Source organism: Bos taurus, chromosome 23 (assembly GCF_002263795.3).
Source record: "Bos taurus isolate L1 Dominette 01449 registration number 42190680 breed Hereford chromosome 23, ARS-UCD2.0, whole genome shotgun sequence".
NCBI lineage: Eukaryota > Metazoa > Chordata > Mammalia > Artiodactyla > Bovidae > Bos > Bos taurus.
This window is the reverse complement of record NC_037350.1, coordinates 6,965,869-7,096,054: the sequence shown is the minus strand read 5'-3', so window position 1 is coordinate 7,096,054 and position 130,186 is coordinate 6,965,869. Positions and strand designations below refer to the sequence as shown.

At 44.7% G+C, this 130,186-nt stretch overlaps 3 protein-coding genes across 7 annotated transcripts; all 3 read right to left on the bottom strand.

The window, feature by feature from the left end:
- Window positions 1-18,079: 18,079 nt before the first annotated feature.
- Window positions 18,080-23,967, bottom strand: BOLA-DYA (major histocompatibility complex, class II, DY alpha). The gene is given in 5 exon segments (NM_001012678.1): window positions 18,080-18,403; window positions 19,102-19,279; window positions 19,927-20,208; window positions 21,678-21,926; window positions 23,784-23,967. Coding segments are annotated over 4 exon segments (762 nt in total). The 5' UTR covers window positions 23,860-23,967; the 3' UTR covers window positions 18,080-18,403; window positions 19,102-19,124.
- Window positions 23,968-43,498: 19,531 nt separating this feature from the next.
- On the bottom strand, window positions 43,499-60,447 carry DSB (MHC class II antigen DS beta). Its single transcript, NM_001083785.1, is given in 5 exon segments — window positions 43,499-43,526; window positions 44,869-44,971; window positions 45,697-45,978; window positions 54,549-54,818; window positions 60,348-60,447. Coding segments are annotated over 5 exon segments (783 nt in total).
- An 8,759-nt stretch (window positions 60,448-69,206) lies between these two features.
- On the bottom strand, window positions 69,207-113,834 carry GCLC (glutamate-cysteine ligase catalytic subunit). Of its 5 annotated transcripts, none has more exons than XM_005223236.5 (16): window positions 113,234-113,834; window positions 89,151-89,263; window positions 88,145-88,327; window positions 85,757-85,870; window positions 84,021-84,079; window positions 83,786-83,919; window positions 80,065-80,139; window positions 79,476-79,592; window positions 78,096-78,234; window positions 77,562-77,674; window positions 77,231-77,323; window positions 76,813-76,917; window positions 72,254-72,335; window positions 72,074-72,180; window positions 71,867-71,987; window positions 69,207-70,814 (listed from the first exon to the last, which is right to left on the bottom strand). In XM_005223236.5, the coding sequence occupies exons 1-16, from the start codon at window positions 113,381-113,383 to the stop codon at window positions 70,603-70,605; spliced, it is 1,917 nt and encodes a 638-aa protein (XP_005223293.1). In that variant the 5' UTR covers window positions 113,384-113,834; the 3' UTR covers window positions 69,207-70,602. The 5 variants fall into 5 exon arrangements, with proteins under 5 accessions (XP_005223293.1, XP_005223294.1, XP_059736280.1 ...); XM_005223237.5 differs by having other exon boundaries at window positions 72,074-72,177; NM_001083674.1 differs by lacking the exon at window positions 83,786-83,919 and adding an exon at window positions 81,030-81,067 and having other exon boundaries at window positions 70,603-70,814; window positions 72,074-72,177; window positions 113,234-113,383.
- Window positions 113,835-130,186: the final 16,352 nt, after the last annotated feature.

Sequence of the window (130,186 nt, the reverse complement as noted above, 5' to 3'; positions counted from 1 at the left end):
TCTCTGTTGCTACCTCTTCTTTCTCTCTGCCTCACGCGTGTGTTTCTTCACTTGCTGTGCCCGCCTCTCAGAATCTCTCCCGTCCACCTCTGCACGCCTCACTCTGCTGGCTCACGTGCCTGACTGTCAGTCTTTCTCTTTCTGTCATTCTCTCTGCCCGTTATCTTTCTGTGTACATTCTCTCTTGATATTGTTTGTCTCTCTGCTTCTCTCTGCCTCAACTTCTGTTTTGGGATACGGGTTCCTTGCTTTCTCTGGCTCACGCTCTGTGTACGTCTCTTGAGTTCTGCTCTTCCCTGTTTGTGTCTCTTATTTTCTCCTATGGGAATCAAACATTTTCCACATGGCTAGTAATACAGCCATCTCAAATTTTCAGCCCATCACCCAAACGACAAAAGACCATTATGTTGAGTTCAATTTAATGATCTAGATGAAGTCTAGGTATGAGGGACTCTGACTGACCAGGCTTTGGGCTTGAACTCAATTCTCTGTCATAGATGGAGACTTTTTTTCCTTTCCCAAACCAAGGGTGGAAAAGAGTAAGACTGGATGGATAAGCAACACTTTCACCACCACCATCCATTATGCAAAACTTTGATACCTGAAGTTTCTCTGTCTCTGCTTTTCTGTTTGAAAAAAAAAATTCAGAAGCTGTTTCCTCTATGTAGAATTTATGTAGTCCGTATACAACCAATGCTTTACTTTCCTATTCTAAAGGGAGAAATACCAGATCACATTGACCTCCAAATCTAGGATCTCTGATGATGTAAACTTCTTTTTCTACCATGGATAGGGCTCTTAGTGGTCCAAAAGCTGTGGTGAAATGATAAGTTCACCCCCTATTAATACAGGAAGAAATGATAGCGTAACCACAACAAGACTATAATCATCAAATGAGTGAAAGGTTCAGAGTGCGTCCAACTCACTGAGCTGGCGGAGGAGCATCACAGGTCACAGAATCTGGCTGAACCCTGGCTCTGCTCCTGAGGAGGGTCTACACTGCCCCAGTCCTACCTGGCCCCTCTGTGAGATGGCCCAGGATGGGGCTCTTCTGTGTCACACACTTCAGAAATCCTCTTCATTTTGGTGGGTTTAAAGGGGCATGTGGCCTTGTGTGGGCACTCTGGATGCTGAGGACTATCTTAGGCATGTAAAATTCTTTTTTTTTTTTAATTTACCCAAGGCTTTTTTTTTTTAATGATTTGGAAATAAATTAAGGATACTATCTCGGTCTACCATTCTGAAGAATTATTCATCTACTCTACATAGTAAGCTTTCATTGACATTCTTCTGCTATAAAACGAACAATCTTTAGATAGATTTAACATAACATTTAGAAATTTTTAACTTTTAAGCTTATGTGTGTGTTTTTAATAGTGCATTAGAAAAGATGCAGAATTTCATAGAAGACAACTTCATATTTGAACTTATGCAGTTATTCCACTCAATGCAAAATCCCTAATTCTTTTTTTTTTTCCACTGGGAATTTTTTTTTCTCTCACTTCTTTCTTGTTTTTTCATAACCTTTCTTTATTTTTTAAGTATAAATTTATTTATTTTAATTGGAGGCTAGTTACTTTACAATATTGTATTGGTTTTGCCATACATTGACATGAATCTGCCATGGGTGTACACGTGTTCCCCATCCTGAACCCTCTTCCCACCTCCTTCCCCATCCCATCCCTCTGGGTCATCCCAGTGCACCAGCCCTGAGCACCCTGTCTCATGCATGAAACCTGGACTGGCGATTCGTTTCACATATGATATTATACATGTTTCAATGCCATTCTCCAGAATCATCCCACCCTCACCCTCTCCCACAGAGTCCAAAAGACTGTTCTATACATCTGTGTCTCTTTTGCTGTCTTGCATACGGGGTTATTGTTACCATCTTTCTAAATTCCATGTATGTGCGTTGGTATACTGTATTGGTGTTTTTCTTTCTGGCTTACTTCACTCTGTATAATGGGCTCCAGTTTCATCCACCTCATTAGAACTGATTCAAATGTATTCTTTTTAATGGCTGAATAATACTCCATCATGTATATGTACCACAGCTTTCTTATCCATTCATCTGCTGATGGACATCTAGGTTGCTTCCATGTCCTGGCTGTTATAAACAGTGCTGCGATGAACATTGGGGTACACGTGTCTCTTTCAATTCTGGTTTCCTTGGTGTGTATGCCCAGCAGTGGGATTGCTGGGTCATAATGCAGTTCTATTTCCAGTTTTTTAAGGAATCTCCACACTGTTCTCCATAGTGGCTGTACTAGTTTGCATTCCCACCAACAGTGTAAGAAGGTTCCCTTTTCTCCACGCCCTCTCCAGCATTTATTGCTTGTAGACTTTTGGATAGCAGCCATTCTGACCAGCGTGAGATGGTACCTCATTGTGGTTTTGATTTGCATTTTTTTGATAATGAGTGATGTTGAGCATCTTTTCATGTGTTTGTTAGCCATCTGTATGTCTTCTTTGGAGAAATGTCTGTTTAGTTCTTTGGGCCATTCTTTGATTGGGTCGTTTATTTTTCTGGAATTGAGCTGTAGGAGTTGCTTGTATATTTTTTAGATTAATTCTTTGTCCATTGCTTCATTTGCTATTATTTTCTCCCATTCTGAAGGCTATCTTTTCACCTTGCTTATAGTTTCCTTTGTTGTGCAGAAGCTTTTAATTTTAATTAGGTCCCATTTATTTATTTTTGCTTTTTTTCCAATATTCTGGGAGGTGGGTCATAGAGGGTCCTGCTATGATTTATGTCAGAGAGTGTTTTGCCTATGTTCTCCTCTAGGAGTTTTATATTTTCTGGTCGTATGTTTAGATCTTTAAAACATTTTGAGTTTATTTTTGTGTATGGTGTTAGAAAGTGTTCTAGTTTCATTCTTTCACAAGTGGTTGACCAGTTTTCCCAGCACCACTTGTTAAAGAGATTGTCTTTTCTCCACTGTATATTCTTGCCTCCTTTGTCAAAGATAAGGTGTCCATAGGTGTGTGGATTTATCTCTGGGCTTTCTATTTTGTTCCATTGATCTATATTTCTGTCTTTGTACCAGTACCATACTGTCTTGATGACTGTGACTTTGTAGTTTTTCTGGGAATTTTTGCAATAATTTATCATTTTGTGTGGTGTATTATGAAACCCTAATGGGGGAATCTGTTAGGCAGTAACTACTGATAAAACTGAATTCTTGATGAATCGAGATCCTGAAATGCAGGCTCAATTACTGTAGCTTATCTCTCTTTTTGCTACGACTTCAAGTATTTCAACTGCAGCCCCAGGTCCTCAGTTTATCTATCCTTTCCTCCTGTGAATGAGCAGGAAAGGATGACAAAGAGACAGATTCCTCTGATCCATCTTCCCAGGTTACATTCTAGTGAAAAACTTTCAAATGAGAGGCATTTAGACCTTTATTAGGAAAGAATTACATCACATTTGTAAGGTTCCTAAGTGGTCATTCTATCCCCTCACACAGATTTTCCCTGGCTCCTCCTAGGCAGTAGTCACATCTCACCCTGAGTGTTCCCTTTTTGTCTAATTTTACTTCTAACAATGTCTTTATGGAGCAGGTACTTTAATTTTTAAACTATTCAACTTAGTTATGTTGGATTTTTGGCCATGAGCAGAAAGTAGGCCTCTTAAAGATAATCTATATTTATGCTTTTGATGGATTGGATTGAAGAGATTTGATTCTTTCCTGTTTAAGACACTGTCATTTCTTTTCAGAATTATTGAAACAGCCTCCCACTCATTTCTCTACTCCTTTCTCTATTCCTACAATTTACTTTCCACAGAGCAATAAGAAATATTCTGAAAAGCTAAATCACATCACATCTACATAAGGCCTAAATATCTCAAGTGTTTTCCTACAGTACTTAAAATTAAATCTAGATTCCTCAGTTGGCTAACAAAATCCTCTGTGACTTGGTCTTTGTTCATATTTCTGAGTTCATCATATGCCTTTCTACTGTTCCACTTCATCTGTTTGGGTTATACTGGATGCTCTAAGAAATCAATCTTAAAAAATTCAGATCAGCAAGGCTGCTGAAGAACATATAATTCCCACCTTTTAGGGTGTGCACACTTTCCTGTCAATACCAGTATAGTCCCTGATACAGAATAGGCACGTGGTACATATTTATGGTTGGCTTCATGGAGATCTCTGGTTCAGGGCTTCATCTGTCTCTGGAATCTTTTCTATTTGGGTGTATATTTGGTGTATATTTGTACTCTTGTGCCAATACCACACTTCTAATGACTATAATTTTATCATGTGCTTTGGTATCTGGAATGTCTTCCCTCTTCCACTCTAGATTTTCTTTCCAGAATTGTCTTGGCTACTTTTGCACACCGACACACACAGAGGCCTTCATACAGCAGGATTACATCATTATCATCCCATGTCACTTTGGTGTTTCCCATATTTCTCTTTGATGAACAGGAAATGGTACTGTTTGAGGGGATTTAAAAGTTGTCTCCATACTGTGTTCTCTACAGGAACAGAATTGCTTCATCATACAAGATCTTAAAGTCAGCAATCATGCTTAATTCTTATAAACCTCAAAAGTGACTTTTTTTGATTCCCTAGCAGCATGCAGAACTTGCCCAACCAGAGGCTGAACCCACACCCTTTACCGTGAAAGCCCCTAGACCACTGGCCCACTGGACTGCTGTGGGGGGCCCCTCTTGTAAGTGATCTTGAAAAATTTTTTGATTGCCCCTAAACACAGTTTTTGTACACAGGTAAAATGTATTAAAAATAATAGGTTTGTCTCTTCCTTTCTGACCTTTATAGCTTCTTTCTTTCTCTACTTCTTTGAAAGAGATATCCAGTAAACTAGTGAATAGATGTCATTACAAGCTGCTATACTTGTTTTGTTCCTGAACCCATATCATCCATCTGTTTTGAAGTTCTCATTCAAAGTATCTCTTTTGGGGCTATTAGTGCCAGACACAAGAGGAAATGGTGTTTATCTAATTTCTGTTAAGCTCAGATAACATGTTAAAAAGTGATGGCTTCTCCAAGAGAACCTCTTCAGTACTCAAAAGTTGACATTTTTATATGATTCAGAGTACATCTAACTCCAGTGTTCTGGCTCTCTAGAAATGAATAAGAAGTCAATATGTCATCCATTGGGACTTGGTACCCTGAAAGAAAATGCCCATGAAGATGATGAATTGGTGGAAAGACTTAGAAGCAGGGTCTTGGCCCTTAGGTGGAGATGCCAAGGTCTACTTCTGATGAAGGTAATAAATTAGCACTGACATAGACAGTAATTGTGAATGCTGCTGCTGCTAAGTCGTGTCCGACTGTGTGCGACCCCATAGACGGCAGCCCACGAGGCTCCCCCGTCCCTGGGATTCTCCAGGCAAGAACCCTGGAGTGGGTTGTGATTGTGAACATGCATTCCTAAATGTAAGGCTCCACTATAGTAGGCGCTCAGCACTATCATTTATTTATGGCAGAAGCGGGCATTGATTTGGCCTAAGGAGTTTCCCTCCCCACACCTCCAGCTGTTCAAGTAATAAACATAGCCTGTTTGTACAAGAAGAGCCCAGAGGAACAAAATTTACTTTAAATGCTTTTAAGCAGAATGGAGTTTATTAGAAGGCTTAGTATGGCTCAGAGAATCAGCAAGACACGAGGTGGAACCAAATCAGGCAACCTGGGAAGCTAGCTTGAGTCAGAAGCATCACATTACAGAAGGTCCTGACTACAGGAAGCCACTGTGACACCTGTCTCTTTACGCCATGAAGTGACAATATCTCCTAATTCTGTGGCCAAAAAACAAAGCGCACCCACACTGGTGTCTTTTCAGGAAAGAAAGCCGTTAGCATGTCCAAGCTTCTCTAGAATGCCTCTGATCAGCCAAAGCCAGATGACACTTAAGATCATCCAGGAATGTGGACCTGGGTATGATTATACTAAGTGAGGTAAGTCACCCAGAGAAAGATAAATATCATATGATATCACTTGTGTTATATGATGCAAACAAGAGACATCACTTTGCTGACAAAGGTCCATATAGTCAAAGCTATGGTTTTTCCAGTAGTCATTTATGGATGTGAGCTGCTGCTGCTGCTGCTAAGTTGCTTTAGTCGTGTCAGACTCTGTGTGACCCCATAGACGGCAGCCTACCAGGCTCCCCCGTCCCTGGGATTCTCCAGGCAAGAACACTGGAGTGGGTTGCCATTTCCTTCTCCAATGCATGAAAGTGAAAAGCTAAAGTGAAGTCGCTCAGTCGTGTCCAACTCTTAGCAACCCCACTCTTAGGGGGGTCGCTAACTCTTAGGAGCCTACCAGGCTCCTCCGTCCATGGGATTCTCCAGGCAAGAGTACTGGAATTGGGTGCCATTGCCTTCTCCTATGGATGTGAGAGTTGGACTATAAAGAAAGCTGAGTGCTGAAGAACTGATGCTTTCAAACTGTGGTGTTGGAGAAGACTCATGAGAGTCCCTTGGACTGTAAGGAGATCCAACCAGTCAATTCTAAAGGAAATCGAGCCTGAATATTCATTGGAAGGGCTGATGCTGAAGCTGAAGCTCCAATACTCTGGCCACCTGATGCAAAGAGCTGACTCACTGGAAAACACACTGATGCTGGGAAAGCCTGAGGGCAGGAGGAGAAGGGGGTGACAGAGGATAAGATGGTTGGACGACATCACCTACTCAATGGACATGAGTTTGAAAAAACTCCAGGAGTTGGTGAAGGACAGGGAAGCCTAGTGTGCTGCAGTCCATGGGGTTGCAAAGAGTCGGACACGACTTAGTGACCGAACAACAAATCACTTGTATGTGGAATCTAAAAAAGTGGTACAAATGAACTCATTCATAAAACAGAAACAGACTCACAGATGTAGAAAACAGATTTATGGTTACCAGGGGGAGAAGTGAGGGATAAATTGAGAGATGGAGACTGACACACACACACTGCTGTATATAAAATAGGTAACTAAGAAGGACCTGCTGTATAGCACAGGAACTCTGCTCTGGACTCTGGAATGGCCTATGTGGGAAAAGAATCTAAAAAAGGATGGATGGATGTATATGTATAACTGGATCACTTTGCTGTATAGCAGAAACTAACATGATATTGTAAATCAACTATACTCCCAATATTTTTTAAAAATCATATGATATGATTATAGATGGAATCTCAGAAAAAAAATGATACAAATGAACTTATTTACAAAACAGAAGCAGACTCACATAGAAAACAAACTTATGGTTATCAAAGGGGAAAGGTGGGTGGGAGTGATGAATTAGGAGCTTGAAATGAACATGTACACACTATTATACATAAAATAGATAACTAACAAGGACCTATCATGTAGCACAGGGAATTCTACACAATATTTTGTAATAACATGAATGTGAAAAGAATTTGAAAAAGAATATATATGTGTATATTTATAATGGAATCAATTTGCTATACACCTGAAACTCACAGAACATTGTAAATCAACTATAGTCTAATACAAAATAAAAGTTTTTTAAAAAGAATGAAGAAAAAAAAGATTATCCGTGAATGTGCTTTCTGTCTATAGCACAGCACAGAAGCATTAGAAGTCAAGAGGTACATTGTTTGAAAACCCACTACACATGGGACAGCAAATCCTTAAAAATACTTTATTTCTCTTAGTAATATCAGTTATTTCCAGATAGAACCCTCTACAATAAAAAATAAGGGGGGATGATATTGTTACTTTGCCAACGAAGGTCCGTCTAGTCAAGACTATGGTTTTTCCAGTGGTCATGCATGGATGTGAAAGTTGGACTGTGAAGAAAGCTGAGCACCGAAGAATTGATGCTTTTGAACTGTGGTGTTGGAGAAGACTCTTGAGAGTCCCTTGGACTGCAAGGAGATCCAACCAGTCCATTCTAAAGGAGATGAGCCCTGGGATTTCTTTGGAAGGAATGATGCTAAAACTGAAACTCCAGTACTTTGGCCAACTCATGCGAAGAGTTGACTCATTGGAAAAGACCCTGATGCTGGGAGGGATTGGGGGCAGGAGGAGAAGGGGACGACAGAGGATGAGATGGCTGGATGGCATCACTAACTCGATGGACGTGAGTCTGAGTGAACTCCGGGAGTTGGTGATGGACAGGGAGGCCTAGCGTGCTGCAATTCATGGGGTCGCAAAGAGTCGGACACGACTGAGCGACTGAACTGAAGTGAACTGAACTGATATTGTTACACAATAGGTGATGTGCAGATCAACCACTTTTGGGTTCAGTAGATGTTTTCTACTTAGAACAACAACAACGTCTAGTCAATCTTGGGTCTCAAACTCACAACCAGTTCATTTAGGTGTGATTCTCAATGAGAAATCACTGATTTGCCTGTCTCTTTATGCACTATTTTAAGCTATTTTTATGGCTTCCTTCTTTTAGTGACTGACAACTGGCCTGAGAATGGTCGTATCTTGCAGACACGGCTTTGGTTTCACTGAGGAGAAGCCAGCATTACCACACTTTCCCTTTCAGTCTGCTGTGGGCCGGGAGTTTCCAGAAAAGCACAGAGTAATCTGGGTAACTCTTCCACAGGGCGTCTGTCCCTCTCCCTGCTTTCACTCAATTTCTGTCCTCTCATTCCAGAAAATCACATTCTTCATCTCTTTATGGCTGTAAAACATTTTACTTGAAGTGGTAAAATAGAACTCTATATAGAAGAGCAAGTTAAATCCATTGATATCACTACACATACACAAATGGCTAAATTAAAAAAAAAAATGGAGACTATCTAATGTCAAGATGTCTTGTAACCCAAATGCTCACCTTTTGCGTACAACCAGTGCTTTAAAAGTCTGGCTATTTTTTGGAAAGATAGACTTATTCTATGACACAACAATGTTGCTTGTAAATCCTTACCTAAAGAAATATAAACATATGTCCATAAAATGACTTATTAAAAATGTTCAGAGCCACTATTTGTTATTTATATTAGCCCCAAACAGAAAATAACTAAGAAGTCACTCAGCAAAATCAGAAATCAACAAATTTCCTTTCTTCAGAGAATAACAAGGAGCGAATTATTCATACAGGCAACATGGATGAAACTCACAGGCAACAACAAGCCTCACGGTGGATGAAAGAAGCCAGGCAAAAGAGAGCACAGACTGTACAATTTCTTGTTTGTGAAGTTTTGGAGGTCTACCTCAACCCCAGGGAGCTGTGACGGTAGTAACTCTAGCACAGTGCTCCTTCAGATGAGACATGTGGGGGTGACTAGGGATTTACCAGACGTGTATCTCCAGAAAAGGGCTTCCCAGGAGGCTCAGCAACAAAGAATCTGCTTGCCAATGCAGGAGACACCGGAGACGCAGGTTCAATGGCTGGGTCGGGAAGATCCCCTGGATGAGGAAATGGCAACCCACTCCAGTATTCTTGTCTGAGTAATCCCATGGACAGAAATTAAGATGACCCTGGACAGTGTATTAAAAAGCAGAGACATCACTTTGCTGACAAACACCCATGTAGTCAGAGTTACGGTTTTTCCAGTAGTCATGTATGGATGTGATAGTTGGACCATAAAGATGGCTGAGCACCTAAGAATTGATGCTTTCAAACTGTGGTGCTGGAAAAGACTCTTGAGAATCCCTTGGACAGCAAACCAGTCAATCCTAAAGGAAGTCAACCCTAATAAGGGACTGATGCTGAAGCTCCAGTACTTTAGCCACCTAATGCGAACAGCCAACTCCTTGGAAAAGACCCTGATACTTAGAAAGATTGAGGGCAGGAGGTGAAGGGAGTGACAGAGGATAAGATGTTTGGATATATCACTGACTCAATGGACATGAGTTTGAGCAAACACCAGGGGATAGTTGAAGGACAGGGGAGCCTGCTGTGCTTCTGTCCATGGGGTTGCAAAGAGTTGGACACCACTGAGCAATGGGATATGCATGCGTGCATCAGCAAAAATGACGAGGTTGTGAACAAATGGCTATGATGAGTCACCACACTGAAAAATTACAAAAGCCCTTGTCTTAGACTGCTTTTAGGAGAACCTGATTTAAGACCAATGCTTTGTGCAATTATTGTCAAGAGCCAGGTTAAATGTAAATTTGTTGTTATTTTTTAGTCACTAAGTTGTGTCTGACTTTTTGTGACCCTCATGGACTCTAAACTGCCAGGCTCCTCCATCCATGGGATTTTCCAGGCAAGAATACTGGAGTTGGTATTTGGAGTTGCCATTTCTTTCTTCAGAGGGTCTTTCTGACCCATTGGATCGAACCTGTGTCTCCTGCTTGGCAGGAGGATTCTTTACCACTGAGCCATCAGGGAAACCCATATATATATGCTTAGTTGCTCAGTTGTTTCTGACTCTTTGTGACCCCATGGACTGTAACCCACCAGGCTCCTCTGTCCATGGGATTCTCCAGGCAAGAATACTGGAGTGGGTTGCCATGCCTTCCTCCAGGGACTCTTCCCAAACCAGGGTTCGAACGTTGGTCTCCTGCATTTCACACAGATTCTTTACCATCTGAGCCACCAGGGAAGCCCAAGAATACTGGAGTGGGTAGCCTATCCATTCTCCAGGGGATCTTCCTGACCCATGAATCGACTGAGAGTCTCCTGCATTGCAGGTGGATTCTTTACCAGCTGAGCTACCAGAGAAACCCAATCTGTGCTGTGTTTTTCATGTTTCATCAAGAATATGGACCTAGAGAATTCCCTGGTGGGCTCATGCTTAGGATCCAGTGCTTTCACAGCTCATAGCCCAGGTTCCACCTCAGTCAGGGAAAATGGGAACTAAGATTCCACAAGCCTTTGTGGCATGGTCAAAAATAATAATACTAAATAAATAAAATGCAGACCTATCATTGTTTACCTCGAAGCACACTTCATTGCATTCCAATTACAATTTCTCATCTCAAAACCAGTAACAGATGTCCAGTAAGATTTAGTTCCCTGTAAATTTAAAGCGACAGTATATTAATCTACTAAGTTTTGCTTATGAGGTTCTTAAAATCACTGCTATACCTTGCTAATCCAATAGCCATCAGCTCCATTTTTGTTGTTAACAGAGCTCCCAAACTGAGTTTAAGAGTATAGGAGTAATTATCAGCTCTTTCTGTGTGCCTTTATCAGTAAACATTTTCCTTCACAATCTTACAACACATTAAAAAAGTAATTTGTTGAGATCCAGACCATTCTTTTTTTTTTTTTTTTTTGACAATGTAAAATTCAAGAGAAAATGGTTCTGATGAAGTACCCCTAATTACATGTCAGTATTCACTTTTTTCCAGTGTATATCTACATGAGTGAAATCCAAATCAAAGGTCTTCTGCCGGGCACACAAGCCTCACTCATTATATTACAACAATTTATATAATTTTTTGATAGGTTCAGGTCTTAGTTCCTCCATGTGGGATCTCTAGTTCCCTGACAAAGGATGGAACCTGGGCCCCCTACATTGGGAACACCAAGACTTAGCCACTGGACCACAAGGGAAGTCCCTCATTCATTATTTTTAATTCTCTGTTTTGCCACTTCTGTTTAGGAAACCATTGACCAAAACCACCTGCCTTGGCCAGACACAGTGATAACCACTTACATGAGTTGTCTCACAAAAGGGTCTCCCGATAAGGAACAAGGTGTGGCCACCGAAAACCAACTGGGAGAATCTGGGAAAGGCCCAAAGTGGGAAGGAGACACCTGCCCACTGTATGTGCTACCAACTTCCCAGAATCCTTCGCTTTGGAATTCATCTCGGCTGAGTGACATGTGAGCCACCAGGAAGGACCCTGAGTCAAAACGATTGGCCAGAGACAACCGGGAAACTAACCTGTCACCGTAAAACCCAGGACCGCAAACCAGGGGGTGGAGCAGTCCTCCGGGGCTCCCCAACCCTCCTGCTCTCAGCCAGGCACCCCTTTATAAAGTCTCTTGCTCTGTCAGCTCTGTGTCTCCTGGGACAGCTCATTTCCGAGTGTTAGACAACTGTCCAGTCTCGGGCCCTGGAGGGGGTTGGGTCTCCCTTCCTGCAACTCTTCCAGTATCTGGCTGTACCAGTGATTCACTCCCCTACCCTCTGTTTTATTTTTATTCTTTGGGTTTTTATTTTTCCCTGAAGTGCTTTCTTCTTCCTTCTTATCTTGCTTTCTGAGGTACATGTGAAGTGACCACTTCCAGTTTCTCAGTTCTCAGTTCAGTTGCTCAGTCGTGTCCGACTCTTTGTGACCCCATGAACTGCAGCACATCAGGCCTCCCTGTCCATCACCAACTCCCGAAGTCCACCCAAACTCATGTCCATTGAGTCGGTGATGCCATCCAACCATCTCATCCTCTGTCATCCCCTTCTCCTCCTGTCTTCAATCTTTCCCAGCATCGGGGTCTTTTCAAATGAGTCAGCTCTGCATCAGGTGGCCAAAGTATTGGAATTTCAGCTTCAACATCAGTCCTACCGATGAACACCCAGGACTGATCTCCTTTAGGATGGACTGGTTGGATCTCCTTGCAGTCCAAGGGACTGTGAAGAGTCTTCTCCAACACCATAGTTCAAAAGCATCAATTCTTTGGAGCTCAGCTTTCTTTATAGTCCAACTCTCACATCCATACATGACCACTGGAAATACCATAGCCTTGACTAGACGGTCCTTTGTTGACAGGTCTTTCCTAAGCCTGCGTCTGTCGCTTGACATAAAACATCACTGGTGATATTCCTTTTGAGACTTTGCCACCAGAAGAACTTTCCCAAGAAGGAGTCCCATCATCCAACAGAAGATGTTGACTATTTTCCTCTATTGTGTCCAACAATATACACTTCATGTAACCTTTTTACCTTGAACTGAGCCTGGGGGTGCTTTAATGACGATAGGATGGGTAAAAGTCATCACGATCCTTCCAATTATTTTCCTTATTGATCCACATCCTTGGGAATTGGATCTTAAATTTCTGTTAGTTTAAAAGGTCTTCATGTCTCTTAAGTGTGCTGCTAAGTCACTTCAGTCATGTCCGACTCTGTGCCACCCCACAGACGGCAGCCCACGAGGCCCCCCTGTCCCTGGGATCCTCCAGGCAAGAACACTGGAGTGGGTTGCCATTTCCTTCTCCAATGCATGAAAGTGAAAAGTTAAAGTGAAGTCGCTCAGTTGTATCCGACTCTTAGCGACCCCATGGACTGCAGCCCACCAGGCTCCTCCGTCCATGGGATTTTCCAGGCAAGAGTACTGAAGTGGGGTGCCATTGCCTTCTCTGCTCTTAAGTGTAAACACATCATTTTCCTTAAAGAGCACATTTCCTGAAGTAAATTGGATTTATATTTCCTGAACTGGATTTACATCTAGGAAAGCTATGCACACAATTCTTTAGCTCATGACTTGAGAATCATATTTTTATAATAGGAGATATAATAATGCTAACATTTCTTTTAGAGTGACATGTAACTTCTGTAGAGAGTTTCATAAACCTGTGTGCAGAACTTCATCAATAACAAACCATGCAGTTCATGCAGTTTAAAAACCAAAACACAACCAGCTTCCTAGGAGCATCTTGTGTGCACCTTTTTTTTACTATCTTTTCCTTTAAGAGGAAAATATTACTCTGAATTTTTTGAAAATTATCTTATTTTTCTTATGCATGCATGACTTTGAATTTAATATAAATACAAAATAACTTTATTTATTGGTTCTGTTTGTTTCTTTTGAGAAATATTTTGTTTATGAGAATCACCATTTTCTTGTGCGTAGTTATATGCACATCCATTAGGATGGTTATTATCAAAAACTCAGAAAATAACAAGTGTTGTCATGAATGTGGAGAAATAGGAACCCATGTACATTGTTGACAGGAATGTAGAATGGTGCAGCCATTGTGGAAATCAGTATGGTGTGTCCTCAGAAAATTAAACATACGATTACCATATGGTCTAGCAATTGGAACTCTCTATTATATCTCCAAAGAATGGAAAGCAGGGACTAAAACAGCAATGTCCACAGAAGTATTATTCACAGTATCCAAAGGTGGAAACAACTCAAACGTTTGTTGATGGATGACTGGATAAACAAAATGGAGTGTACGGACACAATGGAATACTGTGTGAGCTCAGTTGCTCAGTCATGTCCAACTCTTTGCAACCCCATGGACTGTAACCCTCCAGGCCCCTCTGTCCATGGAGTTTTCCAGGCAAGAATACTGGAGCGGGTTATCATTTCTTTTTCCAGGGGATCTTCCCAACCCAGGGATCAAACCTGTGTCTCTTGTGTCTCCTCCTTTTACAAGTGGATTCTTTACCACTGAGCCACCTTGGAAGCCCAGTGGAATATTATTTAGCCTTAAAAAGGGAGGAAAAATGGACAAAGGCTACAACATGGCTGAGCCTTGAAAATATTATGCTAAATTAAAACGAGCCAGTCACAAAAGGACAAATACTGTATAATCACATTTATGTGAAGGATCTTGAATAGTCAAATTTATAGAGATAAAAAGTAGAATCCCTGGTGGTCCAGGGACTAAGAATCTGCCTGCCAATGCAAGAGATGGGTTTGATCTCTGGTCAGGGAAGATCCCACACGTTTCGGGGGAACTAAGCTGATGAGCCACAACCACTGAGCCTGGTCACCTAGAGCCGGACTTAGCAACAGGAGAAGCCACCGCAATGAGAAGCCCGTACACCCAACTAGAGAGCAGACCCCACTCTCTGCAACTAGGGAAGGCCCTTGCACAGCAGTGGAGACCCAGCACAGCCACACACACACACACACAATTAATAAAAAAAAAGTAGAATGGTGGTTATCAGGAGCGGAAGGGAGGTGGAAATAGAGGCATCATTTAGTAGTTACAGAGTTTCAGTTTAGGAAGATGAAAAAGTAATGGTTGATGGTAACGGTTGCACAACACAATGCAAATGTATTTAACACTCCTGAACCACAGCCTCAAAATGGTTAAAATGGTAAATGTTAGTTATACCTCTTTTACCGCAATCGGACACGACTGAGCGACTGAATTGAACTGAACTGAACCATAATGAAATAGAAAGCAAAAGAAAGGGCAAGAAACAAGAAAGTTAAGAATGCCTCATGCCTGGAATTGGTGTACAGATGTATATAAAATTAAGTAGTTTAAGCAAAAAGAATGCTCAGTAAGGACTCAATGTGACCCCTGGAGTTTGGACATTGAGATTGGAGTTTGGTTCCAGATAATACGAATTACAGTCAGAGGTAACATAATGGATGCTTTCCATGTGACACCCATTAGGCTAAGTGTTTTATATGTATTACCTCGTGGATCCTCTCTGCCGGGAGCCAGCGTGAGGACCTCCGCCCATGGCAAAGGTCATGAGGAAGGAGGCTCGGCATACGCAAAGGCGGGATCGAGCCTCAGGAGTCCCCCTGGAAATTCTCGAGCATCTACCCCCAAAACCAGAGTCTGTCTACTTCACTGCTTTGTGCTCTCACCTACATCTCTGACTTTACGGGGGGCTGTCCCCCACTACCATCTCTCTCTCTGAAAAAGAGTTAACTTACAGCTCCAGTTAATAAAGTTCCTGGGCGTGACAAGAGTGTTTTAGTTCACAAACTCCTTTGGAAGTTCTCTAGCCTTTCTGAACAGGTTCTTCCGGCCACATGTGATCGTTCACAGCCTCCCAACCATGAGAGGCGCGAGATGTTCTAAACTTTCTAAATACAGATTCCTTTGAGCAGTTAGAAGATTATTAGTATAGTATAGTGGGTTGATTAGAAATTATATTGGTGAAGGGTTTTCATTTATCGGGCCAATGTTTGCTGCTAAGTTTCCATATCCCTTACCTACTGTGTCCCTGGGAGTGTATTGATTAATATAGTTGGTGTATAGGAATGTGAGTAGTAGCTTTAATGTTTGTAACCTTGGACCCTTGAGTTAATTCTTTTCTTTTGCCCTATAGGAATGCAACTTTATCTAATGCTTTTGGAGGGTGGCACCTGACTTTAGAATAATCACCTTTAGAGAAAAATAAGTTTTCTGAAGAAAGGGTCATAAAATGTTAACAGGCCTCCTGGCCAGAAGATGATGTAAATCACCTAAACTTTTGCATATGATAAGTTTGCAGGAAGAAAGCCTGGCTTCGATAAGGATCAAGGACTGCTGACCTTGCATGACTCTACCCTTTCCCCCATTATCCTCTATGCACAACTTAAGATATAAAAACTACTTTGGAAAATAAAGTGTGGGCCTTGCTCACTGAAGCTTGGTCTCCCCATGTCGTTCTTTCTCTCACCTTCTGGCTGAATTCCCATCTGGAGTGTGGAGGCTCGCCAAGCCTATTAATTTTGCCTGGGCTTCTAAGATCTGACCGGGGAGGCCTTAGTATCTTCTCTCCTTCGGGACAATGGGAGGATGCCTGTGGCCTACATAGGTGGTGCAAACTCCTTGTCTTGGAGTTTTATTGGTTTTCCACATAAACCAAGTTATTCAGCCTCTTTTCTCCACTGAATTTTTTCACTGAGCTATCCCTATTTAACCACTCTTTATATCTCTAATTAACACTTAATTAAGCTATGGTTTCCTGATCGCCGAAACCGTCTCCCCTTCGAATTCCTTGGATCCACAGGGGCTGGACCCCGGCACTCTCAACAGCCCATTTTGTGGTTACTAAAGGATTATATTGCATAAAAATTTGAAATAGGGTGGTCTTAATACATTACCGAAATCTCAGTCTATTTACAAAGTCTCATAAAATAGAACAACACCAATTAAAGATAGTATGTTAATAAACCTAATTTTGGGACTTCCCGGGGTGTCCAATGGTTAAGACTCTCACTTCCACTGTAAGGGTCATGGGTTCAATCCTTGGTCAGAGAACTTAGATCTCCCATGCCGTGCAGCACAACTGAAAATAAAATACATTAAAAATAAAAAAAACTACATAATTTATGAACTTGAGGGTGGAGTGCATTTACATTGTACTTACAGTATTGCTAAATGGGGTTACCTACAGGGCAGAGAGGTTGCCCCTGCTCTGGGCCTGTTAGCCAGTCTCTCCTTTCTCCTTGATATTAACCCAGATAAGAGAAAGTGCGGGGCGTTTTCTGAGATACAGAAAGCATTATCTTATTCTATCATTCTCACTTCTACGCTCTGTCTCATTCCTACCTGGAGACTTTCTGTCTCATCAGGATGAAAATGGGGAGGAGAGATTTACATCATTCTGCCTCCTTCACGGATCCATGTTTCTGACTTTGCACTCTCAAAATCCAGTTTTGATGTTTAAAAGATTTTATTTCAATGTCTGGTCTCCTGCACAGACTTAGACTTCTCTTTTAAAATTAAACTCTTGAACACTGGCACCATTCCCCCCCCCCCCACACACACTTTTTTGCATGTTAGATATAAACACTTTGCACTGAGGGGAGAAATTTTGCTTTATGTTCATTGATACTTAATGTAAGAAGAGAGAGAGAGCAAAGAGGAAGTTTAGGGAGGAAAAAAGGTCCCCATTTAAGAACATCATTTTCACACTTGGCTGCGTGGTATTAACGTGATTTGAGAAACAGGTTCCATGGAGCTGAGATTTCCATGAGCCTTCCAACACAGGGGCTTCCATGCTTATACAGGAGTTAGCCCTAGGAACAGAGAAAATGGACACACTGAACAAAAATACCCTAGAAAGAGATTTGTCTTCTTTAAAATTTTCTTTTTATTGAAGTATAGTTGAATTACAATGTTGTCTTAATTACTGCTATACAGCAAAATGACTCAGTTATACATACATACATCTGTATATGTTCTTGTGGTCATTTTCCATTATGGTTTATCACAGGATACTGAATATAGGTCCCTGTGCTACACAGGAGGACCCTGTTGTTTATCCATTCTACATGGACCAGTTTGCATCTGCTAATCCCAAACTCCAAGTCCAGCTTTCTCCCATCCCCCTCCTCCCTTGGCAACCACCAGTCCATTCGCTATGTTCCTGATCCTGCTTCTGTTTCATAGGTAGGTTCACTTCTGTCATATTTTAGATTCCACACGTAAGTGATATCATATGGCATTTGTCTTTCTCTTTCTGACTTACTTCACTTAGCAAGACAATCTCTTGGTGCAAGATTTACTTATTTGTTTGGAACAGATGTTGGATTAGGGTGACCAAGAACTAGGCGGCTGGGTGGAACAATCCAGGTCTCTCTGTGACAGGTAGTCAATGAATCAAAGACTAAGTTGGGAGAATTCATAAGGGTCAGTGATCTTCGAAGGAAAATTCCTCCATAAAGTCCACCCCGGCAGGGAGGGCAGGAGGGCGTGGAAGGAGCTCTGTGATGAAGTGGAACAAGGAGCACGTCTCAGTCAAGGTCAAGACAGGGAACTGGAGTCTGAACCAGGCCTTTTTTTTCTTGTAAAGACTGATCACCTGAAACACCAAACAGCATGAGGCTGATGGTCCTGGGCTCCTGATGCTGCAGCGAAAACAGAAATGAAGACTTTCCTCTCCTGAGAACAAGTAAAGGGAACAGTGAACAGATGAGAGAAGAAGCATAAACAGACCTGAAAGAGTTAATCACTCCTGGCTTTCCTTTCACTGTTACTAAACTGTAGCCTGTATCTCACAGAAGGAACCTGACACTATGTAAATTATATCCGGTACCCACTGCCCCTTAACCCTATGCAAATTCCATCCTGCACCTGGCGCTTACCTTCCCAGTGCTCCCTTTGCAGACCACCCCTTGTAGCATTTTGCATTGCAGAAAGAGGGCTGCAATATTATAAATCAGAGACAAACGGACCCAATTATCCAGTTTCTTGAAGCCAGTTCTGACTATTTTGAAACAATAAAGAAGAATGCAAGACTCTCACTACTTTGTTCCTGATCACAGACCTCAGACTGTGAGCCCCAGCTATATGGTCCCCTCCAATTCCCCATCGCGCAGGGCACTAGCCTGCTGTGTTCTGCTGTGTTCTTCCTGCAGCCGACTAAAGCCATCTTTCTATCTCTCCAAACTCTGTCTCTGTATTTTTTATTCAGCATCGGTGGGCAGAGAAAACCAAGATTTTGGCAGTAACTCTGTCCCAACGTCAACCCATCTCCAATTTGCCCACAGTTGTTCAAACACATGTATGTATCCTGGATGCCAATTTTCCACCCTTGCCTTCCCTGCCTGAAGTGCCATCTTTCTAGATCTGATCCTTACCTTCCCATCTTTCAGGCCATGACTCACATGGCCCTTCGACGTCTGGAGGCAGCACCCAAGCACCGGACTCGGAGGATGAGGACAGTGCCCACCACGATGCCCATGAGGCCCATGGCCAGCCCCAGGGCACAGACCACAGTCTCTGTCAGCTCTGATGTAGGGGTTGGAATCTCAGGCTCTGAGAACAAAAAGACTTACAGGGTCAAAGTGATACTGAGCAGGGTCTTGTGATGCTCCTGTGCACAAAAGCCTTTTTGTGTCTCCCCGTTTCTTGTTTGCAGGAAACGGGCTTCATTCAGCCTCCGTGACCTCTCTGAGTTCAAGAGGCAGGCTCAAACAGATGTTATTCAGGGAAGGGAGGGGATGTGGAGACACAGGAGGAGCAGTTAAGAAACTGTAGTGGTCTTGGGGCAGGGTCCTGGTTCCCCGTCAAGGGATACACACAGCACTGTCTTTGAGCTGTTTGGCAGTTGTTGAAATCTCCAACCGGTGGAGAAATTAACTATATGCTGCCCACGACACACTGACCCCAGACTGGCTGTCAACATGAGAAGAATGTTCAGGAGCTGGTCATACCCTCTTTATCATGCCATTACTATAAAACTCCTTGCTACCCCCTCCGGGTGGGGACACACAGTTTTGAGAGCTGTAGTCCACTGGGGCCCCCTTTGCCTGGCAAAGAAATAAAGCTGTTCTTTCTACTTCACCCAAAACCCTGTCTCCAGGATTTGATTCAGTCTCAGAGTCCGGAGGCCGGATTCGGAAGGACACTGTCTGCAGGTGGATTGGATGTGGAGAAGGGTGTGGGTTTGGGAATGCACGTACCCCAGTGCTTGACGAGGGGCTCTTCCAGGCCCCAGTGCTCCACTCTGCAGTCATAGAAGTCTTCACTGGAGGGAAGAAAGGTGAGGTAACTGAACTTGAGGAAAGAGTGGTCACTCTTGGGGTAGAAGGTGGTCTCAGCGATCCCTTCTGCAACAAAGTGTCCGTTGTAAAACCAAGTGATGTTGATCACAGGAGGAAAGATGTTGTCCACTTGACAGATGAGGGTATTGGGAATCCCCAGGACCACGGAGGATTTGGGAAACACAGCCACTTCAGGGATTTCTACAATGAAGACCAAAGATGGATTGGAATTTCTGACAACTGTGCCTTCTGCTCCTTAATCAGTTTAGGGGAGGCTTCCCCACCCCGTGCACAATCTCCCCAGCTGTTAGCGTATTATTTCCTATGTCCTTCAGACTCACTTTACAGTCAGCCATAACCTCCCTTTATTTTCACCTGTTTCTTATATTATATATTGATCATCATTATTATTATTTTACTGGTAGGACCGTCCAAAACTTAGACCTTGGCTCTTCCACCTTCTGAATGAGGAAGATTAGTGCTTTCTACAGTGACTTCAGAACTGGTGCTGACATCTTTATCTACAGATGTCGAACTGTCCTCTGAACTGTGCTGCGAATTCTCTTCTGAACTGTCTTCTTCTTTAGGGTCACTATGAAGCTTAGAACACGTTCTTCTTGCTGGGAATCCACAGGGCAGAGTGGGTCGGTGTGTGAGAGCTAGGAGACAGATGGGCCACGGGCTGAGCAGCTGCAACTGGTCTCCTGCTGATGCTTCAAGACACGATACCAGCAGGAGCATGGGGCCCTGATTAGGTGAAAGACAAAGTGACCACAGCTTCCTCGTTCTCGTGGTCAAGGGGATTTCCCAGCCTGATGCATGTGCAGAAGAGGCCTTCAGTCTAGGGAGGACAAAGGAGGAAGGAGATGCCAGCCCAGAAGATGTCCTGCCAACCCCCCAGAAACCTTGGCGCCGGAATCCACCTTGGCTGACAGATGCATGCCCATCAGGAAGAACCCTGAGTCAGGTGAAAAATGGGCACAAGCGAGATGACTGGCCCGAGACAGCCCAGAAAACTGCCCCCATATAAGCAAGCTAAATCCTCGCTACTGTGTGCAACTCAGTCTATTTGGAGTGATTCGCCATTTACGTTTAATAGTAAAAGACTGGTTAATAATAACAATACATTGTAAAAACTTCAGAAGGAAAGGAGAATCTTTTACGGACCATTTGCTTTGTGTGTGGCAGTTTTCAGTTATTAGTTTTTAAAATCAGTACTTTCTAATGGAAACAGCTCGATAAAAAATCCGTCACAGGATTTTGAGGCCCATTAAAAAATGTTAAAAAAAACAAATTCCAAACTCTGAGTTCTTTTATGAGTTCTTCCACAAGTACCTTGTTTTTAATAAACACTGTCTCGATTTCACAAGCTTGGTCTCTTTGCTGAATTATTTCTTCAAAGGAGACAAGGGCTGAGGTACTACTTGGCTACTTAGGCCAAGAGCTTGAGAATATCCTCTTTTAGAACTACTGCAAGGAGTGGGTTCTTGGAACTCAGGGGAGGGATATTTCAAGATTAAATCTGTAGCCGAGGACTGGGTATTTGCCAGGAAATGAAATAGAAAGGGGGAGCAATTTAGAGTGTCGGGGAGGGGGAAGACTAGCTACCCGGGGGAGGAAAAAGAGACCAGGAACACGAGGTAGATGCCGTGAAGAGAGGCCACACTTACCACTGGTGGCAGGTGTAAAGCTGGAATTTTTTATCAAGATGTCCAAATTTCTTTTTGACATAACAATGTTTCTCAGGGCGCTCTGAACTTCAAATTTGGTGATATTGCTAAACTCGGGCAGCCGCCAGACAGTCTCCTTTTTCCCCAGGTCCACGTAGAAGAGCTCGTCTCCATCAAATTCAAACGTGAACTGGCCAGAGGCGCCGTACGTCTGGTAGACATTTGTGCCGTAAGTGCCCACGTGGTCAGCTGGTGTGTGGCCACGCCAAAGCAGAAAGATAAGAACAGGGACGCAGGATACAGGGGCGGGGAAAGAATTGGATTAAACAAAAACACATGAGAAATGGTCCGTGTAGGAGTGTAGGTTCATATTTGGCCTGGGCCGATACCACTTCCTATTTCTGTCTTTTCTATCCTAGGGTTAGGGATGGTGATGTACACGCCATGAGGTGCTGAGACGCTGTCTTATTCACTCTGTATCCCTAGTAACTTGAAGGGTTCATGGCACATAGTAAGATTGCAGTAAATAAGTTAATGATGAATGCTTGTGTGCGTGCTCACTCTCTTCAGTCATGTCTTGCTGTTTGCGACCCTCTGAACTGTAGCCCACCAGGCTCCTCTGTCCACGGGATTCTCCTGGCAAGACTACTGGAATGGGTTGCCATGCTTTCCTCCAGGGGACCTTCCTGAGCCAGGGATCAAATCTGTGTCTCCTGCATTGCAGCTGGATTCTTTACCCCTGAGCCACTGGGGAAGCCCTAGATAATGATTACATAATTTTATTTCTAATCACCTAATCTCTTACTTCTCATAGCACCTATCTCATTCTTACCACACTATGGAATTTATTTACTTATGAAATGTGTTTTTTTTTAAAGTTATCTGTCTGATTATAAGAACATGAGTTTCCCGTGGATAGGAATCTTTACTTGTTGTTGTTCTTTGTCTGTGCCACATAGCATGAGAGATCTTAGTTCCCTGACCACGGATTGAACCCGTGCCCCCGTCAGTAGAAGCGTGGAGTCCTGATCCCTGGACCACCAGGGCATTCCCAGAAATCTTGCTTTATGCCCAGAGGAGTGCTTGATACCTCGCTAAATATTTGTTGACTTCATGAATCACGATTAGGAAATGTTCTGAAGATTCCATTCCATTCCTCTTCTCTTTTCCTTGACCCCCCACACCCTTTGGGTTTCAATAACCATTGTCAATGCCCATGACACAGTAGGACAAAGTTTTGGACAGGAGACTGAAATTTAGTGGAATAAGCCACCTTCAAGAAGGTGTTGTGAATACAGAATGGAGGAGCTGAGGGGGCTGATTAACTAAAATTAATCTGTTTTTATCCTCTTTTTAGAGCTTTGTTGGCTGGAGGTGACAGGACTGGTAGTTTGGGTTGACAAGCTGAGACTAACCTATTTTAAGTTCCTAGGTTTTCCACCAACATTACCCAAATTTCTGAAGCAAACAATCAAATTTGAAGTTATACTTATAATAAATCATGCTATACTTTGGCATTATATTGCTTTTTAGTCCATGGGGTCTCAAAGAGTTGGACACAACTGAGCGACTTTCACACACATACACATACACACAACTCTTTGTTATTTAGAATGCATATCTGAAAATAGAGTTGCCATATGGTCCAGCAATCCCACTCCTGGGCATATATCCAGAAAGAACTATAATGCAAAAAGATAAATGCACCTTTATTTCATAGCAACGCTATTTATAAGAGCCAAGACATGGAAACAACCTAAATGTCCACTGACAGATGAATGGATAAAGAAGATGCGTGTGTGTGTGTGTATATATATATATATATATATATATAGTTGTTTAGTTGCTAAGTCATGTCGGACTTTTTTGTGACCTCAGGGACTGCAGCCCACCAGGCTCCTCTGCCCATGGAATTCTTCAGGCAAGAATACTGAAGTGGGTAGCCATTCCCTTCTCCAGGGGATCTTCCCAATCCAGGGATCAAACCTGGGTCTCCTGCATTGCAGGCAGATTCTTTACCATCTGAGCCACCATACTCCAATATAAAATAAAAATTTAAAAAATTCTTCACAATTGTAAACCCACACCCCTCAACTGTACACTCACCCACGATGTCTTCACCTCCATAGGGGCTCATCATGGTGGCCAGAGTGAGAGCCCTCAGAATCAGAGCTTTCTTCATCCTCCTCCTCCTCCAAGGGTATCCTCAGGAGTGGCTGTTCCAAGTGGTGCCTCTCCCGGAAGGTGGTCTAAAGAGAACTGCTGGAAGAAATCATGTTGGAGCAGTCCACGCCTCACCCTGCTCTATCGTGTCTCAGCCCATCAGAGAAATTCCCTGAGCTGACACCTCAGTTGCCAGCTGAAGCATTTTTAGGAAGAGACCTGTAAGAAGCCTGGAAAACTCCCTTGTTTTGAATTATCTAAGGGCATAGATTCGAAAGGGAGCAGAAGGATATCATACATAGGAGGAATCATCAAAGAGTAAAGCTTGTAGCAAGAAAATTTGAACGGTTTTGAGAGATCCTAAAGAAAGAAGCTTGTGGCTTCCCTGGTAAAGAATCCGCCTGCAATGCGGGAGACCTGGGTTCGATCCCTGGGTTGGGAAGATCCCCTGGAGAAGGGAAAGGCTACCAACTCCAGTCTTCTGGCCTGGAGAATTCCATGGGCATACAGCCCACGGGGTCGCAAAAAGTTGAACACGACCGAGCAACTTGCACACAAGGGCACAGATTCAAAAGGGAGCAGAAGGAACTTCCATTGTATAAATGAAAGGAGAAACACTCTGACAGAAAATTCCAGTTTCATGGAGCTTACCTCCTACACTTTGGATTAAACTTCTCCTCAAAAAGATCTTTACTAGTAGGAGTCAATAAACGCCCCACCTTTTTTTTCCTACCCTAATATTTTTCTGCTTGGTGTGCATTTTATGATCTGTTTTAAACTGAAATTTGTGAACAAGGTACATGTCAAAGAGAATTGTCCCCGTTAGTTGTAGGCTCTGAGGTCTAACGCGGGGCTCCACACCTGTGCAGAGTCAACTCTAGAATTGCTGGTGTGTGTATTCGAAACTACCTGTGGTCTCACGCTCCACTGTCTCCTTTAACATGTGCCTTTATGGACTAGGAGATATTTCTGGGTCTACTCAGAATCTACCCGTTTACCAGGAAGCCTCCCACTTTCTGTGTTAGAAAACCGGATTTTCATCATATCATTCTAACCTACTTTCTATTTTGCAGAAATCTCTTGAGATGCTAGCAGCAGACAAAATACTGTTTTTTTCAGTAATACTAGATTTCACCTATGTTTATTTTCATTTTTTATTTTTTTTCATTCACTTAAGAGGCTGAATTTTTTATACATAAGATCAGAACACCACCAAACAGTAAGAGACCACAGAAACAGCACAGGAAACCCAGGCAAAGTCCTGCTACAAGGTAATAGACAATAGGGGTGTGTGCGTGTGCGTGTGTGTGTGTGTGTGTGTGTGTGCATGCGCGGTTGTCAGGGAAGGTTGTAGGAAGATCTGTTACTATGACTTTCTGCTTGCCCGTCTGTCTCATCCATCCATCACACATTTAACCACTTCCTAGATGTTTTTGTGCCTCGGATGGTAGTTTTTCATTTGGACACTGACTAAAATGAAATTTTTTTTCTCAAAGGATACTCTCTAGTTTTTAAAATTTATTAATTTCAAGTGTACAAAGTAAGGATTCAATATCTGTATATATTGTAAAACGATCACCAAAACGAGCAGTTAAATTCCCTCACCATACATGATCAAAACACTGTTTTCCTTGTGATCAGAACTGTTAAGACCTACTCTCTCCACAACTTTCTGATATACAATACAGTATTATTAACTATAGTCACCATGCTATACATTACATCTCCATGGCTTTTTAACTTTATAGCTGAAGGTTTCTGTCTTTTGATCCTCTGCTCCTATTTTGCCCACCACACCTTGTTGTCTTTGGCAACAAGAAATGTGTTCTTTGTATCTATGAACTCATTTTTGTTTGTTTTTCTGCTGCTGCTGCTGCTAAGTTGCTTCAGTCGTGTCCGACTCTGTGCGACCCCAGAGACGGCAGCCCACCAGGCTCCCCCATCCCTGGGATTCTCCAGGCAAGAACACTGGAGTGGGTTGCCATTTCCTTCTCCAATGCAGGAAAGTGAAAAGTGAAAGTGAAGTCACTCAGTTGTGTCCGACTCCTAGCGACCCCATGGACTGCAGCCCACCAGGCTCCTCCGTCCATGGGATTTGCCAGGCAAGAGTACTGGAGTGGGGTGCCATTGCCTTCTCTGGTTTGTTTTTCCAGATTCCACACATAAACGAAATCACACAACATTTGTTTTTCTTTATTTGACCTGTTTTACTTAGCATAATATTTTCAAGGACCATTCTTGTCTCAAATGGCAAGATTTCTTTTGTTTTTCTTTTTGGTGACTGAGTAATATTTTCTTGTATGTGTATCTATCTCTGCTGTCTTATCTTTCTTTATTCAGTTCATATCAGTCACTCAGTCATGTCCAGCTCATTGTGACCCCAAGGACTGCAGCACCCCAGGCTTCCCTGTCCATCACCAACTTCCGGAACTTACTCAAACTCATGTCCATCAAGTCAGTGATGCCATCCAACCATTTCATCCTCTGTTGTCCCCTACTCCTCCCACCTTCAATCTTTCCCAGCATCAGGGTCTTTTCCAAGAAGTCAGCTCTTCACATCAGGTGGCCAAAGTATTGGAGTTTCAACTTCAGCATCAGTCCTTCCAATGAATAGTCAGGACTGATTTTCTTTAGGATGAACTGGTTGTATCTCCTTGCACTCCAAGGGACGCTCAAGAGTCTTCTCCAACACCATAGTTCAAGAGCATCAACTCTTCAGCACTCAGCTTTCTTTATGGTCCAACTCACATCCATACATGACTACCAGAAAAATCTTAGCTTTGATGATATGGACCTTTTTTTGGCAAAGTAACGTCTCTGCTTTTTATTATGCTGTTTAGGTTGCTCATAGCTCTTCTTCCAAGGAGCAAGTGTCTTTTAATTTCATGGCTGCAGTAACCACCTGCAATGATTTTGGAGTGCCCCCAAAATAAAGTCTGCCACTGTTTCCATTGTTTCCCCATCTATTTGCCATGAAGTGATGGGATTGGATGCCATGATTTTCGTTTTCTGAACATTGAGCTTTAAGCCAACTTTTCATTCTCTTCTTTCACTTTCATCAAGAGACTCTTTAGTTCTTCTTCGCTTTCTGCCATAAGGGTGGTGTCATCTGCATATATGAGGTTATTGATATTTCTCCCGGCAATCTTGATTCCAGCTCATGATTCATCCAGCCCAGCATTTTGCATGATGTACTCTGCATATAAGTTAAATAAGCAGGATGACAATATACAGCCTTGATGTACTCCTTTTCCTATTTGGAACCAGTCTGTTGTTCTATGTCCATTTCTAACTGTTGCTTGTTGACCTGCATACAGATTTATCAGGAGGCAGGTAAGGTGGTCTGGTAATCCCATCTCTTTGAGAATTTTCCACCGTTTGTTGTGATCCACACAGTCAAAGGCTTTGGTGTAGTCAATAAAGCAGAAGTGGATGTTTCTATATTACATTTTCTTTATCCATGCATCCATTGACAGGCACTTAGGTTGCTTCCATATCTTGGCTGTTATAAATAGTACTGCAATGAACATGGGGGTGCATATATCTTTTTAATTTAGTTTTTTCATTTTCTTTAGACAAATACCAAGAAGTGGAATTGGGGGGGTCATAGGTAGTTCTCTTTTTAATTTTTTCAGCAAATTCCATAGGGTTTTTCATAGTGGTTGCACAAATTTACACTCCCACCAACAGTGCACAAGTGTTCACTTTTCTCCACATTCTTGCCAACCATTGTTATTCGTTGTCTTTTTGATAAAAGCCATTCTAATAGGTGTGCTGCTGCTGCTGCTGCTAAGTCACTTCAGTCATGTCCGACTCTGTGCAACCCCAGAGACGGCAGCCCACCAGGCTCCCCCGTCCCTGGGATTCTCCAGGCAAGAACACTGGAGTGGGTTGCCATTTCCTTCTCCAATGCATGAAAATGAAAAGTGAAAGTGAAGTCGCTCAGTCATGTCCGACGCTTCACGACCCCATGGACTGCAGCCTACCAGGCTCCTCCGTCCATGGGATTTTCCAGGCAAGAGTACTGGAGTGGGGTGCCATTGCCTGAGGTGATATGATATCATATTGTGGCTTGATTTAAATTCCTTTGATAATTAGTGATGTTGAGTACCTTTTCATGTACCTGTTGGGTATCTGTACGTCTTCTCTGTAAAAATATTTATTCAGATCCTCTGACCCATTTTTAATGAAATTTTAAAAATTAAGCTATAAAGGCTCTTTATATATTTTGGATATTAACCTCTCATCAGACATATCATTTGCAAATACTTTCCTCTATTTAGGAGATTGTGTTTCCTTTTATTGATGATTTCCTTAGCTGTGCAGAGAATTTTTAGTTTGAAATAGTTCCACTTGTTTATTTTTAGATTTTTTGCCTTTGTTTTTGGTTCAAATCTTAAAAATCATCGCCAAGACAGGTATAAATTATGTTCCCTTTAGTTATTGTCCAGGAATTTTATACTGAAATCAGATTGATTATGTTTTTTGCAGCTGAAGATGGAGAAGCTCTATACAGTCAGCAAAAACAAGACCAGGAGCTGACTGTGGCTCAGATCATGAGCTCCTTATTGCAAAATTCAGGCTTAAATTGAAGAAAGTAGTGAAAACTACCGGAGTCCAGCCCCGGTTGGATCCAGGGATTCCCTCAGGATGACGGCTTCGGTGATTTAAAGGGATAGCGTCAGTGGAGAGAATCAGAGGCCTAATTATAATTGGTTTACATGGGAAATCAATATACCCCCACGCTCCAATTACTTTGGCCTGAAGAAAGAGTAGAGACAAAAGGAAAGAAAAGGAGACGAGAAAGAACGACACGGGGAGACGGAGCTTAGTGAGCAGGGTCCGTAGCTTTATTTTTAGCAGGGACTTTTATACCTCAAGTTGTCCATAGAAGATAATGGGGGATGCAAAGTCATGTAAGGTCAGCAGACCTGAATCATTATCGCAAATACAAAGGCTTTGGGTGATTTACATCATCTGGTCAGGAGACCTGCTAACATTTTTCTTCTGATAAGAATTAGTCAACCAGAAAAACTTATTTTCTCCAAAGGTGACTTTTCTTAGAGTTTAGTACCACTCCCCTAAAGCACTAAACAGAGTTGCATTCCTATAGGGCAAGAGTGTCGTGGGGGTAATTAAGGGAAGAATTTATTAGCTCAAGGGTCTAGGGTTATTATTAACATTAAAGCTTCTGCTTATATGTCTTATATACCAACAATATCAATCAATATACTCCCAGGGACACAGTGGGCAAGGAATATGGAAACTTGGCAGCAGGCATTAACTCAACAAAGAAATCTTCTATTAGTTCTATTTTTAACAATTTCTAACTCCCCGAGAGGCTCTGCACTGTTAGAATAACTAAGTCTCCTTGTGCCTCACATGGTTGGGAGTCTGCAAACAATCACAGGCGTAGCTATAGGAGTCTGGAAACCTATTAGGCAGGTTAGAAGGCTTTCTGAGGGGATCACAATTGGAACACACCTTATTATACCCTGGAGACTTGTTAACTAGAGCTTTAAGTTGCTTTCCTTACAGATAAGAGTGGTTGGGGATAGCCCCTCGTGACTGTCAGAGGAGTTGGTGAAAGTCATGAAGCAGTAAAACAGAGGCTCAGGTTTTGGGGTAGACACTCAGGCAGGCCCAGAGAGGCACCCCTCGAGTTCTGGCTCGCCTTGCCCACCAGACCTCTCTCACATGACCTTGTCATGGGTGGGGACTCACATGCTGGCTCCCGGCAGAAATCCACTAGGCCATTTGTGTATGACCTAAATCAAATTCCTTGTGATTTTACAGTAGAGGTGATAATTAGATTCAAGGGATTAGATCTAGCAGACAGAGTGCCTGAAGAACTATGGATGGAAGTTCATAGCATGGTACAGGAGGCAGTGACCAAAACCATCCCAAAGAAAAAGAAATGCAAGAAGGCAAAGAGGTGATCGAGGAGGCTTTACAAATAGCTGAGGAAAGAAGAGAAGTGAAAGGCAAGGGAGAAAGGGAAAGATAATCCAACTGAGTTCAGAGTTCCAGAGAATAGCAAGGAGAGACAAGGCCTTTAAACTTTTTTTAAATTTATATTTAATTGAAGGATAATTGCTTTACACCATTGTGTTAGTTTCTGCCATACATCAAATTGTTAAGAAGGTCTTCTTAAGTGAACAAAGCAAAGAAATAGAGGAAAACAATAGAATGGGAAAGATGAGGGATCTCTTCAAGAAAATTGGAATTATCAAGGGAATAGTTCATGCAAGGATGAGTATGAGGACAGAAATGGTAAGGACCTAAAAGAAGCAGAAAAGATGAAGAAGAACCAGCAAGTACACATGGAAGAGCTATACGAAAAAAGATTTAATGACCTGGATAACCATGATGGAGTGGTCACTCACCTCGAACCAGACATTTTGCAGTATGAAGTCAAGTGGGCCTTCGGAAGCACTACTATGAACAAAGCTAGTGGAGGTGATGGAGTTCCAGCCGAGCTCTTTAAAATCCTAAATGGTGATGCTGTTGAAGTGCTGCATTCAATATGTCAGCAAATTTGGAAGACTCAGCAGTGGCCACAGGACTGGAAAAGGTCAGTTTTCACTCCAAACCCAAATAAGAGCAATGATAGAATGTTCGAACTATCATACAATTGCACTCATTTCACAAGGTTATGCTCAAAATCCTTCAAGCTAGCCTTCAGCAGTACATGAATCAAGAACTTCCAGATGTACAAGCAGGATTTAGGAAAGGCAGAGGAACCAGAGATCAAATTGCCAGTGTTCATTGGATCATGGAAAAAGCAAGGGGATTCCAGAAGAACATCTACTTCTGGTTCACTGACTATGCTAATGCCTTTGACTGTGTGGATCACAATGAACTGTGGAAAATTCTTAAAGAGGTGGGAATACCAGACCACCTTACATGTCTCCTGAGAAACCTGAATGCGGGTCAAGAAATAACAGTTAGAACCAGACATGGAACAACGCCACTGGTTCAAAACTGGGAAAGGAAAACAAGGTTGTATATTGTCAATCCACTCATTTAACTTCTGTGCAGAGTGCATCATGTGAAATGCTGTACTGGATGAATCACAAGCTGGAATCAAGATTGCTGGGAGAAATATCAACAGCCTCAGATATGCAGATTATACCACTTTAATGGCAGAAAGTGAAGAAGACCTAAAGAGCCTCTTGATGAGGGTGAAAGAGGAGAGGGGAAAGCTGACTTGAAACTCAACTTTCAAAACAACTAAGATCATGGCATCTGGTCCCATCACTTCGTGGCCAATAGAAGGAGAAAAAGAGACAGATTTTTTTTTCTTGGACTCCAAAATCACTGTGGCTTCAAAGTCTCTCCAAAATGACTGCAGTCATGAAATGAAAACATACTTGCTACTCAAAAGGAAAGTTATGACAAACATAGACAGTGTTTTAAAAAGCAGAGACATCATTTTGCCAACAAAGGTCCATATAGTCAAAGCTATGTTTTTCCAGTCGTCATGTATGGATGTGAGAGTTGGACCACAAAGAAGGCTGAGAGCCTAAGAATTGATGTTTTCAAACTGTGGTACTGGAGAAGACTCTTGAGATTCCCTTGGATTGCAAGGAGATCAATCCAGTCATTCATAAAGATAATCAACCCTGAATATTCATTGGAAGGGCTGACCTTGAAGCTGAAGCTCCAATACTTTGGCCACTTGATGAGAAGAGCTGACTCATTGGAGAAAAAAAAAATACCCTGATTCTGGGAAAGACTGAAGGCAAAAGAAGAGGGCAGCAGAGAATGAGATGGTTAGATAGCATCACCAAGTCAATAGACATGAATTTGAGCAAATTCCAGGAGATAGTGAAGGACAGAGGATCCTGGTGTGCTGCAGTCCATGGTGTCACAAAGAGCTGGATAAGACTTAGGGACTGAACAACAACAACTAGGAGTTTTATGACTTCAGATCTTTAGTCAAGTATTTAACCCATTTTGAGTTAATTTTTTGTATGGTCTAAGTTAGTGATCAACTTTTATTGCTTTGCATGCAACTTTCCAATTTCCCCAATATCCCAATAATTTATTAGAGTCTGTCCTTTCCCCATTGTATAGTCTTGACTTAAAAAAAAATAAATTCATTGACTATATGTGTAGGTTTAATTTCTGTTTCATTGTTCCATATGTCTATTTTTATGCCAATAGCATACTGTTTGGATTACTATCAGTTCAGTTCAGTTCAGTTCAGTTGTTCAGTTGTGTCCGACTCTTTGTAACCCCATGGATCGCAGCACGCCAGGCCTCCCTGTCTCCCAGCATCACCATCTCCTGGAGTTCACTCAAACTCACGTCCATTGAGTCAGTGATGCCATCCAGCCATCTCATCCTCTGTCGTCCCCTTCTCCTCCTGCCCCCAATCCCTCCCAGCATCAGAGTCTTTTCCAATGAGTCAGCTCTTCACATCAGGTGGCCAAAATACTGGAGTTTCAGCTTTAGCATCATTCCTTCCAAAGAACACCCAGGGCTGATCTCCTTCAGAATGGACTGGTTGGATCTCCTTGCAGTCCAAGGGACTCTCAAGAGTCTTCTCCAACACCACAGTTCAAAAGCATCAATTCTTTTGGCGCTCAGCTTTCTTCACAGTCCAACTCTCGCATCCATACATGACCACAGGAAAAACCATAGCCTTGACTAGACGGACCTTTGTTGGCAAAGTAATGTCTCTGCTTTTCAATATGCTATCTAGGTTGGTCATAACTTTCCTTCCAAGGAGTAAGCGTCTTTTAATTTCCTGGCTGCAGTCACCATTTGCAGTGATTTTGGAGCCCAAAAAATAAAGTCTGACACTGTTTCCAATACCAGACCACCTGACCTGCCTCTTGAGAAACCTGTATGCAGGTCATGAAGCAACAGTTAGAACTGGACATGGAACAACAGACTGGTTCCAAACAGGAGAAGGAGTACGTCAAGGCTGTATATTGTCACCCTGCTTATTTAACTTATATGCGGAGTACATCATGAGAAACGCTGGGCTGGAAGAAGCACAAGCTGGAATCAAGATTGCTGGGAGAAATATCAATAACCTCAGATATGCAGATGACACCACCCTTATGACAGAAAGTGAAGAGGAACTCAAAAGCCTCTTGATGAAAGTGAAAGAGGAGAGTGTAAAAGTTGGCTTAAAGCACAACATTCAGAAAACGAAGATCATGGCATCTGGTCCCATCACTTCATGGGAAATAGATGGATTACTATAGCTTTGCAATATAGTTTGAAATTAGGGTGCTTGATGCCTCTAGCTTTGTTGTTGTTTCTGAAGTCTGCTTTAGCTAATCAGCATCTTCTGTACTTCCTTACAAATTTTAGGAATATTTGTTATAATTCTGTGAAAAATGCCATTGGAATTTTGATAGGGATTGCATTGATTCTGTTGATTACTTTAGTAGGATGGACATTTAAACACTATTAATTCTTCTAATTTCATCAGTTTGGTATATCTTTTCATTTATTTACTGAACCTCTTATAGTTTTCAGAGATTTTTCACCTCCTTTGTCAGAAGTGAGCTGCTGTAGATCTATTCTTGGATTTTATATTGTTTCATTGATCTAAGTACCCATCCTTCCAAAATAGCCATTAGTTTGGATCACTCTAGCTATAAAATAGTTTTAAATTTGGTTAAACATCATTTATACTTGGAAATAAATGTCTCACATGTTTATTTTTCTTCATTCGATTTGTTTTATCTATCCTAATTCATATGTTTTTTCATAAATATTTCAGAATAAGTTTTCTACAACTATTAAAGATTTTGCTGGGGCTTGGACTAAAATTACATTAAACCAGGATATCAACTTGGGAAAGAATTGACATCTTTCCTGTGTTCAGGTTTCCAGCTGATAGATATGGTTACACTTTCCATTTATTTATATCTTTGACTTCTTTCATCAGCCTTTCAGTGTACAAGTTCTTCACATGTTCTGTTAGTTATACTTAAGTCTCTCTTTCTGGTCTTATTGTAAATATTTTATTTTTAACTTTTGTTTTATGTCTTCATTGCCATATATAGACATACATGTTGATTTTTTAAATTGATTTTGAAATTGCACTTTTGATAAAATCCATTATTAGTTATATAGAACTTTTTATGAAGGGTTGGGCATTCTTTGGAAATTTTTGTGTGGGCCATTATATCAAATGAGGATAGGTATAATTTTATTTAGGGGTTTCCCTGGTGGCTCAGACAGTAAAGAATCTGCCTGGAGTGCAGGAGACATGGGTTTGATCTCTGGGTCGGGAAGATCCCCTGGAGAAGGGCGTAGCAATTCACTCCAGTATTCCTGCCTGTAGATTTCTCATGGACAGAGGAGCCTGGAAGACTATAGTCCGCGGGGTTGCAAAGACTTGGACACAATTGAGTGACTAACATACACAGACACATGCACAGACACACATGCACACACAATTTATTTCTGATATGCGTGTGTTATGATCACTTCCTCTTCGTTCTGTACATGAAGGAGGGTCCCCCACCTTTAATAGTATGAGATGGCTGAACACACAACATCCAAATGGACAGATGAATTGATAGCAGTTTATTATGTAGACTCAGCCTGAGGATACGACTCCCTCCATAGGGGCACATGGAGGCTGCACTCAGGAACACAGTGAATAAGTAGGAGCTATGGAAGACAACCTTTGCAGTAACCAGATAATGGGGTCCCCCTGGATTTTATGGAAGGATGTTTTTGGTTTGTCAGAATAGTTTCATTAGCTCATCGGGATGTGAAACCTTAGACTGAGAAGCAAGGGCAGTTCAGCTGTTCAGGTTGACGGGAAGTAGCTGGGTAGAGAGACAAGCCTAGTGAAAGTAGAGAAGGAACTCACAGTCTGGGGCCCTGTGAGGCTTGAGGAGGTCTTGGCTGCAGTTCAAATGTCAGATCTCACAATATAACACAGCACTGACTCCTTTTTCTTGTTTTATTACGCTGATGAGGACTTCCGTTAATGTGTTAACTAAAGGAGGAGAAAGGCATATTGACCATGTGGACAGAATTATAAAATAGTTTTTATAGATAGAATTATTAAACAGAATTCAATCTCTGTTCTTCATTTTTAAAAATTTAAACCTCTTGTTAAAGAATGAGTACTCAAGAGAAATTTTCTCAATCTAAGAAGACTACTCTGCTGCACCCGTCAGACTCAATGGCAAAATATTTAAAATCTTCTTCTTGATATCTGGAATACTAGAGATGGTAGACAATGAAAAGTGAAGAGAAAAATAAAGCTATAAGGGTTGCAATGGAGGTAAAATTGTCATTATTTACTCTTAATTTATTCCTACACTTTGAAAATAAAAATAGTAGACAAACTAACAGATTTAATAGTTTTGTTGGATAAAAGGCCAATATATAGGAAACCAACTCTATTATGTTGTACCAGAAATGAAGATCAAAACTGAGACAATGATATCATTCAGAGTAGCAATCCCAAATATCAAATATCTAGGAATAAACCTAACAAGATATGAGTAAGACTTCTATACTGAAAACTACAAAACATCATTGGGACAAGTCAGTGAACCCATGTAATTGATGACAATAAAGATCAGAGATGGTAAGGGTAAGTATTTTAAATGCTAGTTACCTCTAAATTAATCTACATTCAATTAAATTTTCACTGAAAATCAAGGTAAGGATTTTTGTTTGCTTGATTGTTTCTTCTGCTTTTTCCTTTGGTCTCTGTGTATGTGAAGGTGTGTTTATGAGCTGTTGTTGTTCAGTCGTTCAGTCACTCAGTCATGTCCAACTTTTTGCAACCCCATGGACTGCAGCATGCCAGGCTTCCCTGTCCTTCACCATGTCCTGGAGTTTGCTCAGACTCATGTTCATTGAGTCAGTGATGCCATCCAACCAGCTCATCCTCTGTTGTCCCCTTCTCTTCCTGCCCTCAATCTTTCCCAGCATCAAGATCTTTTCAAATGAGTCAGCTCTTCGCATCAGGTGGCCAAAGTATTGGAGCTTCAACTTCAGCATCAGTCCTTCCAATGAATATTCAGGCTTGATTTCCTTTAGGATTGACTGGTTTCATCTCCTTGCAGTTCAACAGACTTGCAAGAGTCTTCTCCAACACCATAGTTCAAAAGCATCAGTTCTTCAGCACTCAGCCATCTTTATGGACCAACTCTCACATCTGTTCATGACTACTGAAAAAACCATAGCTTTGACTATACAGACCTTTGTTGGCAAAGTAATGTCTCTGCTTTTTAATATGCTGTCTAGGTTTGTCATAGCTTTTCTTCCAAGGAGCAAGTCACTTTTAATTTCATGGCTGCAGTCACCATCTGCAATGATTTTGGAGCCCAAGACAATAAAGTCTGTCACTGTTTCCATTGTTTCCCCATCTATTTGCCATGAAGTGATGGGACTGGATGTGTATGTGTGAAGATTGTAAAACTAAATTTAAAATTTGAACATATATTTTATAGCCTAGAATCACCTAGGAAATGTTCAAAAGTAAGAACAAACCTGGTAGAAAATTAGTACAACATAACAAAAGCCTTGTTAGATTATGTTGTGCTGTATTGGCTATGCTAATTGTGGTATATTAATCAACATAGTGTGATGTTTGCTTGGGTGAAGATGAATAGGAAAACAGAATAAAATAGAAATTCTAGAACCAGATCCTCTCTCAAAGAAAATGCTCTGGTCTATGGTGGCACTGCAGAGCAATGGGAGGAAGATGGTCTTTTCAATAAACATGACTAGGTCATTTGAATGTCTCTTTGAGAAAATTTACCATGGCACTTACTCTAATCATTGGGCTTCCCCCATGGCACTAGTGGTAAGAACCCACCGACCAATGCAGGAGATGCAAGAGATGTGGGTTCAATCCCTGGGTAGGGAAGATCCCCTGGAGAAGGAAATGGCAAATCATTCCAGGATTCTTGCCTGGAGAATTCCACGGACAGAGGAGCCCTGGTGGGCAACAGTGCATAGGCTCACAAAGAGTCAGACATGACTGAAGCGACTTAACATTCAAATGCACACTCTAACCATTAATAAAATAAGTTCCAGAAAGATTGAAACACTTGGTAGGTTTTTGAAGTGGAGGGTGGTCCTTGTCCCCTCCTCCCTATGTCCTCAGCCTGCTGTTTGTCTGTGGAAAAACTTTAGCCAAAGGATAAGTCTAATCAGAGAAGTGAAAACCCGCAGAAAACAAAGGGAAATGGCCACCTCCCCTTACATCTGGACCGGCGCTGAGCTCAGACCATGAGAATGTGGTGGAGAGGACACCACACGTCTTCTGAGACTACATCTGGAGAAGTCTTGGGGCATTTACTTTCCTCTCGGAAGTGCTGAGCCACCAGGTGAGAACTTGTCTTCATTGCTGGTGGGACCACATGGGCCACGTTAGAGGCGCTGGATCTGCTGAGAGAGAGGCTGTCTCCACATCCCAAGGGAGCCTCAGGAGACCCCTGCCCCAGCTGCCACCTGACTGCAGCCACATGAGGGACCTTCTGTGAAAACCACCTACTACGTTCAGTCAACTCTAGGACTGTGAAAAAATCACTACATGGCTGTAGTTTAAAAATAACTAATCAATTAATTTTTGGTTGCTTGGGTCTTTGTCACTGTGTGTGGGCTTTCTCCAGCTGCACGGAGCTGGGGCCATCCTCTAGCTGTGCACGCAGGCCTCTCATTGTCCTGGCTTCTCTTTTTGTGAAGCTCGGTCTCTAGAGCGCCAGGTCAGTACTTGTGGCACTAGGGCTTGGTTGCTCTGAGGCACATGAAGTCTTTCTGGAGCACGGATTGAACCCATGGCCCCTGCATTGGCAGGCAGATTCTTATTCACTGTACCATCAGGGAAGTCCAAATAGCTGTAGAAGTTTTAGGGTAATTTTTTTGAAAGTAGCTGTGGAAATTTTATTTTTATTTATTAATTTTTTTATTATGGAACATTTCAAACATAACTGAAAATGGAAGGAGTAGTGTAATGACTTACACAGAACTAGGTCATGAAATATTGGGGTTTTCAAAGAATTTCATCTAAAATGTCCAATCTCCTGGCACAAAATCCTTTATATTCTGTTAGCATCTTTTTAATATTTGTAGAATCTGTAGGAATGGCATCTTTTCATTATAGATGGTAATAATTTGCAAGTTGGATTTTTCTTCCTTGTCAGTCTTGCAGGTGGATCATCAAAAAAAGAAAGAAAACTCTAGTTTTGTGATTTTCTTTATTATACATCTATTTTCTTTTAAAATTAACTGCAAATCCTTTATTGCTATCAAACAAGAATCAATTTTTTTTTTTTTTGCCACACCAGATGGCATGTAGGATCTTAGTTCCATGACCTGGGACTGAACCCGTGCCCCTGCATTGGAAGCTTGGAGTCTTAACCACTGGACCACCAGGGAAGTCTCTATATATCTATTCTCCATTCTACTTATTCCCTCTCTTACTGACATCATTTCCTTTCTTCTACTTTTCTTGGTGTGTTACTCCAGTTTACACAGCATGTTTTCTTAAAGACACTATTCTTTCTCCGTCGGATATTTTTGGCTCCCTTGTCAAATATTAGTTGACTGTACATCCAAGGGTTTAATTCCAGGCTCTCTATTCTGTCTCAATGGTCTGTGTGTCCATTTTAATGTCAGGCTATACTATTTTTATTACTATAACTTTTTACTATAGTTTGAAATCAGGAAGTGTGATACCTCTGGTTTTGTTCTTTCTCCGGGTTGCTTTGGGTATTCTGGGGCTTTTGTACTTTATGATTTTTTTTTTTTTTGCTATCCAGGCTGGCTAGTCCTACCTTCATCCACTTAACACTTGGCATATTATCCCTTTGCATGGCTATACCACAATTCATCTGTTCTTTCTCTGAAAATTAAGACTTGTTCTTTTCTCTTCAATGGCATTTTTAATATGTCATCTTGGGCACATATGTGAGAATTTATTTAGAATGTTTTTAACTAGGATGGAAATCTGGGATTATCTGACTACCCAAAGGGGTATACACCAGTATTTAACATATTTTATAATTTTTAACATACAGAATATTTATAATCAAGACATGATTATAAGTTTCTCTCTTAGAATTTTGAAATAATTTTATTACTCCAAACCCTGGTGCAACAAACATTCGAGTAGAGGTTTCTTTAGGCTCACGTAGGATTGTTCCTTTAAGACAGATATTGTCTTAGTTCCTTCAGGCCACCAGAACCAAATACTATAAGTGGGGTAGCTTATAAATAGCAGAATTTTATATCTCACAGTTCTGGAGGCTGGGAAATCTGAGTTCAGGGTGCCAGCAAGGTCAAGTGCTGGTGAGAAACCTCTTCTGAGTTTGCAAACTGCCAACATCTCACTTGTAGCCTCATATGGTGGTGGGAAGGGAAGACCCTGGTCTCTTTGGTCCTTTATAAGGGCATTAATGTCATAGGCAGAGGATCCAGAGATCAAATTGCCAACATCTGCTGGATCATGGAAAAAGCAAGAGAATTCCAGAAAAACATCGATTTCTGCTTTATTGACTATGCCAAAGCCTTTGACTGTGTGGACCACAACAAACTCTGGAAAATTCTGAAAGAGATGGGAATACCAGACCACCTGACCTGCCTCTTGAGAAACCTATATGCAGGTCAGGAAGCAACAGTTAGAACTGGACATGGAACAACAGACTGGTTCCAAATAGGAAAAGGAGTACGTCAAGGCTGTATATTGTCACCCTGCTTATTTAACTTATATGCAGAGTACATCATGAGAAACGCTGGGCTGGAAGAAGCACAAGCTGGAATCAAGACTGCCGGGAGAAATATCAATAACCTCAGTTATGCAGATGACACCACCCTTATGGCAGAAAGTGAAGAGGAACTCAAAAGCCTCTTGATGAAAGTGAAAGAGGAGAGTGAAAAAGTTGGCTTAAAGCTCAATATTCAGAAAACAAAGATCATGGCATCTGGTCCCATCACTTCATGGGAAATAGATGGGGAAACAGTGGAAACAGTGTCAGACTCTATTTTTTTGGGCTCCAAAATCACTGCAGATGGTGATTGCAGCCAGGAAATTAAAAGACACTCCTTGGAAGAAAAGTTATGACCAATCTAGATAGCATATTCAAAAGCAGAGACATTACCTTGCCAACAAAGGTCCGTCTAGTCAAGGCTATGGTTTTTCCAGTAGTCATGTATGGATATGAGAGTTGGACTGTGAAGAAAGCTGAGCACCAAAGAATTGATGCTTTTGAACTGTGGTGTTGGAGAAGACTCTTGAGAGTCCCTTGAATGGCAAGGAGATCAAACCAGTCCATTCTGAAGGAAATAAGTCCTGGGTATTCTTTGGAAGGAATGATGCTGAAGCAGAAACTCCAGTACTTTGGCCACCTCATGCAAAGAGTTGACTCACTGGAAAAGACTCTGATGCTGGGAGGGATTGGGGGCAGGAGGAGAAGGGGACGACAGAGGATGAGATGGCTGGATGGCATCACTGACTTGATGGACATGAGTTTGAGTGAACTCCGGGAGTTGGTGATGGACAGGGAGGCCTGGCGTGATGCAATTCATGGGGTTGTAAATAGTCAGACACAACTGAGCAACTGAACTGAACTGAACTGATAGGGGCTCAACTTTCAAGACCTAATCACCCCCAAAGGCTCCACTTCCTAATACCATCACATTAAGGATCAGGTTTCAATAGACATATTTTGTAGAGGCACAAACATTCAGAACATAGCAGATATAGATGTGGATTTTATTGTTGTTGTCAATCACGCAACATTTGCACTCTTAATTTTAATGACTGTGTTAACTGCTCAGCTGTGTCTGACTTTTTGCGACCCCAGGGACTGTAGGCTGCCAAATCCCTCTGTCCATGGAATTTTCCAGGCAAGATTTCTAGAGTGGGTTGCCATTCCCTTCTCCAGGGTATCTTCCTGATCCAGAGATTGAACCCAGGACTCCTGCATTGCAGGCATATTCTTTACCATCTGAGCCATAGATACAACCAAGTTCATGATGTTACTAATAATATATGAGAGAATCCATTCTCACAGAATCTTCTAAATCCTTTATTTACAAAACCAGACTACAACATTTGCCAATTTGGGGGAGAAATATTTCATCATATCGCTATCTGAATTTACATGTTTTTGATTATTGGTGTGTTTCAGTAAATATCTTTTTTTTAATATATAAAAAAAACCTTTTTAATTCTGATTGCCAAATTATTTAAGGCAGGTATAAAAAAGGAAAGCATTCAATATACATTTTACATAAAATAAACTAGATTACAGCATAAAACAAGTAACCAGGCATTAAAGTCTCTCTTTTCTAAAACTGGATAATTGTAAACATTGAAAAACAAAAACAAAACCGCTGGACTATTCAAGTAACAGAACAATCACAAATGTCTCTGGTATGCAGGCTATTGGGTTATTTGCCATTCAAGATTATAAAAAATGGCCTTTGATATATTATCATCTGTAAATAGTCTAGATCTTTGACCAATTTTCTGTTGTTTATTTTTATTTATTTATAGATTTGTTGGCAATTTTAGATGATAAGAAAGTTAATCCAATTGTCAGCCTTATGTGTTACAAAGTTTTCCTGAGCTTTATTTCTTTAAAACTTATTTTATCCATGCAAATATATTTTTAATTTTTATTCAAAGACATATTTTTATTTATGTCTTCTAGGTCTTCTGTCTTGCTTAGGTAGACTCTTTCTTAAAAAAAAAAGATTATTCTAACAAATCTTCTGAGGTGTAATTAGCTTACCACAATTTCATTCTTTCTACATGTACAATTTAATGTTTTAGTAAATTATAGATTTTTTTCCTTGTTTTAAATTTATTTTTTATTGAGGTAACATTAATTTAGGAGGAGAGGGGGATAACAGAGGATGGGATGGTTGGATGGCATCACCGACTCTATGGACATGAGTTTGAGTAAGCTCCGGGAGTTGCTGATGGACAGGGAAGCCTGGTGTGCTGCAGTCCATGGGGTCACAAAGAATCGGACATGACTGAGCAACTGAACTGAAATGAACATTAATTTATAGCACTATATAAGTTTTACATTAAAACCTTATATTTCTACTTCTGTGTACACTAGAGCATGCCAGAAATTTAGTTTCCATTCACCTTCATACAGTTGATGCCCTTTACCCATCTCACCCTCCTCCAAAGACTATGCAAACACTAACTCAGAAAGATATATGCATCCACGTGTTTATCACAGTAATATTTGCAATAGCAAAATATGGAAACAACCTAAGTGCCCACCCACAGATGAATGGATTAAAACAAGACGTGGTATGTGGTGTATACATATATATTTATACAGTGGAGTGCTGTCAGCCGTATAAAAGGTGAAGTCTTTCCATTTGCAACCACATGGATGGACCTTGAGGGTATGATGCCAAGTAAAATAAGTCAGATAGAGAAAGATATATATTGTATGACTTTACTCATAATATGTGGAATGCAAAAACAAGCAAAACAAAATAAATAAAACATATCAAACAAAAATAAATGCTTAGATACAATGAACAGAGAAGTGGTTACCAGTGGTGTGTTTTGATTGGCTGATTCAACCTATTTTCATTTAGGGTGATTACTGATAGATGAGGACACAATACTGTTATTTTATCTTTTGTTTTCTGATCTCTATTGCTTCCTTTTCCCTTGTGTTTCTATCTGCCATTTTAACTTGGTGGCTTTACAGTATGTCTTCTTCAATTCCCTTTTTTTAAAAAATGTTTTATATCTCTGCTCTAGATTTATGTTTTGTGGCCACCATGAAGTTCGTATAAAACATATCATAGATAAAATAGTCTTTTTTCCTGCTGATAGCATTTTATCTTCATTTACCTATTCGGCTTCTGTACTTTTTCCCTTCCCTTTTTGTATTTTTTATCTCAAAAGAGCGCCTTTTGTGTTGTGCTTATTCCCAAGTTGAAGTAGCTATAGTTATTTTTCTGCCTTTCTCCTCTTTAATCTTTATGCTATAAGAAAATGTTAAAAACTCTGTTCTGATTACAGAGTTGCAATTTTCTGCTTCTATGTGTCACCTTACTCAAATTTGTTGCTTTTGAAAAGTAGCTCTTTGGCTCCTTCCCCTTTTGCCCATTTCTGTTCCTGTCTAACCTTAAAGGAACTTAATTAGAGGAATGAGATCAATGAGCAGTTGAAACTGACTTCCGACTTAATGCTATCATGAATACACACCATGCCTTGTCTAACCTGTACGAAGATTCCACTCCCTTGTATTTAAAAAAATACATATAAAGAAATGTGGACGGATGGAGGCAGCAGGGGCAGAGAACAAAGAGGACCGGGAAAGAATGAAGATAAGGTACTGGGATCAATCTTGGAGACTTCTGGGTGCAGAGTAGGGGTCGAAGAAGCCACCCAGCACTTTTTCTGCAGGGTCATTCAACCCAGAGCAAATTAGATCCTGAGAAAGTACTCTCGTTTTGAGGAATGAACGCTGTACAGCAGAAATGAAAACAACACTGCAAATCAACCATATTTCAATAAAATTAACAAATAAAGACTGCCAGGCCAGCAGCCACCAGAGGGGCATCTCTTCGATTAAAAGCTCTAAAAGTAATAAAATAAGAGGCCCATGGTCTGAAGTAGGAAATCTTTTCAAGCTGCGAAAAAGCTGGGACAGAAGGTTCTCGTCCAAGTGTCACGGTCTCTGCTCCAGCTCAGGAGACCTGCAGGGGACAGAGGAGAGGGCTGTTTCCATACCACCGCTTCACGCTGCTTCTTCCCCTCTTCCTGGGGGCCTCCCCTGAGACCTCTGCAGTAAGAAGGCGGAAATCAGTCTTATGCTTCCCTGAACCACAGCTACCTCAGGCCATGGGCCTCTTATTTCATTATTTTTAGAGTTTTAATCGAAGAGATGTCCCTTTGGTGGCTGCTGGCCTGGCAGTCTTTATTTGTTAATTTTATTGAAATATAGTTGATTTACAGTGCTGTTTTCATTTCTGCTGTACAGCAAAGTGACCCAGTTATACACATATACACATTAAAATTTTACTTTTCATTTATTTATGGTTGCACTGGATCTTCGTTGCTGGGCACGGGCTTTCTCTAGTTGTGGCTGGTAGGCTTCTCACTGTGGTGGTTTCTCCTGTTGCAGAGCACAGGCTCTAGGGTGCATCGACACAGTAGCTGTGGCATACAGGCTTATTAGCCCTGTGGCATGTGGCATCTTAGTTCCCCAACCCTGGATTGAACCTGTGTCCCCTGCATTGGGAGGTAGCTTAACCACTGAAGCACCAGGGAAAACCCCACACACATACATTTAAAAAATGTTCTTTTCCATTACGGTTTATCTCTGGATATAGAGTTTCCTGTGCTGTACAGTAGGACCTTGGTGTTTATCCATCCTGTATATAATAGTTTGCATCTGCCAATCCCAGACTCCCAATCTCTCTCTTCTCCACCCCCTCCCCCTTGGCAAACACAAGTCTGTTCTCTTATTAACTGTGCAAAGCTTTACTGCAAACTGCCTAATCAGATCTCAGTCTTTCTCATTTTGTCTGTCGCCTCACTTGTCATCACCATCACTGTTCCTGGGAGATCAAATCTCTCTCTAAAAGAGGATGAACAGGCATGACCTTGGCTGAAGCCCAGTGTCTCCTAGGAAAGGAGAGGGAGGAGGCACATTCCCAGGATACAGTTGTCTCAGCCCCTGACCACCCCCTGAGATTTCTTGCATCACGGAATACCAGGGTGGAGAGGGGAGCAGACCCTGGAACGCATATGACCTAGGAAGCTTCCATCACACAAATCCAGCACCATTTCATCAGTCTTAGTGTCTCTTCTTGCATTTGCTCCAGGATTTCCATCTGAGATCTCCATGCATGCTAACCCTTCTCTTATCTCTACAGGCCATCACCTCTTATATTTCACCCATAGGTACTTTCTGGATTTCTAGGAAAGTTGAGACCAACTAGGCAAAGGTTGTATTCAGAGAACTTAATTGAGTAAAGCCATATTTCTTCCTCGAAACAATCTGTGGGCCATCTCAGCTGCCAACAGGTCCCTTACCTCCTGATGTAGAAGAGCAGCCCCATCCCAAGGAAGAGCAGACCCAGAACACAGGCCCCGATTCCACTCAGCATCTTTTCTTGTGAAGATTCGTCCTGTGCCCCTGAGAAAAGAAGCCAGTTTCTGAGTGATTTTTATCCCAAATCCAACTTCTCTAATTGAAATTGGTGGTGGGAGGGGTGGGGTGGAGAAGCATGCTCTGAAAAAACTGAAATAATTGGCCATTCCTAGAAAAGAGATGAAAATTCAAGCTGAGTTGCTACAAGGTTTGGGCAGTGACTCATTTAAGTATCCCAGCCCTGATAGAAGGCCACACATCTTCAACATCTGATGGATGTGTGCCTGGGACTGGATGAGGTGGGGAAGTCTGTCTTGGCTGACAGAGCTAATAAAAGGCAGAGCTGGGACTGAACTTGGTCCTTGGAGTGGGTGTGCCCCTTCTCAGATCACAGTGAACAACTCAGGGTAAGAGTGTCTGAAGCACAAGCCCAACTTGACACAGGGGACTGGTGCCCAGGACTGAAGAGTGACCATGACCTGGGAGGTCACAGGAGGCTCAAAGAGAGATGTCATCTTCTCTGCTTGTTGGGCAGAACTGGCTCCCAAGGGGGCCCAGGTATTTACAGAAACCATCATGGGATATCTGCAAACTCTTGGAGGATCTCCATCACAGGATGTCACAGGGCAACCCCAACAACCTGAGCTGAAGGAGAAGAGAACATGGAGCCCATGGACACTTGTGTGGGGAGAGGAGAATCCTGACACTCGGGGGTAAGCGGGCCGCCTCTGTGGTGGCTGAGAAACTTATGAGATCAGAGAGCTCCTCACTCCATTCCACTGTGACAGGGCTCGTCCGGCTGGGGTGCTCCACGTGGCAGGCATAGACCTCTCCACCCTGAGGAACTATTTCAAGCATCACCATAATCTGGAAGGTCCAGTCTCCATTAGGTATCAGGCCTGTGGAGACCACCCCGGCCTCCTCTTCCTGGCCGTTCCGGAACCACCTGACCTCAATGTGGCCTGGGTAGAAACCATTCACAGAGCAGACCAGGAGGTTGTGGTGCCATAGGGGCCGACTCTTTACAGGATACACAGTCACGGTAGGCTGAACTAGGAGAGAAAAGGCAGCGGGGGTTAGTGTGGGAGACAGACTAAGTCTCCTGACCAGACTGCAGCCTTGGACAGGCCAGGCTTCCCATGTGGCTTCAGAGGACATGGTGCCATGAATCTTGCTTGAATTTAATCCTAAAACTTCCAACCCCTATTAGAGTTGAGAGATGTTGAGGAAAATTGTGGGGTTTCTTTTCATAACTTGAAGGAGTTACTTATTGTTGAACTGCAGTATTTACACTTTTTGCAGGACACAGGTTATATTTATTAAAAGTGTGATTTCTGTAACTAGGCTCCCTGGGTTCAAATCCAGGCTCTGCTTCTATCTGGTTAATTCTGGAAGGGCTTTTAAATTACTTTGTGCTTCAACTTTCTTATCTCTAAGGAGGATAATTAAACAAACTTACCTCTTTGAGTTAGATGAGTCATATATAAGATGGGCTATCCTGGAATGTGAAGTCAAGTGGGCCTTAGAAAGCATCACTACAAACAAAGCTAGTGGAGGTGATGGAATTCCAGTTGAGCTATTTCAAATCCTGAAAGATGATGCTGTGAAAGTGCTGCACTCAACATGCCAGCAAATTTGGAAAACTCGGCAGTGGCCACAGGACTGGAAAAGGTCAGTTTTCATTCCAATCCCAAAGAAAGACAATGCCAAAGAATGCTCAAACTACCACACAATTGCACTCATCTCACACGCTAGTAAAGTAATGCTCAAAATTCTCCAAGCCAGGCTTCAGCAATATGTGAACCGTGAACTTCCTGATGTTCAAGCTGGTTTTAGAAAAGGCAGAGGAACCACAGATCAAATTGCCAACATCTGCTGGATCATGGAAAAAGCAAGAGAGTTCCAGGAAAACATCGATTTCTGCTTTATTGACTATGCCAAAGCCTTTGACTGTGTGGATCATAATAAACTGTGGAAAATTCTGAAAGAGATGGGAATACCAGACCACTTGATCTGCCTCTTGAGAAATTTGTATGCAGGTCAGGAAGCAACAGTTAGAACTGGACATGGAACAACAGACTCCTTCCAAATAGGAAATGGAGTTCATCAAGACTGTATATTGTCACCCTGTTTATTTAACTTATATGCAGAGTACATCATGAGAAACGCTGGGCTGGAAGAAGCACAAGCTGGAATTAAGACTGCCGGGAGAAATATCAATAACCTCAGATATGCAGATGACACCACCCTTATGGCAGAAAGTGAAGAGGAACTCAAAAGCCTCTTGGTGAAAGTGAAAGAGGAGAGTGAAAAAGTTGGCTTAAAGCTCAACATTCAGAAAACAAAGATCATGGCATCTGGTCCCACCACTTCATGGGAAATAGATGGGGAAACAGTGGAAACAGTGTCAGACTTTATTTTTCTGGGCTCCAAAATCACTACAGATGGTGATTGCAGCCATGAAATTAAAAGACGCTTACTCCTTGGAAGAAAAGTTATGACCAACCTAGACAGCATATTCAAAAGCAGAGCCATTACTTTGCCAACAAAGGTTCGTCTAGTCAAGGCTACGGTTTTTCCAGTGGTCATGTATGGATGTGAGAGTTGGACTATAAAGAAAGCTGAGCGCCAAAGAATTGATGCTTCTGAACTGCGGTGTTGGAGAAGACTCTTGAGAGTCCCTTGGACTGCAAGGAGATCCAACCAGTCCATTCTGAAGGAGATCAGCCCTAGGTGTTCTTTGGAAGGAATGATGCTAAAGCTGAAACTCCAGTACTTTGGCTACCTCATGCGAACAGTTGATTCATTGGAAAAGGCCCTGATGCTGGGAGGGATTGGGGGCAGGAGGAGAAGGGGACGACAGAGGATGATATGGCTGGATGGCATCACTGACTCGATGGACATGAGTCTGAGTGAACTCCGGGAGTTGGTGATGGACAGGGAGGCCTGGTGTGCTGCGATTCATGGAGTTGCAAAGAGTTGGACATGACTGATTGACTGATCTGATCTTATATATAGAAAACTATAAAACACTGGCAAAAGAAATCAAAGAGGACACTAATAGATGGAGAAATATACCGTGTTCACGGATCAGAAGAATCAATATAGTGAAAATGAGTATACTACCCAAAGCAATCTATAGATTCAATGCAATCCCTATCAAGCTACCAATGGTATTTTTCACAGAGCTAGAACAAATAATTTCACAATTTGTATGGAAATACAAAAAACCTCAAATAGCCAAAGCAATCTTGAGAAAGAAGAATGGAACTGGAGGAATCAACCTGCCTGACTTCAGGCTCTATTACAAAGCCACAGTCATCAAGACAGTGTGGTACTGGCCCAAAGACAGAAATATAGTTTAATGGAACAAAATAGAAAGCCCAGAGATAAATCCACACACTTACGGACACCTTATCTTTGACAAAGGAGGCAAGAATATACAATGGAGAAAAGACAATCTCTTTAACAAGTGGTGCTGGGGAAACTGGTCAACCACTTGTAAAAGAATGAAACTAGAACACTTTCTAACACCATACCCAAAAATAAACTCAAAATGGATTAAAGATCTAAACGTATGACCAGAAACTATAAAACTCCTAGAGGAGAACATAGACAAAACACTCTCTGACATACATCACAGCAGGATCCTCTATGACCCACCTCCCAGAATATTGGAAATAAAAGCAAAAATAAACAAATGGGACCTAATTAAAATTAAAAGCTTCTGCACAACAAAGGAAACTATAAGCAAGGTGAAAAGATAGCCTTCAAAATGGGAGAAAATAATAGCAAATTGAAGCAATGGACAAAGAATTAATCTCAAAAATATACAAGCAACTCCTACAGCTCAATTCCAGAAAAATAAATGACCCAATCAAAAAATGGGCCAAAGAAGTAAACAGACATTTCTGCAAAGAAGACATACAGATGGCTAAAAAACACATGAAAAGATGCTCAACATCACTCGTTATCAGAGAAATGCAAATCAAAACCACAATGAGGTACCATTTCACGCCAGTCAGAATGGCTGCTATCCAAAGTCTACAAGCAATAAATGTTGGAGAGGGTGTGGAGAAAAGGGAACCCTCTTACACTGTTGGTGGGAATGCAAACTAGTACAGCCACTGTGGAGAACAGTGTGGAGATTCCTTAAAAAACTGGAAATAAAACTGCCATATGACCCAGCAATCCCACTGCTGGGCATACACACTGAGGAAACCAGAATTGAAAGAGACACGTGTACCCCAATGTTCATCACAGCGCTGTTTATAATAGCCAGGACATGGAAACAACCTAGATGTCCATCAGCAGACGAATGGATAAGAAAGCTGTGGTACATATACACAATGGAGTATTACTCAGCCATTAAAAAGAATACATTTGAATCAGTTCTAATGAGGTGGATGAAACTGGAGCCCATTATACAGAGTGAAGTAAGCCAGAAAGAAAAACACCAATACAGTATACGAATGCATATATATGGAATTTAGAAAGATGGTAATGATAACCTTGTATGCAAGATAGCAAGAGAGACACAGATGTATAGAACAGTCTTTTGGACTCCGTGGGAGAGGGCGAGGGTGGCATGATTTGGGAGAATGGCATTGAAACATGTATATTATCATATGTGAAATGAATCACCAGTCCAGGTTCAATGCATGATACAGGATGCTTGGGGCTGGAACACTGGGATGACCCAGATGGATGGGATGGGGAAGGAGGTGGGAGGGGGGTTCAGGATGGGGAACACATGTACACCCATGGCGGATTCAAGTCAATGTATGGCAAAACCAATACAATATTGTAAAGTAATTAGCCTCCAATTAAAATAAATAAATTTATATTAAAAAAAAAGATGGACTACTGCTGTTAAGTCACCTCAGTCATGTCTGACTCTGTGCGACCCCATAGATGGCAGCCCACCAGGCTCCCCCATCCCTGGGATTCTCTAGGCAAGAACACTGGAGTGGGTTGCCATTTCCTTCTCCAATGCATGAAAGTGAAAAGTGAAAGTGAAGTCGCTCAGTTGTGTCTGACTCGTAGCGACCCCATGGACTGCAGCCTACCAGGCTCCTCTGTCCATGGGATTCTCCAGGCAAGAGTACTGGAGTGGGGTGCCATTGCCTTCTCCAAGATGGACTACTACTCAGCCATAAAAAAGAGCAAAATAATGCCATTTACAACAACACAGATGCCCCTAGAGATGATCATACTAAGTCAAGTCAGTCAGAAAGAGAAGGACAGATACCACATGCTGTCACTTATATGTGGAATCTAAAATACGACACAATGAACTTATTTACAAAACAGACACATGGACGCAGAGAACAGTCTGGGGTTGGTAGATGAAAGTTATTATATACAGAACAGATAAACAACACGGTCCCACTGTATAGCACAGAGAACTAGATTCAGTATCCTATGATAAAGCATAATGGAAAAGAGTATTAAAAGAAGAATGTTTGTAACTGAATCACTTTGCTGTACAGCAGAGATTAACACAACATTGTAAATCAACTATACTTAAATAAAAAATATTGACCATCATATTTAAAAACAAAAAGACTTGATAGACCTAAGCTATGTTAAGAAACGGCTGGAGGAATTCCCTGGTGGTCCAGTGGTTAGGACTCTGCACTCTCCCTGCCAAGGGGCTGGTTCAACCCCTGATCGAGGAACTAAAGTCCCACAGGTTGTGTGGAGTGGCCAAAAAAAGGCTGGAACTTAGTGCTCAATATATGTTAGTTACTCATTGAATTTTTTTTTTTTTTTACTATGAAAGAGAATATGATTCAAAGCTTCAGGATAAATGAGAGAGCAGCAGTGGGGTTGGTAGAGATGTAGAGCTGCATGGAACCTGTTCTTCCCCTGAGCAGCAGAGACGGACCACAGAGGTCATTCTCCACGAGGGGCGTCTCAAGGAAAACATGAGTCCTGCAAAGGAAAAGCAACAAGGAGAGTTCATCATTTTAAAAGTTGCTATAGCTTTATACTCAGCTGATGAATCTCTCCCTTTGTCTCCCTTTTTTCAAAAAAAGTCACAGTGGGATCTCACCAGACACTGAATCCGCCTGTGCCTTGATTTTCGACTTATTCTTCTCTAAAGCTGTGAGAAATACACTTATGTCATTTTTAACATAAAACAGTTTATGATAGTTTATTATAGTAGTCTGACCTGATTACAGCTGTCTGACATTATACAGATGGCAGAGTAGAAGGGCGTGAGCTCATCTTTTCCTGCGAGAACACCAAAATCGCAACTAGCGGCTGAACAAGGCTACTGACAGCAGGATGTTGGAACCCACCAAAGAAAAGATACCCCATGTCCAAGGACAAAGGAGAAGCCACAACGAGATGGTAGGAGGGGCTCAATCAGAGGCTCTTGGAGGGTACAAACAAAACTTGTCCACACCAGGACCCAGGGAAAGGAGCAGTGACCCCACAAGACACTGAGCCAGCCCTGCCCGTGAGTGTTTGAGGGTCTCCTGCAGAGGCACAGGTCAGCAGTGGCCTCCCACGGGGGCAGGGGCTCTGGCAGCAGCAGTCCCGGGAGGAGTGGTGTGTGGCTTACGACCACTTGGAGGAGGCTTACGTCCATTAGCCCTATCCTTGGAGCCGATAGCCCTAGCTCAGAGACTGCAGAGTCCAGGACTGGGCTGCCTCAGGGAGCGAGCACAGCCCCAGCCATTAGCAGAAAACTGGATTAAAGACTTACTGAGCATGACCCTACCCATCAGAGCAAGACCCAGTTTTTCCCACAGCCAGTCTCTCCCATCAGGGAGCTTGCACAAGCCTCTTATCACCATGCATCAGAGCTCAGACAGAATGAAAACTATAAACTCAGAAAACTAACCAAAATGATCACATGGATTTCAGCCTGTGTAAGCCAATGAAACTGTCAGCCATGCCGTGCAAGGCCACCCAAGACAGATGGGCCATGGTGGAGTTCTGACAAAACATGGTCCACTGGAGAAGGGAATGGCAAACCAGTTCAGCATTCTTGCCTTGAGAACCCCATGAACAGTATGAAAAGTCAGAAAGAATGACACTGAAAGATGAGCCCCCCAGGTCAGAAGGTGTCCAGTATGCTACTGAGGAAGAGCAGAGAAACAGCTCCAAACTGTGGTGCTAAAAAAGACTCTTGAGACTCCTTGGAGAGCAAGGAGATCAAACCAGTCCATCCTAAAAGAAATCAACCCTGAATTCTCATTGGAAGGACTGATGCCGAAGCTGATGCTCCAATACTTTGGCCACCTGATGTGAACAGTTGGCTTGTTGGAAAAGACGTTGATGCTGGGAAAGACTGAAGCCAGGAGAAGGAGGTGACAGAGGATGAGATGGTTGGACAGCATCATTGACTCAATGGACATGAGTTTGAGCAAACTCTGGGAGATGGTGAAGGACAGAGAAGCCTGGTGTGCAGCAGTCCAGAGGGTCACAAAGAGTTGGACATGACTGAGTGACTGAATGGAGAAGGCAATGGCACCCCACTCCAGTACTCTTGCCTGGAAAATCCCATAGATGGAGGAGCCTGGTAGGCTGCAGACCATGGGGTCTCGAAGAGTTGGACACAACTGAGCGACTTCACTTTCACTTTTCACTTTCATGCATTGGAGAAGGAAATGGCAACCCACTCCAGTGTTCTTGCCTGGAGAATCCCAGGGATGGGGGAGCCTGATGGGCCGCCGTCTATGGGGTCGCACAGAGTCGGACACGACTGAAGTGACTTAGCAGCAGCAGCAGCAGCAGCAGCAGCAGCAGCAGACTGACTGAAGACAACAATGTTTGGAATTGTTATCATTTTAGAATTCTCTCTCCTAAACTGACATTTGTGATCAGAGTATGGCCTGGGACTCAATATCTGAAACAACCTCTAACACTATCAAAGTGAAAGTGAAGCTGCTCATTCGTGTCCGACTCTTTGCGACCCCGTGGACTGTAGCCTACCAGGCTCCTCAGTCTATGGAATTTTCCAGGCAAGAGTACTGGAGTGGGTTGCCATTTCCTTCTCTAACACTATCAGGCCCTAGGTAAATACAATTATTTTAAAAGAAAGGAGAAGTGGGGGATGCATTTGTACAGAACCACAAAATAGTAGATTTAAGATCGACGGTAAACCATTAGTCACAATTTTGCTGTTTCTATTTCAGTAAATAAAAACTGTTAAACTCTTAACATGGAAAATATTAAACAGAATCTAATAGAAACTGCAAACTGGAGAAAATGTTGACTCAAAATGTTAATAATCTTACTGCATAGAGAAGCCATAAAATTACTGAGAAAAACACATGGACCCCAGCAATAACAGATTAATAGATAGTGTTTGGAGCAGTCGTTACAACTGGCAAAAAAAAAAAAAAAAAAAGTGATAAAAGAGAACTTTAGAAATAAAAGAAATATAAGTTAAAAACAATAAGATATAAATTTCCAACTAAATGGCAATATGGAAAATAAAATTTACAATGGGGAGTGCCAGATAAATTGTTTACAACCATACAAAGCGTTAATATGTAACTACCTAAGTACTATTAGCATTATAAACATGGTAATATTAGTATGTTAATATTAAATAACAAAATTATATCCGAAAGTTGGCTTCACAATCATTTCAAATATGTAAACATGTACATACCAAGAAAGCAAAAAAGTAGTCGGAAATTTAGAACTAAAAGCAGCTTCAGAAAGGTCAGAGGGGTGTGGGAGGTTCCTCTCCACTGCACCCCTAGAAATTAGTGCCCCCACTAATTTATTCTCAACGCAACACTCCTGCACACAGACGCCAGCACACTTACTGCGGAGGGTTCAGCAGTGAGGGGTGTGCCCAGAGCAGATGGAGCTCTTCTCACAGTCTCACAGTCCTTTACATTCCTCAGCTCCCTCAAAGCTCCCCCAAACCACGGACACCTCGAGGCCCCTTCCCGAATCTCTGCCCCCACTTCAGCCAGCCTTCCCCTCCACCCCCGCCCCAGCCCTCCCTGGACGGCAGGAGGCCCAGACCCCCGTCCCCCACATCTGTCTTCCCACCTCGCCCCTCTCTCCCCGTCTCAGACCTCGGTCCACTCCCCACCACATACCCTCTCTCCGCCCACCGCATACTGACAAAATCGCACACTAGCTTTCTGACAGCAGGCTCTCACACGGGGACCCTCACAGCCTGCACTGTCCTCCCCAATCTTACTCACTCACTGGACTCAGTATAGCTCCGTCTCTCTCTGTCTCTCTGTCCGTGTCTCTGTCTCTGCCTGTCTGTTTGTGTCTCTCTCCATCTCTGTCTCTCTGTGTCTCTCTGTCTCTGTCTCTCTATCTCTGTCTCTCTCGGTCTCTCTGTGTCTCTGCCTGTCTGTCTCTGTCTCTTTCTCTCTGTGTCTCTATCTCTCTCTGTGTCTCTGTCTCTCTATCTCCACCTGTCTCTCTATCTCCGTCTCTCTCTGTGTCTCTCTGTCTCTCTGTGTCCCTGTCTCTCTCGGTCTCTGTGTCTCTGTCTATCTCCGTCTCTCTCTGTCTCTCTATCTCCACCTCTGTATCTCTGTCTCCATCTCTCTCTGTCTCTCCATCTCTGTCTCGGTCGCTCTCACACTCCCCTCCCCTGCACTGACCTCTCACCCCCACCCCGGCTCACCTCTCCTCTGCACCGTGCGGCTTGCAAAGAACTCGTAGTTGCTGGCGCAGTAGGCGTGCACGGCGGCGCGGGCCCGCTGCAGGGCCTGGGGCCAGCGGTTCCAGCGCTCGGCCGCCGGCCGCCCCATCTCGGTCCGCGCCCGGTACTCGCCCACGAGGCTGTCGAACTGCACCTGCTCCTCGCGGTTGTAGATGTACCTGTCTAGGAAGCGCACCTGCTGCGTGCCGTTGGAGAAGTGACACTCGGACTTGCCCTGCACCATGAAGAGTGCTGTGGGGAGGGGAGTGCCCTGGTCACCGGGCGCCCGGCGCCGCGGGGCAGCGGGGACCCCCAAGGGCTCCCCCGGGCCCTCGGAGCCCGGGTCCGTCCTCCCCCGCCAGCCGCGCAGGGAAGACGAGCTCTGCCCCTGAGCCAATCGGGCTCCTCTTGGCCATCAGGCTCGCCTGGCCTCGCCAAGTGTGGCCTGGTCGGGGTCCCCACCACCACCTCCTCCTGGGACCCTCCACCGCAGAGACACCAGCGCTGAGTCTCCGCACGACCTCTGCCACAACACGGCCGCCCCCTTGCTCTTGTGAGTGCTTGGTCAGGACTGCCCGCCTGCCAAACCCTCGCTGCCCCTGAGATGCCAGGAATCGGGAAACGGGCACCGTCCCTCTATTCGTGGAGCTTGAAATTTAGTGAAAGTGATGGACGGAAGCCAAATGCACACAATTTATACAGGAATGAGAAATGTCAGGATACCACGGTGGGGATCTGTGAATGATGGGAGGACCTAAGTTAGGTTAGAGCTCAGAGGCATGGTCTCTGAAGACACTTAGGGAAGTGGCTGGGAGCTCGAGGAAGAGTGTGTGTGTGTAGGGGAAAAAGAGAGACACATTTTAAGTAGAAATGTGGAAAAGAAGTAGAAGTGCGGAAAAGCTGAAAGAACTGATGGACTTCCTCAAGAAGACAGTTCACTGAAGCACAAAAAAAGTGAGAAAAAGGAGGCTAAAAGATGAGACTGGAGAAGTTACATGGAACCAGGCGCTTGTAGGCAATATTAGGATTTTGACTTTATGCTAAATGTGATGAAAACTATTGATGGGTTATAGGAGATTAAAATCGCAAGCCCAGGACTGGTCCACCATTCCTTTTCCAATTCTGGACAGCTCAGAAAGCCAGATTTTCTAAACATTTGGTGGCAAGATTCATTTGGCAATTCTGACCTGCTGATGGAAAGGGTCAGCTGGATCTCAGAGCTCTTATTGGTTACCCATGGTTCTGTAGCTTCATTGTGTGTAAAGATACAGAGATACAAATATACACATACATACCATATGAGTGTATATGTTTTTTAATTTTTGGGTCTTTTCTTAAATTGCAGTATCATTGATTTACAATATTATATCAGTTCCAGGTGTACAACACAGTGATTCAATACTTTTATAGATTATACTCCATTTAAAGTTATTACAAGATAATGGCTATATTCTGTGCTGTACTATAAGTCTTTGTTGCTTATTTATTTTATACACAGTACTTTGAATCTCTTAATACCATACCCTTGTCTCATTCTTCCTGCCTTCCGGTTCCCCACTGGTAGCCACTAGTTCACACTTTGTGTGTCTGTTTCTGTTTTGTCATATACATTTGTTTGCTTTATGTTTTAGATTCCACTTATAAGTGATAACAGAGTATTCGACTTTTTCTGTCTGACTTATTCCACTAATCTTAATACTCTCTAGGTCCATCCATATTGTTGCAAATGGTAGAATTTCATTCTTTTTTTATGACTGAGTCATATTCCATTGTATATGTACCACATTTTTATCCATTCATCTGTCAATGGACACAAGTTGCTTCCACATTTTGGGTATTGTAAATAATGCTGCAGTGAATGAACATTGGGATGCATGTTCTGTGGGGTGCAACATTGGGATGCATGAACCCCTGCAATCTAATCGCCATGTGGTAGCTAGAATTATTTAAAAAAAATAAATACAGGGCAGTAGTTTAGTGGCTAAGACTCTGAGCTTCCCATGCACAGGGCCAGTGTTCACTCCTTGGTTAGAGAACTAGATCCCACGTGCCACAACTAAAATCCCACATGCTGCCACTAAAAAAAAAAAGATCATGCATGCTACAACTACAGATCTGCATAGCACAACAAAGATCGAAGATCCCGCGTGCCACAACTAAGATCCAGGGCAGCCAAATAAATAAATAAATATTTAAAAAAATATACAAATGGACTTACTTTGTAACTTCCCTTAGTAGCTTCACGTATCTCTATAAATAAAAGTCAAATTTCTCATCATAGCCATTGGGGCCTAACGTGATTTGGCTCCTGACTTTCTCTCCAACCTCACCTTATTCTACTCCCCCACCTGCTTTATCTGTTTCAGCTGCTCGAACCTTCTTTCTGTCCCTTGAACACGGCAAACATCTTCCCACATTTCTACCTTTCCCTTGGTCCCTGGAGTATTTGTCCCTCAGATCTTTCTCATGATTGTTTTCTTCTCATCATTTATTGGATGTCACTTTCTCAGGAAAAGCCCCCTAGACACTTGCACTGAAGTCAGGTGAATACTATATATATATATATATATATATATAAAAAATATGTGGCTCAGACAGTAAAGAATCTGCCTGCAATGCAGCAGACCTGTGTTTGATCCCTCCAGGGTCTGGAATATCCCCTGGAGAAGGGAATGGCGACCCACTCCAGTATTCTTGCCTGGAGAATTCCATGGACAGAGGAGCCTGGTGGGCTACAGTCCATAGTGTCACAAAGAGTCGGACACGCTAACAGTCACTCATCACATATAATATACACATATAAACAGCATTTACTACTGTTTCAAATGTTTTTCTTGGTTCAGTGTTTATTGGGTTGTTGTCTTTCTTGTCATTAGGTAACTTCCACAATCATAATGGACTTCTCTGTATTATTCAAATAGAATTCACTGAGCCTAGTACTTAATAGTTGCTCAAAAAAGTATTTGTCATTTATGGTTTGGGGAACTAATCTTTGTGGGGCTTCTGGAAAGCAGGAAGGGGCTCCCACTCCAACACAGTTTTGAAATCATGACACCTTAATTCCCCAGGGTCGAACCTGTGCCCCCTGCAGTGCAAGGTGGAGTCTTAACCACCGGACCACTGGGGAAGACTCTATACCTTATGTCTCTTCTATATCCTGTGAGAAATTAAGACTAACTTCCTCTTTCTCTTCTTTCTACTGTAAAGAAACATTCACAGGTGATTTTAAGAGACAGGCAACATTTTATGAAGTTTCATCTCATCCAATGGGTCTGTTATAGTGCTGAAGGTTTGTGCAAACTTTGGGAATTTTCAGTAATGGTGATAACATGGTTGGGGAAAGGATACAGAAAAATGGAGGGAGATGGCTGATTATGGAAAACTGTTGGCATGAGGAATGAACATATGAAAATTGGGCTCAAGACTCCAAGAGGTAATGAGTTCCCTTGACTTCCTTATTGGCTTTCAGCCCCGTGGGATGGAAACAGCCTTGACATTCTCAGTATCCTGCTCAGGGTATATGGTTTGAACCATATGAAATGGCTGATATGTGACTACTTTGAATTTATAAAAATATAATTTAATATGGTCTGTTCTATACCAGGATTCCCAGGTGGCACTAGTGGTAAAGAACCCACCTGCCAATGCAAGACACGTAAGAGACGCAGGTTTGATTCCTGGTTGGGAAGATCCCCTGGAAGAGGGCATGGCAATCCACTCCAGTATTCTCGCCTGGAGAACCCCTTGGACAGAGGAGCCTAGTGGGCTATGGTCTATAGGATCGCAACGGAGCGACTGAAGACACACACTCGCATTCTATATTAGTTGAATCTCTTCTTGTGGGTTCAGGCCAGATCAAGAGGTGATGTAGCAGAAACTGAGAGGCTAGAAAGGTTCAAAATAGTCACGATAAGCACTGGCCTGTGCCAGGTTTTCAGTTCTTCTTGAGTTCTTTAAGGCATCACAGAATGCCCCTTAGATGCTCCTTAACTACAGGGTCATTCCGAGTACTGAGGATTCCCACTTTAGTTCCAGAGTGCTTTATACCGCAGGAGAAACAAGAGAAAACTAACCCCAACTTGTGCCAGAGAACCTCCAGTCCAGGGACACAGGCCTTATAAACCATGGGGTTTAGGGAGAAAGAAAAGGAGACAATAGATAACCAATAAGGACCTACTGTATAGCACAGAGGATGCTACTTAATATTTTGTAATAACCTAAAGGGGAAAAGAATCTGAAAAAGAATATACATACTCTATATTATACTATAAGAATATATATACTATATATATAAAAGAATATACATACTACATATATATGTAACTGAATTGCTGTGCTGTATACCTGAAACCAACTCAATATTGTAAATCAACTATGAAAAAGTGAAAGTGTTAGTTGCCCTGTTGTGTCCGACTCTTTGAAACCCCATGGACTGAAGCCTGCCAGGCTTCTCTGTCCATGGAATTCTCTAAGCAGGAATACTGGAGTGGGTTGCTATTCCCTTCTCCAGGGGATCTTCCTGACCCAGGGGATCGAAGCAAGATCTCTTGCACTGCAGGCAGATTCTTTACCGTCTGAGCCGCCAGGAGAGCCCAGCACATATGTATCATGTATACGTATGTATAACTGAGTTGCTGTGCTGTACACCAGAAGCTGACCCAATATTGTAAATCAACGATACTTCAATTGAAAAAAAGAGGAGACAGTGGGGAGGCCACTTGGAACATCCTCACATAGAACATCCTCACATACTGGGAAGAAGAAGCAGGGTCACAGATCCTTTGGAGGACACAAGAAGGGTCTTCCAGAAGAGGTCTTTCTAATTCCTTTTGCATCCCCTTAACGTTTTCAGAGGATCGTTCCCATTTTCTGGCATAGCTTAATAGAATAAACGGAATCACGGACGGGAATTATTTTGAAATTACTCATAATCATTTTGGAGAGGGCAATGGCACCCCACTCCAGTGCTCTTGCCTGGGAAATCCCATGGACTGAGGAGCCTGGTGGGCTGCAGTCCATGGGGTCGCTAGGAGTCGGACACGACTGAGCGACTTCACTTTCACTTTTCAGTTTCACGCATTGGAGAAGGAAATGGCAGCCCACTCCAGTGTTCTTGCCTGGAGAGTCCCAGGGACCGGGGAGCCTGGTGGGGTGCTGTCTATGGGGTCGCATAGAGTCAGACACGACTGAAACGACTTAGCAGCAGCAGCATAAACATTTTGAATTATTTTGGAAATCACTTCTAAATCCTCTCAAAAACCTGAGGGAATGGGATGCGAGACTGGAGAGGTTTTATTAGAAGAGAGTTGAGAAGAAATATACATGTATATGAAGGCTCCTTGGGCAGGTCTCCTAAAGAGGGCAAGTATCCAGGCACCTTTTGTTTGCAGAAGGAATCGAGGATTCATATGATAAAGATAGGGCTTCCCAGGTGGCTCAATGGATAAAGAATCCACCTGCGATGCAGGAAATGCAGAAGACTTAAGTTCGATCCTTGGGTTGTGAAGATCCCCTGGAGGAGGGCATGGCAACCCACTCCAGTACTCCTGCTTGGAGAATATCTCACGGATAGAGGAGCCTGGCGGGCTACAATCCATGGGGTTGCAAAGAGTTAGACACGACTGAAGTGACTGAGCCTGCATGCAAGCACTCATGATAAAGATAAGTAGTCACTGGAGAGGATGCTGATTTTTGAGGGATGTGGCCTGGACACAGAGGTAAAGCTAACTCCCTCCCTCTCCCTCCCTCCACAGCAGCTCACCATCCAAGGTGTGCACTTACTTCGGGTGTTCCCAGCCCAAGCCAGGAGAGGGCTCAGCACCATCAGTATCACTGGCAGAATTACTGTCCAGGAGCCTGGGGGGAACCAAAGGCACACCATGCAGGAGAACAGAAGAAGGCAAAGTGCAGGGGAGCAGAAAAATCTCGGTGAGGACTAAGGCCCCCCTCCACCCACATCTCAAATATTACCAACCTAGGAACTCATTGCTCTATTCCTGGATTGGGTCGGCTCAGTTTGGGAAAGCCAATCAGATTCATCCGCGGATAACATCATCAGTTGCTGGTCAGATATTCAGTATGCAGTTCCTCTTTTGAAACCTTAGGATTGTTTTAATTTTGTGCTTTATAAGTTTGATCCGTTTGTAGTTGTAGCATTTTAATTGGGGCCCTATCGTGAGCCAGCTCTGCTGGTCAGTGATGGTCACCTAAGCTTTTCAGGATCATCTCCCAGCGCTGCCTCTACTGTCAGTGGCACCTCTAGAATACACATAAGAGAAAGCCGCTTATAGAGAGCGATCTGTGTGCAACGGAGGGTCTTGAAGGTACCTTTGCAGACTGTGTAACTAATAGTGTAACAGGGTCCATGTCCTAATCTCATCCTGCAGGGGCTCAGAGATAGGTCTCAAACCAGCAACTCTGCTTTAGAATAATCAGTATTTTATGTGAAAAAGTGATTAATCCCTTCCTCCTGGTTCCCATTTTTGACTCTCCTCTTTCTACTGGGGACATGTCCCCTTCTCTTGCTTTACCCGAAGGAAAGATACAAGCATGTTGCTCAGAACACATTGTAGAGTGTTCAGTAAACAGAACCCTATGAAAAAAACTATGAATTACCTCCTTTGATGCAATCATATGATTTAAATATATCATTCTACTTTTAGATTAATGATTACATCTTATATTAATATATGCAGTATCTGTGATTCAGAATGGACTTTAAAGGAAAGCTGTCTATCTAAAGTTCTGCATTAATTCTTATTCTACCACAATTCTGATGAACAGTCCATCTTTACATGCTTTAATGTATCTAGTGACAGGAAACTCACCATGCTGCCATAAAAATGACTAGAACTGGTACTTTCCTGATGGTCCAGTGGCTAAGACTCCATGCTCCCAATTCAGGGGGCTCAGGTTTGATCCCTGTTGAGGGAACTAGATCCCACATGCCGCAACTAAGAAGTCACATGTCATAACTAAAGATTCTGCTTGCCACAACTGAGACCCAATGTAGCCAAATAAATAAATATATTTTTTAAAATGACTAGAATTTATTGAGGAATTTTTGAGCTGGCTTTCTGTATCATCATTTTATTGAATTCTCACATCATCTCAGTGATTGAATTACCAGAAGATGGACAGAATAAAATGGTGGAGAAAAATGACTTTTGCCAGGATGCAAATCTGATGAGTGATACTCTCCACACTCAACCAAGTTAAATGTGATTCCAAACCCCACAAGATCAGCTATTATTTCACAACAATTTACATTCAATTTCTGAAGAGAACAGGTTCCTTCAGTTCAGTTCAGTAGCTCAGTCGTGTCCGACTTTTTGAGACCCCATGAATCACAGCACGCCAGCCTCCCTGTCCATCACCAACTCCCGGAGTTCATTCAGACTCACGTCCATCGAGTCAGTGATGCCATCCAGCCATCTCATCCTCTGTCGTCCCCTTCTCCTCCTGCCCCCAATCCCTCCCAGCATCAGAGTCTTTTCCAATGAGTCAACTCTTAGCATGAGGTGGCCAAAGTTCTGGAGTTTCAGCTTTAGCATCATTCCTTCCAAAGAAATCCCAGGGCTGATCTCCTTCAGAATGGACTGGTTGGATCTCCTTGCAGTCCAAGGGACTCTCAAGAGTCTTCTCCAACACCACAGTTCAAAAGCATCAATTCTTTGGCGCTCAGCTTTCTTCAGAGTCCAACTCTCACATCCATACAGGGTCCTTAGATTAAAACAATTTTTTCACTTCATCTCAATGGAAATGTGAATCTATGAGAGGCTCATTTTAGTGAATGACAGTGTTTTATACAAACTGAGGCAGTTGCAGTGTTGCAATTCTAGTTCCTCCAAAAGTTTCCCCTCATCTTCACTGTTGCTTTCCTCTGGAAACAACAAACTTGGCTTGGATCTTTTCTAATGACACTAGAGCTCTTGTCCAAGTCTCCTTTTTATTGAAGATAAAAATGACTTGAACATTCCTAAACCCAGTCCATTGGTCTCACTTATTATTCCAGATTTTTCAGCATAATGTAGTGCAAGTTTGAACACTGCAAAAGAGAATCAAATGGTGCCTCACTTACTTTGGGAAAAAAGATTTCTTTGCCTGTGGAAAGTTCAAAAATTTTCTTGGACAGGTAGAGCTTGAGGAGCAGTCACTATTGTTCCTGGACTTGAGAAGCGTCTATGTCCCCAGGACCCCAGTGATAATTCAGTACTGCTAGTGGAGAAGGCAATGGCACCCCACTCCAGTACTCTTGCCTGGAAAATCCCATGGACTGAGAAGCCTGGTGGGCTGCAGTCCATGGGGTCACTAGGAGTCGGACATGACTGAGCGACTTCACTTTCACTTTTCACTTTTCACTTTCATGCATTGGAGAAGGAAATGGCAACCCACTCCAGTGTTCTTGCCTGGAGAATCCCAGGGATGGGGAAGCTTGGTGGGCTGTGGTCTATGGGGTCGCACAGAGTTGGACACGACTGAAGCGACTTAGCAGCACCAGCAGCGGTTGTGCAGTTGCCCCCAGGAAACTATCACATCTAATTCGACAAACAGAAAGTCATAATTTACTCAGAATTCACCAGTTGTGACAGTGTGGAAAGCCTAACAAAGGTCCACCTGAGATGGCAGGATAGAAGGAATGCCGAGGAAAAGTAACTCAATGTCACAAACATACCAAAGCCCCGTGAAAGAGGGCACTACCAAAACTCATTCATGTAAATCCGACACAGAGTTTATAAACTCATACAAATTTCTTTTCAAAAAGGATGGGATGTATACATTTACACGTAACCAAGATGTACTGCTTTAAATGTTGTAAATCTCAACTTTTCTTCAATACTAATTAAATATAAGGACAATTCAGGTAAAACAATGCAGTAACTGTCACCACACCATCATCCCTAAGGTGATCTTGAGGCTGAACTTCTTCACTGAAAGCAGGAGGAGAAGCAATCCTGCTCGGCTCCGACTATGTAAGAGAAGTCTCAAGAAAGAGCTTATCTCCTGAGGAAAATGCAGTTAATTTGGTTTCTGGAATAAAGTGGTTCTCAGGGTAGAAGTTCTAGTCTCTGCTCTCGATGCATGAGACCATATGCTTGCTTCTGTGGGCAATAAATCAACACTCGGGAGCAAACAAGTGACATCACACGCACAGACCTTCACCGAACAACAAGCAGGTGGAAGTTTGTATCATTACAGGATGCTTTGAGTCCCACAAACTGTCACAGAATAGGACTCATTTGTAGAAAGCCTGGAAAGTTGCAATACCTCTGGAAAAATGGGTTCTTCATTATCGCAAGCTAGTTAGCATATAGAATGTCTCTCTCTTGTCCAAGTAGTTTAATATATTCTCTGTAGTTTTCAGAAGCTATCAGCACTAAGCTGGAAACTAAAGTGAGAAGCAGGTCAGTGGTTCCTTTATTTAAGGAAAAATATTAATAACAGGAAATGGATCAACAGGTCGCATTTCTTCTTACCAAGGGAGATGCATATCCTCCACAGAAGACTGTCATTTACAGGCTGCATCAGCCCTCAGCAGGCTTAGTAGGATGCTTTCCAGTGAGATTTTAGCGATGTCCTCTATTAGGAACTTTTAAAAAGTATTCTTATTTATTAATTTATTTGGTTGTGCCAGGTCTTAGCTGTGGCATGTGAATCCAGTTCCCTGACCAGGGATGGAAGCCAGGCCCCCTGCATTGGGGGCTCGGAATCTTAGCCACTGGACCACCAGGAAGATGTTTAAAGATGCTCTGGGGACAACAAACAAACAAAAACCCAACAAACTACAACAGTAACAACAAAAAAACCTTTTTCTGCGCCAGTACTCTTGCCTGGAAAATCCCATGGACTGAGGAGCCTGGTGGGCTGCAGTCCATGGGGTCGCTAAGAGTCGGACACGACTGAGCGACTTCACTTTCACTTTTCACTTTCATGCATTGGAGAAGGAAATGGCAACCCACTCCAGTATTCTTGCCTGAAGAATCCCAGGGCCGGGGGAGCCTGGTGGGCTGCCGTCTGTGGGGTCGCACAGAGTCAGACACGACTGAAGCGACTTAGCAGCAGCAGGTGCAGCAGCAACACTGTCGCGCGCCCCCTGCTGGCCGCCGGGCCCAGATCCGGACACCGGCTGGAGAAGCTTGCGTAGCCTCGCCCGCTGCGGACAGAGGTGAGCGAAGTGGCGAAGGTGCCAGGGGACTTCAGAGCGCGAAGGAGAGACCCCCGAGCTGTCGCTGGGGAGGTGGTGCGAGCGGACATCCGGAGCACTAACGGGAGAGACGCAGCCCCCCGACCGCGCCCTCCACGGCCCCGGCGTCCTGGCCCTCTGGACCCGGGGAGCCCAGGAGCAGGGCGGATGCCCTCTGGTTCTTGGGAGCTCGGCGGCTGGCGGGGCCGGGGTGTGCCGAGGGGGTCATGGGACTTCTTTTAGAGGATGAAGTTGCAGATGGTCAGGCTTCCCAGCTCCCTCTGTCAGGCCGAATGCCCTTGGTGTTAGGAGGGAGGTGCTGGTGAGACGGGGTACCCAGGGCATCTTTCAGGGCAGCACTGGGTAAATGTGCACCGTGGAAAATGTCCGCTGCCCATTTTTAATGGGATTTCCCCCCCCATATTGAGTTGTATAATACTTCCTCAGATCCCAGTGATGCTTTATTGCGACTGTGCTGCCAAGTACAGTTATCATCTTCATTTTACATTTTTTTTTTAACAAAAGAAAAACAGAGTTTATTAATACGTGCAGTGTGCTTATTTTACATTCTTTCATCAGCCTTTTTGGAGAAGGAAACAGCAGCCCACTCCAGTATTCTTGCCTGGAGAATCCCACGGACAAAGGAGCCTGGTGGGCTCCAGTCCATGGGGTCACAAAGAGTCGGACACGACTGAGCGACTAACACACACACACACACATTGAGTTGTATGGATTTTTAAATATATTTTGGATATTAACCCCTTTATCAGATACATGATTTCCAAGTATTTTCTCCCATTCGGTAGGTTGCATTTTTGGTAGGTTTCCTTTGCTTTGCAAGAATTTTTTACTTTGATGTAGTTCTACTTGTTTATTTTTATTGCTTTTGGGGTCAGATTTTAAAAAGTCATCAAGACCTGTATCGAGAAGCTTAACACCTACGTTGACTTCTAGGAGTCTGTGGTTTCAGGTCTTGCATTCAAGTCTTCAACCCATTTTGAGTTAATTTTTGTGTATGGTGTTATTATTGATAGTTGTCTCATTTCATTCTTTTGCATGTGGCTGTCCAGTTTTCCTTACACCATTTACTGAAGGTATTGTCCTTTCCCCATCGTGTATTGGCTCTTTTGTTTTAAACTAATTGACTGCAGCCATGAAATTAAAAGACACTTGCTCCTTGGAAGAAAAGCGATGACCAACCTAGACAGCATATTAAAAAGCAGAGACATTACTTTGCTGACAAAGGTCCGTATAGTCACAGCTATGTTTTTTCCAGTAGTCATGTATGGATATGAGAGTTGGACCATAAAGAAAGCTGAGTGTTGAAGAATTGATGCTTTTGAACTGTGGTGTCAGAGAAGACTCTTAAGAGTCCCTTGGACTGCAAGATCAAACCAGTCAATCCTAAAGGAAATCAGTCCTGAATATTCATTGGAAGGACTCATGCTGAAGCTGAAGCTCCAATACTTTGGCCACCTGATGTGAAGAACTGACTCATCGGAAAAGACCCTGATGCTGGGAAAGATTGAAGGCGGGAGAAGAAGGGGATGACAGAGGATGAGATGGTTGGATGGCATCACCAACTCGATGGACATGAGTTTGAGCAAGCTCTGGGCATTGGTGATGGACAGGGAAGCCTGGTGTGCTGCAGTCCACGGGGTCGCAGAGTCAGACACAACTGAGCGACTGAACCGAACTGACCAAATATATGTGAATTTATTTCTGGGCTCTCTATTGTGTTCCATTGGTCAGTTTTTATACTAAATCCATGCTGATGACCACAGCTTTGCAATGTGGTTTGAAATAAAGCCTGAAGGCACGATTGCTCTTACTGTATCTTCCATACTTCATGGGTTTCCCAGGTGGTGCTAGTGGTAAAGAACCCCCTGCCAATGCAGGAGATGTAAGAGGCACAAGGTCGATCCCTGGGTTGGAAGATCTCTTAGAGGAGAGCATGGCAACCCACTCTAGTATTCCTGCCTGGAGAATCCCATGGACAGAGGAGTCTGGAAGGCTACAGTCCATAGGGTTGCACAGTGTCAGACATGACTGAAGTGACTTAGCACGCATGCACATACTTTGTAATGTTTCATTTCACAAAATGTTAAGAATGAAAGGGGCTTTTAGGGACTAGCCAGGCAATTTGCCTCCATTTACCATAAACACAAATAATACCATAATGCAAATACAGCAAGTCCCCTACGTACACACCTTTAAGTTTTGAACTTTCAAAGATGCAAACCTGCCTTCCATCATGGTCAGGCTTTAGTGAAATTGCAGCTCGTCCTGTCTCCTACTGTTGACCCTTCAGCTCTGCCGTCTCCCACCTTCTCTCCCTCCTCGTTGGTAACTCTTCCTGCCTGCTCACTTGATGCCAGCCCGTGTGTGCATGCCAGCTGTTGTCCTCTACTGCTGTACTTTTCAAAGAACTGAACTGTAAGATTAAAAATGTTTTATCTTTTGTTTTTTCAGGTATTATTTGTGTGATAAGTATTATAAACCTATTACTGTACAGTACTATATAGCTGATTGTGCTAGGCTAACTTTGTTGGACTTACGAACGTGGTCAGAACATGAACAGAACTTGCTCATGTATAGACTTAGTCTGAGGAGTGCATCTTTCCCAGCCAAGGTCACCTGCTAAGGCCTCCTCACGTCCAGTCCAGACATTGGTTCCCTTCTAATTTACACTTTCCTAAATATCACTTGGCCTATATGTTCAGAAGCACTTACAGGGAATGTTAAATATTTACACAAAAGCATAAAGAGGAGAGAACAGCTGGTAGATCTCAGTGGCTTATCTTCAGGGAACGCAGGAGCAGGGAGCCTTAATCGAAACGGAAAATTTATTAGCAGCACCCTTAAGAACCTGCTGTTAACCAGCCCATGCCCAGTTCTGAGAAGGGCCCATTCCCCAGCAGGGAACCTTGACGCCCTGGAATCCCAGGCCCATAGCCCAGGTCCCTTTCCCTACATCTGACACCACCAGGGCTTGAAGGATGCTGTTACATTTTCTCTCTGCAGGGTCCCCAAGGAACCTCCTGAGATGTGGCCTCATCCTGGGTTTCCACACTTTGCACTTTTTGTGCAGGTGCTAGTTCAGGAGGCAGCCCAGGCTGGCTCCCTCCACTGAGACAGAATGGCTCACCAACAGCCAGGGGCCGGGCAGCAGACAGAAGCACCCTGGGGCCAGGCCGGGCCATGAGGCACACGGATCTTAGTTCCCTGACCAGGGATGGAACTTAAGACCCCTGCCTCAAAAGCTTTGAGTGTTAACAACACAAGCCTGCCAGGGGTTTGTTTGTAAACTTTTCTGTATTTTTTTCCAGTGCTGGGTCTCCAGTGCTGCACAAGCTTTTCTCTAGTTGTGGCAAGCGGGGGCTACTCCATAATTGTGGCGTGGGCTTCTCACAGTGGTGGAGTCTCTTGCTGCAGAGCACAGGCCCCAGGGCGGTGAGTTCAGTTGTGGCCCGAAGGCTTAGCTGTCCTGTGGCATGTGGGATCTTCCTGGATCAAAAAACCCGTGTCTCCTGCACTGGCAGGTGGATTCGTCGCCACTGAGCCACCAGGGAAGCCTCCTTCACAGGTTTTGTTTGTTTGGAAACCTCTTGTAAATCCAGGAGACTTGATAGGTCAAGAAAGGGCCAGTTGTGTTCTGAGTGAGTGTCTGGGCTCAGCCAATGCTATTTCCACCAAGGACAAGGCACTCCTTGCTTATCTCACTGTTTACTGTTTTGCTACCAAAGCCTGAACCCTCAGCTGTGTTCAGGAGGAAAAGGTGATGCTTTGTCTTGGACAGAGACAGTGCTATTTGATGTTCATATACACATGAAAGATCAGTATCAGCTGCGACTTAGAACGGATGTGTGTCTGAGGTACAGGAGTCATCTAAGTCCTTGTTACCCAACATGGTCCACAGACCAGCAGCATCAGTGTTGCCTGTGGGCCCCCATCCCAGGCCCACTGAGCCAGGGCTGCACTTCAGACGTGTGTGCAGATTCATTTGACAGTGATCCTGCCCTGGGATCATTCAGATAGATAAAAGCAGACCAGCAGGTGAAGCTGAGAAAAGTGGACGGGCCAGATGAACTAGGGGTTGGGTAGGTGAGGGATGTGTGGGCAATGGCTGTCTGCCGGGCCTGCTGATCCAGTCTGAGTGGATTCACCACTGTGCACACAGCACCTGAGTTACTTGCATGTAATTCACTATGTGATCACTGACTCAGCACGGTGATGGTTTGGGATAAAAGGAAAATTCATGTCCGGCGGTCACTGCTCCCCTCCCCACAGGGCTGAGGGCTCCTGGGGAGGTCAGGCATCTGTTCTCATCACTGTGCTTCTTTCTAGAAAGCGCTGAGGATGGAGCATGATGAAGAAATCATTTTCTGGCGTATTTGGGCTAATTAAAAAAACAATCCACCACCATCCGATTAGTTGTAGAACTCACTTTCGAGAGCTTTCACAATGCCAATTCCATTCTTTTATTTCCTTATACCACAAACGTTTTACTGCCTTTTTACAACCTGAATTTACATAAGCAAATTGCAAAGGAAAAACAGGCATTCTTTTATCCTCCAAAATGCATGTAAGAAATATAGCACAAACTCTAATATTTATACATGAACAGGCTTAGCTGAAGCTTTATGGCAATTTCTTAAAATGAACATGACAGTTTAAATATTTATGCCTGTAAAGGTTTGCATAATCTACTATACATAGTTATTTCAGAAGTAGTTAAGACATTTAATTAATCAGAGAAAAATGTCAACAAAAAAGCTCTAACAATTGTGTGCAACTTAAATTATTTACAATTAAACATTTAGGGTCCTGATTCACAAAACTTAGTGCATATCATGATTTTTGCAGAGCAGCTATGCAAAATATTCCTTGGGTAAAATCTAGAATGAATGGCTTTTCGAAGAATGTCTGTAATATGCTTATTGGAAACCAGAGGAAAAGTAACAAAACAAAAACTTCAGCAGCTGCATTTGATTTGAAAATTTAAGTAGACAGCAGCAATCAGAAAAAAAACAGGGGCCACAAGAGAAGAGCTGGTGGCATTTTTGATATTAGTTTTGTTATGTACAAGGAGAAAAACGATTCTCCCTATTTTTGTCCTTAAAAAAAAAACAAAAAAAAACCCCAATAATCACTACATGTGAACTCAGAGTCTTTCTTCTTCCAGAGTCGTCTTTAAACTTAACACCAAAATTAGCAAATGTGGATAAAAAGTACCATCAGTTCAGTGGGTTTTGTTTTAGTAGGGAAAGCCTGGGACAGGGTTACCAAGGGATTAGCTATTCAAATTAGGAGAGAATTGTCACAGATAAGGCGCCAGAACCCCAAGCTTCCCCCTGAAGCACTTTGGTGGATTCAAAATTGATTTTACATATATGCCAAAGGAGATGATGCAAAGAAAATGAGCAGGACAATCTGTTTTCAAGGTAAAGTGACAGAATTTTCAGTGAATCAGGTACCAGGTTAAAGCCTTAAAAAAAAAAAAAAAGCCAAAATTTACAGTAAACATTTTAAACTCTGGAATGCAGATATAGTACAGTTACCGGTAAGTTACATTTACAAAACTGCTTCAGACAGCAGCTGCTCCAGAGTCAGAATTGAAAAATGTACAAGCCAGCTCATGAGAACCTTAGGTACAATGTTATTAAAATACATTGTTAATCATAAAAATACTTTAGTATGTACATGTACACTGTATAAACTCTAGGTCTGCTTAATCCCGCCTCTGCCAGTGCAGCGCGCCATGACCCCCCCGCTCCTCACACAATGCACACAGCCGGTCCAGCCGTCAGTTCTTCGGGAACGCGGGGCAGGGCTTCTCGTCCTGCAGGGTGTCTAAGTGGAAGAGTCGGTTTTACTTCCACTGTACCTGACTTTCCTAAACGCTGGTCCGAGTAACTCTGGGCACTCACACGATTCGTTTGCGATTTGATTACACTTTAGAAGAAGGCTATAGTTCATCTGGTCAGTTATTACACTGTCCTGCTTGTAGTCGGGATGCTTTGCGATAAACTCCCTCATCCATTTGGCAACTGTCATTAATTCTCCTGGAGGGGGGAAAATAATTTTTTTTTTTTAATGACAACTTAGTAATATTTTTTTATTTGTTGGGTTTGGCTTTTATCTTTAGAAACCTGACATTTAGCAGCTGGACATCACAACCCTGAAGAATCAAGAGTGGCGTTTGGGCCGAGCCACAGGACAGGGGCTGGGAACAAGACGTTTTTCACCTCGTCTGAAGAACTCCTCCTGGGAAGGGTTTCATGCTGCAGGCAGGCTGCAAGAACACACATGCCCTGCTGCTATGAGACCTGTTAGGTGCCAGCCATACAGGGACGCCGCCCGCCCTAAGACACAGGAGCCAACACACGTTGACCAGTCCGTGTCCTCCCATCCAGCCAAACCTGCCCGTATTGGTGTCAGAGACTGCCCTGGACGGGGGACTCTGTGCTCCCCAGAGCGACCTGATCCAAGAGGGACACAGAATAGTGTGTAGATGCACTCAGAGAGAAACCCGCAGAGACAGCACTTGGGGGGTCATCCTCTTGGCTCTGGAAACATTACAGAAGCCTCAGGCGAAACACACAAGCTGCTGTCCTCTTCCCTGGCCACCGGGATCTCAAAACTGGGAAAGCAGGGGTCCCTGGGCGGCCCTACAGGGAGCCAGGCTAGAGGGCCCGAGTCCAAGCTGTGTGCTCAGCTGGCTCACCTTGGAGCTGCTTAGACTCATGTAGAGTCCGGGGTGCTGCAGAGCACACACAGTTGGGCAGTAATGACAAACATCCACATACGGTATTTCACCGCCTAAAATGCCATCGGGTTAAAGATTCAACACTAGTTTATGAACCAGTAAGAGAAAAAGCGCTGTTGATTCAAAGGAGACTGCAAAAGACAAGGGGTGTGTAACCGCAGAGATGGCACTACCTGGGAAAGTGCAGTGATCAGGATGCCGTATACTCTAATAAAAGACCGCTTTAAAAACTGAGTACTTTAAGACCGTGAGGTTCTGAGTTATGTTAAGAGATTCCTATGTTAAGATGTTAAGCCTATGTTAAGAGATTCTTTTTGAAAAAACAAAGTAAAGCCAAGGCTGCCGTACCGGACGCCCTCTTCTTGATGAGCTTCAGGTAGTTCAGAATGCTGCACCTGGTGTCCACGTCCACCTCCATGCTCTCCAGGTAGGAGTTCAGGACGGGGATCAGCCCGGGGAACACGCCTTCCTGCGAGGAGCAGGGCACCGTCAGGCAGGGGCGCTCTGGGGGGGCTCTGGGCAGGTAGGCGGGGCACAGGCCAAGGCGGGCCCTACCTTGCCGTTGATGATGGTGTCGATGGTCATGAGCGCGTACTCCTCCGCCGCTGGCTCCGCCCTGCCCGCGGCCTTGCCGCAGCCGTCCACCACGGCGTTGCCACCTGCTAGAGGGGAGCAGGGCGCGTTAGCCACCGGTGCTGCCTCTGGGGACCCCAGAAATGCAAGAAAAGGCGGTACCTTTGCAAATGTCTTTCCTGAAATAAAACAGTTCCTGCAGGACGGCATCTCGCTTCTGGGCGACCTTCATGTTCTCATCAACCTAAGGAGGAAAACCATCGTGGCCACGTCAGAATGTTCCCGAATTTGGGGACACTCCTGCTCCCACGTGGGTGGGGCCACTGGCCTCTGTGGTGGGCACCCACCTGAGACGAACGCTCCCATCCCCAGCGCTGGCTGGGGCCAGAGAGGCTGCACGGTCACGTGGAGTCGTGTCTCTCAACCCGAGCCTGGGACATGCTTTTCAATAACGGGGCAACTTGAACAGATGCGCACCTTAGAAATCCATGTGAAACTTACACGCGTGGAGGCTGCCTGGGAAAACCTGGGGGGAATGTACGGTGCCGGGAAGGCACGGAGCCATCCCAGCTCATAGCTGCAGGCGCAAAGGGAAGCGCAGAGGCCCTGCTGCCTTGGGGGGTGGGGGGCCCTCTGTCCTCCTTGCCCCCAGGGCTTTGCTGTCTCACCCGACCACCTGGCAGTGGGCAGGTCGCCAATGCTGCCTGCCCGCCTGGGGCTCTGCCCACTTCCTCAGGAGCCCCCAGCTCCCTCTTCGTGAATTCTTCATTTATTTCGATCAACATAACGAAATCTTAGAGAACACTCCAATATACAAAACGGACACAAGTCAGAGGTCACACTGGAAGGGACGGCTGAGACAAAGTCCTGGATCAGCTTTGCACCCATTAATTCCTACAGTTATTTATTTTTTTTAAAAGGTACATATGACCTTCTGATTAATATAGATAGTCCTAGGAACATGTTCAAATAATAATCCTCCTATGTCTGGCTTAAACCCTAATCAACACTTGTCTTTTTCTTAGTCTTGACAAAAAGTCACAAAGATCAACAGTTGTAATTTCTGCTTTTATAAATTCCTTTTTCAGTCTATTTTACTACTGCTCTTTAGATTCTGAATTTGACTACTTGGGTTTATTTTTAATCTTTCTGTTAAAGCATTTAAAGCTACGGTTTTCCCTTGAGACCAGCTTTGCCAGCATCATTTTCCTATACAATCTACAGTTCTAATTTTGATTTAATCTAGAACCTATTAGGAAAACAATTTAAAATTTCCAACGGCTAAATTTTTCCTGAACATTTTCTTGATGAGTTTTGGTGGAAATGTGACTTATTGTACTCTGTCTAGTTTTGAGAAATGAAAATTTCCCTCGATTAATTTTTGATATTCTTCCTCAGGGCACTCAAAAGGCGTGTGTGGTATGAGGTCTGCGACACAGACGACCCAGCCCGGCTCGTTAGCCATGCTGTTTGCCTCCGCTGTGGCTTTTCTCTTCCTCTGACTATGCGGCCTTCAGTTACTGAGTAACGGGACGGGCGCTCTTGTGAGTGGTCTACTCCACCATCCCGACGGGGCCTCAGGACAGTCCGCGCGGCCCCACTCTACACCTGCACGCCGAGAAGACACCGACCGTCCAGGTGAAAAGGCTGGTAAGTGGTGCAAGCAAACTGAGTGTTCACCCGGACCAGTATCTTACCCACTGCACGACAGTGCCCTTAAATTTGCTTATGCTCTTGAGAAGCTATGCTTTCTGGAAGATTAAAAAAAAAAAGAATCATGGCTCTAAAGATCTTGGATGAGCAAGTGGATAAACCTGCTTTCTGTATCTCATTTAAGACTTTCTCACATTTCTCTGTTACAACTTCACCATTCCTGTTTTCTTTTTAAAAGGTCATTATGGAGCTCTTTACTGTCTATATCTGTCCGTGTTTTAGGTGTATCTTATGCAAATTGCACTGCCATTTTAGATCACCGCTTTCAGCATTTGAATAGGAGAACACAGTCTATTCAAATTTGTCTTCATCTTATTTTCCCCATTGTGTGCTCTCTTGGGCATACTGTCTTACCATGCCCATGGCCAGAGACCCACTGCTGTGGCTCTGAAGTTGTCTTTGTTCTTTCCCCACCCCCTTTAGCCAGGAGATTAGAGGCGACAAATCCTATTTCTAAGCATTAAGTGTTTCTTCTTACTTTCAGACAGTTCGGTTCAACCGCTCAGTCGTGTCCGACTCTTTGCAACCCCATGAACCGCAGCACACCAGGCTTCCCTGTCCATCACCAACTCCTGGAGATTACTCAAACTCATGTCCATTGAGTTGGTGATGCCATCTGACCATCTTATCCTTTGTTGTCCCCTTCTCCTTCCACCCTCAATCTTTCCCAGCATCAGGGTCTTTTCCAATGAGTCAGCTCTTTGCATCAGGTGGCCAAAGTATTGGAGTTTCAACTTCAGCATCAGTCCTTTCAATGAACACCCAGGACTGATCTCCTTTAGGATGGACAGGTTGGATCTCCTTGTAGCCCAAGGGACCAGAGTCTTCTCCAACACCACAGTTCAAAAGCATCAATTCTTCGGCGCTCAGCTTTCTTTCTAGTCTAATTCTCACATCCATACATGACTACTGGAAAAACTATAGCCTTGACTAGACGGACAAGCAGTTTTGAAATTCTTTCCCCAGATGTCAGCCATTAAGAAGCATCTACTATTCCCCTCCTTCCACTGGCCCCTTGCTAGGTAAGATTTCTGGTTGACTCTGAGTCCTAACTTCACCTTTTTTGTTATAATCACTTGGAATTTAAAGACTAGCTTGGCTGCCAGAGACATCCACGGTTCCAGTTCTTTACCTTCAGGATTCTGGAGACTTCTCTCCATCTCTTCCAGCATTTAAAATTGCAGATGAGAAATGAGACCAACTGATTTTTCTTCTTTTTGGCAGAAAGCTAAGTAGCCTAATTTCCTGTCCTTTCTGGAAAACTGATCTTTACTTTGAGATTCTTCCTAGATTTTGGTTCTTCTTTACCTATTTCTGTCTCATCCTTAATGGACTCTTACTCAGGAAAAATTATATTCATTTATGTTCTTTATTGTATCTCACATCTCTTCTGTGTAGACTACAGATAAACACTGAACTTTTCAAAGAATTTCTCTCCTGCTTTTCCCATGAGTTCCATTTCTCTGCTGTCCTACAGGGACGAACTCAGCTTGGTTCCCGAAATCAGTGACTTTGACCTTCAACCACATCTGCTTACTGGCGAGCATACTGAGTATTAAAAGTGTGGCCACCACGTCCTTTGTTTCTGAGAACTCCTCTGCTCTCCAAATGTTCTTTGATCCACAGGGCTTGTTTATTTAAGATGCGACTCTTCTCTAGAATTTCTTCAAGGGCATTAGTGAGAATTTCTTAAAATATTCTTTCCAGTTTCCAAATTAACCATGTCCTACTGAGGATAACACACTCTGGGGGCCCATGGGCTCTTCTCTATAAGGCTATTAAAAGTTTTCAAGTTTCTCCTGCCTTTCAGATATCTATACCTGACCCTGGAACAACGCATGTCCCCCTAGATGAAGATGCTCTCCAGCAGTAAACATCACAGTACTCCATGATCTGCTGCTGCTCTAATTCTCAGACACGGAGGAACCGACTGTAAGTTACATGTAGTTTTCTGACTGTGTGAGGGTCAGAGTCCCTAAGGCCTGTGTTGTCCAAGGGTCAAGTGTATTTACATTCATCAACAAAGGCTTAGACTGGCAGCTCTTGGGGACCCGTGACATGGGCTGATCTCCCCAGGGGGTGCCCCACAAGGCTAACAGGGGCCCACAGAGTCCTGCAGGTCACCTTGGGCCTAGGCGCAGTGGGCAGGCAGGGTCAGCCTGACCGCCAGACTTCTTCAGGGTGCGTGTGCGCGCGCCGACGGGAGTGGCCCCAACAGAGGAAGGGGGCATCGGGGGCAGGCGCTGGCCCGGCGGCTCTGGTCCTCCTCCCATGCTTGCTGGGACAAGCAGCGTGTCCCGCTGTCTCTGCTCTGGCCCTGAGCCCCGCAGACCCCCACTCTGCCTGGCAGTCTCTCCCAGCCCCTCTCCGTGCTGAGACCCTCCAGCTGGGAGCCCAAGGCCTCCGTGCTTGCTTGGCTATGGCCCCAGGGTCTGCAGCGTTGCAGCCTCACAGCCTGGAGCTATTTCAAGGCCTTGAACGGCTTCCAGAAAGCTCCATCTTGGTTTTAGTTGGGCTAAAGCGGATTCAGATCTGTTTTTCCGATGGTGCCCTGACATCCACATTCTCCAGAAACCTCCCCAGCTCAGCGCCGCTGAGCCATCCCCTCCCTGCACTGAGTAGTTACGGGTCCCTTCCTCCTGCGAAGGTTGTGACCGGCCTGGGAGTTGACAGGATGAAACACACTGGGGGCACCCCCTCCCACCGTCTTAAATCGAAAGTCTAGAAATTAGCGGTTATTCAAATGAAACTCTTAATGTCCTTCAAATGGGCCGAGTAAGGAGCTACCATCAGCACTTTTTTTTCAGGCGTCTCCACCAAAACGGTCCTCAAATCTATAGTATAAGCTTTGGTTTGAAAGGAAAAAAAACAGGGTGGGAGAGGAGCACTCTTCCTAAGGAGGAAGAGGGCTAAGTGAGGTCAGAGCTGAAACAAGTATCATACAGAAAGGTGCACTGGATGATAATCCAGACACCCACGGCCAGCCCGACGCTGAACACCATCCTTACCTTGGACAGCGGGATGAGAAAGTCCAGTTTGTAGGACAGGATCACCCTGGTGAGCAGCACCACGAACACCACATACGCGGAGTTCTCGAAGTCTGTCAGCTGAACCTGGACGTGGGGCCAAGATGTCAGGGACCCACTGTGCCAGCGGTGCCTCCCCGAGGGGCCCTGCGGGTCACAGCGGTTCCCATGCACCTCCTGAGCCCCCACCTGGGGCCGGAAGCCTCTGCCCAAAGGCTACTCCCGGAAAGCAGTCCTCCCGAGCCACTGGGCTCGCATGCCGCACGCGTGCACACACACACAGACACGATCTGTGCTGCTGTCTGGGTAACCCGAGCCTCTGGGGAGGGTACAGGTGGGTGGGTGGCGGTCAGGTGGGAATAGGTCCGACCATGTCGGTTCCTGCCCGCAGGCCGCTTACCTCCATGGGCCGGAATTCCACTCTCCACCCAATGTCAGAGTTTGGAGGAGGAGGCTTGAATCGCATTGTCTGCCAATTTGTGGACTGAATATTCTGTAATCAAAAAAAAAAAGAGAATAAAACCAGTTTTCCACATATCCAAGAAGATACTAAGATGATTTCATATTTAATAGTGACTCTGCTTCATGTGAAGCAGACTATTTACTGTCTATACCCTTCGACCTACAAAGGAAACTGAACAGCGAGCATTTAACAGAAGTGAGGTGACATGTCAGCGACTCTGAACGTAGCAGTCGTGTTCTTTATGTTTTAAAACATTTGTTGCAGATACCTCAAAGTGGTCGGACTCGTTGGCATCATCCAGGTGGATTTTCTCTTCAAACAGAGTCAGCGGGTCTCTGATGAAGAGATGCGCCACGTGCTGGGCCAGCAGGTGGTCGAGGCCTGCGGAGAGGTCACACCAGGCTCACTCCAGAGCTGCTCTCCACGCCCCGGGGACGGCAGACAGCTCGGGGGGTTGAAGAAAGGCACCTAGGAGCTTAGGAGACGCTGGACTGTGCAGGATTCTTGTGCCGCCCCGAGTTTATCCTGCAGACCCGAGGGGAGTGTCGGAGTTGTGTTCACCCCTTAAATGACACCTGTGGGGATCTGAGGGACACACCTCCAAAGTCAGCTCTTTTTGCTAAAAGTTAAGCTCTCACAAGTATCTGGGACTTGAAACTTTAGGGCAAACAGCCTCGTAAGAAAAGTTAAGAGACCTCACATTAAAAATAGAAGCCAGATGGGAGTAAGCAAAGGAGTTTAAGAGAGTTTTGAAGAACTAAAGGCTTACAGTCAAATCTAGACAAGGGGAATGGAGGCTTACCTTCCTGCAACAGCTGTTCGTAGATTTCTTTGTCTTTTGTCAGGTCAATGTCATTGTATTTCTCACCACACTCAGACAAGTAACTGTCTATCGAATCGTATCGGGACTTACTGATCCTATAGTGGTTGTTCTTCAGTGGCTAAAATTGAAAAAATACAAATGAACGCCATATAAAGTGATGTAGAAATAAACTAACAGCCCAAGTAATTATATTAAAAGGTTATATACTTTATAAATAATTACATAAAACTGTCCAACCTGAACATGAGATCCTGAAAAATAGCTGTTAACCCTGAAAAGTATTAGAAAAAAAAAAAAATTTTTTTTGGAGACAATTTAATCTGTTCTCAGATCTCAATTAAATATATATACATGTTTCTTTTTTTTTTAACAAGTGGATCGCCATTATTATTAAGACTAGAAAACGCCCATGTTGAGAGCAAAAATATAAACCCACCATGTATTCTTTCCTGGAAAATCCCAGGCACAGAGGAGCCTAGTGGGCTTATATATTATAGAGTCCATGGGACTACAAACAGCCGGACATGACTAAACCACTAACACTTTCACTTTCATAATGTAAACCAAAAAATTTGGTTTAAACCGTTAAAAAACCATTAAAATGTCTACTTTAAAGCTTATTTGTACTTAGTATGGTCAACACTTTATGAACAATTATATAAAGACCAGAGCAGCAGTAGTGCAGCCCTGGTCAAGAACATGAGAATCACCTGTGAGGACTCTTACTAATATGCACATCTGCGTCTCAGTTCTGGACTTTTTTTACTCACTGGGTCTGGGGGTGGGTAACTATTTTTACCCACCAGGGCTGGGTAACTATTTTTAAAGAGCTCTATAGGCGGTTCTGACGCACTCTTGGTTGGAGAGATGCAGGGTCAGAGTTCAACATGCAAACAAGAGGCACAAACCTACCCTTCTTCGGCAAAACTCACCCTTTATAAGGGGCCAAGGAATCTGACAACAGATTGCGCTTTCCCCAGCAGAGAAAGCACCACAGACAAAGCACTCATGTAGCGCCAAAAAGCTTTCTGGTAAAAACAGCCATCAGCACTGACTTCCAAAATAAAGAAAAACTGTTCTACCAATTTTAGAGGGCAAAACAAACACAGATTTCAACAAATGATGGAAGTTAACTTGGCACCGCCCCCCCGCCCCCCAACCAAATCATATTTCCCACATTCTCACCCCAAACACACCGTAAAGCCAAAGACAGGCTGATAAGCTGTCAGCTTCTTCCCGTGTGTGACTAACCCACTCAAGATGAAAACGGTTTAAGGGAGACTTCAACACTGTGAGTGGCGACAAGACCCCCACGTCACCTGCCGGATTCAAAAGGCTGGTAAGGAAAAGCGTGCCCACCTCCAGTCCTCTCTCCTCCCGAGTTCTATCATCTACAGACGCGGAAATCACGCCCCAGCGACAATCAATGTCTGACACGTAGCCTCGGTAAAAAGGCGACGCAGCACTCAAAGCCATCTAGGAACAAACAGAAGTCAGCACCTGCAAGGTCAAAGTGTCACCAGCACGCTGAAGAAGGCTCTGTGCGGCTACCCCCGGTCTAGAAGCGCCAGGGTGCACCACCCTGCGGGCCCTACCACAGGCACTGCGCCTGTCTGCTCTGGGGAAGGACGGCGGGAGTGACGCCAGCCCTGGCCTCTGCTTCCTTGAATCATCCTCTCTAGACGGTGAGGGCAGGCGGGATGAGAGAAGGAAAAAGCTATGCTTGAACTTGACGTTTAACACATAAATGCCTCGCTAGCTAAAGCACTGCTAAACTCTTCAGCTTAGACACTTATCCATGAGCTCTCTGTCTGCATACTAGTTGTGTTAGTTCAGTTCTAAATGAAGTCTTAGCTGCACTTAAATAGCACATAGTCAGCGAATTTTGCACATGCAGTCTTTATCTGATATAAAAGAGTAGTTAAAATTAGGTGTGATTTCTACTTACGACAATTGGGCAGATGGTAGCCAACTGATCGTAAAGGTATCTGGCCTCAGATATGCTGCAGGCTTGGAACGTTACCTGTTTAAGAATCACAGATTATTAAAGAATAATACAAAATCATCACCATCCTCCCCAAGGAGCCAGTCCGAGAAGGAAGGTTGTTGCTTATGGCATGTGAGGTCATTCCAATGATCCCATCACTGAAGCCAGTTTTAAAAGCTGTCTTGGATGAACTTGTCTAGAATATGGCTTTAATCATGTTTGCATGGGATATAAATAACCCTGTTCTGATGTTAAGACTAGGAAGTCAGGAAAGAAAAACAGGACCTAAGACTCCCTTGGAATGCAAGGAGATCCAACTAGTCTATTCTGAAGGAGATCAGCCCTGGGATTTCTTTGGAAGGAATGATGCTAAAGCTGAAACTCCAGTACTTTGGCCACCTCATGCGAAGAGCTGATTCACTGGAAAAGACCCTGATGCTGGGAGGGATTGGGGGCAGGAGAAGGGGACGACAGAGGATGAGATGGCTGGATGGCATCACTGACTCAATGGATGTGAGTCTCAGTGAACTCCGGGAGTTGCTGATGGACAGGGAGGCCTGGCGTGCTGCGATTCACGGGGTCGCAAAGAGTCAGACGACTGAGTGACTGATCTGATCTGATACTAACAATGAAGCTCAGCCAGGCACTTCTCCTCTATGGCTGGCCATCCATGTGCGGTTGGCTGCGGGCTTATATACATTTTGGTACAAAAGGAGAATCTGGAGACGTGAATAATGGGCTTCAAAGCTCCCCACTGTGGCACCATGGGTAATAGCTTGGGAGGGGGCAGGACTGTAGAGAAGGCAGGAAGAGAAGGCAGTTTAAAACACTTCGACTGCCCAGGAAGAACTGCAGGCTGGTGGAGGAGGCACAGAAGAGCCACAGCGGGCCCGGAGACCGGCGGGCACAGACCAGAGAGAGCAGACCTGGGCTGGGCCCGGGTGATCCTTGGGCAGGTGGGGAGCTGCAGCACCAGGACACGACAGGCTTACTGAGCCACGGAAGTGACCAAGAGACCTGTAAGCATGCTTTCTTCTCAGTTTTTTGATTGGTGTCTCTTAGACGGTCTAGTACACGCTACATTTACAGGCAAATTCTGGAAAAGTCAACCCTAGAAAAATATGCTTAAGAAAACTGGCAGCTGGAATTCAGCAACCAAGTTACAGCAGGGATACAGCTTACAGCTTAGTTATGTTAAGTACATTTAAGAGCTAGCTTCCTTACCCCAGGACTGAGAGAGCCACAGCCAAACCAAACAGGACATCACTGCCGTAATGATGGGAAGGGAAAAAAGAATTCTTAACACCTTAACAAGGTATGAATATATGAATGGTTTTGGCTTCTGGTATCCTTTCAGAGTATCATATAAAGAAGAGAAGCAATTTCCCCTCAGGAAAATGAGGAGGGGGAAAAAAAGAAGGAAAATTGATTTTAGAAAACTAAATACCTAAAATTTGTCTAGTACCCAGTGTTGAAATCATAGAATTTTCTTGGGGGTGGGGGGAGGAAGGGAGCCTATCATAACACGCACGAACTTATTAAATGATTCCTGAAAAGTCCCCCGAGAGTCAAAAATTTGAATATGGTTAAAATTCATTTTGTTCTGTATAGTGAGTTGCTCAAAAGCCTTAAAACAATACTTTGAAATCATTTTGTCCTGCTTTCCTGTAATGGGTAGTTTCTAGGGTTCCACTTAAAAGATAACAGAGAGACTTCTATGGAGATTGGTGGAACCTGTCTCATTTTCCACTTACTCACAGTATTTGGGCTAAAGACTTTTAAGAGTAGTATTGAAAGTGGGGTGGCTGGATACGCCATTTAGAAAAAGAAAACAACCCTAAACCCATGACAAAGCTTAAACTGGATGGAAAACTGTATCTACAAGCAATAAAAATGCAAAATACCTGCCATTAGGACACATTTGTTTGTATAAACACTGTATCAAGGGAAAGAATGACCCCTCTGGAATGGGGCGACAGTGCAGTCTGCGGCAAAACACCTTGGTTTAATAGCAAACTGATGAGAAAAGGCAACCGGCATCCCAATACACTGCTACAGTTTTAAAGCCACGCACTGTTCAGTTCTAGAGTTTAATGGCTCTCCTCAGAAATATTTGTAATTAAGATAGTTAAGCAGACATGCAGTTAAAAGTCAAAAGGTCTCCTTTTTAATGCAGTGTGCCCAGCTGGAAGGAAACTCATGGCCTAGGTTTGTTTGGCAGACCCGCGTTCTACCACTCACATCAGCAAGTCAGGGAAAGTGGGGGAATGGGATCCTCGGCCACGGTTAAACACACTTAGCATGGATACATCTGACTCTCACGTTCAATTCTGATTATACATAGTTGGAAAAATGAACACATCCGAGATCCAAGTGCAGGAAGGCGTGCCTCTGTGCGAAGCTGCCTGAGACGGTGGGACACAGGGTCACCAGCTGTGTGTGCACAGCAGAGCCACCCCACGTGGGGTCAGGCTTCACGGTGCTCCACCAGCCAAGTAATTGGAACTGGAAAAAATCTCCGTAAGTCATAACAAGGCCCCCCTTTTTATCGGAGATTTTCAGTTTGAAATATCTAGTTTTGAGCCACTCCTACTTCTAACATTTTATTTTTTTAATTTGTATTTACTTATTTTTGGCTGCTGTGCGTGGGCTTTTCACGGCAGCGGCTTCTCGTGTTGTGGAGCGTGGGCTCGAGGCGCACAGGCTCAGCTGCCTGAGGCATGCAGAATCTTCCCGGGCTAGGATCGAACCTGTGTCCCCCTGCACTGGCAGGCGAATTCTTAACCTGCTCTTTAACCTTAAGGTGGTCTTTTCCTGGACCACCAGGAAGGTCCCAACATGATTTTAAACAAACTAAAGATTGAAACCAGTATTGCTGTTAATAAAAACAACAAAAGAGTATGAGCTGAGTCAGACTTAGAAGGGGCCTTAATAAAAACTCTTCTTTCAAGTGTTGAGAAGACTAAGGCCAGAAGGGAAAGGAGTTAGCCAAGTACCCGAGAGATGACAGCTGAAGCCTGGGTGCAGGCTGGCGGGCAGCCTGAGGGGTCCCCCCACAGATCGTCTATGGGATGGGGAAGCATCGATGCCATAGGCACCAGCAATCAGATTAGACCCGGGGTGGGGTGGGGAGGGCAGTATAATCATGTCATTAAAAGCGAGGCTACTCTACGTCCTGTGAAACAGCCAGGGGCAAGGCAAACCGGGGCTGTTAAATATTGATTCTTTTTATACCACTATACAGCCTTGCAGGAAGATAGAAGCTTAAAGTCCAAACAACCCTTCCCTTGGACCACAAACTCACTGGGGTGCATCCAGGGTTCATTTTCAGAAACAGATCTGAGCAGTGTTTACAATCTCAAAGCTAAACCATCACTAGATGGCAGCAAAAATTAGGCACAGAAAGAACTGAGACAGTGGCCCTGGAACATTCCACATTTTAAGTTCACGAGCAACTGTGTCTTCGCAGTGAACTCAAGATTTTGCATAATCTGTTCAGAGATACCTTCCAATGAATTTACTGGTTATTTCCAATAACCAGTGGTTTTCAGAAAGATGTTACTAGTTACAAAAATATTTCAACCTGATCAAAATTTTAAAGACGAAACACGCGCACCTCAAGAAAAGAAGATAATGGAGAGAAGTGGAGGCAGAAGCACCTCTTTGGGTCTTTGCACGGTACCTGTAGGCAGCAGTTGCCCATCCCGAAGCCCATGGCGTCCATGTAAATGTGGTCGGGCTTAGAGGCCTTCGTGGCCTCCTCGTCCTCAGGGAAAGTCTCTATAAATGGAGCTGGGGTGTTCTTGTCCTTAAAGACTGCAGTAATAAAAACAGAGAGAGAAAGAGGAGAGAGCAGGGAGTGAGAGGGAGTCAGCGTCAACAGCGGGGCAGGGGCTGCCCCTCCCGCCCACACTCACTGGGCACGTTGATGACCACTTTCTCGCCCCTCCGGTGCCGGATGTTCCTGGTGAGCGTGCTGAAACAGACAACAGACGTCCTGAGCGGGCGGCCCAAAAACCCTCACGCGGAAGAAGAATTTGATAACATAGCGCTACGCGGGACGGCTCCTCCCTCAGACAAGTCCCCTAAGGCAGCCCTACAGAAAAATCACATGCACCGAGACTGAGGGGTTTCCTGCAGCCTCGCCCGCGGGCTCCTGCCTGAGAACGTCACCCTCTCTCCTGTCAAAGCCCCCATCCCCGGCTCCGGGTGACTCCCCAAACCAAGCTCAAGTGTTCAAGGTCTGCCGTGGTCTGGCCTCACGCTATGCTTCTAATATTTTCCATGTTAAGTCCAAAACCTGAGCCAAGTTGAGGTCCTCATGTTCCCTGTGCCTCACGGGACCCCGTACTTCATCGCTGCCTGCATCCAACCCGCAGCCTAACACCATCTCACGGCCCACCACCTGATCCAGAAGCCCCCAGGGACGCCGTGAGCCCCGAACATGCGGCCAGTCCTAAAAGAGATGTCCTCTGAGGGCAAACACATGGCAGATTTTTAAGACTTGGTTTAAGAAATAAAGTAATACTTACTAGTAATTTAAAAATACTGATTGCAAGTTGGATGTATGTGTGTCATTAGCCACTCAATCGTGTCCAACTCTTTGCGACCCCATGGACTGTAGCCCACCAGGCTCCTCTGTCTATGGGATTCTCCAGGCAAGAATGCTGGAGTGGGTAGCCATGCCCTTCTCCAGGGGACCTTCCGGACCCAGAGTCAAGCCTAGGTCTCCCGCCTTACAGGCAGAGTCCTTACCGTCTGAGCCACCAGGGAGGCCCTTGAGATGGATATAGCTATAAATGTCATTCACTTTTTTTTTAAACTTTTTTAACGTGGCTACTAAATTACTATTAAAATCACATGTGTGCCTCGCATTATGGTTTCACCAGGCAGGGCTGCTGTCCGCCCGGCATGACGCCACCACTCGCGGGAGGCCGGCTTTGACCCCCTCGGTCAGAAGCACCCTCCTGTCGGCTGCGGCCATCTTTGGACATAATGTACCTTTTCTTACAGCTGCCCATCTCCTCCTTGGCACACCCTAACCCTAATGTTGGAAACTAAGCTTCTGGGTCTTCCTCTTCCCCAAAGACTCCACTCGTAGCGGGTGTGCAGACGTGTTACAGGAACGAACACAGCTGTCACAGGTCCCTAACCCTAGGTCAGGAGCCTGGGTTCAGGATGACAGGGGAGACCCAAAAGTACAAAGCTGAGATCAGACCGGTGGGGGCCCTAAAGCAACTTGAAACCCTGGAATCAAAACTACAGAGCAGCAGGTAGCACGTGCCTATCACACACACAGGCATTGGACATGTTACCTTATAGTCAAGGTACACGAGCAGGGTGAGGACATCACAGACACCGGAGGTAAAAGATAAAAATAACGACAAGAAAGCTTCTCCAAACAGGAATTGAAATGACCTGGGGTTGAAATGAATTTGCAGCTAAGTGAACAACTTTAGGATGACTAGGAAAACGGGCAGATCCAGCCTGGAAACAAGCGGCAAGGGCCGTGCAGCCGTGGGAGACGGAGGGTGTGAGCCGGTGCAGCTGCGCGTCTGCTGGCTTCTGCGGAGTTCAGGAAGCGCACAGGAGGGTCGCGGGGGGATAATGCACCCCCAGGGCAGAGGCCAGGCGCTGAGTCACAGGCACTCACCTGAAGCGCGGGTGCTTGTTGATGGCTTCATCAGGAAAGAAAAGGGACTTGGAAGCTCCTCCTTCCACCGGGTTGGGTTTGAACTCGGGCAGCGTGAACCCAGGGCAGCCTAATCTACAACAAATTGAAGAACTAAAGAGATAGAATGTGTGTCCAAGGATTAAAAACTCACAAGTGCAACACTGCCTTTTTCAGGGGGGTCCAGGTGTTCTGCCAACCCTGGGCCCCTTGCAACCAGCCCGTTGCAACCTTGCTCACCAAGCTCTTCTCTTGTGATCACAGCCTTGGGCTGATTTATCAGAAGCCTCTGTCCACCCAGGGTCTGCAGGGCACATGTCGCAGCCGCCTCAGCTGTTTCCCCCAGGAGCTTCTGTCTGAGGCGTGCTCCTGTACTGGTTGTCAGCGTGGGTGCCCTGGGAAGGGTCTCCTGTTTCCTGCCTCTGCCCAGCACTTCCCGAATCCCTCCGGATCAGGCAGGTCCCCCACAGGTGACCCCATTCGCCCCCAGGTTTCCCCCGGAGGCTGAAATCCAAGCCTATTATCTCAGTTGACTTAAGAAGCGCTTTAATTCCAACACAGAAACAAAGCTCTGCGTTCATCCCTAAATGTAAAGCTCAAATTCCACATCACGGGCAGTGATGCCACCAGCTCTCCCAAATTTAAGGTCACTGCTGAGTGTGCTGGGGGTGGGCGTAGGACTCACAGAGCAGCGCCAGGAGAGGAAGAGTGGCTGCTGGGGGTGCGCAGCTCCAGGGTGGGGAATTTCTGGCCTAGGAGCCAAAACTAGCTGGTGCCTTCTTTATTTTCAGTCTCAGCTTTAATAAAACCAGTTGCTCGCAACCACCTTGTGAAACAGTGAACTTGCCCATCATATCTGGAACAGTCCCAGATGTGATGGGGTCTTGGGAGGGTTCCTGCAGTAGCCTGCGTTATCCACCACGAGCCTGAAGCCTTAGGAGAAGCCCTCACAGAGAGTGACAGGCTGAGACCTGGGCACTCTCCGCTGACCAGGATCGGGCTGGAGCGGGGAGGTGAGCGCCAGTGCGCTGGGCGCCAAGTGGGCGGCCGGGACTCAGATCTGCATGCCCAGCATGCAGGTCTTCCCTCTAGATGACCATCCGATGGCACCTCCAGGGGTGGGGACGCCCTCCACCTGCCCCGCCGGGCGAGCACCAGCAGACGGAATAAGGCCACAGGGACCGAGGAACTGTACTTCCGGTTGCGTCAGCCTGAGTAATTGACGTGTCAACAGTCACGTGAGCATGGGGTCACAGGGCCACCCTGCAGTTGCGCCCGTTTATGAACAGAGAATCCCCCTGTTCACACTGAAAAAAGCCGTCGTCTTCTCCCTCTTGATCCCCAAACAAAACTTTCCTGATCACTTAACTGTGCATTTAAGATGAGGCTTTTACAAACCAATAATTATTACTCTTGTTTTGCTTACAAATCCAAAAATACCTTCCCATCATAAAAGATAAACTTTAAAAAAAAATTAGATTTTTAGAATAAAACGTATTCCTCGCTCAACGTTCCTCCCTTCATAATGTGAGAAAAAGATACTTCTCTAAAATATTTGATGAGGTGCTTCAATTAAGGCCTTGATTATTTCGATGTGACCATGGAGATTTTAAAAAAGAAAATTCCCTTTAAGTGTCCTAAGACTGGTGGTGTGTCTTCTGAATGCCTGTGTTCACAGTGGACATTTATCAGGAAAAGAAAAAAAGGTATAAAAATAGTTCAGCATGTTCCAGGCTTTGGATACCAATCCTCAAAGTGCTTCTGAACTTTGGGGAGGTAAGCATACTTTGCCATGACTGAGAGATCTCTCGCAGAGATAACCAGATTTACGATTTGGTAGAACTGCATTCTTGTGTACAGGTCCTACATAAAACCGTGTGATATTTATGTACCTCATTCTAAGCCGAGGACAGAATTCCACTGACTTTACATTCACTCTTGTGAACTTTTAGCCATAAGCGGATTTGACGAGAAATCCTAACTTGTTTCAGCGTGATCCAAACATGACCCGACGGCTCCCGTGTTCTTTGTGTGCATCGCCCGTCCCAGGAGCGCTGAAGCTGACCCGCTGATCTGATCTAGGGGGCAACGTGTGCCCTTCCTTAAACAATGCTCCCTCCCCTTGGCCTGGGGAGTGTGTGGCCCTCGGGTCCTTCCGCAGTCCCCCAGCCCCACCACCACCATCACCACCGGAGGCCAGCATGTGACTCGGCCTGCAGCTCTGACGTTACAGATTCTATCAGATGCAGCGTGACGAGGACAAACCGTCCACAGTATGAGAGCTGCGGGGTCAAGTGCTAGGTTGTGAGCTGCTCTCCGGACACCGGATGCTCTGAAGCGCCAGCTGCGGGCGTCGACACAGGGACTAACCTGGGAAAGGAAGTGATCGTGCAGAGGGCCTGGTTTTCCCCCAGGAGAGATGTGGCTTCTTTGCGCCGTTTCCTCATGTTGTCCTCAACTGTGTTGAATTCAGACATGGTCCCACCGTACGGCTGCCCGGGTGTCCCCTCGATCATGTAGCTCCCATATTCTGGTCTCCAAAGGGTTGGATGGCTGCAAAGGAGAAAAGGTTTCAGGTCCCTCTTATTCTTCTGCTGCAGGCTGCTCCCTTTTCAGTTTTGAAAAAGCGGCTTCCAAAAATTTACAAAACACTGGGTATACAAGAAGCCAAGAATGCTTTACGGTTCCCAGAGCCTGTTAATCTTCCATAGCTGTGTTAACTGTGTAAGGGTTACAAGTGCTGGGTCCAAAATATTTATAAATAACTGAGCTGCACGCAGGGCATGCACTGTCCAAGACAAACAAGCCCGTCCACTCTGCGGGGAAGGGTGTGAGGGCTGAAGGCTCCTTCAGTTTAACGCTGGGCTCCAAACGCAAACCCAGCCTCCCAAAATTTAGTGGGCAGAAAAATGAACATGCCCCCTTCACCTCTGTCTACTGAAATAAAGAAATATTTAAAAAAAAAAATCTTTCTAGCCAAACAAAATCCATCTGCAAGTTTTCTCTGGCACCATGGTTTGCGATCTTGGGAACACGTTGCCAATTTTTTTTTAAAAAATATTTAAATAGTAAACAGACTTTATGTGGCATTTACTCTTCCAAGTGCTCAATAATGTATTTAGAGTGTCAGCACCCTAAGAGGCACCCCTGATTTACAGAAGAGGAAACTGAGGCACAGAGAAGCTAAGCCCCTCACCTAAGGGTGCTCAGCTATTGAGTAGAGGGAGCAAGATTTGAACCCAGGCAACTGGGAACCAGAGCCTGAGCCTTAAACTGCTGGGATCCCTGGTCTCCTGTAAATGGGAGGAAAGATGTCACTCCGATGGTCCTAACAGTTTCAGAAACTCAAAAACAAGCCCCCAGTCCATCAGCTTACTTTGGGTTCGTCCTTTCCCCCTTTTCTTGCAGAGTTTCAAGAAGTTCCTCTCCAGACAGGACCAGTTGGGCTTTTTTCTTTTCATGATCAAAAGACACCAACATGTACTCCACCTATTGAGAATAAAGGAGAGAAAGATGAACACTCCTCCATCCAGACTCGAGCTTGATGTGACCTTCGAGAGAGAGAGAAGCAGGGAGGTTGGGAAGGGTCACGGGAGCCAGGAGTCACCGTGGCTTACACGATGGTGCTGTATGACGCGACACCCGGAGAGAGCGGCCAACAGTGGTCTGGCAGGAGGACCAGAGCTCTCACTCAAGTCTGTCTTCTCCTGTTTGACGTAGTCCCTTCTAGAAAGGTCAACACGCCCACTCTGACAAACGGTACTTTGAGAGAGAAGTTTTGAAAGTAAGATTCTGTAAACCGTGGCTCCAAGCAGCAGTCGCGTTTTACAATGTATTTCCTCAGTGGGCTTACTATAAATTTATGAAAGGGGTTACCTGGGCGTACTCATCAAGGTAGATGACCCTTCCTCACTGGGAGGTTACTTAATCATCCCACTGGAAGCCCTGCTAGTGGACTGTTAAATCATAATCAAACACATCGATATGGAAGTGTTAGCCTAAGAGTTTTGGCAATTTCTTTTTTAAAAATACACATGTCATTACTTTCACTTTTTAGTATTTATTAGTTATTTGGCTGCACTGGGCCTTAGTTGTGGCAGGTGGGATCTTTAGCTGCCGCATGCGAGCGTTTAGTTGGGGCACGTGGGATCTAGTTCCCTGACCAGGATCGAACCCTGGCCCCTGCTTGGGAGCATGGGGTCTTTGCCATTGGACTGCCAGGGAAGACGCCCGGCAATTTTGTTTCGGTTTTTCAAGAGTAGATTAAGGCCACTTCCCCACTCTGAACCGACACAGAATTTACAATTCAAGGTGTGCTAGTGCATTTATAACAATACCTGGTGGAATTCTGATAAAAATCAAGAGTGAAATACCAAAGTAAGACTTTTCTGGGCTGAGTATAAATAGAACCTGCTTTTGTTTTCCCTGAAATTGTGTGCTGTAAGTCATGAGAGCTGGTATTAATCCTGAAGGTTGTGAACCACTCTTTACGGTTAAAGTAAGACACACAGCGTCCATACGTAAGTGAAAAGATTGGAGCTGGATCGTTCAGGGAAACATGTGAGAGCACCCTTTGCACAAGGCCCCAGACCTGTGCCACGAGGCAGCCGGCTCTCCGGAATTACTTTGTCTGGCTTATCATAAAAGAGGCAAGCAACAAGGCACCCATTATCTGCCTTATCCACCTGACATTCTGCATGTAAATCCAGATCACAGCCTTAAAAACAAACCAAAGCCGGGAAGCCCAGCAGCAGGCCTGGGGCGGGGGTGGGCTGCTCCCCCTGGATGGGGGCTCTGGTCTGTGCCTAATTCACACGGACCTGCCTCCCCAGCCTTGCAAGGTGCCTGAGTCAGACATCCGTATCAGAGACTTTCAAGAGACTGTTTGGCCCTTCAGCTAAAAAATACAAAAGGGTAAAAATGTTAGTAACCATTGGGAAAGAGCTTGACAACAGGCTTGAATGACAACAAGAAATAAACTTTAACTTTTATTAGTTGCTGTTATGGACTGAATGTTGGTGTCCCGCACCCCCAACCATATGTTGAGGCCCTTTACCCCGATTGGACTGCATTTAGAACTGAGGCCTTGTGGGGGTGGGGGTGTACCTAGGTCAGCAAAGTGGGGCCCTTTGATGGGACTTGTGACCCTCTAAGAAAAGATGAGGAAGATGAGTTCTCTCCCCCACTCGAGGACAAAGCGAGAAGGCGTCTGACTGTAAGCCAGGAAGAGGGCCCTCACCCAGAACCAAAATTACCAGCATTTTTGACCCTGGACTGTCTGACCTCCAGAACTGTGAGAAATAAATGTCTGTTGCTTAAGCCACCCAGTTTGTGGTATCTGTTACAGCAGCCTGGGGGGATCGAGACAGCTGTCTTATTGATGAGTTCAAGTCCCTACTCTTGGTTCTCTATCACGAATTTCTTTAGTTCAAAAAAAATGAGTAAGATGGCTTGATTTACATACACGAACCAGAAACGTGAGATCTGCACCTGTACAATCACTCAATGTTCAAATGCCAGGAAGCTGCAGGCGGCAGAATCTGGAATTGCTCCCAACATTTACAAGTTTTCAGGTAACACCTACAGATTCAGTACTCCTGAAAAGCTAAAGCCTGATGGAACAGGAAACTTTGTTAGGTCTCACGGGGGAGATATGAAAATATCGTAAGTATGAGAAACAACTTCACCTTTAAACAAGCACAATGAGCAGTGGTCTGCTAGGAACCTCTGGATCCTCGTCTTACCCACCACGCCCCGTAGGCACGATCACCCACTTTGCAGATGGACAAAGAGGCTGAGTGGACCGCCCAGGGCAGCGAGTGTCAGCAGCGATGTGAACCCCAGCCTGCCTGGTCTCAAGGCCCAGCACAACTTGTTGCTAGGACCACAGAGGATTTCAATCTTGGATAAGGATAGGGATAAGCCTTCTGAAAGAACTGCTGTAAGCTGTGAGGCAGGGAAAGGTTCTAATACTGGCTGCAAATCTCTCAGACTGGATTATACCTCCACTTTATGAAGTAGGCCTGATGTTACATCATAGAAGCGGAGCTCACACAGTTCTAGGTGGAGATCTACACTGATGGGTTAGCTTGCCTCTTTAGGCCCAGCTCAGATTGCCATTGCTCTATGCTGCATTCTGAGCCCCCCAGATCCCCCCGTCCCGCGTAGAAGGAATCCTCCTCCTTCGATCACTGGTTCCAACACATCTGCCTTGCACCATCTGTTGGGGTGAAGTTATCTTCTTAACGAGAAAACATGCTTCTTCCGGAAACAGAGATGAAGAGATACTCCCCTGCTGACTGGGTTCCCACTGTCTGTCTATTTATCAAAATGAGCAAGAATGTTGGTACCAATTTATACAACCTATATTGCAATTACTTTGTTAGTTTCCTGGTTTTGAAATAATTGAAATCTTGTTTTCAGAATCACGCTTGGCCCAGAAGTTTGGGTAGGGCAAGAGAATAGAAAGCTCAGACTCAGTTTGAGTTTTAAATATCAGCCAAATGGGTGGCATTTAAAATGCTAACAGACCAAACCCTAATTAAAAAATAATCACCCATGATCTCATTAAGCAAGTGAAACAGAAACACAGAATACTTACAAGAAGAAGGGAAACTTCTGGATAAAATTTACTTATTTTGGGGATAAAATCTAAGTTCAGTTAGAAGGCCTAGAATTCCCTGAACATTTTATAAACTCAAATTTAAGGCTTTCTGAATTATCCCCTACAACCTCCTCCATGTCTCTCAATTATGGCTCAAAAGGCTTCTTTAGCCTCCCAGCTTTTTGTTAACTTATTTACCCCTTCCTCCATCCCAATATATTTACGTTTATCTCCAATTCTAGTTCATGCTGCTGCTGCTGCTAAGTCACTTCAATCGTGTCCGACTCTGTTCGACCCCATAGATGGCAGCCTACCAGGCTCCCCCGTCCCCGGGATTCTCCAGGCAAGAACACTGGAGTGGGGTGCCATTTCCTCCTCCAATGCATGAAAGGGAAAAGTGAAAGTGAAGTTGCTCAGTTGTGTCCAACTCTTTGCGACCCCATGGACTGCAGCCCACCAGGCTCCTCCGTCCATGGGATTTTCCACGCTAGAGTACTGGAGTGGGGTTCCATTGTCTTCTCCAATCTAGTTGGGGTGCCATTGCCTTCTCCAATCTAGTTCACACAAGCCCTCAAATAAACAACTCGTTCTTTAGGCGCCAATCTAGAACTGTAAGGGAGTTTGGTTCAGTTACAAAAAGTGACACATTAGAAGACTTCGTTTCCAATATAAAATACCCAGAGCCACAAGGAGTTGATTATTTCTGGATTTTTGTCCCCATCCTAAACTTGCTATTTACATACAAAGGATGAGAGGAAAAGACAAAATCAAAGGGAAAACGAAACAGGATGTCGAGGCCCTTCTGCACACAACACGATTCTAAGGACTGGCTCCGCCTGCTAGCTTCAAATAGCACCCGAGCTGGCGTGGTGCAGTGTCTCTCTACGTGCACGGCACACAACACGGCTCTAGATGCAGACACCCAAGGAGCATTATAAATGGGCAGAGTGACTGATTCAAATTTGCACGAGTAGCATATCATTTGCAAGGAGCAGAAATAGCCATCTGTTCTCTGACCAGATTACAACTCCCTGCAAATAATTTAAGGCACTACTATTTGGTGCCCATCAGTTGTCTCTTTAAATGCAAGGAGGACAGGCCCAACAGAAACGCCCAAGTAGGTTTTGAGATGCTCTACTTAAAATGTGCGCTACTTTTTCTACAAATAAAGTTAAAATCCTTTAAGTTTCTATTGCTAAAAGACTAAATGCTATCCCACTAGGATAAAAGTCACTAATACTTCTGAGCTGCTGAATCAAAGACAAAGGCACATTCAAAAGACTATTACATGGTTTACTAACGATAGAGGGTTGCTAGGAAGGACCTGGACACGGGAGCCTTCCAGCCATTCAACGCAGGTCTGCACAAGCAGGAGGTGCTGTGTGTTCACCTGAAATTAGGCCAATAAAAATAAAGAGCTTTAATTGAGGGTGATGTAAGTCAGTGCCGAACACAGACAGTGACATACTTGTGGCATTAAAGCTCAAGTTAACAGTACTGTTAACGTAATATTAAAATGCTGACATTTTTAGAATTCAAGTCATTCAATAGCACTAACTAGTTTAAAATTTAAACATTCTTTTTTTTTTTTTTTTTAAAGGCATTTTGATACTCTACCATGAAGGTAAAGGTTTCAGGAAGCTCAGAATTTGAGGAAAGACTAGATGTTTTATAAAATATTAAGTTTTAAATTTCTGCTTCCCAGAGATGAAAACAGTGCTTGATTCAGAATCTAGATCTATTAAGACTCAGAATCAGCCATAGGCAATTCCCTATTTAGGGAGACAGTACTTTGAGAAAGTTCCTGTCAATTTCTGTGTACATTAGAAAAAAGGAATGTTCAAATCTCTTTGAAACAAAGTTACACAAAGGTCCCTGGGCCACCTCTCTAAGTATCTAACAGATCATGTGCCCAACTTCTCAAGAGAGGGAACCCATCACCACGTCCTTGGGGACAATGAGGTCCTAAGTGCTTCCCCGGCACTGGGAGGACTCCACCGCTATACACCTGTGCCCAGGAGGGCAGGGTGGGGGGACTTAGCCCAGGAGGAGTGGGCTGCAGCCACCTTACTGACATTCACAATTCAGGATTTAGGGCCAGCTCCTCCCATTCACCTGCCCAGGCAGGGAGTACTCTTGACTCCTACTGGAACCACCTGTTATTTCTAAGAAACCTGGTTTTCTCCTTACACTGATCTCCTGAACAAGCCCGAAGCCATCCTGTGGTCAGGCTGTAAGTGGCCGATGACCCTCAAGTGCCGAAACGCAGTGTCCCGCAGCACGCCCTGCAAGTCCTTTGACTCAAGTCCTATCTTCCCCAAGTGCTGGGAGCAATGCCGGTGCAGAGCCAGGCGGATGACTCCTGCTCTCAGCTCACGCAGGGCCTGGAATGACAGTCAACAACCCAAGGGAGCTAAACGGTCTGGGCAGCAGCTCAGGATGACCGTCAGAGCTGGGCCTGTGCTAACAGGAGGGTCTGGTTCCGCCTTGGGGATCAGAAGGCTTCCTGGGGCAAGGGGTTGGCCAGGCAAAGGAGGAGGTCCTCATAAATACAGCCCCCCGCCTGACAGCTACCCTGACTGCAGTGTAATCACCTGGCGGGCTGCCCAGAGATACAGATAAACTGGGCGCACCCCCCAGGGGACCATGTCACGTAGGCCCGCCTCTAGATCCTAAACTGCTTTAAAGCGAGAGACCAGAAGACGGTTCCCTCACACAGCAAATATTAATGACCGATGTTTTTGAGCACTTTTGACCATCCAGCTGGATGGCACCCATTTTCACATCGAGCATGACACCCAAGCCTGGAGCACCCAAGGACGTGCCTGCCACGGTGATGCTACTTGGCTTCAGAATCACCTGCAGTGAAACAGCGGAGACCAGTGCGGCAAGATCCAAACAGCCGCGCTTGAAACGGCGGATGGACCTGCGCTGACCGCCACAAGTCCAGGAACCACCTGTAAACGGTGATATTTTAGACTGTAACTGTGGAGATGTTCTTTTAAAAACCGTCCTATTTTCCCCAAAAGGAAACGTTTCAGTAGCTCACTCTAAAGTTACATCAGGGAACTAAACTCAGTATTTTGTGATAACCTCTAAGGGAAAAGAATCTGCAGAAAACATACATATATGAATGTGTGTGTATGTCTGTACATATATGTGTGTATATATATGTACATATAACTGAACCACTCTGCTGTACGCCCGAAACACAACATGGTAAATCAACTATACTTCAATAGGAAAAAAAAAAACACACACGGGCCAAAAATAAAATTACATCAAACTCTTAGAATATCTGTTATATTTTGACTTTTTCCCTACTATGAAATGCCGTTTCATACCACAGATGACACGGGGTGCACACCAGGGAAGTTTACACAAAATAAAGTGACCTTGGCCTGGCCTTCCGCTGGCGTGTCCTAGACGTGGACTTCAGCTAACAAAGCAGGAGGCTCTTTATTTATAAAATGTTAATCTCAAATATAACACTGTGCAAAGTGACGAATTTCCTATACGATTAGGTAAAGTTACTTCCTTGAATCACTACCAAAACAAATTCTTCCCAGGCCAAGATTAAGATAAGAGGCCTTGGTGAAAAAACTTTTAAGATTCAGGAGAGAGCAGGGAAAACTGTGATGGATCTCAGAAAGGGGACAACGAGACCTTTCAGTAAATGGGCAGGGGGGGGGCGGGGGGGGGAATCCTCTCCTTTATTGGAGACACTAGGCAGGTGTGACTTCCTGGATTTAAAATTAAATAAAAATTTCAGTTCCCAAGTTCCTAACTGGATATTGCAAACAATTCGATTACTGCAGCAAGTGGTACTACACAGCTCTGGACTTAAGCTCGGGAGAACTCACCTCCTGGAATTATATTTGGACACACTTATTGATGCATTGCTGCTGGTTCAAAGGGAATCCTGCATGCAGATTGGCTCTTTCTTGTTCTACAAATGCTGTGAGACCTCTACCTTCTGGGCCTCTGAACTGACAAGGGCTGATTTTTTTTTTTAACCATGCCACTACATGTCAGGCATATGGTTTTAATTTTCTGATGGTTGGATGTCACCACTGATTCAGTGGACATGAGTTTGAGTAAACTCTGGGAGATGGTAAAGGACAGGGAAGTCTGGCATGCTGCAGTCCATGGGGCTGCAGAGAGTCAGATATGACTGAGCGACTGAACAAGAAATAAAGGCCAGACTAAGGCACTCCTACCTTATTTCTGAATCAAACTAGCAGAACCCAACTGGCCTGCTCTTACAAATTAAACTCAGAAAAGACAGCAGATTATGTGAAGTTATCAAAGGGGATGTTTGCTGTGGCCATCAACAGGGGTACTCTGCAACTTAGAAACCTAAGCCAGAAGACACTTCCTCCTAAAGAAACAATATTGAAAATATAAATAGTTCTTGTCTGCTGGACTTTGTCGCTCAGTTGTGTCCGACTCCCCCATGAACGGCAGCCTGCCAGGCTCCTCTGTCTATGGGATTCTCCAGGCAAAAATACTAGAGTGGGTTGCCATGCCCTCCTCCAAGGAATTGTCCCAACCCACAGGTCAAACCCAGGTCTCCTGCATTGCAGGCAGACTGTTTATGATCTGAGCCACTGGGAAGCATACAAGTAGTTCTTATTTATCTCAAAACACCTGCAGATTAGAACCTTCCAGACTCTGAGGATAAGTTAGTTCCTTGGCTCTTTCCTGAGAACAGGGTCCTGGTCACCAAGTGGCTGACAAGAGAGGGTGCCATGGATCAACTGCTCTGCAGTACACAGCTGGGGAAAGGGCAGGAAGGGAAAAACTGATGAATCTCATAAAGGGGACGTTACCTCTCAGTCAAGGGGAAAAAAAACACCATCCTCTTCCTTATTGTAGACAGTAGGCACAGGTGACTTATTGGATTTAAGGAGTGAGGGGCCCTGGAGGACTCCCACGAGGTGCAGGAGAACTCTGAGCTTCAGGAGGGTGGGCTCTGGGCCCCTGTGAGTGTGCTTAGCGAAGAACTTGGCCCCAGTTCAGGGACCACCGTGGAGATAGGAGAAATTCAGGGGTTTCGTTCTCAGGAACTGGTGGTAGGTTAACCCACCCGACAAAGGGAGGGGTGATGCTCTCTAAGGAAACTGAGAGCTGGTGTTGAAACAGGACGTCCAGCTCCGAAGTCACTGCTGTGTTCGGAGGGCCCCCTAAGCCCCCAGGATTCCAGAGCCAAGTCGAAAGTCCTTCCATCTCAGGGAGGGTCTCTCATAACCGCATCTCACAGAGGCGGTGCCTGGATGCTGCGGCAGGCCCCACCAGCAGCTCTGACCTGCTGAAGACAGAGTCTGGGGGACGGAGATGCGCCAACCCAAGCCCCTTCCCACCAAGCCTGGAATTCACAGGGAAAGGTTACAATCTCAGATACATCAGAGCTCCTGATTTGGGGTGCTGACGCTGGCCTGCTGCCTGGGTCCAAGATCCGCACCTTGGCATAACCTTCAGGTGAGGTCAGCCTGATCCCCAGAGAGGCTCATCTGTGTCTGCGCTTTTCCCAGGGCTGGGCTCCCAGCAGAAGATTAGCTGAGAAGGCAGCAGTCACATCTCTAAACCTGTTAACATCCGCCCTGCGGACAGAGAAAGCGACTGCACGTTCTCCATATTTCAGACCTGAAAGCTCACTGGCATTTCTCTGGGAGGGAATCACCAGCCATCTGGGAACCAACAGCACCTCGAACAGCCGGCACCTGGGGCTCGAGGCCTGCATCACAGCAGCCCACTCCTCCATCACCCACCCCCACTCCACTCCTTTCCCTTCCACCTCCAGCCTCCTCTTGGCTTGGAACCTCATTTAAATCTAAGTTACTTAACCAAAAAAGGTCCGTCTAGTTAAGGCTATGGTTTTTCCAGTGGTCATGTATGGATGTGAGAGTTGGACTGTGAAGAAAGCTGAGTGCCCAAGAATTGATACTTTTGAACTGTGGTGTTGGAGAAGACTCTCGAGAGTCCCTTGGACTGCAAGGAGCTCCAACCAGTCCATTCTGAAAGAGATCAGCCCTGGGATTTCTTTGGAAGGAATGATGCTAAAGCTGAAACTCCAGTACTTTGGCCACCTCATGTGAAAAGTTGACTCATTGGAAAAGACTCTGATGCTGGGAGGGATTGGGGGCAGGAGGAGAAGGGGACGACAGAGGATGAGATGGCTGGATGGCATCAGTGACTCGATGCACATGAGTTTGGGTGGACTCCGGGAGTTGGTGATGGACAGGGAGGCCTGGTGTGCTGAGATTCACGGGGTCGCAAAGAGTCGGACACAACTGAGCGACGGAACTGAACTGAAGAGCTGTATATTTTTTTCTTGTATAAAAAGAGGATAACGCCTACCTCAGGGGGTCACTAGTGAGGATTACAAAGAATCATGCCTGTCAAGTGCCTAAAGCAGAAGCGAGTCCACGTATCCCCCTGTATTACTGGTGATTACTTTCTAAGTCTTAGGGCAGGGACACACACATTGAGGCAGAACGGTGTCTTGCAAGTGTCCTTAGCGGGGCACAATGGCCTGTAATCAACATTACCCAAAAGACTCGAGATAGAGCAGAATATCATGAAAATTTCACCCTAATGCTGCTACCCATGGCATTTATTTCCGGTACTCGGGGTCTCAGTAAAAGGAAAGCCTTCTGGCACAACACCCATTAGCACTGTGAAAGCAGGCACAGATCAAGTCACTTCCCTCCCAACCACTGCCAAGGTCTGAAACTCAGAGGAAGGCAGCACCCATGCCCCGCAGCCCTGCACTGCTCCAGCCCAGCCCTCCTCTCCAGCCCCACCCCCAGGCCGCACCAAGGTGACCACTGGCCTTAATGCTTCTCTGGGCCTGGACAGCTCCTCTGCTATCTGCTTGGCAAGCTCTGGCCGCAGGCCTTTGGGAAGCTGGCTCCGGAGGGGCTCTAGTTAAGCGCCCACTCTTCAGAGGACCCTTGGCTGGCTCCCAACACCAGGACCCCTCTTGGCCCCACGTCCAAGGGCTCCACCCACACTTGGGCCTGGTGAAGTTGTGGAAGGTGGTTAGCCTGGCCAGAGCAGTCACAATTTCCCCTCTCTCCTCGCAAATATTATAATCATGGACATTAGGAACATGTTTTAATCTCTGGAAAATATGGAAAAGAACAACCGTGTCCCTTCCAACTCTTAACTACTGTTTCTGTAGATGCACTCTTCCAGAAATTCTCATAGTATAGGATCATCTCTTTTTCGTTCTCTCTCAAATGCAAGACATTGCATACTCTGTATTGCCAGGAAGGGAGTTTCTTTTCGAATCCATTGTCTTGCTACCCAAGGCTCACCCCTTCTAGCACATGATCTCTTAAATTGAATGCATACATCAGTGGAAATCTTCCTAAAGCTGATTACGTCCTCTTGTGCTACAACAGGAAGACACTAAACACACTCCCATTTACGAAGGCTTCAGACTCCGGGCAATTTCATTTCTTTAAGGAGGATCATAACAGAGCAAGGACCTGGGAAGCAGGCACCAGCTACTGCGCCTAGATCTGCTTCTCCAAGCTGCTTTTGGCATTGGTTTCTCACTTCTTCTTCAACTGGTTTTTGGTAGTTTATCCTGAGCGGAGGAAGGAGATGACCGGCGTGCAGGACAGTATATGAAGTGGGTGATCTCTGGGTGAGGGCTTGGGACACGCTTCCAGGAGTAAAGTGCATGCCCTCTGTGCTACATACTTGCTTCCTAGCTGCGGCTGTTTGCATTCTGAGGCCAGCAATTCCTGACTGCTGGGTCCCTCTCACCCAGCCAGAGCGGCCTGGGCCGCGGCAGCTCCGCAGGCTGTGCTGCTGCAGGCTGTGCTGGATGGTGCGCCTTCCAAGCGCCCAACTTGTATAAACACGTGAACACTTGAGCGGGAAATGAGGGGAGTGCTCCCAAATAACCTCTCTAGGTTGCTCTGAGGCTTCCAGGGCTCAGCATATTCTTTCAAACAAAAACCTTTTTTAAATTAAAAAAAATGTAAACGTTGGAGGAGGCTCTGGCCTCCGGGTTTGTTTTAAAACCCTGCTTCTTCAGCACACGGTTCAGAAAGAAGTTAACTGAATCCACAAGACTGAAAAACGGGCCTGGGGCATGGGAGACAAGACAGTGGGTTTGTGTGAAAATCTACGTAATTACGAACATCTGGTTTGGGGGTTCTTTGGTAATCTTGTTGTGGAAATAAGTTAAATTACTAAATCTTAACCGTAGCAGACAAAAACATCTAAGAACACTGAGAGCTCTCCAAACAGAGTGGAGCCGTGGCCCTAGGAACTCTCCAAAAATACACCGACACAGGTAACCAAGCTTTCTGGATGCCTACAGAAGATGTGTTCTTTTGGATGTACGTCTAATGCTTATGACTCCTTAATTTCTCAAACAATATCTGAGAAACTCAGCCTTTAAGAGGCGGCGATTCAGGGTCATTGTTCTGAACTACTCAATCCTTTAAAATCAGTTTCAGTATACAATCCCCTTGGCTACTAAGTTCAGTGACCAAAATGCATATGCTTTCTGAGCTCAATTCTGTTTCTTTCTGAGACTCATAATCGAGATTTCAAGGACCCTACAAGCTGTGAAAACACGCATGGGCTTTGTGCCATTTATCTTGGCAGGAAACCAATTCTTGCTCTTTTCCCAAGTTCTTAATATGTTTGGGATCGGTCTCTGCCAAAGCCTCCAGTCCCTGCCTAACCGGCCAATTTGGGCTCACTTCCGTTCCCGTCCCCAGATCCCCTTGAAAGCCTGCCGCCCTCCCTGCCCCCAGAGTGACCCACCGCCCCTGCGGTCCTTCTTGGGGTCCCACACACGCCCGGGTCCCTAGTGGGGGTCAGCGGGGTTCAGGGGCGCTGGCCAGGCTTCCTCTCTGGGTCAGGCACCTCGCCCTCCTCAGTTTTAGCCCTGTCTGCAGGCCTGCGGCCGCCCCATCACACACACAGCCCGCCCAGACGTTGCTCCAGCTTCCTCTGCCCAGTATCTCTGCTGCACCAGCATGGGGCTCCTTCACCTGGAGGGTCTCAACCCAGAAGGCCCAAGCAGTTCCCCAGGAACCAGCCCCCCGGCCCTCACCCCAGGCGACACTCTCTCCCCTTCCGCAGCAACGAGGCGCCCTCTGCAGTGGGAGCTCCCAGCCTCCAGTTACCTTCCCAGGCAATTTTCCCAGCCCCTCCAAAGGGACCTGGGCTTCCCTGGTGGCTCAGCTGGTAAAGAATCTGCCTGCAGTGAGGGAGACCCGGGGTTCTATCCCTGGGTTGGGAAGATCCCCTGGAGAAGGGAACGGCTACCCACTCCAGTGTTCTGGCCTGGAGAATTGCATGGACTATATAGTCCATGGGGTCGAAAAGAGTTGAACAGGACTGGGCGACTTTCAGTTCACTTCTGAAGGGACCCAGGATTCGTCTCCGAGTACCACCATTCCTAGACTGACATTCCTATTGTCAGACCCTAGTACAATGCATGGCCCATCGCGGGGGCCCTTCTACAGCCTCGGCCTCTACCCACGCCCCGTGCCCTGCTCTGGTCCCACACCATGGCAGAGACCCTCAGCTTCAGGAATTTCACAGTTGTACGTCTGGACACGCCCATCCCTGGCCCCCTTGCCACCTCCATCTGAGATCCTCCCAGAAGCCCCACATCCCACCCCCATCTCTAAGGCTCCCAGGATTTGCATGTAGAGAACAAACTTCTCCCTCCTCCCTGTGCCTCCACCGCCCCCCACAGGCACGCCACTGGAGCTCTTCCAGGGCAGAGAATGCCTCCCTTTCCTCGGTTTCTCTCTTCAAGCCCATGACCAACCACGGGAAGTCCGTAATAAACAGCAGTCACTTGACAAATATATAAAGGTCATCCATCACGGAAATAAAGTCATTAGTGTTTTGTCACACGTTAAGTGAAGCTCATTGGAAAAGACTCTGATGCTGGGAGGGATTGGGGGCAGGAGGAGAAGGGGACGACAGAGGATGAGATGGCTGGATGGCATCACTGACTCGATGGATGTGACTCTGAGTGAACTCTGGGAGCTGGTGATGGACAGGGAGGCCTGGCGTGCTGCGATTCATGGGGTCGCAAAGAGTCGGACACGACTGAGCAACTGAACTGAAGTGAAGCTGAAGTCTTAGCTTTTCTGAAAGAAACATTCTGCAATATCATCTTGCTTTTTAAATAGAACCATTGTGAAGCTCAAAGAGGTTTACGAAGGAAATTAAAACTTTCTAGAAACCTAATATCAACGGGTTTGTAATTAGATTACTTTTTCCAGGAGCCAGTAAAATATGTTGTTTGAAAAATGCTAAAACCCAAAAAGGTAACAGGATAAGGAAATGAAATGGATTCTACCATCTCTTGTACACATTTCCTGATTTTCGTAAGTTATGCAGAGTTGTTTTCTGAAACAGTTAAATAGCTGAAAAGATAGAAATTGTAGGGGCTTCCCTGGAGGCCCAGTGGTTAAGACCCCTGCTTCCAATGTAGGGGCACAGGTTCAATCCCTGGTCAGGGAACTAAGAAGCCACAAAGTATGCAGTGAGATCAAAAAGGTTTTTTTTTTTTTTAAATTGTATGTGCTGTGGTCAGTTGCTTTAGTCATGTCCGACTCTTTGTGACCTTATGGACCACAGCCCACCAGACTCCTCTGTCCATGGGATTCTTCAGGCAAGGATACTAAAGTGGGTTGCCATGCCCTCCTCCTTTGAATTGTATCTATATACACGCAGGTCAGGAAGCAACAGTTAAAACTGGACATGGAACAACAGACTGGTTCCAAATAGGAAAAGGAGTACGTCAAGGCTGTATATTGTCACCCTGCTTATTTAACTTATATGCGGAGTACATCGTGAGAAACGCTGGGCTGGAAGAAGCACAAGCTGGAATCAAGATTGCTGGGAGAAATATCAATAACCTCAGATATGCAGATGATACCACCCTTATGGCAGAAAGTGAAGAGAAACTAAAAAGCCTCTTGATGAAAGTGAAAGAGGAGAGTGAAAAAGTTGGCTTAAAGCTCAACATTCAGAAAACGAAGATCATGGCATCTGGTCCCATCACTTCATGGCAAATAGATGGGGAAACAGTGGAAACAGTGGCAGACTTTATTTTTTTGAGCTCCAAAATCACTGCAGATGGTGATTGCAGCCATGAAATTAAAAGATGCTTACTCCTTGGAAGGAAAGTTATGACCAACCTAGATAGCATATTGAAAAGCAGAGATATTATTTTGCCAACAAAGGTCCATCTAGCCAAGGCTATGGTTTTTCCTGTGGTCATGTATGGATGTGAGAGTTGGACTGTGAAGAAGGCTGAGTGCCGAAGAATTGATGCTTTTGAACTGTGATGCTGGAGAAGACTCTTGAGAGTCCCTTGGACTGCAAAGAGATCCAACCAGTCCATCCTAAAGGAGATTAGTCCTGGGTGTTCTTTGGAAGGACTGATGCTGAGGCTGAAACTCCAATACGTTGGCCACCTCATGCGAAGAGTTGACTCATTGGAAAAGACCCTGATGCTGGGAGGGATTGGGGGCAGGAGGAGAAGGGGATGACAGAGGATGAGATGGCTGGATGGCATCACCGACTCGATGGACCTGAGTCTGAGTGAACTCCGGCAGATGGTGATGGACAGGGAGGCCTGGCGTGCTGCGATTCATGGGGTCGCAAAGAGTCGGGCACAACTGAGTGACTGAACTGAACTGAGGTTACTGGAGATGTAAGCACGAGGGCTAGCTTTTGGACAATTTATAGACAAAGGAGAGCAAAGCTGAAGGAAAAACAAAAAAGGTGCAGCAAAGACTCCCACCTCTGCTCAAGATGGAGTAACAGTGATCAACTGTACCCACCTCTGCTCAAGATGGAGTAACAGTGATCAACTGTACCCACCTCTGCTCAAGATGGAGTAACAGTGATCAACTGTACCCTCCCACTGTACACCTGTGATACAAAGGAAATGTTTGAGTGAGTGAGACCGACAAAGGCCCCAGGTTTCTGCCTGCAGAGAGGCACTAGACCTGGGCGGGGAGGTGAAGCAGAGCCTGTCGGGGAAGGGGGCTCCCTGAATTGAAGACGGAGAGCTGAAGGCCTGAGGGAACCAAATCAACTAGAGGTCCCAGGACCAATGAGAAGACAGCTGCCCCGACAACCCCGGAGATCTGCAGAGGGTCCGCATTAAGGACTTGGCACTGACCTGACCCACACGTGAGAGGCGAGGACCCAAAGCTGGGACAGGGTGCCTTCCCACAAGCCAGAACGGAGTGACTCCTAGTTCAGGGCACTGCAGCAAGTCCTCCTGAAGGCCTTCCCTCAGCAGAAGGGAGTAACTAGCCCTAAGCTGAGACTTCTCAACCCAACAAATTGTAAAAGAAAGACCTACAAGGATCAAATGTGCTTAGTCACTCAGTTGTGTCCGACTCTTAGCATCTCTTTGGACTGTGGCCCGTCGGGCTCCTCTGTCTATTGGATTTTTCAGGCAAGAATACCGGAGTGGGGTGCCATTTCCTTCTCCAGGGGATCTTCCTGACCCAGGGATTGAACTCGCGTCTCCTGCATTGCATGTGGATTCTTTACTGGTTGAGCTATCAAACCATCTCCAAATAACAATATTTCAGAACAAAGCTTTTAGGAAAATACAAATATCAAGCACCCAAGAAGGTAAAATTCATGACGTCTGGCATCCAAAGATTATCAATCATGCAAAGAAGCAGAGGAACCTACTGAAAATAAAGAGGAAAAAAAAAATCAATTGAATCTTAAATGACAAAGATAGAATTAGCAAAAACATTAAAAGTTACTAGAACTGTATGCCATATGTTCAAAAAACAGTTTTAGCAAGGTTGCAGGATACAGTATAAATACACAAAATCCATTTTATTGGAATATATTAGCAACAAACAATCAGAAATTGTAACTCAAAGAGTAAAGCAATTTACAATAAAAAATATGCAACAGTGATAAATCTGACAAAAGACACGAAAGACTTGTCCACTGAAAACCACAAAACACTGCTGAGAGAAAAACAAAGAAGTGAAAAGATGTTCCTGGGTTGGAAGCATCATTGTTAAGATGTCAGTTCTCCCCAAATGATCAATAAATTTGATGCAACCACAGACAAAATCCCCGCAGGGCTCGTTTTGGGTAGGAACTGCCAAGCTGTGCTAAATTCATGTGGAAATTCAAAGAACCTGAAAAAAATCAAAACAAGTTGAAAAAGAGCAAAGTTGGAGAATTAACACTACTTGGTATCAAAACTTATTATAAATTATAGCAATAAAAAAGAGTGTGGTATTGGCATAAAGAACAATAGCAATGAACCGCACAGAGTCCAGAAATGAAACCATACAAGCACAGGCAACCGCCAGTGAGAACTCGCAAAGGCTTCAGGAGCGGAGAGAGGGCTCTTCAGAGGCGGTGCCAGGGCACTGCGCAAAGCAGCCAAACTCCAAAGGCCACACCCGGCATCACACACAAAAATTAATTCCAAAGGGCTCATAGGCCTAAATGCAAAACTAAGGAAAGACTTCCTTGATGCCAGACCAAAAACATGACCCTTAAAAAAAAAAAAAAAAAAAGGACAAATTAGATTTCATCAAAACCAACAACTTCTGTTCCTCAAAAGACACAATTAAGAGAATGAAAATAGACTGGGAACACAAATGTGCAAAGCATGTATCTGATATAAGACCCACATCCAGAATACAAAGACCTCTCAAAATGCAGTAATAAGAGAACAACTCAAATAGACAAATTATTTCAACACACGTCACCAAAAAAAACAATAGGGATGGCAAATAGGCACATGGAAAAGTACTCAACATCAGCGGTCTTAGAGAAATGCAAATAAAAACTACAATAAAATACCACCACTCGTCAATTAGAATGGCTAAAATTTAAGACTAATATTAAGCGGCGACAAGAATGTGGCTGAACTGGAACTAGCACATTCTGTTGATGGGAATGCACAACAGTACAATCACTCCGGAAGAGTTTGGTAGTTTCCTTCAAGAGTTAACGTCCATCCCTCCTACATAATAAACAAGATAGATGCAGGCAGAAGCCCATACAAAGACTTGAATGTTTACTTTCATAGCTTTGTTTGTGGTAGCTAAAAATTGGATACGATTCCAACAGTGAAAAGATAAACAAATTGTCATGTATACACACAGTGGAACACTACTCAGGAATGAAAAGGACTGAGCCACTGATACATCCAACAACACAAATGAGTCTCAGAACAGAAGCCAGACCAAAGAGTACATGCTGTGTGATTTCCTAAATATAAAACTAGGAAATGCAAGTTGAGCTATGGGGACAGAAAGCAGCTCAGCAGCTGACTACAGAAGCGGATGGAAAGCAAGTTATGAAGGGACACAAGGACACTTCTGGAGACGATGCATCTTCTTTATGCTGACGGTGGTGATGGTTTCACAGGTGTATGTGTTTATATATACACACATTATGTATGTATCAAGACTTAGTAAACTGAACAGTCTAAATATGTGCAGCTTATGTCAACTATATCTAAATAATGCTGTTAAAATACACCTAATTTGGTCAAATGTATAAACAGAGACTATGAATAAGCAAGCTCATTAGGATATGGTCTATCCAGTTAATGCAACAGCAGCAATGTCCCATATAACAACACACTCAAATGCCTCAGGGGTCGAAACAAACATTCAGAAACACAAATTCTGTGTGAGAGGCGCAAATAATATTCTGCCATCTTTCCTTAAGATATGGGGTCTTACACTGAACTTTACTGAGGTTTCTCCTTCAAAATGAAGCTACCCACAGAGTTCTTGTTAAGTACATTTGCTAACACCACTTCTAGACATCTCTGGAAGTGGTACCACTAGAAATGCTATCCTGGACATTCCTCTTCCTGGAGAGGAATTCAACAGGGATACGATGGGGTGTTAGTAACTCATTCAGAGGTCTGGAAACATCCTCGAGGTGAACCAGGTGTACAGAAGGAATAAATCTTTCCTTCCGTTGTGTTTTCCTCGTGCCTTTAAGGTACAGCAAAGCTTCTATGCATGCAAAGCCCTCTGCATGCTCCTCCTGCCCGCTCACTGTGCTGACGCCACCACCAGGCGCAGAGCTGCTCACCTTCTCTCCTTTATTACACTGCTCACTCGCCTGGAATGACTTCCCTTTTCTTTATCTAGATAAGGCCGGGATTCTCTAGGGCAGCTTCCCAATGACGCGCTGAAGCAGCAGAATCACCTGAGGGGTTGTGAGTCTCACATGTCTGCAAAGGGCACAGGGAACTTCTGGAGGGCATGAAAGTGTTATATACAATATACATGTTTCTTATTTCAAAATTTTGACTTCAGTAGCAGATATCTGGCTGTATACACTTCTTAAAAGTCTCTGAGCTCTACATTTAAAATGGGTGTGTATTATTGTATGTAAATAATAATTCAATGAAACTAGTTTAAAAAGAAAGTCCACATAAAACTATACAACACAAAATGAACAAGGGGAAAAAAATCCCAAAGTGAGATGGACACCAGAGGAGGCACCCAAACTCAGTTCCTAACATACATGAAATTGACCCTCGAACTAGGAGGGGGTCAGTAATGCCGACTCTCCCCATAGCCTGACATCTGCATGTTAACTTTACGGGCCGGATCACCTAGTACATATTTACTGGAAAAAAAAAAAAAATCCATGTATGAAGTGGACCAGTGCAGCTCAAATCCAGCTCAAAACCTCAACTGTACACACAGGGTCAGTGATCTGGTTCTCTAATCTTCAAAAATGAACCTCTTGGTTGAGAAAGGTACTTATAGGGGGAAAAAAAAATCACCAGAAGGCGCCAACCATGTTTCACTCTTTTCCCTGGATTTCATTGCAGAGCTTTAGAATGTCAGTCGAGGCTGTTAATGTCCATGATGATGGTGAGAGAGGGAAAGATGCAGCAACTGCGCTTCACGTGCATAGAACACACGATGGCCGATGGACTCTGCATGACTCTGAGGAATTCATGCTCAAAACCATATTCTAAGAAGTCAGTGTCAAATAATGCATTAAAAAAAAATTTACTTCACTCTGTATAGTAGGCTCCAGTTTCATCCACCTCATTAGAACTGATTCAAATGTGTAAGCTAGAAAGAAAAACACCAATACAGTATACTATCGCATATATATGGAATTTAGAAAGAAGGTAACGATAACCCTGCATGTGAGACAGCAAAAGAGACACTGATGTATAGAACAGTTTTTTGGACTCTGTGGGAGAGGGCAAGGGTGGGATGATATGGGAGAATAGCACTGAAACACGTAAATTATCATATGTGAAATGAATCGCCAGTCCAGGTTCGATGCATGAGACAGGGTGCTCGGGGCTGGTGCACTGGGATGACCCAGAGGGATGGGATGGGGAGGGAGGTGGGTTCAGGATGTGGAACACATGTACACCCGTGGCAGAGTCAAGTCAATGTATGGCAAAACCAATACAATACTGGTTGTAAAGTAAATAAATAAATAAAACTGAGATTAAAAAAAATAAAGAAAGAATACAATTTAAATTCTGAAATGCAGTTAAGAAATACAATAAACCATGACTAACTAAGCTAATGGAACACCATTATATGTGAACAGCAAATTTCAGTTAAAAACCTACAAAAATGGAATGCCTCATTCCCCAAAGACCATGGCTATTTAAATGAGACATTTTATTTTATTTTATTTTTTTAAATAATTTAGCCCCCAACACTCCGCGCCCCTCTGGGGTGAGGGGGTGGGGTCCGACCTGCCAACACACGGACTCGGCAACCGTTGTTCCTAAATGAGACATTTTAAATGAATGGTATCTTGGATATTTAAACATTTCCAAGCACATATCTTAAGCTACCATTTATGAGTCTTACTTAAAAGACTGGGCACTGACTTGTAAGCCACTTCACCAACATTATCTCATTTAATCTTACTAACTCTATAACGAAGGAATTACTCTCTCCATTTTATAGATGACAAAACTGAGGTTAAGAGAGGTTAAACAACTTGTCCAAAGCTACACAGAACCTTCGATTAGACTCAAATGACTATGCTTTTGTCCATTCTAGATTTATAATTCAGGATGTTATTTTTGCTATGAAATTATAAGCTTATTAACAAGCTATGCATTTTCTAATTAGTCATGTAAGCATCCTCAACCTACACAGTAATTCGAAGTTCAATGAGTGATATGCCAGCCCTTTATAAATCCTTCTCATGGTTTTATGCATGATACCAACGCACTCATAAATATTAAAGATGTATTTTCCTCTTAAAAGTTCACATGTACTTAATTAGAGGACAACTGACCTTCTTTCCTTTGAAAGCCACTGTAATATTGGGTCAAAAAAAAAAACACTCAGAAAAACATATGCTCCCTTTAAAACGTTTTTCTGATACCTCTCTAATCAGGAGAGTTTGAAGAAATTTGATGAAATCTCATACACTGTAAATAATCCAAAACCTGGTATAATGTGTTTAAGAAAGGTCCCTGGAGTCAGACAGATTTCAATTCTGATAATGCCTGTGCCACTAAGTAGGTGAAAAGGCTGGCAGGTAGCTGACGCTGGAGGGATATTGGAGTCGTGTTTACTGCAACATGTGCAGCTTTTATAAACTTCCTAGGTTTGTCTTTTAACGTGCATACTCCAAGTTATAAACAAAATCTGTACCTAAACTAAACATTGTGTGTGGGCTGTGGAGAGAGAAGTGCTTATTTTTTTTTTTGCATAAAAGAAGGCTTAACGGACATCAGGGCCCCCAGGAACACCCATCTCAACTTCCCCAGACCCCCATCCTGGGCCTGCATGATGCATCTTCTCTATACCTGGGAGTTAAAACTTCGATTCCCTCCAGAAACAGCGGGATCACTGGTGGCTGGGGCTGGGACCTGCCACACTCAAGGCGAAACCTGTAGCTGTAAGCTGACCTGGGAGTCTGCCTGTTGTAAGGTTCTCACGGGAAAACACTTCTGAGCTCCAAAAAGCCAGCACATACACCTGCACGATACAACCCCTTTGGCCAGTGACTGGTGCCAGCCTTCTCTCTCTTCAGTCTAAAGATGAGCTATGCCCAAGGGGATTTCAAAGAGCAGCAACTCTCTCTTGTTCCAAAGGAGAAAACTGAGGCTCACATCACAACCACACAGGCCATTGGCAGGCCTTGGAATACAACACAAGGGCAGCTCCAAGTGCAAGTTCTTCCTGATAAACACCACCAAACCCTGCCCTAGCGCCAGGCATTTCCAAGATGGCAGGTTCGCCTTCCAACCATGGGTTTAGACTCCTTTTATCTTTTTTTTAATCCAAGTCCATGGTCCTGCAAGCACAACACCAAAACCTCCAGAAAGAGCAGAATTTGGTATCACACCAACACAGCCCAACGTATCATGTCCCAAACACCCCTTTCTGTCTGGTGGGGCCAACCTGCATCTCTGGGGCCACAGCCCCCACCACACCCTTCCCCACTTTTATCTGCCCGGCCTGATTCTTGGTGATTGTCTAGGCTTCTGCATACAGACAAGCTCACTTGTGGGCTGACCCTGCCTGCAGACGTTACTCAGGGGTTGTGACAGGGAGCTCCCACCAAGTGCAAGGATCAGTGTTAACTTCTGTCCTGCTGAGTACCCCACCTCACACAGAGGTCTGCCACAATCGGTGTGGGACCCTGACTTCCAAACTCCTTAGCTGCAACCAGAGTAATAACTTACTGCAATACAGGCACCCAACATACCACCCCCCACACACTCAAATTATTCAGGTTTGACATAATATCCTTGCTATGTATGATAAACCGGTACTCTTCATCCTACTCTTCATTTTTTACAGTCTTGGAGAGACAAAAATCTAGCGGAGGAGGAAAGACCATAAAATACACAATACATAAATGAATACACAGTCATCCCTCAGTATCCATGAGGGGCTGGTTCCAGGACCCACCAAACACCACAATCCACAGATGCTCAAGGCCCACAGTTAGCCTTCCATTCAGCATCTGTGGATTCAACCACCCTCGAAACGGTCATGTATCCTTTGGGACAAAAAAAATCTGCTCTAAAAACATCAAGATTCCTAAAATCTTCTACATTTATGTCTCAACCTACTAATGGACCATGATCTCCAGTTTGAAAAGTAATTTTTGGTAACATAACAGTGATGACCTTTACATAATGCCAGAGCTACACAAACACCAGCAAATACTTAGGTATGAGATCCCGCACTCCCCTGCCCCACCCCGGCAACCCCCAAGTCACATCTCCTCTCTGCCCAGAAACGCAGAGGTACCACAATGGAGAATCAGCATCTGAATGCCCCAGGTCAAGGAGAGAAGAGAGGACCAACCTGGGGCAGACTAAGGGGCCAGTCCGTGCCATTCCAGGAGGAGGAAGAGTGCGGCTTTTCCCTTCAGGACCTGAGAAGTCTACACAACCTCAAGTCTCCCCTAGGGTCAGGCTGCCCATTTCCCAACTGGACTGATAGTATCAGTACTGGCAGGCAGGAATTTCTCTGTGAAAATCCTACACTCTACCCAGACATGACTGAAGCACGATTTAAAGTAATAATCAATGGTCAGTGGGTTATTTCTTAAATCTAAGATAACTTTTCTAATCCATGGTTTCTGTTAAACAGTCCTCATTGCTAAGGACACTGGTTTGTTCCTGGGGAAAAAGGAAAGGGAGGTGTGGGAGAGAAAAAAAAAATCTAGAGGGAACACAAGAATAGATCATAAATATACACAATATACAAGTACATAAAATGTCGGATGTTGTTAAAAACAAAACCAAGGAGCTTTAGACTAAAACTGAAGAATTATCACCAAATACATACTGTACCCCTCTTCTGTCCAATAAAGTACGGCAAACCATACAGTAGAAATATGAGTTACAAGTCAAGTTACTTTTCTAGCTTACAAGAGCACAATTCCTTCAACTACTGAGAGGGAGAGGCATTTTCCGATCATAGAAAAACTTTTTACAAGGAGACAGACCTGGAGCTGGCGGAGCAGCACCCTGACACTTAGGTCAAGAGTGATAACGCTGCCAAGAAGATAAATAATTTACACCTGAGCAAGCCATGGACCATAAAACACGAAAAACAGATGGACCTTTTGAGAAGTCACTTGATTCGAATGGTATATACAAGTGGTTCTTAAAAACAGGAAGCCAAGGAAGGCACAGAAAGCTCTGGCAGAAAAGACTCTTAACAGCAGGCAGTGCTTTCCAGATCCTTCCAATAATGGTTCAACACTGAGAATCTAGAGGCATTTCACCTGGAAGCGCACACATGGATTCGGAAAGTTTACAGGCTAAATCTGGGCCATGGAAAGGCACTAACAAATCTTAATTTTGAAGCTCTCCGAGTTCCCATAATTTGTTTTAATTTACACCTATAAAGTTGTGGTCGAGGGGTGGTTGATGAGAAGCTGGAGGCTTAAAAGGCACCTGGATGAGGTGCGGCCGAAGTGAAATCCTTTAGACCTGATTCCAAAAAGCAACCGGCCTTCTGAAACCAACCTAGTCCCTTTCACGTTAGTGGCATTTTGAGACGGGACGGGGACGCCGTCAATAGGCGGCGGCGGCAGACACCCCAGCCTGAAAACTCCTCCAGGCACCCGGTGTCACACTCTGGCACGCTCACGCCTTCCCAGCGCCTGCTCCGCGTTTGCTCAATGAAGAGGAACCCCAAATGAATGAATGGGAGAGAGAAGTCCGGACAGAGGCTCCGAGCAGGCAGGGCCCTGGACAGCGCCGGGCGCCCGCGGGCGCGGGGGGACCCTCGGGGCAGCGCGGCGCAGGGCGCGGACCGAGGGGGCCGGGGCCTCGCCGAACAAAGGGGCGCGGGGGGCCGGGCGCTCACCTCATCGCCCCACTTGAGCACGTCCTTGTGCCGGTCCTTGACGGCGTGGTAGATGTGCAGGAACTGGAGGATCCCGTGCCGCCGCACGTGGTCGGCGTGGCGCTGGGTCTCCTCCCAGCTCAGCGGCGAGCCCTGGGACAGCAGCCCCATGGCCGCCCCCTCTCTCCGCCCTCGGGGCCGGCGGCGGCCGCTCCGGGCTCGGGGCGCGCGGCGCGGGTCGGACGCTCAGCTGCCCGCCGAAGGCGGCGGCGGCTCAGCCCCGGGGTGGGGTGTGGCGGGGGGGAGGCGCCCTCGGGCCCCAGCCGGCGAGGGAGGGTCCGGTCCCCTCCGGCTCCCAAGCGCGGGGTCCTCGCCGCCCCGGGGACCGATCCAGGGGTCGGGCGCACCGCGCGGATGGCAGCGGCGACCCCGAGGCCGGGCTGGCTGGCTGGCCCTCCGCCCGACCCCTCGCCCACTCCGGCTCCCGCACCGCTCCTGCTCCGAGGCGGCGGCGGCTGGCGCTTCTCTTTGCCGGTGTCGTGCACTAGCTCCTTCCTACTTGTGACCAAAACCTGCGCCGCCGAGCATGCCCAGTGCTCCCGTCCGCCGGCCGGCCGCTCCCGGGAACGAGAGGCCGCTCCGGATTTTATAGGCTGCGGAAGGGGCGGGGAAAGAGGCGGGGCCTGTGAGGGGCGGGGCCGAGCGCTGCGGAGACTCAGGGGCCCGGGGTAGGCGTGCGGAGGCGTGGTTAGGGCGGAGTCCGCCTAGCTTTAGGCAAATGATCTCTGTGAAATTCCTTTTTTTGAAATCCGAAAAGAGAAACTGAGTTGGGGAAGAAAGTTGATTATTCGAGCTAATGAAGAACCCACCAGATTATTTTTTAGGTGAGAAAGGCCTCACACTTATAAAAACAGGGTGAGAGCATTATGGTGTGGCAATAAAATTTGTCTATAGGCTTTAAGACGTAAACATTTAATTAAGTATTTGTGTAGTCTCTATTTGATGACATAGGTTCTTTGGATGGCACAGAAACCATTCATTGCAACCAAAGGGTTGTAATTCACCCATCAAGCGATTAAAATGACGTTCCTGTGAGCTTACCATGGAGGTGGAAGATATTAGAAACTTCTTGAGTTGGCCCGATCATGGGAAGGGGAAGGAACGAGGTACCTCGCCCCCAAATAACTGTTCAAATAATGTGTTAACAGAGCGATAAGATGACAGATGAGGCTGAAAGTGACAGCAGCTAGGTCATACACGTATTGAGACCAGAAAGTGTGTGCTTACTGTGCCAGCTTCCCTTACCCCACAGCCAACATTTAGTGAGCACTGTGTGGATCACAACAAACTGTGGAAAAGTCTTCAAGAGATGGGAATACCAGACCGCCTGACCTGCCTCCTGAGAAACCTGTATGCAGGTCAAGAAGCAACAGTTAGAACTGGACATGGAACAACAGACTGGTTACAAATTCCAAAAGGGGTACATCAAGGCTGTATATTGTCACCCTGCTTATTTAACTTCTGTGTTGAGTATATCATGAGAAATGTTGGACTCGATGAAGCACTAGCTGGAATCAAGATTGCCGGGAGAAATATCAATAACCTCAGATATGCAGATGACACCACCCTTATGGCAGAAAGTGAAGAAGAACTAAAGAGCCTCTTGATGAAAGTGAAAGAGGAGAGTGAAAAAGTTGACTTAAAACTCAATATTCAGAAAACTAAGATCATGGCATCTGGTCCCATCACTTCATGGCAAATAGATGGGGAAACAATGGAAACAGAGACTTTATTTTGGGGGGCTCCAAAATCACTGCAGATGGTGACTGCAGCCATGAAATTAAAAGATGCTTGCTCCTTGCAAGAAGATGCTTGCTCCTTGCAAGAAAAGTTATGACCAACCTAGACAGCATATTAAAAAGCAGAGACATTACTTTGCTGACAAAGGTCCACCTAGTCAAAGCTAAGGTTTTTCCAGTAGTCACGTATGGATGTAAGAGTGGACTATAAAGAAAGCTGAGTGCTGAAGAATTTATGCTTTTGAACTGTGGTGTTGGAGAAGACTCTTGAGAGTCCCTTGGACTCCAAGGAGATCCAACCAGTCCATCCTAAAGGAAATCAGTCCTGAATATTCATTGGAAGGACTGATGCTGAAGCTGAAACTCCAATACTTTGGTCACTTGATGCGAAGAACTGACTCATTTGAAAAGACCCTGATGCTGGGAAAGACTGAAGGTGGGAGGAGAAGGGGACGACAGAGGATGAGATGGTTGGATGGCATCACCGACTCAATGGACATGAGTTTGAGTAAACTCCGGGAGTTGGTGATGGCAGGGAGGCCTGGCATGCTGCAGTCCGTGGGGTCACAAAGAATGGGAGACTACTGAGCAACTGAACTGAACTGAACCAAACACTTACTGATTATCAAATGGATAAATGACCATAGGGGTCTCTTCTCCCCACCCTTCATATTGGACTTGCCCATCTCAGGGTCTGGGGACATGGAAACCCAAGGTCTGGCTGTAATGTCCGTAGGGGTGTGTGTGTGTGTGTGTGTGTGTGTGTGTGTGTGTAGTGTGAGTGGGGATGTGAGGATATTTGAAGCTCAGAAGATAATGTTTCAATCATCTGTTTCAACAGCTGGGATAAAAATCAAGCCTCATTCTACTTTGTCCATAGCCCAATCTTCCTTGTACCCTCCCCACCAATCACAAGACCTGTGTGGTTCTGACTTTCTGTTGTTTTTCTCTGGTTGGAATTCTCCATTTGACACAATCCTATTCATTCCTTGGGTCCCAGTTACTCTTCTCTGTATTTGGGTTGCATTTGTACGTATCACTGTTTCTACATCATGATGCTGCTGCTGCTGCTAAGTCACTTCAGTCGTGTCCGACTCTGTGCGACCCCATAGACAGCAGTCCACCAGGCTCCCCGGTGCTGGGATTCTCCAGGCAAGAACACTGGAGTGGATTGCTATTTCCTTCTCCAATGCATGAAAGTGAAAAGTGAAAGTGAAGTCACTCAGTCATGTCCGACTCTTAGCGACCCCAGGGACTGCAGCCCATCAGGCTCCTCGGTCCATGGGATTTTCCAGGCAAGAGTACTGGAGTGGGGTGCCATTGCCTTCTCCACATCATGATAGAATTGCTTAAAAAATATTTCCATGCTAGATAGTGACTTCCTCTGGGATAGAGTTGATTTCAGGCCTCTTGTATCTTTAGCTCTAAAAAAAGTGCTTGGTGTAAATGGAAGGAAAGTGGTGTGGGGATGGGGAGGAAGAGATAGTATTGGTCACTGTTTCTCATCCAAGCCAGGCATCCAAAGGATCATTTTGTAATTCTAATAATCTCATCTCACATATGCATACCCTGGCATTGTTCAGTACAATAGCCATTAGCCACATGTGGCTGAGCACTTGAAATGTGGCTAATTGGAGAAACTGAATTTTACTTTGATTTTAATTCACTAAAATAGAAAATTTTAAATTGATGTTCCATGTGGCTACTGGAAAACTTCTAAGTAAATTTGGAACAGATTGGGAGTGTGAAATCCACTTTTTCATCTGTTAATTTTGTAAACTCTAAATACAGAGCAAGTATTTCCAAAGAAAATTTAGTGGACTGGAGATGCGTTGTGAGGGTAAGACACATACCAGATTCAAGGACACACACGAAGGACATAAATATCTCAGTAGTTTTATTTTGATTACATGTTGCAACAGTAATATTTTCAATATCTTGTATTACTTAAATTAATTGACCTCCAGGATGCCTTGTAAAGGCCAAGGGAAGCCATATTTAACAACACTCACTCCCCTCTATTAGTGTTTTGCATTTTTTGGTTTACTTCTTGAGTTTGTTCCGTAGATTGCACCACGGTTGGGTTTCGACTTCTGGGAGTGGGTTCTCAGCGGACAGCCCCACACAGAACGTTCAGGACTTTAACGATGGCTAGGACGAAAGGAAGGCGCTTGTAGCCTGCACAATCAGCCTTCACCAAAGGCGGATTCAGGGTCAGTTCTACAGAAGAGAGAGAGACCCACTGGGCCAGAACCCGGTGACTCTACGAACATCTCATCCGGCCCTGCAGGCGCCGGGGCCAGCGGCAAGCCGCGCCCCCAGGGCCGCGGGGAAAACCCGGGCGCCGGAGCCGGGCGCGGCGGGGTGGCGCTCTGCGCAGGCTCCGAGGGCCGGCGGGTCGCGCGGGGAGGCGGCGCGGGCGCTGCACGCCGCGCCGTTGTTGTGGTCCGGCCCCCGGCACGTGACCGCGGCCCGCCCCCGCGCGCGGCACCGCCTCCCCGTGACTCAGCACTTCGTGCCGGCTCGGTCCCCGGGGTCAACCTGGGAGAGCCTGCGTGGGGTCGGAGTGCGCTCCGCCGCTCCCGCCCCAGAGGCGGTGGGGGCCGCGGGTGTAGCCGCTACCCTTGCAGTCTCTTCGGTTTTCCGGCCTCCGGGCAAAGAGAAAAAATATATAGTGTTTCCCTGGAGCCAGATCGCTCTGGGTTTCCCCTGAGTCAGCAGCTCCGCGGAGAACCCGCAGCTGGCCTTGAGTGAGGCAATGCGGGAAGCAGAGGGCCGTACTTAGGGGCCTCTAAGCCTCAAGTCGTTTGCAGGTGACCTGTCCAGGCCTTACTGCTCCGTTTGGCCTGAGCATCCGCCAGATGGTCTCTCGGGTGGTGCCATTTCAGCTCAGTCCAGTCGCTCAGTCGTGTTGGACTGTTTGTGACCCTATGGACTGCAGCCTGCCAGGCCTCCCTTTCCATCACCAACTCCCGGAGCTTGCTCAAGTCATGTCCATCGAGTCGGTGATGCCTTCTAACCATCTCATCCTCTGTCGTCAACACCTTACTCTTTATGCCTGCCTTATACCAAGCTCTTTGATCTGGAAGCCTATGGAACAGCCCTGGTTGTTTCCTTGTTCTTGGATGAAGCTGCAGAGATCCAGTGAACAGGTCGTTGCTATGCAGAGCTGAGCTGCAGTGTGAATTTCAAAGCCTGTGCACTTCCTGCTGCACCTTGAATCCTGCCTGAAGCTGAGGGCTTCCTTCCGTGGGACTCTTCTTGGGTCTTGATACCACCACAGCCTTCCTGTTTTGACACACCTCTCCCCAAAAGACCTCTGGTCTGCCACTGAGGAGCTTAAGATTTTCTTCCTTTTTAATTATTGGTAGAAAATAAACACACAGTGCTGTTAACTTCAGCGTACATGATGCAAATGATGTGGAAAGGATTTTTCCCCACAGCTGCGTGTTCAGCATTTGAATTGATGATGTTGAAGAAGGTCCCTAAGCCTTAAGATAGAAGAACAGTAGCCAAAAGAAGCTACCGGGCTTCACCCTAGCTCAGGGGGTAACCTTCTGCGTGGATCTAAGCAAAGCAGTGTCATCATCAGAGACCACCCATCTCCTCACTCTTCACCTGTTTCAGTGAGAATCTGGAGGAAATGTGGTTTCCTTTCCAACCTAAACAGCTCGGGTGTCAGTAGTACTAAATTAGTTGAAAAAAGTGCAGATCTTTTTGTATTGTGTAGTATTTCTAACACAGGATGCTGAGATACACAATTGTTATTTTAAGAAAAAAAACCTTTTAACTTGGTTTTTAAAAGCCAACCCCTAGTTTATATGAATATATATATATATATAAACATGTTCTTTTTCATGTAGAGTTACAAAAGATCTGCTCAGTAAAGGGAAGGCCTCTATTAAGCTGGGAAAGCATGGGTGTGTAAAGAAGGTGGATAGGAGTTAGCAGGGGTGAGGTTAAAGATGTGGGCATGAGAAACTGAAACCTTTTACCACAGACTGGGACTTGAACCCATGTGCTGGGACTCAAACCCAGCCAAAACCCGTGGTACCTGGTTTTAGGACCAAATGAAGCTCAGGTTCTTGATGTCTCATTGCAGAAAGAATTCAGTGAGAGACAAAGTGATAGGTAAGAAGTGGATTTATTCAGATTCAGTGAGAAGCACACGCCACAGACAGAGTGTGGGCCATTTCAGAGGGTGAATGCGGCTGTGAAATGGGGCATGGTTAGTTTTTACAGGCCGGGTAATTTCATATGCTAATGAGTGGGAGAACTATTCCAACTATTTTTGGGAGGGGGCAGAGATTTCCAGGATTTGGGCCACCGCCCTCTCAGGGTTGCTGCACCGCTACTCTTGTTTGGGGTATCCCCTCATTAGAGCGGATCTTACTGAGAATGATCTCCAGTGGTGAGCTCTAAATGAGCCCTTGCCTGTAAGAAAGAAAGAGGAACATGGGGATGAGAGAGCCAGGAAGCTGGGAAGGAGTGTGCAGTCGGCTGATCTCTTACTGGAAATCGGTTTCCTTCCTTCAGAAACTGGAGACGGTTGACGTTAACCAGTGGTTTTTATTCCAAATGTTCTAACTATTGTTATAAATTATGGGACCTTGAGTTTAAATCAAAGCCAAAAACAAAGCCAAAAAACAGTGCTTGTCACATGGAGTATAAACTATTTCACAATAGCTGGAATGGATAATTGTTGTGGTCAAAGTAGGCCCATTGTCAAAAGGAGTGTAAGGCCTTTTAAGCATGATTTACCCTTTTAAAGATCTGTAATGTTAGTCTACACCCTTTTCTTCCCATTTCACTTACACTGGTTCACACAGATAAATGCAAACTTCATTCTAGGTTAAATGACATCAGATAATTCACCTTTGTCACACAGCAAGCCATCATTTGTGGATGACGTGATGTGAAAAGGCGCTAACCATAATTACACATACAGAAAAAGGCAATTGTACTAAATATTGAGCAATTTTGCTTTGATAAGATCAATTCCTAACAGGAAAAAAAAAAGGAATAATGTAATTTTTCTTCCTGAAGGTATTTTTCCATGCACAATACCCCTGCCATTCATTGAGGTACTTAGGCTAAAACGTAATAGGTACCTTTGGTGGGGGAGAATCAACTCATCTAAGATGTACCTTATCCGAGACTTCTTGATGGTCCAGTGGCTAGGACTTCATGCTCCCAATGCAGGGGGACCAATTTCAACCCCTGGTCAGGGGTTTAGATCCCACATGCTCTAACTAAAGTTCTCACATGCAGCAATGAAGACCTGGAATAGCCAAATAAATAAGTGTTTTTTAAAAAATAAAATGCAACTTATCCTATAAGTGCACAGGGCGGCCCCACACAATCATCCAGCTCAAAATGTCAGCAGTGAGAAACCGTGGTCTACGTGGCTCAGGATTAATCCTGAGCATTGCATGGGTGCTTTTCCTTAAATCTTTGCGAGGGTTTCTAAGTTCATCAGAATGGTTAGTTGAGACAAACTGAGTATATACAAAGGTTAGTATCTTTATTTGCAGTTACCATGAACACAGATATGTACAACTGTCTTAGTACATTCTTGGTCTGTAATGCCCTTATGGAACTTACTGTAGGAGGGAGAGGGTAGGGCCCTTACTTTTATCCTGTTTCTGGTTTCCTCGTGGCTTCTAACTGCTCTAACTCCGGTCTACTCCCCATACCATCTTATTTTCTGTTTGTGTGAGATGAGAGATATACCTGTACCAATATTAACATTAAACTGCAGTGTTCTTAATCCCCTGTCTAGATTTCTTGAAAATTCAGTTTTAAAGAATGGAAACTCATTAGCTCCCTTAAAAGCTCTGTTCCTACTAGACAGGAAGTATGGTACATGTGTGATCTGGCCACCCAAGATACAAAGGTACTTTTCTCTTTTTTTAAATAAAGCTTTTGGCCACACCGTGCAGCATGCGGGATCTTAGAGACCAGGAATCGAACCCTTGCCCCTTGCAGCAGAAGTGTGGCGTCTCAACCACTCTTCTAGCACCAGGATGTCCCCAGGACGGCTGTTCCCTTGCTTCGTGTCCACCCCTGCTCCACCAGCGCCTACTCCACCTACACCATACTCACAGGACTGACTTCCTACATACTTGCCTCCCCAGCTAGGGATTGTCCTAACTTTAGATTAGAACATCTCCATCATGATAGTTTATCAGAAGGCCAGTGGAGGGGTGTGCCTCTCTGCTTGTTTCCCTGGTAATCTATGAGTCAAAGTGAAAGGAAAGTGAAGTCGCTCAGTCGTGTCCGACTCATTGCGACCCCATGGACTGTAGCCTACCAGTCTCCTCTGTCCATGGGATTTTCCAGGCAAGAATACTGGAGTGGGTTGCCGTTTCCTTCTCCAGGAGATCCTCCCAACCCAGAGATTGAACCCCGGTCTCTGACATTGTAGGCAGACGCTTTACCATCTGAGCCACCTCAAGCTGACACCAATTCCTCTATAACCGGTAGCCCGCCGCAGCACACATACCCTTCCTACTCCCACCCTCCACCCCCATCAAAGACTGCCACGTGGCGGGGGGGGTGTTGCTCCAGGACCTTGCTTCCCACGTGCGAGCTCCCCCATTCATTACACCATTGATGTCTCCGTTGCTGACTCTAGGCTCTTTCTTCGGTTTCGAAGTTGGCCTTCAGGACTTTGAGGCCTGCTGGTTGCAGCCTGACAGCATTCTGGAAGAAATTTCAGTTTGAAAATTGGAATCCCAGCTCTGCCCACCTTTAACCCTGGGCAATAGTTTGCTGATTGATTGTAAAGATTGAAAATAACATGCAAAACATCTGACACGTATTAGGTAGAGGCTCTTGAAATGGTTATTTCTTTTTTATCAGCCAAGGCAGGGGAGGAATTTCCAGAGGACCAGCGCTATTGTATTCAAGGACCAGTGAGTTCACAAAGCATCTTCCAAGCCCTGGATGCTTCTTTTCTGGAAAGGCCGACAGATACTGGGCTTTTGAGTAACAACAGCCTGTAAACACTGGGATTCAAAGCTCTCCAGTGGCCACTGAAAGTTGCCTCTCTGACAGTTTCATTTTTAAGGTTTTATGATTTCTTCTAGTGTGTTTTTGGGAAGGGTAATTCAGTCAAACCTCCATGGGCTTCTTCTACCATATTTCTCCCCAAGAAGAAGCCTGGACAAAGTGGAGATCGGTTTGCTACCCAGCAGCTGCCTGCGTGGTGGCGGGTGGGGATGTTGTAAGGATGTCAAGGAGGGCAGGTCACAACTTGTGGCAGCGTGGGCCAGTGAGTTCACAAAATGAGTTGTCATGAAGCACCACTTGGGATGGGCAGCCCCTCCCTGCTTCACATTTATTCCTCCCCCAAAAGCCAAATAAAGCAGGACCTGATCTGGGTGATCAGAGCCTCCTGGTCCGTTCACATCTCACTGTGGGTGGCAGCATCCTTTGCAGTAAGAATATTCTCCTTTTCAAGGTGGCCTGGTGGCTCAGATGGCAAAGAATCTGTCTGCAATGCAGAAGACCCAGGTTTGATCCCTGGTTCAGGAAGACTTCCCCCATCCCCCACCCGGGAGAAGGGAATGGCGACTCACTCCAGTGTTCTTGCCTGGAGAATTCCTTGGACAGAGGAGCCTGGTGGGCTACAGTCCATGGGGTTGCAAAGAGCTGGAAGCAACCGAGTGACTAACAGTTTCAATTTTCAATGTCATAAAAAAGTTTGGGAACAACTTCTGTAGGTAAGAGCCCATTTCACAGAAGAGGAGGCTGAGGCTCACAGATTATTCCATCCTCAAAGGCCACACCTAGAAACAGCAAGGAAACAGCAAAACCAGGGTTTGATACCAGGCCCGTTTGCCTTCAAAGTCCAAGTTCATTCCTCACACTGCTAAAAACAAAACTGAGTAAACAGTAATACCTACATTTTGAATCGGCCTTTATGGCCTACCAAGTGCTTTGACAGAAGAAAGGGGGGCGTTAAGCGGGTGAGGGAATGAGCGTGTCTCATATACCTAACCTGCAATCAGGGCTTCCCATCAACCATTTTATTGAATGTTCTTAACTGTGTGGATTCCTGATTCACAGAACTTATAGTAGATGGCCTTGCTTTGTTTTACAAATTTAAGCTGCTCAGTCATCATTTTCTCTCTATGCCCCACTAGTTCTAAGAACTGCTGCTGCTAAGTCGCTTCAGTCGTGTCCGACTCTGTGCGACCCCATAGATGGCGGCTCACCAGGCTCCCCCGTTCCTGGGATTCTCCAGGCAAGAACACTGGAGTGGGTTGCTATTTCCTTCTCCAATGCATGGAAGTGAAAAGTGAAAGTGAAGTCGCTCAGTCATGTCTGACTCTTCGCAACCCCATGGTCTGCAGCCTACCAGGCTCCTCCATCCATGGGATTTTCCAGGCAAGAGTACTGGAGTGGGGTGCCACTGCCTTCTCCAAGTTCTAAGAACAAGCACTACTAATTACTCATATTTGTGTATGACAGCGTAGCTTTCATATATGTTTGATATCTCATTTGGTTCTTCAATCACCCCCTGTGGAGTTGGGCAATTTTACAAGGAGGATACTGAGGCTGAGAGGTTACCTATGTTGCCCCAAAGTGGCACCACTAGCATAAGGCCAGGCTGGGAACACTTAATCACTGCTCCAGCTCTGCCAGCACCTGCCAGTGGACGTTGACTCTCGAATGTTTCTGCACTAACCCTGTGCTTCAAGACTTGAAGTTCAGCAGGGGGAGGGACAGAGTAGGAGATTGGGACTGATACATACACACTGCCAGATACAAAACAGACAACTAATAAAAATCTACTGTGTATATTTGGTGCAGCAGAAATGGATGCAACATTGTAAATCAACTATACTCAATAAAAATTAATTTAAAGGAAGATAGCTTTGAAGTTTAGCAGATAGCTTCCTCCTATCCTCCCTTTTCAAAATATCCCCAATCAACAGGGAAAAAAACAAAAGTAAGTAAATAGAAGAAGGGGAAGAAAAACAACCAAAATGTTCTCAAGCAATTGTCTTTCAAGAACAAATGCAAAAGGAAGGCTGGTCCAGGAAATAGCTTTCTTCTCTGCGTAGAGAAGCTGCCGGCCAGGGGCAGCTGGTGACATCATCATCTCTCTCCATCAGGTGATGGCTTGACCGCCCAGATTCAGCCCATCATTCCCCAAAGACTGTCCTAACTGTACCCTCACCTGACCTCCCACCTGCAGGCTGACGTAGGCTGTCTTAATATGTAAACCCTCCTTTTCACCAGATTATATAATCCTGTAGAATTGTAATATGACTTCCTTTTAGAGATGGGGAGACTGAGCTGGAGAAACGTTCAATGATAGAACTTGCACTTAAACCTGGGTCTTTTGACAGAACATTCAGGACCTTTCTTGCCCCAAGAGTGATGCCTTCATTTCATATGGTAGAGACTTTCAGAACCAGATAATCATCTTTACTGACTCAAGAGTAGACAAAAGAAACTCTTAAACTTGACGTCTTTAGTTTTTGTACATTTCTGTTTTCTCTCTCTGTGTATTTTAATTTCTTTGTCCAGGACTTTTGGGTATTTGAGGAATTCCTTCAGTCATGTGCTGCTGGAGGAAGATAGGGAGAAAGACTGGATGAGAGATAACCGTACCGTGGAAACCGCTAGAAGACCCTCAAGAAATGATTTCTTTTTAAAGGAAAATATTCAATAAGTATGCTCCTTAAAGTAAACCCATGAGTATAAAACAGGCCACTCCTTTTCAGTACTATTCACTAAAACTCACGGTACAGGAAATAAATTTCTCTGTCCAGAGATGTCTCTCAAGCACATAGACCAGGCCCTTTATCCTGCGGAGGAAAACCAAATGTAACTTGTGTGAGAGCTCACGAGCCATTTTCATGTACAGGGAAAGGTCAGGCGGGTCTTGGTCCTGTAGTTGCAGATGTGTGTGTTGGGGGAAATTCAGTAGGTTTTCTGAGTCGTAAGTAAAATGCAAGGGTGAGAATTAACTATTTCTGGCTGCGCTGGCTCTTCACTGCTGCACGTGGGCTTTGGGCGGTCGCGGTGGGTGGGGGCTACTTCCTCCTTGCGGTGCCTTTTCAATGGGATGTGCTCTCTTGTTGCGGGGCACCGGCTCTAGACAACAGGCTCAATATTTGCAGCACGTGGGATCCTCCAAGACCAGGGGTCAAACCTGTGTCCCCACGGCTAGATTTAAATGGATAAGCAACAAGGAACTACAGTAACAAGCAACATGGAACTCTGCTCAGTGCTTTGCGGCAGCCTGGATGGGAGGGGCGTTTGGGGGAGAATGGATGTATGTTTATGTATGACTGAGTCACCTTTGCTGTCCATCTGAAACTATCGCAGCATTGTTAATTGGCTATACTCCAATACAAAGTAAAAGGTTTAAAAAAAAGTTGCAGGGGTGATAGCAAGAGCTAAAACCTCGGGTGTGAGAATTTGTCCTTGAAGGTAAGATTCCAACTGAAGTTAAATTTAGGTGCTGTCTTCTTTTCACTGTGCAAAACAAATGCCTAAGAAATCTTTTACAGATATCCTTTAATATTTAAGAACATGAATTAAATATGCCCACAAAGTAGCTCTGAAATGAGCACCAGTGTTGATCTGGGCTGCAAAGAACTTTAGATGTTTAGGTGATACATAGTTATACCATGGAGGCAATGTTCTGCCTGTCGGATGTGTGTGCTTGGTTATTTAACAAATATTTACTAGGTACTCACTCTATGCAGGTCCTGCTCATGGTACTGGGGACTTTGGATGAATGGGAAGGACCACATTTCTGTTCTCATGAACTTTCCTTCTAGGTGGAGAAGACAGACAATAAACAGGAGAATAGATGTGATGATTTTTAGGTGCCATTTTGAAGAAAGCAATAGAGAGCAGTAATTGTTACTGTGATGATTTATGTATGCTAGATCTTCTTGTGGTTAGTTTTACAAATGATTTAACTACCAGTCCTGTGATTTTGCAGGCCAAAGAAGCTGCCAGCTCTAGAGAATGTTCCTTTGCTCCTGCCGGGGCTTCCCGGGCGGTGCTAGTGGGAAAGAACCCGCCTGCCAGTATTAGGAGACGTTACAGACGTGGGTTCCATCCCTGGGTCGGGAAGCTCCCCTGGAGGAGGCCATGGCAACTCACTCCAGTATTCTTGCCTGGAGAATCCCATGGACAGAAGAGCCTGAGGGGCTACAGTCCATGGGGTCAAAGAGTTGGACACGACTGAAGCAATTTAGCATGCACATACCTGCTAGGGCTGAACTCTCTTAGTTGAAGTAGAGTTTTTTTCCTCCCTTTTCCTTCAGGTAGGGCATATAGTTTCCTTCTTAAATTTCTTCAAAATGAGATAATCATTGTAATTGCTATTGAAAGACAGATGCTTTAGTTACCTTTGATAGTTTGTTATGAATCTCTAGATCTTAGAAGCGTAGTATTTAAACGGTTGCTAAAACCTAAAGTATTTATGAAAGATTTATGGTGAGATTTAAGTATGTCAAAATAGTGTCAAAACATTAAAGAATATTTGATTTGAGTTTCATTAAATTGACTCAACACATTACATGGGTCAAGGTTTTTTTTTAATTTACTTGGGTTGAAAATGATCATTAATGGCATTGCCTTGAATTAATGGCATTGGCTGCACTGAGACCACAAGAAAGAAAATTCCTTTCCCTGGGTGTTGGAGGCACCTAAACTGTAAAACCAGAGGGAAATGTACAAATAGTTTCATTTTTCAGCTATTTGGTACATTTGAAGATGTCACATTTGTAAGAAACAAATAATTTAATCCATATTATATTATGCCCGTCTGTTTATAAATCCTGGTTTTTTTTTTCCCTCATAAGAAACAAACATACATTGTGCTTCTTCAAGATGGAACTCCAAGCAAGAGTTTTCTCTTTTATCCATATTTGTATCTTATAGTTGTAAAAAGGAGATTCAGTTCACCCCATTTTAACTAGGGTAATATGTTCTGAGGTCTCTGAGTTTTTTGTTTTCAAGTTATGGCTAGTTTATATCATTGTGGGGCTGTTTTATATTCAGATGATTATATGGTAGTTTATTTAAAAGGTAAAAAGAAATGCCAACGTAAGCCTTCAAATATTTACTTCAATTTTTTAAAGTCTGTTAACATTAATTCAGGTAACATGTTATTGCATGATTAAGGAAAGCTGAGTTTCTTTTAGCCGTATTTAGAAAGAAGACTGTTGAAATATAAAAAAAAAAAGACTATTATGTTTTGTTTCCTCTGAGGCTTGTAGTTTAGTAATCGCCTTAGTATTGCAATCCAGAGTCACAGAGGAAGGGAATAAAAATTGGTGTATAATATGAGGCTGCTGCTGCTGCTGCTAAGTCGCTTCAGTGGTGTCCGACTCTGTGTGACTCCACAGACGGCAGCCCACCAGGCTCCCCCATCCCTGGGATTCTCCAGGCAAGAACACTGGAGTGGGTTGCCATTGCCTTCTCCAATGCATGAAAGTGAAAAGTGAAAGTGAAGTTGCTCAGTCACGTCCGACTCTTAGCAACCCCATGAACTGCAGCCTACCAGGCTCCTCCATCCATGGGATTTTCCAGGCAAGAGTACTGGAGTGGGGTGCCAGCATAACCTACATGAAAGGGCCTCAAAAAAATTCTCTACAGAAGAAGGTTCTCTGCAGGTACTACAGGCAGACCTCTGAAAGATTAGGAGTGGGTCTGGTTCAGAGCACCACAATAAAGCAAATATCAACACAGTGAGTCATATGAATATTTTGGTTTCCCACTGCATATAAAAGTTACATTTACATTATGCTGTAGTCTATTAAGAGCAACAGCGCTATGTCTTAAAAAATGTAAAGTTTTAAGTTAAAAAATACTCTATTTCTAAAAAAAGGTAACCACCATCTGAGCCTTAAGCAGGTTTTAGTAGTAACATTGAAGATCACTGATCATGAATCATTATAATAAACAGAATAGTAATGAAATAGTGTAAGCTATTGAAAGAATTTTAAAAAATGAGATGTAGAGACATGAAGTGAGCAAATGGTACTGAAGAAATGGCATGAATAGGCTTGCTTGATGTGGGGTTGCCACAAACCTTCAATTTGTGAAAAATGCAACATCTTCAAACTGTAATAAAAAGAGGAGTGCCTGTATGAATAAAAGATATGGGCCTATTTACCATCTTATTTCTAAAACGATATTTGAGGTATTTCGAGGGGCCTCCCAAGCCAATCTCAAGCACAGAGAGTAAGATGGACATCCTTTACCTTGTGAGAAAGCTTGCAGTGTCTCAGTATTCACACTGGCTGCATGTAAGGCAGAGGAGGAGCAGAACAGGATCTCTTTGAGTAGTGTCTATTGTTAACATAAAAACAAACCAAAGCTATAGTTGTGCATATTTAAGATACGGTATCTCATTGGGAAGATACCAGGTAGGTGATTCATTCTATAAGACTGGAAAAGATGCAAGAAGCTGATTCATCTAATTCAAGGCCAGGATCCAATAACTATGGAGGCTACACTGCATTCACTGAGGCCATAGTTTGTGCACGTGACTGTGTTCAAACTCTTAAGCATCCTTTCATTTAATTCTCATGACCATCATGTGGGGCCCAGCAATATGAACTCCACGTGGCAGTTGGAAAAAGCAATCTTTAAGGATTTAAGCATATTTAAAAGTTACCTATCAAATAAGGAAAGTTATGACCAACCTAGATAGCATACTGAAAAGCAGAGACATTACTTTGCCAACAAAGGTCCGTCTAGTCAAGGCTATGGTTTTTCCAGTGGTCATGTATGGATGTGAGAGTTGGACTGTGAAGAAAGCTGAGTGCCGAAGAATTGATGCTTTTGAACTGTGGTGTTGGAGAAGACTCTTGAGAGTCCCTTGGACTGCAAGGAGATCCAACCAGTCCATTCTGAAGGAGATCAGCCCTGGGTGTTCTTTGGAAGGAATGATGCTAAAGCTGAAACTCCAGTACTTTGGCCACCTCATGGGAAGAGTTGACTCATTGGGAAAGACTGTGATGCTGGGAGGGATTGGGGGCAGGAGGAGAAGGGGACGACAGAGGATGAGATGGCTGGATGGCATCACTGACTCGATGGACGTGAGTCTGAGTGAACTCCGGGGGTTGGTGATGGACAGGGAGGCCTGGCATGCTGTGATTCATGGGGTCGCAAAGAGTCGGACACGACTGAGCGACTGAACTGAACTAATCAAGTAAACGGCAGAATTCAAATTCAAATCCAGGTATTTACTGCCTTGCTTCTCCCCTTCAGCTCTCTGGACACCCCTGCTCTTTCCCAGGGCAAAGGGGATCAAAGGCAAGGGGCCCAGGGCTCTCCTTCAGAGTCAGCTGTTGGCCCTGTGGGTGTTGGAGTCAAAGGTCTTTTTTTCCCCATCCCATCCCCATGTTCTGTAGCATTTCTATGTTCCTTCTCCTGTCTTGGGATGGTGGCACCATCCTTAAGGGCAGCTCTCTTTAACTTCTGCTTCTCAGAGATGGTCTTCTAGTTCCAGAGGTTGGTGAACACTTTGCAGGGGTTAACGGAGGAGCTCAGAAGTGTTGAGTGCTAAAACGAGATAGAGGGATACAGTAGGAATTTGGGAGTGACACCACTGTATGTAAGATAGATAACCAACAAGGACCTACTATATAGCACATGGAACTCTACTCAATAATTTGTAATAATCTATATGGGAAAATGGAGAAGGAAATGGCAACACTTTCCAGTGCAAAGAATCTGAAAAAGAATATATTCTGAATTACTTTGCTCTACATTTGAAATAAAATGTTGTAAATCAACTGTACTTCAATAATTTTTTTTTTTTTTAAGGGAAAGAGGCAGGAAAAGGAGTAAGGTTAGGGTGGTGGGGAAATAGAAAGAGATCGAATGAGTAGTTATTAATTGTCTACTGGGTGCCCTGTACTGTGCTAGGTGCTAGGACAAAGAAGTAAACAAAAGGCAGGGTAGTTCTCTCTCCATTTACAGCCAGGTTGGGTAGAAAGAAAGTGGTGTTAAGAGATGTATGAGTTAATGCCTATCTTTAAATTATGGGCTTCCCTGGTGGCTCAGACAGTAAAGAATCTGCCTGCAATGCAGGGGACTCGAGTTTGATCAGTGGGTTGGGAAGATCCCCTGGAGGAGGGAATGACAACCCCAGTATTCATGCCTGGAGTATTCCACAAACAGAGGA

Excerpts from the sequence above, each read along its gene's own strand:
- GCLC (XM_005223236.5), bottom strand. The coding sequence starts at position 113,383 with ATGGGGCTGCTGTCCCAGGGCTCGCCGCTGAGCTGGGAGGAGACCCAG. Across the intron at positions 76,918-77,230 it reads TGGAATTCCGGCCCATGGAG|GTTCAGCTGACAGACTTCGA; the intron begins GTAAGCGGCCTG and ends CCCCACGTCCAG. Across the intron at positions 71,988-72,073 it reads ACACCATCATCAACGGCAAG|GAAGGCGTGTTCCCCGGGCT; the intron begins GTAGGGCCCGCC and ends TGCTCCTCGCAG.